The 143,317-nt window shown below is 40.2% G+C and overlaps 5 protein-coding genes across 9 annotated transcripts; 3 read left to right on the forward strand and 2 right to left on the reverse strand.

The window, feature by feature from the left end:
• Positions 1–7,737: 7,737 nt before the first annotated feature.
• Positions 7,738–23,537, forward strand: PLK4 (polo like kinase 4). The gene is made up of 16 exons (XM_054392341.1): positions 7,738–7,767; positions 8,626–8,721; positions 9,465–9,560; positions 9,652–9,766; positions 10,950–11,982; positions 12,894–12,994; positions 14,460–14,833; positions 15,625–15,729; positions 16,135–16,237; positions 17,002–17,151; positions 18,312–18,442; positions 19,392–19,483; positions 19,839–19,980; positions 21,620–21,760; positions 22,667–22,773; positions 23,438–23,537. The coding sequence occupies exons 1-16, from the start codon at positions 7,738–7,740 to the stop codon at positions 23,535–23,537; spliced, it is 2,916 nt and encodes a 971-aa protein (XP_054248316.1).
• Positions 23,538–26,081: 2,544 nt separating this feature from the next.
• On the reverse strand, positions 26,082–34,150 carry MFSD8 (major facilitator superfamily domain containing 8). 5 transcript variants are annotated; one of them, XM_054392303.1, is made up of 11 exons: positions 34,117–34,150; positions 33,603–33,646; positions 32,502–32,742; positions 32,076–32,189; positions 30,572–30,716; positions 29,890–29,948; positions 28,763–28,871; positions 27,790–27,924; positions 27,344–27,447; positions 27,013–27,263; positions 26,082–26,329 (listed from the first exon to the last, which is right to left on the reverse strand). In XM_054392303.1, exons 1-11 carry the CDS (start codon positions 34,145–34,147, stop codon positions 26,114–26,116), a joined length of 1,449 nt encoding a protein of 482 aa, XP_054248278.1. In that variant the 5' UTR covers positions 34,148–34,150; the 3' UTR covers positions 26,082–26,113. The 5 variants fall into 5 exon arrangements, with proteins under 5 accessions (XP_054248278.1, XP_054248279.1, XP_054248280.1 ...); XM_054392304.1 differs by lacking the exon at positions 32,076–32,189; XM_054392305.1 differs by lacking the exon at positions 30,572–30,716 and having other exon boundaries at positions 29,890–29,946.
• A 5,191-nt stretch (positions 34,151–39,341) lies between these two features.
• On the forward strand, positions 39,342–57,150 carry ABHD18 (abhydrolase domain containing 18). Its single transcript, XM_054392272.1, has 13 exons — positions 39,342–39,460; positions 40,231–40,339; positions 43,286–43,370; positions 44,431–44,531; positions 45,928–46,006; positions 46,096–46,180; positions 46,958–46,985; positions 49,215–49,353; positions 51,263–51,352; positions 52,063–52,164; positions 53,516–53,891; positions 55,983–56,145; positions 57,041–57,150. Exons 2-13 carry the CDS (start codon positions 40,248–40,250, stop codon positions 57,090–57,092), a joined length of 1,392 nt encoding a protein of 463 aa, XP_054248247.1. The 5' UTR covers positions 39,342–39,460; positions 40,231–40,247; the 3' UTR covers positions 57,093–57,150.
• Positions 57,151–64,335: 7,185 nt separating this feature from the next.
• On the forward strand, positions 64,336–101,226 carry LARP1B (La ribonucleoprotein 1B). The gene is made up of 20 exons (XM_054392464.1): positions 64,336–64,600; positions 70,445–70,471; positions 78,460–78,521; positions 79,954–80,013; positions 81,678–81,843; positions 83,246–83,389; positions 84,039–84,182; positions 84,384–84,552; positions 88,833–88,977; positions 89,172–89,346; positions 90,139–90,311; positions 90,753–91,115; positions 93,290–93,404; positions 94,583–94,785; positions 95,221–95,327; positions 95,860–96,020; positions 96,718–96,862; positions 98,040–98,149; positions 98,363–98,490; positions 99,278–101,226. The coding sequence occupies exons 1-20, from the start codon at positions 64,336–64,338 to the stop codon at positions 99,512–99,514; spliced, it is 3,099 nt and encodes a 1,032-aa protein (XP_054248439.1). The 3' UTR covers positions 99,515–101,226.
• Positions 101,227–105,472: 4,246 nt separating this feature from the next.
• PGRMC2 (progesterone receptor membrane component 2) lies at positions 105,473–117,809 on the reverse strand. The gene is made up of 3 exons (XM_054392229.1): positions 117,440–117,809; positions 107,410–107,565; positions 105,473–106,667 (listed from the first exon to the last, which is right to left on the reverse strand). The coding sequence occupies exons 1-3, from the start codon at positions 117,807–117,809 to the stop codon at positions 106,570–106,572; spliced, it is 624 nt and encodes a 207-aa protein (XP_054248204.1). The 3' UTR covers positions 105,473–106,569.
• Positions 117,810–143,317: the final 25,508 nt, after the last annotated feature.

Consider the following 143,317-nt stretch of genomic DNA (forward strand, 5'->3'; position numbering starts at 1 on the left):
GATAAACCAGTGACTAATCTCACACTTGGTATCTACAGGGACAGGACTCAACTATACCACACAATGTTACGAGTACACAGTAACATCACTGAGAGGTTAAAAAAATACAAGGGGGAAAAAGCTTATACTGGCATAAACATTGAAATTCCGCTGAGTAACATCACCTGACTACCCTACGCTGGCACTGCGGGCCACCACAGTTAGCAAACTGACTATCCAGCTGGCTTTGACACCCTTTCTATAAGCAACGTAATATTCCCATAGCACAGACTTAGGGACATAGCTGCAGGGCCAGTAACTTGGTAGAAAGGCTCAAAGTTGGAACGTCCATAAAAATGTGTTAGTTACTGAAACAAAGCCTTGTGACTTAGTAAGGGTTTTACTCCAACCAGAATATATTTAATAACTTGTATTTCAGAAAATCATCCTTAGCGGTTCTTTTTTTCTTTCGCTACAAATAACTCTCCTCCACCCACCCCCCTCAGCTAAGGGTGAAACGTTGTCAGTTTTACAGATGAGTAAACTGAATCACATGGCTGACAAGTTCGACTTGTTTCTTGAAGATATGGATTTAAATTAAAAAGTCCTCTGAAACAAATGGATTTTTCACTAGCATGGAAAGAGGGTAGGTCAGAAAAGTATTTTTTTCATGTATTTTTTCCCTCAGCAGTGTGACAGTGGCAGGGTCAGTTACAGGATGAGTAAGTCTGCAGTTCTTTTTTCTGCCTGAAACAGATGTTCCCTCTGGAGAACTCGGCATCAGACAACCAAACAAATGAAAATCACAGCCCCTTCCCGTGTGAGGCAAAACATCAAAAATTACACAGGTCTCAAGACAGTTGTTCAACTCCCAATCTCTCTCAACTCAAACATTCTGACATCTAAATTCATGTATTTCCTCTGAATGTGCTTAAGAGAAAAATGTCATTCTCCTGAGCAGCCACACCTGAAGTGGAGAAAGTTTAAAAAAAAAACAACACAACTTGGGCTACTGAAAGGGAGAATGGAGACTGTACTGCATTGCAGCAACACTGTTGTTTGTCAGCCTTAAGCAATAAAGCATCGTGGGCATAAACACGCCATGGAAAACCAGTCTGGTCTCTTAATAGCAGGAGAGAACATAAGGGAGGAGAACTAAGAACTCACTAATTAAAGGTAAGCATAGGCTTTTGTTTAAGTAATGAGTTTCAAAGCTAAGCCTACACACTGCTTTATGTACCTCCAAACTTCAGTCACATTGTAAAGATAGCCCTGCCAGTTTCAAGTACTAGCACAGCCACATCAGCACAGAGCTCAGCAACATGGTATTAATCCTGAAACACAGGCACAGCTCTGGGCTTTACTAGAAACTGGGCACACATTGCTGTGAGAGAAATTGCACCTATGGGAAACCATTAGGTCAAAGTATTCCTGAGATTGGAGTACCCAGGGAAAAAACCTCAACCTGAATTTTACTCGTGAGAAAACCATCATTCTTACTTTCCCTCCTATTGACTCTGAGTAAGGCTGCTAGAAAGGTCACAGAAGAAAGCTAACTTCAATCTTTGAAACCTTTAAATCCCAACCTGGAAATCAAACAGAACCTTTGTACAAAGCAATACAACTTCTCTAATTTCAGTGGAGCTACAGCTGCTGAAAATTGTCTACCCTCAGAAACCCCTGTCCTGTGTTTGTTTCAGGGGAGTTTCATGGTTTTAACAGGCACTTCAGATTTATTTTCAGTCAAGATGCTGGAAAATAACCACGTTCATTCAGTTAGTGATCAGTTCTATTAATAAAACTGACATAAACCTTATTCTCTTTTTTTCTAAACTATTTTTATTTTGGAGGAAGGTAATGCTGTCAGAGCCAGGCCAGCCTCTGCAGTTACATGAATGTCACAGGTCATTTTGGCTCCCAGGCACACAGCAATGGTCACTTCAGATCAGTTATTCACTCAGAGAATTTCTACACTTCATGTGACAGAAAGTAAAGTTTGATGGATCACTGGATGATTGTAAATGTTCACAGTACAAATAAATACACCTAATAATACTATGCTGCATATGACAGCACATAGGTTTCCTCCTACAATGTAGTTAGCTTTACTGCTAGTGTGAAGTATAAAGACAAAGGTAAATCCATTCATTCTCTTTTGACTGAAAATCAAAAGTATATTCTACAATGGCAAATTAACTCTTTTTGTACCCACGACGCCTTAATATCTATACTCAACAAGATGTATTTTTTAACTGCAGAAGGCTGCTCAGATATGAATGCTCCATTTATTATCAAAAACATTGCTTACTATGACCCTATCTTCCTGCACAGAGGCATTGAAGTGCCATTCAAAATCCACTTGTTTTCTACCATGATCTTTTTGCATTTTGTGAAACAAATGCAATCTTCACCTGCCTACAGTAAGCTCAGTGTGCAGGTAAGAGCAAGATCTGAGTTCTGAAAACATACACAAGGACAAATACTAATTAGGAGAAGGATTAAAACATGACATAAGACAGTAGGTACTCTCCTGGATGTTGCATAATTCTGTGGCTTGGAAACATCATTAACAAAGGAATTGTGCCTGAGGGAGCAGTCTACGTTTGCAAATAAAACTAGCTGTCAACACTGGCAGTTACACCCACTGCTGGCAACTGAATATTCAATAAGGAAACCTCTAGTGAGCATCTTAAATAAACTAAGACGTTAGGCTGTGTATCTGGAGGGGGGGAAATAATACCGGCACTGGGCAAGGATAAAAACAACAGACTGGTGAATCCTGATACCAAAACCATACTGAGCATATGCTTCAGTGCACAGATGAGCATGTGTGTATCTGCAGAGTTGCATCTGCAGTGCACCAAGCCACTCAGCTGTCAAAAGATAAACATGAGATGAAAAGGTTTACAGAGTTGAAGACAGCTAAAATTCCACCTTGGAACTAGTGTTAGCCTTGGATATTTGGATGCTCAAGAGGTAAACTGAAAGAAATCCTAGACTGAAGCCTTTACTATGAATAAAATGCATTTGCAATAAACTGATGTTGCAGTGTTCCTCTCACGGCATTTTGATAGGCTGAAATAAGCACAGATAAAGTCTGAGATGGAATGCCTCTTGCATATGCCAAACATGGAGAGCTTTTCCTTTGGGTTGGGTTGGGTTTTTTTCACAGATTATCTTCTGACTCATAGAAGAACACTAAATCTTCTGGACAGTTTATAACTTAAAAACAACAACAACAAATTTACAGACACTGAAGGCATGGATAATAACCATAAGGAACAGGTCATATGCTCCTAATCAAGCACAGTCAAAGCAAAAACTTTTAATGAGATTTGCTGCAAACTTCAGTTGAATCAAGACTGGGAGGTTTTGTTCTCACAAATTTTGGCATGGTGCCTTCTTGACATACAGCAGATAAGTGACAAGACCTTTTAATGCCTATCTGCAGGATGTACTTATTGCTGTTACTACATTACTATGAATAGCATAAAAAGCATGCTGTGAAGACTGCAGAGCTCTGTAAAGAACAAACATTCAGCAAGTTTGTTCCAGAATTAATGATCAAACTTTTGAAATGCCAGACTGAGAAAAGCACCCAATAATGAATTGTTACTGACAGAAACTTTGCTTTTCACCATTCAATTTTTCATCAGACAAATGATTCTAAATAACAAGAGCAAGTTTTCTCATTTCTGAAAGCAAAGCTCAGTTCTCTTACTGAAAGCATTTGTGTGGGTGGGCAGTGAAACAAGGAAATTTAAATTTCATAAAATTGTATATTCTTTGTAGAAACACATAATTCTATTTAGTGAAAGACAGAAAGGCATCCAAGCTTCCATGATCACGTACTTTCCCTTGAATAAAATAAATTAATAAAAAATACAAAACAAAAACCATTGCAAACAAACTGGATTTGATTCAATTTTATGTTTTGAGTAAATCAGTCCTTCCTTGCCCATTTTTTCTACCATTAACATCCAGAATGAAGAACATGGGAAAAAATTGCCTGTGTGGTATCATTGAGACACTGACTGGAATGGGCTCTTCCTTCACAGGGCAGTCTTGATAAATACAAAGCCAAAATATTACTTCAGTGGTGTTAGGCCAGGAAATAACCCACTCATTTTTTTAAAAACAAGTTGTTCTTCTTCCAAACAGTTGTTGGACTTGGTTTCCAGTGAAGTCTCACAGAACTGCATTTACTTTATTGTGTTGCAAACACACACAGGCAGACTTGCAGGACAAGCCCTGATGCTTGGATTGCTTTGCTTGCCCTTCTTTGCTCCCACAGCTTGAAGTGTTGCTGAATTACTCTCCCTGCACAAGCATGCTGCCGATGAGCTCACCCCCTGGCAAGTCACAGCAATCTTTTGTGCCTATGTCTGTGAACGTAAGACATAATTTATTTAGGATATAAAGTTAACACATCAAGGCAGAACTGGACAGGGATCTTTACAACACCTTCCTGTGCCACACCTTAATTGTTTTAAAAGAGTGAAGGACACATTATGTGGGTTATTTCCTTTCCTTCTTCTCTTCACCTGACCTGAACATGTTATTTCTAGCATTCTTGCATACTAAAGTAGTCCTAAGTGAGAGAAGTTATGCAAACTTAAAAAAATTAAATGTGAAGAAGAACTCATCAAACTTTGCCTTGTTTGAAAACACAGCCATCTTGCTAGTTCTTCAAGGGATGAGGGAGGATCCCACTGAGTCATTCTCCAAACCATTTCTCCTCTCTTGGGTAAGAAAACAATACTTAGCAGAATGCTGTTAATAGTCAGCACACCTCCACTAAATGCAAGGTGCCAGCTTGACCATCTCTGTATTACACCAGAAAAGCTGCAGACTTTTAGCCTTATTCTGTAACAGTTTTCAGGTTAAGTCAAATGACAATCCATATTTATATATATATATATATATATATATATATATACACACACACACATATATATATATATATATATATATATATATATATATATATATACATGTATGTATGTATGTATTAAATCATGCAAGAGCAGTGTATTTGTCCCCCTGGGAAATACTTGCCTGGAGGACTCTATGGTTTTCATTTACTATTAAATTGAAACTGAGCATCTGCCTTGGCTCTAAACTTAAAGCAGAGCAAAATAAAGAACAAAGGTTGGCACTTTTCTGAAGCAATAAAATGGGAGGGGAAAATAATTGGAGTTTATTATCTAAATCAACCCACCTCTCTATTCTTTCAAATACAGAGATTATTGGAGAGATTATTCAAGATGCTGAAACTTGGCAAAGCCTCAGATAACTGCTAATTATTTAATAGTGTAATATTATTTTTAAAGGGCTAATAAAATGGCCTGAGATATGGATGGATTAATGTGACATCAGTGCAGACCAAAGCAGATGATGTGAAAGAGTTAAAGGGTATTAGTGCCACAAATACCAGTTACAAAATGTCATAGAAATAGTGCCAAATGTTTCAATTTAGTCAGAAGTTCTCTTACAAACCAAATACAACACCATATCCTCAGACTTTTGCAAAGCATTGGACCTAATACCACCTGACATTGTTAAAAAAGGATGATGGCAGGGATTTGCATTTTAGCAGAAAAACACAAAGTTAAAGGACTTGACAAACTCAGGTAAAGTTGCTCTAGAATAAATGCAGTCATCTAAAGGGGATGGTGAAGAGGTAATTAACCACTGAGACAGCCTGGCTAAAGGCAAGTCACAGTCACTGTCATTTGACACGTTTAAGAGAAACAGTCACTTACTAATGACAACGATCAATCCGAGTGCAGACCCAGTCCCTTAACAGAAAGGACTGTCTCAGAAAGAGTTCTTATTGCAAAATGTTTCACCGTGCAAGATTACAGTACCAAATACCCTTCTGCCGATTCGAGTGAAAAAAGAACATTTCATTAACTCTTACTAAGAGCAAAAAGTGGAATTCCCTTCTGGTTGGAAAATGTATGGATTTGCAGAGAGCTGCTGTGTTGTTGCCTGCTGTGCTCACAGCTCCCCCTTCTGTTCTAATCGACTGTAACCATCTTTCAGAGCATACACGTATTTTCTATTAGTAACAAACTTGTAGATCTGCTAAGAAAGAGCAATCTATATTATGCGTCATGCACATTATTATATGCTGGTCGAAATACCATGGCCACATTTTATAAGAGAAATGTGAGGTGACCACAAATCATAATCAATTCCCAGAAGCACTATTTCTTCTATTAAAAGCCCTTCCAATTACAGCATTTTAGTGATGTTTCAATAATAATAGAAAAAAAAAAACTTCCTCTTGGCCCTAATAAACATTCATATACATCTGCATTCAAAAACTTCTCCATTTCACATAAAACAGTATAGAAAGACTCTAAGTCAGTATCAGACACAAGGAATCACCACTCTCAGCTCAGTGCTTTATACTACACCAGGTGATAAAATTAGTTACCATCTTGCACTGTTTGTGTTAGAGCTATGCTAATCTCCCAGTATGTGATTTAGTTTGACACCACAGCCCCAAAACCAGAGGATCCTCCTACAGGTTCCTCAAGCAGAAGAGTGAATCAAATCCAGGCTTTGCAGTTACTCAGTGTGTGTTCCAGTAGTCTACTACAATACCACTATAATCTGACAAAATGTCACTGGCCTAGACTTTTTTCAATTATTTGAAGAAAAAATATAGCAATGTACCTTTGAGAAAAGACTGGGAACTGAGGATTTAAAACTTCAGTTTGCACCTTTTTCTTCAGTGAAAAAAAAAACACCTGTGAGAGGGAGATTTGGGACAAATCCCAGTCAACAGCTCTTCCCCTCAGCTAGCTCTGGGCAGTTTCCTCTTCAGCTGCAGGTTCCTCAGGATCTCAGGCAAAGGCAACTGTTGCTCATCTTGAGTCCTCTATAAGGAAAGTCTAGGCGCCGAGCCCAGGACACACCATCAATCTCACACTGAAGCCCATGGCTGTTTCTAGCCTATACACAGGAGACAAACACTCAGCACCTCCACTACTAGACACTGTACTAGCAAAGATGGAAGAACTGCACTTTGCACTTACCTATGTAAGCCAGCAAGCCAATGGGAAGCCCTTAAACTTTGTGAGTTTATGCCATGATTAACCCCAGCTATTAAAAAATACTAAGGAGTAACAGAACCTCTCTACTGAGTGTGACAGAAGACACCCATGTAATGGGTGTCTTTATTAGGAGAGTTCAGTTGTCACCAACCAGGACCTGAGCCTGCCAGCTCGGTCCACTTGCTCCAGGACTGAGGACAGGCATGGCAACGCCTGTGAGCCCAGCCTCCCTTGGCCACAGGCTGCGTGGAGGCTCTCCCCGCACTGAGGAGAGATACCTGAAACGGCGTAGGGCACTAGGAACAAGTGACTTCTCGGTCCAGGGCCGGAGTGGGCTCCCGGGCCGCCGCGGCCGCCACCACCGCCATCACCCCCACAACACACGCGCCGCAAACGGCTGCCAAGGAAACGGGCCCCCACCCCCTGCGCCCTGCCACCCCGCCCGCCCACCAGCCCCATGGGCGCCTCTCCGTGACGCGATTGCGTCACACGCAGCCTCGACCTGGGGCGGAGCCGAGAGGTAACGGCGCGATTTTTCAAAATGGAGGTGCAGGGGGAGGGGAGTGGCCGCCGGGCCCAGGAGCGGCCAGGCCTGGGCCGAGGTGGGCGGCGGAGGGCGCCGTGATGGGAAGCTGCGGCCGAAGTCCTGAGGAGAATCCATAGAAGAGACCCGGGGAGAGCCGCCGGCGCCATGGCGACCTGCATCGGCGAGAAAATTGAGGTGCGGAGCCCGGTCCCACTCCCTCAACTCGCGGGCCTGGCTGGGGCCGCCCCGCCATTTGCTGACGGTGTGGAGAGGCCAGATGGGGGGGGCTGTTCTTTACCGGGCTATTTGTTTATGGGAGGTTGCCGGCGAGGCGGTGAGGTGGTTCATACCGCCGCGCCCCGACGGGTTGTGGTGGGGTGAGCCCATCGGCGTCTCCCTGCGCTCTTTATCAGAGCGGATGCAAGGGCTCAGCCAACCGTGCCAAGCACCCTCCCGCCACATCTTTTCCCAGGCCGAACCGTGAAACCATGTTTACCTATTTACGGCGGGGGAATCTGCCCCGGGCGGGGCATCTCGGGCAGTGTCGGTGCGCGCGTTGCGCGGGGAGCTTTGCCTCCGCCGTGGTTTGTGTTCCCTGCGCTTCTATGTGAGTGGCAGCTGACCCGTGCGGGGCCCGCGGAGATGCCACTGAGCCGGGCTACGGAAAGCCTCAGGCGCTCTGTGCTTGCAGCGCGGGCGGCGGTCGCTTCCCTGCCGATGTCATAGCAGCGAGAGTCGGGGGCGGGTGTCTCCCGTCCCTCGGGAGAGACGGCGGGAGAAACGGCGGGAAGGTGGCTGCGCCGCGTCGCCCTGGGCAGCACCAGCGCCACTGTAAACCGGCCGCCGCCCGGGGAGGACGATGGCCATGCCAGGGGCGATGCTGCGCCGCCGCGCCACGGAGAGCACCGTCCAGGTACCCCCTGGGAACACTTGAGCCATTTCCTCAGCATCGATAGTGGGGGCCCCTCTCCTCTGTCGGTGGGGAGGACTCCGCATCGGGAGAAAGGTTTCAAAGCCTGAACTGATGTTCACGGCGATTTGTTCGTATTGCAGGATTTCAAGGTGGGGAACCTCCTGGGGAAGGGTTCCTTCGCAGGAGTCTACAGAGCAGTGTCCCTGAAAACTGGTCTGGAAGTGGCTATCAAAATGGTAAGGCAGCCAGTCAAGAAAGTCTCAGTCTTGAGAGAATTGATTGGGCAAGGTGCAGCAAATTGAGGTTATGTGGTTGGGTGTTCATACCTGCATTGCTCTGTGTCTGTGTGACTGATACTTAGATTAGAATTTGATCCTGAAATATACAGTACCACTAAATAAACTGCATTGATAATTAATAAAAGTGCCTACACTGCTATTAGAAGAATTTAAGCTCAAATATTCAAGATTGGGTGGACAATTATTGGTTGGACAATTATTCCTATCATTAAAATTCACATGATCACAAAAATGTCATCTGGAATCCATGTGGCTGAAGAGGTCCTGTCAAAAATGCTTTGTAAAATTTCCCCTCCCTACCAGGACACACTGAAGGAAACTACATCACAGCTGTTTTGCCAGATTCACTTATCTGTAATACTTTTTTTAGTATTAACTATATTTAACGTTTCTGCCTGGCAAAACAGAATTAGGTTTCTCTGCTTCAGTATTTCAGAAGTTTTCCTAATTAGTGTTAGGTTTGAAAAGGTTAAACCTGTCTGCTTTTAGACAGTTATCTGTCTCTCCACTTACTTGTTCATTTAAAGCATATAGTGGGTTAAACTATGTGAAAGCTTGCTTAGATTTACAGGTTTCCAGGCAAACATGCTTTGAATGTCTGAAATGTAAAATTCACTTAAAATAATACGTATGTAATTAGTGTTGCAACGCTTGAAAAATATTCTGTGATCCACTTACAGATAGACAAAAAAGCCATGCACAAAGTTGGAATGGTACAGAGGGTTCAAAATGAGGTGAAAATACATTGTCAGCTAAAGCATCCATCTATACTTGAGGTAAGAATCATATTCTTGTCCAGAGGACTGTGTATGTGCCTTGCTGTATAGTCTACAAAATGCATTTTAATTCTTTCATTTTATATTCTAGCTTTATAACTATTTTGAAGACAGCAACTATGTGTACTTGATACTTGAGATGTGTCACAATGGTGAAATGAGCAGATACATAAAGAACAGAAAGAAGCCCTTTTCAGAAGATGAAGGTAAGAATCTTTTCCATGTACATCTCTTTGCATTGATATTCTGTCTTATTCAGTAAATATTTAACTCTAGTGAAAGGATATTTAAAACTGCCATGGTTGAACCAGGTCCTATAATTTAAAGTCTTGTGATAAGCGATAATCTAGAAATTAATTATTATTATATGTATTCGCTTGAAACTTCAGCAAAATGGAATAAGCAATATAGAAACACAAACAACAGTTGTGTTATTTGAGGTTTTTAAAAAAACCTAATCAATGAACTTATTAGAAAGTAGAAGTATATTCAAGGTAGGAGCTACATATAATTGTGTTGAAGTATAGGTCAAGAGTGGGAAGTTGCACTTCACATCTGCAGATTTGCTTTCTTTATGTTGCATCTCTTTACCTCAGTGTTAGTGTATGATACTTTTTTTTTTTTTTTTTAGAAATTGAGATACTACTAGCCTTGCTGGTTTGCTAATGATAAAATAAATATAATCCAAATTGTCTCCTATAATCTAGATCTAGAGAAGCTGCTTAATCATGTATTAGCTGTTTGTGAAAGTGTGGAGCAACTGAGCAACGTAACTTTTTAGTTTTTAAGAATCTATTTTTACAATTTTAGGTTAATTGAAAATATCTCCAGCCTTGTTTATTGGTGTTTTGTCTTGTTGTTGTCTTTTTTTTTTTCGGTTAGCTGTGAAACAAACCTCTATAACTACCTGAAAGGAGGTTGTAGTGAGGCTGCTGTTGGTCTCTTGTGCCAAGTAACTAGCTCTAGGACAAGAGGAAATAGGTTTAAGTTGTGCCAGGGGAAGTTTAGATTGGACATTAGGGAAAAATTCTTTACTGAGAGAGTGGTCAGGTGTTGGAACAAGCTCCTGAGGGAAGTGGTGGAAGTGTTTAAGAAGCATGTAGATGTGGAGCTTTGGGATATAGTTTAGTGGTCGTGGTAGTTGGGTTATGGTTGGACATGATCTCAAAGGTCTTTTCCAACCTCAGTGATTCTATGATTACTTCATTAGAGACCACTTTTTAATGGACTGTCTCAGAACTTAGTCATGCCACACTGCTTAAAGCAGAAAGCTAATTCCAGTCTCATTAGCATAATGCTTAAACATCCTTGTTTAAAAAAATAAAAAGGCAAGACCAATAACAGACTTCATTTTATGTGACTAAAACATCTGGTTTTGTGTTTTGACAGTCCGACACTTCTTGCATCAGATTACCACAGGTATGCTGTATCTTCATTCTCATGGAATACTGCACCGGGACCTCACCCTCTCTAATATCTTACTCACCAGTAATATGAATGTCAAGATTGCTGACTTTGGACTAGCAACTCAGCTGAAAATGCCTCATGAAAAGCATTACACCATGTGTGGAACTCCAAATTACATTTCTCCAGAGATAGCCACGAGGAGTCCACATGGACTTGAATCTGATGTTTGGTCTTTGGGCTGTATGTTTTATACTCTTCTTATTGGAAAGCCACCTTTTGACACTGACACAGTCAAGAACACACTGAATAAAGTGGTGTTAGCAGACTATGAGATGCCAGCCTTTTTATCAAGAGAGGCACAAGACCTTATACACAGGCTGCTTCGCAAAAATCCAGCAGATCGTTTGAGTCTTTCCTCAGTGTTGGATCATCCTTTTATGTCCAGGTGTAGCTCTGCACGGAGTAAAGAATCTGGAACTTCGGAAGATTCCATGGACAGTGGAAATGCTACTATTTCTACAACCTTCACAGGCTCTTCCAGCATCAGTGCCAGCGGTTGCTTGAAGGAAAAGAAAAAGCTATTAGTTGGACAGCCACTTCCGAATAAAATCACTTTTTTCCCCAAAAGCAAGAACTCCAGTAGTACTTCATCAGTAGATGGAAGTGGTTCTTTCCATCAGTGGGGAATGCAGGTAAAGGAAGTCGGTGTAACTGGCCGGGGAAGAACCATGCAGCTTGCTGAAGACAGACCGCATTCGCGCTACCTCCGAAGGGCCCACTCATCAGACAGGTCTGGCACATCCCACAGCCAGGCTCAAGGTGTATCCAGTAGTGTTGAGAGATCTCACTCCATGGAACTTCTTTCCAAACCCAAAGTAGGACCAAGGGAGAACACAGAATGCTTTTCACCTGTCAACAGCTATACTGATATAGGAGAAATATATAAGGAGAAGGCCTCTAGTAGTTCTGGTTCTTTTGAAGGACAAATATCTCCACCTGTAAAAGACCAACCACAGTAAGAATTACTTTTCTTAGTAAAAAAAATTAATTTAGAGCTGCCTTACACATCAAATGCATGATTTTTCCTTTAACTACACTGTTGTAAGTGCCCAAAGGTTCTGTACTTGTAGCTTGAGTGCCAGATAGGAGAGGGTGATAGTTGATGCTGTTGCTATGTAAAGCTTTACTTCCCCACTGTCCCTGGCTTTAAGACCATAGGTGTGGTGGCATATCAGCTGGCTAGATCATAGCTTTTCCTTGTCCTGGTAATGCTCTGTTAGTGACTTTATCCAAGTGCAGTAAGTTGAGTGTTTCTTTCCCTGTAGAAGTTGTAGTAGGGAGCATTGCTAATTGCTCTTTGAAGAAGAGCCAGACTAGGGTGGAAGGCATTCAGGGTGTAATTAGCAGCTAAGGTTTTTTCCTATACTGGGAATTAAAAACTAGGTTTAAGAACATCTCCTTGCACTGTTATCAGTGGCTCTTTGTTCATATATGCCAGTTCCGAGAGTCTACTAGTGAGTGCCAACAGGGTTAAGTTTGTGCTAGAAATTAGTAATCATTTTGCACTCCATTTAGAAACTATTTTGTTTGGGTTTCATTTAATGCTCTAGCCAATGAACATTGCCCCTTCCTTGAAGGTACTCAAGGATGGGTTGGATGAGGCCTTGAGCAACCCAGTCTAGTGGAGGATGTCCCTGCCCATGACAGTGGGGTGGAAACTAGGTGATCTTCAAGGTCCTTTCCAACCCGAACCATTCTGTGAACATTCTCTGTGAAAGAGAAGCAAGTTGTATGCTGTCTAGAGCTGCAACATACTACCTGCGTTTCTTAAATCGAGAAGTGTTTCTGGAGCTGTAACAGTACACTTTTTATTGTGCTAATGTCTTTGATGTGATCTCGATTACACATACAACTTTTATTTTGCAGGTCAAATTATCTCTGCCCAATGAAGCCCCAGCTTGGTTTGTTGGAGCAGAAATTCCAAGCTGAAACAATGCAACAGTGGCTTGGAAGCATGCAAGCAAATGGTGTGTTATTTATTGGTGGTGTACTTTAGCACTCAAGTTGGAGTAGTGCCTTGTAGGAGTTTCTGTGAGATTTTCTATTATTTTATTTCTTGAAACTTGTGACAGAAGGGGTATCTGTATGGCCAAGTAACTATGCTACCAGAGTATAATGCTGACATCTGAAATGACAGCAACTGGATGTTAACAGAGGCTACTGCAGGCAAACGTTTTTTCCTCAAAGAAAATCGTGGGAGACCCTAAACTGATTTGTCACTGCCAAAAATTGACACAGATGTTGAGAGAGGCAAAATTGTTTCTAGTGTCACTAACCCATAGAATCATTCTTAAGCAAGAAATACCCCTTGAAAACATTGTCTTGTTTTCTCTTTTGGAGTAAGCTGCAACATCTTAGTTTCCTAAGGCAGGAATTAATTTCATAAGGTTTTGTATTTGGTGTTCCTCTTAAGCTGTGGGGTTGGTATGCGACTGCCTTCATCAGAGTGAACAAATTGTACACTGAATTTAAAGATGTAGTTATTACCACCTTCTAGCATGACTTTTCAGTTGTAACCTGACACAAGTAAAGGGGTCGAAAGATGGGTAGGTGACTCAAAAGCTCTGTGAATAATTGCACAAATAGACCTGAAGAGGAAAACGGGGACCTCAGTGAATGAGAAAGATAATGAGGCTGCAGAAGGAGGGGTGGAGGAAAGGACAAAAAACGCAGAAGGGAAGGAGGTTCTTTGTCATGCATCATGTTACAGCATTTACAAATAATGTAATTTAATCATAAAATCACAAATCCATTCTGGCCTTATCGGTTTGCTATTACTGGACTCTCCCTGTCTATGGGGAACTGTAATCATATGACATATGGTCTGAATAATGCTACTGAATGTTTGATCTCAACTGTTCTGCAATATGGTAGGAGGAGTGAAATACTCATGAGGGTGAGGCTAAGGTTTAAAACTGGGGAAGCAGTTATAGGAAGTTTAAATATCAAAATAGGGGGTTGTCTTTTAACAGGTGACTGGAATTAAAACAGGTTTTGAAGTGTGCATTTAACATCTCAAGTACTTAAATTTTGTCTGATGCTAAAGCACTAGCTAAGATGAAACTTAAATAAAATTTGTTATTACTGGTTGTCTGAATGGCAAGTAAGCTATCAACAGATAAAACCAGTTCTTGTTTATCTATGTGAAATCTTAGTATTTTGTATTTCAACAGTTCTGTGAAATTATTTGAGGTATCTTAGGACTGTAGGCTGAAACCTAGTAACAGTTTAAGTAGCACTGGGATTTTGTTATCATTGGTATTGATTGGTACTAAAGTTGTAGCCTAATGATTTGGACTAAAGACTAAAGCAATCCCATTCCCTACTCAAGCTTTCTAAGATGGTACTTGGAAAAGTTTTGAAAAATACAATAACTTTTTTCTTCTGACTGTGACTCTTTAAATCTGCAATGTATCTTTATGATGCCTTCAGTTCCACTGAGACCACCTGCAGACCTAACAAGCAACAGTAATGCACATGGAGGTTTTCGGTATCATCTGGATGTGCAACAAGATGCGTCAAGAAACGCATGGAACACCTTAAAAGATATGAGGAGTCATGATGCATCTGTCGACTGCCCACATTCTTTAAATGAGACTAACCCAAAGAAATACATCCCTGGAGTTCTCTGCAACTCTGAGACAATTCAATCGTCTTCTTCATGTGGCCTTTGTCCGACTTCAGAACAAAACCAAATGTGGAGCAAAGAACCGCGGGCACATCACAAACCTACACTGCGAAGTGTGGTATCGCCTCTCAGCGCTCACAGGCTGAAACCCATCAGGCAGAAAACAAAAAATGCAGTGGTATGTATTTGTGCTTAAAATGGAAACAACTTAAATATGATGTGAATAACTTCAAAATCACTTGGTCAACTAGAAGCTTTGGGGTTTTTTTTAATAACACTTTATAATGACTTATGTGATTAAATTGCATCTTAGATTTTGCATATGGCATACTGGGACCTTGTGGTCAAATCCTGGAAATGGTGACAGGACATTGCTTTCAGCTTACAAGCAAAGAAACTGTAGGTAGACATCACAAATATTAAATACAGATCCTACAGTTCCAACACTGCTGCTTAGCTGTACAGTTGTGCTTAAGTTTTCAGCATTAAAATTTTAACTGTCAAGCACATCAGCATTTTTACAGTTAAATAACCGAATTAGAAATGAAATGCTGCTTTTTCCCCGTCTTGTGGATGTGAACGCAAAACCAATTCCACTAATCCTTACTGATTACATACAGTTTTCTGGTTGGTTTGTTCCTGGTATTATGCCTTTGCCTTATGTTCAGTTTCTTACAGTCTTACTCTTCTTACAGTGTTTCCTCCCACCCCCCAGTTTGATGGGGTTTTTTTGTGAGTTGTTTTTTGTTTGTTTTTTTTCCCCCCTCTTGGTTTGCTTTGTCACTTAAGCAGCCACTCCCTCACTGACCAGACTTATAACTCTGAGTCACGTTGAAGCAGTGTTCTGTTTTAATAGCAGGAAGAGCAAGTGTTACTGTGAGAAGCATTAATAAGGTTGCAGTGCATTCAAGGAAGAAGAAAACCCTTTTCTTAGAGCAGTTGAGGAAAGAAATGATATCTTCTGTTTAGGTGAGCATTCTAGACACTGGAGAAGTGTGTATGGAGTTCCTAAAAGATCACCATTCACAAGAACTTGTCAAAGAAGTTCTCAGAATATCTTGTGATGGAAATGTGGTGAGTATGTTTTCACTTTCTTTGCTGTTGTAAAAAGGGCTTAGAGTACTCTGTTCCTTCAGAGCTGTATTGGGGTTTTTTGCTTTAATTTTCATTGAAGTGATTATTTCTTTAGAAATGCTGTGTTTACATATGCACAGCTGTAAACTCCTTTCTTTCCCCCATAGTAAAGCCACAGAAATATAGGTAGATAGCAAACAATTATTTCAGAGGAAAATTAGACTTGATTTTTGTAGTACGTGAACTATTGCTGGAAAAACTGCTGCTGTTAAACAATTAGAGGAATAGTGTTCATAGTCAATGATAGTAATTAATTAAACTGTGACTTATTTCCATATCTGTTAAAAGTAGGGAACATTGTAGTAAGTAGAAACTTTTTGTAATTTTTTTTTTTCTTTTCTGTAGATTGCAGTTTATCATCCAAATGAAGGAAGAGGTTTCCTTCTTGACGACAGACCTCCTGCTCCTCCTGAAGACATCTGTATGTATAATTTTGACAACTTGCCAGGTAATCTGAAATGTTACAATGAATGAAATGTTATAATGAATGTGATTTTTAAGGGAATCTTGTTTGAGACTTTTCGACTTTCAGCATTTTTTCAGGTAATTGTGAAGATAAAACTCCTTTTAGAATAAGAGGCAAACTGGTTCTAACTGGAAACTATTTTGAAACTTCACCAGAAAGTGCAAACCCACAGGTTTTCATTCTGTATGGAGGTTACTGTAAAAGAGGTGACTCTTGTAGTGTACTCGAGTTAAAGCTTTCTTCATTTTCTCATTCGTATTGGAAGCTCTTTAAATGTGATTAGAAGAAATATTATCCAAGTTGCTTTTAAATCAACAGCTTTACTTTGTGCTTTCTTGATACTCATAACTTAGGGATGAAGGGGGAAAAATACATTGGAGTATTTTATGTAGACAGCTTGAGAAAAATACAAGTTAACTCTAAGTTCTTAAGAGACAAGCAAACCTCTCTAATTAGAGGTTTTACCTGAAGCCAGCTAGACTATGATATCTATTTAAATGATACATGCGGCACTTTACTATGTTGTTGAGATTCAGAACTATGTTAATTGAAGCTGTTGAAGATGCACACTTTTTAAAGAATTGGTGGCAATAAGTCAGCTTGAACATACTTGAGTAAACTACTTAAGCATTACTTACATGCTTCAGCTATCAAATGCGCATTTTAAATGACTTTTCTCCAGGCTGGTGCACAGTGTTTAACCTGATGATTTTTTTGATACAAGTTTTAAAAATCTTCTCTCTTAGAAAAGTACTGGAAAAAATACCAGTATGCAGCCAAGTTTGTGCAGTTGGTAAGAACAAAAACCCCCAAAGTCACGTTCTACACAAGATATGCCAAGTGCATGTTGATGGAGAATTCACCCACTGCAGATGTTGAGATTTGTTTTTATGATGGTACGTATTGTGGTGGTGATGTGAATAATTATTATTCAAGCTGCACTAAAATATTGCCAAACACTAGATGATGAATATGTAAGGTTGAGGAAAATATCAAACTTTTTTTTTTTTATTTCTGCCACTCCAGCCTTTAATCTAGCATGTGCTGATGAGTTTATTATTCATTAGTTCCTTACTGGTATCTTATTCAGGAAGTAAACGTTCAAGTGTTAGATAAATTACACCTTTTTTTATTCATGAGCTCTTTGTATTTGGTAGTTAACCTGCTTGGTGAAAGGTGTGTCCCTACTCCACATTGAACACTCGCTGGAGAAAACACCTGGCTGCCTTTTCCAACTCTGTCCTTCATAAGATGGACTGCACTAGAGATTGTTGTTGGGTTTTTGTGGTTGGGTGTTTTTTTTTTTCTTTTTTTTGGCTGTGGGTTTTTTTTAAAACTAGGTTGGAAAAAATGTCAGCGATCAAGTCCAACCTATTACCCAATACCTAACACCTCATGACAACTCAACCATTGCACCAAGTGCCACATCCAATCTTTTTTTGAACACCTCCAGGGACAGTGATTCCACCACCTCCCTGGGCAGCCTGTTCCACTGGCCAATTACTCTTTCTGTGAAGAACTTTCTCCTTACCTCAAGCCTGAATTTCTCCTGGCGCAGTGTTTTCTCACTATAGACTGCTGTCAGCTAGTTTGGTATGCCACATGCATAGATACACCCCAACAGAATTCATGGCCCCAAAGAAGACTGAACAGCTCTGTGACTCAATGCTGAACTGCTATTGAAAGATCAGACGTCTTTATTAAAACCTTACAGAAATACTGATAAGCCCTACTTAACCACTTTGTGACAATATTGTTAGAGATGTTAGTTTTCTCTCAGATGAATATTTAGAAGGTTCTTAGAATACATAAAAAATGCATTATTCAGCCCCTTTAAGTAGTGATCTTTGGCTGTAGAAAGCATTCTGGTAATGTCACAGTCCCAATTTTAGTGGCTTTTTTCCTGCAAGACATAGGGCTCATGGAGTAGTCATTTTGTTCTTGCATTAAAGTCGTTGAGATAGATTTTTAGAGTAGAATGTAATGGCAGAAACTTGCATTTCATAGATGCTGGCATGTTATACCATTCACACTAGGAGTTTGTACCCTTTTACAGGAGCAAAGATACACAAGACAGCTGGTGTAACTCGTGTGATTGAGAAATCAGGGAAATCCTTCACTTTGAAAGGAGAAAGCGAAGTAGGTTTGAAGAAGGAGGTGCAAGTTTATATGGATCATGCAAATGAGGTAAACTATTCTAAAGAAAATGTCTCCAGTGCAAATCAAACTGAAATGTCAGTTTCTCTTTCACAAATGTGCTTTCAATGTTGCTTTTCATTTTTTTCATTATGTTGAGGAGGAATGATAAAGTGGTTTTGGAAAAGCAAATATCAATGGTAACAGTAATGATGCCTCACAGTGAAGAATGATACAGTAAATTCTTGCTAGTGTGTGAAGCAGGTTTGCCTGTCTGAAAGGAATGAGTAGATGAAGCTGCTTTATGAACATTAAAACAAAACAAATACAATTACCAAATTACAATCCCTACAAAACAAACAACCCGCTAAAAAATAAAAGGAAAAAAAAACCTGACCCCAAAATGAAACACAAAGCAACTAAAAAAACCCAAACAGACATTTGACAGAAAAAAAGAAAAAACAACCCACCACTCCACTTTGCCCTCACCCCCCCAAGAAAACCCCAACCTAAAAAAAAAAAACAACAAAAAACCAGAAAAACATCAAACAAAAAAACCCTCCAGGTTTTTAACTGGCCTTCCTGCTCTGCTTTTCTATCTCTTGTTTGTGTCACCCAGTTAGCAGTCACAAGAGTAATTTTTTGTCTATGATTTAGGAAACAGTAAAAATATGGTACACATTCCCTATTCAGTCTTGTTTATGTTCTCTTACTTTCTGGAGGAGAATTTGGATGTCTTCTTTTTTAGCAGGGCTAGATGGGGAACTAAGAGCAGATGTGATTATATGGAGCATAACTCCAGATGTGCTGAAGTTAGGAGAGAGTCTCACTGTAGTAAAGCTTTTTGAATATCCTTCATGATATGTGGGTGCAGCTATTAGATGTTCACTACCACTGGAAAAAAGCATTTTCTTGTGTAGGCTCAGCTGCCACACTCAACACGTATCAAACAGCACCACTGTTGCCTGCTAAACTTGTAACAAGCCCCTTCTGATTTCAGGGACATCGTATATGCCTTGCACTGGAATCTGCTGTTTTGAAAGAAGAAAAAAGGAGTGAAGGTGTTCCATTCTTTCCAATAATTGTTGGAAGGTATTATGTTTTACTTGAAAACACTGATGCATTTGAACATTCCCACTAAGCAGCCTTATGCAGCCAAGGTGTGCAGAAGCCAAGGTTGCTTAACAGAGGCAAGATAAATATTATCTTTGCAGAATGTTTAAACACCTGATTTTGGACCTGCAAAGCCTTCTATGATACTAGGACAAACAAATGTGTGGGGTTAGACTAAACAGGCTAACAGTTAGCACATTTAAAGCAATTCTGCTGAGGACTGGTGCCATCGTGTGCTTTGTACAGCCCCTGATAAACTGAAGGAGGAGCTGTGCTTGTTTCTTTAGTCCCTTGTGGACAGACCTTTTCCCAACGTGTCCCATTGTTTTTCCAGAAAACCTGGCAATAGTGAGTCGCCGCAGGCTGTAGCATCTCCACTGCTGGAAAGTAAGAGCTGTACAAAAGAAGTTATGCCACTGGATAGAAATACAGCCACCAATTCTGCTCCAGTTCAAACTCCTAACTGTGCTCCCTCTGTAAGTACACAAGAACAGACAGTGGAGACAGCTCTACAGAACGAATTCAATAGTGCTGTTTTATTTGAACTAATAGAACTACATTTGTATGGACTTCAGCTTTTGTTAGCCATCTGTGAGCATATTGACAAGAAATGTTAGATCTCATTTCAACTAATTTTTCATATTTGGATTTAAGGTCATGTAAAAAAAATCTAAGTTCTATGCAACTTTCACTCCAAATTCCTCTTGGGAACGTGGCTTATGGTGTCTTGAGTGTGTTTTGGAGACCGCTCAGGCCTGTGTATCAAGTGACAGTCACAAAGGATATGGGCACTGAAGGATGTTTTTCTGAAATGAAGTAATAGGGTGTATTAAAAAAAGTGTATTTATGTGTATAGAATACAAGGCTTTGTACGATTTCATGCAGCTGGTTTAAAATAAATCCACTGAGCTTTCATTGCTGCATCACAACCCTGATACAACTGTCCCAGCTGACTGAATCTTGCTGGGGTCTTGACACAAGGAGTTTGTCTTGTCTCCACTTTGTGAAATCTGTGTGGGTCTGCATCTCTGTTTTTGACTGTAGAGCACATCTGATTGGTGCAGAACCTTCTTGTTTTTCCCTGACTGATGTGAACCTGGCTACAGAAATTCCTGCATGCTTTAGTACTAGCATTGATTTTTACACTGCCTTAATGGTACTGCATCATACCTTGAGGGTTCAGCATTCAAACTCATTCTTTGTTTGCCATTCAGCAAACACTTCCACTTCAGTCGTTAAGACTTTTGCTGATTGCTTTCTCTTCTGAAGTTTGTATGTCTAATATAAGACAATAGGTATTGTCTTTCCATGTTACTCTTAACTCTGTCAGCTTCTTCATACTTGTACTAGATTTGTATATCCTGAGGTACAGCTTGTTGTCTCTTTCAGGTTCCTGTAGTTACCTGGATCCTGAAATCTTTCCTGACCAAGCTCTCCTATTTCAGAGGCATCCTCTGACTTGCATCTTTTCACTGAACCCTGACTCTTACATACTGCTCAGCACACCACCTCATCTGTCATCTCTGTGACTCTGGGAGGAGGTATCTGAGCAGTAAAACTTCTATAGAAGCAAATGTGTTCCTCCTAGGCCATAATGGTGGTGTTGTCCTGAAGGCCTCCAATATTTGATCCTCTCTTATTTCACCACTTGTCTCTCTCAACCTCTGTATGTGGTGTAGAACTCTGCTATTAATGTTCAATGTTCTAGTTTCCAATTAATAGCCATGTCCCTAATTTTGTAAATATTGGCCAAGCGGTCAGCTGGATGAGGGCTGTTCTGTCAACTAACTTGTGTTGAACATAGTTCCTGAAGATGGGACAGGGTTTTCTGACAGTCAAATAAGGAAAAACAGGGTTTAAGTGGAAAAAATGAGCTTCGGGAAAAGTGATTCTTTTGTCAGTACAGGGAAGTGGTAGAAAAACTGCCATAATAATGAAAGACATAGAAAACCTTGTGGGATGGCTATCATGTATGGTTCTTAAAGGAGGCATATAGACTAAATCTGGCTATTTATATGGAGAGATCAAAACAGGTGGTAATTGACCACTGTAGTTGGTACATAATTAGTTGGATTCATACTAAAGCTGCTAATACTGTGTGTTTCTGGGTTTTAGGTGGTGTCATATGAGAAGTCTACCTTTGTGACTGGCACTGCTGAACCTACGTGCTCCTCTGTTCACCAAATGGAATGCAGTCCAAATTCAGCCCAGCTTGTGAAGTCTGTCTTTGTGAAAAATGTTGGTTGGGCTTCTCAGGTGAGAAATGAATACTGATTAAAGAGAAGGCTGTTCTTTTTATCTGTTGAACTTGAGATATGTATCTTTAAGTCATGAACTTTAAACTTGATTTGAGGAATACGTTCAGTTGTGGTCTGCTACAGTTGAAATCCAAAAATGGGTATGTGGGAAGGTCCTTGCATGTAAGGGTCTTAGATAAATATCATGGTGAACTACATAAGAAGAAACCAAAACAATAGTTCAGTATTTCGGTTACAATTTTCTTGTGGTTATTATTGCCTATTTCGGTGTATTCTCTCACTTTAATTTCACTCTAGTGAAAAACTGAAGTTTTTAGACTTTTGTCTGTTCACTAATATAGATCCAAAGGTGTCATGACAATGTATTTTTAACAAATATGTACTAGACCTGTACAAGAAGAGGGAGTCTGATATACAACAAAAAAAAGCTGCTTCCTTACAGAGAAATATTTCCTCTGCTTTTCTCTGGAACCAGCTTCAGAGGTAAAATGGTTCTCTATAGTGCAGATAAAGGAAACTTCCTCTCCTAACAGGAAAAGTTTGCTTTATTTGTGTTTTTATATATATCACTTTAAAATTTATATAGCTGTGAGCTCTTGCAAATGGGCTATTTTATATTTGGCTTTAATACTGCTTTAGAAGTGGTTAAGCTAAGGTATTTCAACTGTCATTGTAAAAGATGACGTAAAGCTGAGTATCTGAACCCTCAGGAAGTCTGATTCCTGAGACTGTGTCAAGAGTACTTCATAGCAATCTACATGTAATCTTTATCCTTAAAATCCTGACCAAGACACCCAAGTCACTTCAGCAATACTCAAACTTCAGGCTTCAATTACTAGAAGAATTCTAGGTATGTAATCTTGTGGTTTATGTCCCCAAACCACAATGTAACTTCTCTCATTAGCTGACCAGTGGAGCAGTGTGGGTTCAGTTTAATGACGGATCCCAACTGGTAGCCCAGGCTGGTGTTTCTTCCATCACCTACACATCTCCAGATGGGCAGACAACCAGGTGAGTCTAACTGCTATACAAATCATTCTGTTTCCTGTCAGTGCAAGGCCGTTACACATAAGGTAAACTTCATAGCTGCTTTTTGGTTTGCTTTGTAGATAGTAAAACTTCTCAGATGATCAGCTTATAAATTTAATAAAGAGAAATATCACCAGCTTTGACTGAACTCTGGAATAAATAAAAAAATGCTGGGAATGCATCTTCTTGGTCTCTAGAGGACAGCCACTGTTGATGTGTAATATTTAAAAAGAGGGAGGGGGACAAAAGTAAGGTTTTAATACTTTTCTGTTTTCCCAAGACATTGCTAGATTAGGGAGATACCATGGCAGTAGTCTTCTGAAGCACACAGGTGAAATTTTCCCTATCTTTTTGACACTGGACACCTCTCCTATCATAGAGCCACTCAGAGACAGTAATGCACAGAGTATTCAGATGTTATTGCAGCTTTAAGTATTGTTTAGATGTTTTCTTAATCTGCCTTAAGTAAAGAGTGGCTTATATTGAAGCCATCAAGCTCCAATTTATGTGGCCGGATAAACTTAAAATCCACTTGACTTAGTGGTTTGCCTATTTGCAGGCAAGTTTTAATACAATTATTTTGTTCTGAAATAAGATTTAATTCTTTCCAGTATCTAAATGTTTCTATGCTCATTTGCTTTTCTAGGTATGGAGAAAATGATAAGCTGCCAGAATACATTAAAGAGAAGCTGCACTGTCTGTCTTCTATTCTTGTGATGTTTACCAATCCAGCCAGTCCCCACTGATGAAAGCAAAGCAGGTGTCAGGACACAAGAGCTCAATAAACTCACTGACTTTCAAGTGATATGACTAATTTTACTCAGCTTTCACAGAAATGCTTTCCATAGCTGGTAAAAAAAAAAGGAAGGGAAGGGTTGCTGTTTGTGTAGTGAAGTGCTTGTCAAGTATCATACAAAATGTTTTCCCTCCGAATGATGGATACATTTGCTCAAGCTAAACTGTGAGCAACTTACTCCAAGATAGCATCAACTTTTGGGAAGTTCTCTGAATCTTGTATTCTTTTTCCTTCCTCCACTGCTTATTTGGTGCCAACAATCAAAGAAAAAAATGCATCTGTGCTGTTGAAGTGTTTGTGTTTGTAAATAACTTATTTTTACATCTTACAAGTAATATATGTAAATATGTATATGTTTTATAACTGTTTTTATTGTTTGTAGCAGCAGCCTTAACTTCCTTGCACAAGCATTTTATAAAAAAAAAAAAGTTAAAAAAGCAGTGGTTCTTGTCCAGACCTATTTCTTTGTTTCACCTTTAAGTGATGATTTAGCAAGAGCCCTTTCAGCTCAATTTGAAACAGGAGCTGATCTGATCTCTCTTAAGAGTATCACCTTGGGCCTGGGTCAAGCTTCAGGAGAAAGGTCTCAACCTGTTGCATAAAGTTGTTTCGACTTTGTTGCACTGTGGTTTCTATGGTCACTGTTCCAGCTCTGGCCTACAGCTGACTCAAAACAGGAGCACATTTGAAAAGAAAATAAACTACATCCTGTAGTAACTGATTGTTACTTTGTAGGAGTTGTAATAACTTCACATCCTTTTACCTTGTCTTGCACATTAGAAATTGCCCTTATAACAAACTGAAGGAGCACTAACAGTAGCTGCTTTTTTAAGCCTTTTGTTTCAAGGGTGTTAACAGCCATGCTGGTGTTTATATTCATAAATATTAGAACTTCCTCACAGGGTAAGGAGAAAGCCTTAAGTGGAAGCATAGAATGGTTTGGGGGTGGAAGGGACCTCTCAAGTACCCAAACATTTTTTTACTTTTCATTTGGAAGTTGGCTACCCTGAACAACAACACTACTCAGACCCCTACAATCCACATACTTTCAGCACAGAGCTGTAGACCACACAATCCCAACCAGAATTGACATGAGAAATATGGGTACAGTAAAACCAGTTTCTCATGCCTGAAGTAACTTTCAGTTGCCTTAACAGTAATGATTTCATGTTGCAGTCTGTCTTCCCCACCAAAACACAGTACTTCATCTAGTACTTATTATGACTTAGCATGTAAGTGAAATGCTTTACAAAAGCGAAGTCCTTTCTCATAACATTTTGTGATTCTGTAGCAGAAAAAAGTTCTCTATTCCTTTCTGTCAGTATTGGAAAAATAATCTTTAATTCAGTAGTCTTTTAATGTCTGAACAATTGATTACATAGGAATACTTAATTACATATATTAAATTCAGTAAGTACATTAAGCAGCACCTACAACTCTCATACTGGAGTTATAACACCTTTTTTCTCTCCCACTAGTACTAAAACAGATAAACCCATACAGATGAGTTTAGACCCCATTATGAAGGAAAACTATTATTTCATTTTTAAAAGTAAACACTGAATGATTCAAACATTGTAAATACCTGTTTCTCCTACTAATATATCAGGAAAAAGTAAGTCATCAAATAATAGTCAACACCTGAGGAGCCAGTTTATTTACTTACCTACCATGAAGACTGGTTACTCAGCACAGTGCTTTGATTCTCACAAATGACTAAGTGTAAACTGTCACCCGTAGCATTTCCTTCTTGTAGTACACTTAAGAAACCCTGTGCATAATTTAACTCTGTACCCATTAGCTTTCTTGGTACAAAAAGGCATTCAGCAAAACAGCAGAATAATTGCACATATGGTTCACTGTAGTTCAAGTACCAGCCCCTCAGGCTGTGATTTCAGTGGCTCGTAACCAACAGAAGTACCCAAATCCCACACAAACTGCTGGTGAAGGAGGCATCTACCCTCTTCTGCAGTTCTGCCACGTTCCATCTGAACCCCTGGAGAAGATGTACTGACATATAACAGGTTCCCAGGTGATACATTTGTATTATCCAGGGCTTAGAAGCTGGCAAACTGAACATCAGAAGGTTGATTTGAGTAGTGCTGTTTCCATACAAAAGTGCATGCAGTTCAATTAATCCTGTAGTTAAAAATTTACTGATCCTGATTCATAGAATCAAGATAAATATTTCTTCTTTCTGGGAAGGGTGCACATAACCTGTGACCTTCACAGCTCTATCCAGTGCATAGCTGCATCATTAAAACTGTACACACTGCAAATGTGCTACTGTCTTGGTCTAACTTGTTCACATCCCTTCCTCTGCTGCTAGAAAAGCCGATTTGTTACAAAAGCTCTGTTGCAGCAGGTGTAATTGTGTATTAGGGTATGAGCACGCTGTGTGTTCTGTCAATGTGTAAGTACAGGCATACAGTTCTCAGCATACAGCCAACAAGGTCAGTGGTTAGGTACTCCTCATTAAAAAAGTAGTAATAAAAGTAAGTTGTTTGGGATTTTTTAAATACATATTTAACAATTTTCTTCTTGCATCCTTCCATATCTGACAGAAAATGCAATTAGTCTCTTGTATACTATCTCCAGCAGTAGGAGAGAGGCCACGACTATTCCACAGATTAAGCTAAATGCCCAGCGGGGTCCCAGGTGTGTGTATACTTGGCTTACAAAAACAGGCCCAAGTATTCGTGCTCCACTTCCCGAGGAAGTTAACCATCCCATGTAGGTACCCTACAGAAGATCAAAAGCCTGTTAGTGATACAGGAATTACTTGACTAGTCAATAATTCCCACCAATTATCCCAATTAGAGGATTTTAAAGTGTTGAAGCAATTGCTTCTTTCAAGTATTAACTGGAAGGCTCCACTGAGCTATACTCTAGCTTCCTAACAAAAGGCATCCTGGCTCAAAGCATTTCATCTCTTACAGCAAAATACAACATGGACAAATGAGGTAAGTGGTGAAAAGGGGAGAAAATTGCTTTTTAAGCAGTAGTATCAGCTTACTATGTGTTTCACCACTGTAAAGTGTCCATCACTGGAGTTACGATAGCATTTGTAGTCTTCATACTACATACTTAGTAAGAGAAACATTTATTCTGTACTGATACTCCAAATCTGTAATTGGTTGTTATAAAAATGACTCCTCCAGGACAGTTGTGAAACTAATAAGCTTCAGGCTTAGTGGTACTGAGATTTCCACACTGTAAGATTTGCCATAAACTGCAGTACAAGCCTTGCTTTCTAATTCTTCCAGAAGCTTGTGCTGGAAGCTCCTTGGGGGAGCTCCTGGAAGCTGCAATGTACTGTGATCTAGCTGATAACACAAGGAACTCTAGCTAGATCCCTCATGCTAATGAAGAGGGTGCAAGTCCTGGTGAGCAAATGAAACAAACCGGTTACGCTCCACACTTACCTGAGGCTTTGGTCCTAGAATTTTGGAGTATAAAGTGTAAGACATGACATGACAAACTGGATAGCCCAACCCAATGAGTATGTCAGAGCTGATGTACTGGGCCAGGTAGATCATGGGAGTGTTCAGGCACCAGGACTGACTGATGGGGCAGCCCACAGGTTCTGCTGTGTGGTTGGCTGGAAGCTGCCAACTCCAGAAGGGCATTACCATTTCAGTGTAGGTTGTTCTCGGAATGGAGTTATTCTTTATTTCTGTCAAAACAAGTTATGCATACAAGTAAGACAGACAATAAAAAGCTTCCAGTCACTGTTTAGTGTGACTTGAATCATACCTTGCCACTGGATATTTGGTAGTTTTTTCCCCCAAGGTAGTAAGATAAAGAATCCAACCAAGACAATCAGTAAGCCTCCATGGAGCATGGCACGTTCACCAGTCCTATCAAACAATCAAACTGCAAATTAATTAAACTAACATTTATCAAGGTGCTAATGGCAAAGCTTATCCAAAACATCTGCAATAAAAACTGTAAAATAGTAGCAACTTAAACCTTATTTTTCTTGTGATTCAAGAGTAAAAGACAGACAAGAAGGGGGTTATGTTAACAGAACAAAGAACAACCACAGCATCGTGGCTGTGACAAAATTCTGAGTACTTCATGGACATAATGAACCCAAAGTCATTAATAAAATTTAAGTAATACAGATTGGGCTTTGCCATAAGGCTTCTCACACCTAACTGACACAAGTAAGGAAATGGGAATGAACTCCAAAGACTTACTTTTTAGCCAGAATTTTAACCACCATGAAAACAATAACTGATTCAATGCCAACCACGATAAGGATTATTCCATTATAAAAAACAGCTTCTTTCCTGGTCCAGCAATACATATCCATGGTCAGAGGAGTGGCTATACTAAAAGGACAGAACAAAATGACATCAAATAAAAAAAACAAAGCTTCTATACAGCCATTTCCATAGATGTAGTGTTTCAAGTACCAAATGGTATAGAAGCCTTTGCTCCTGACAGGCGTGTCACAAAACACACGCTAGTTAGAAACTAATTCTGTCACATGTTATTTATTAAAGGTAAATCCTCTACATAAAATTCACATCTGCATTACACCAGCCATGCTCTGAGGCCTCATTAGTCCTATTCCATCAAAAGATGATGGAGTTAAAGCTACAAGAAGAGCAAGGGAAAGAGAAAAAGATGCCCTGTGAGTATAAAAATAGACATTTAACACTGTTTTAGGAGGGAATATTTCTGTATTTTCTTATACAGAGAAAATTTGGGAGTGAGTAACCCATCTCTTTAGGTAAAAAACCCTTACATAAAATAGTGTACTTAAGAATATAATGGCATTAACTATACCAAATGATTGTCTTCATTATTACTGAAATAATCATTACTAAGCTTCACAGAATCATACTAAGAAATTGCAAAAAATTAAATCAAAGTATAGAACAAGGTACTGAAGACAGTTTTCTCTGAATATTTCAGGAAGCCGAAGTTAAACTTCTGGGTTTTTTTTAATACTCAAGATGTTGGGCATATGGGTTTGCATCCATTCAAAAGCTTTTACATTAATGCTTCATAGTCTACAAACTGCATGCTATATGTTTTCAGTTATTACTGACCTTTAACTCACTACTCTGTGTCAGTACACCTCAATTTGACTGCTTACAGTTTTGGACTCTGAAGAGTATGGTTGAAAAAAATGAGTGCAACAGAGAAACCAGACAAACTTACGTTTCAAAGACAGCAAACACGAACAAGATGACAAAGAAAAGGAAATTGATTGCTACCACAGCCACATGGTCAATATCTCCTTCTGTGTCCTGATCTAGAGCACCACTTTCTGCAGCAAAAGAAAAGAAAAATCCAAACTGCAAAGGGAGCTTTTTCAATGTGACCACAAATTCTAAAAAGTGTAATGATTTCCTTGCTCTGTTAAGCATTTAACATGCAGGTTGGTGGGTGACTAGAGTTATATTTTGACAATCTAATACAGTGGTTTTAAAATCAAAATGGAGGGAAGATTATTTCTAAACTTATACCATCCGTTGTCCCACTGTAATGGTGGGACTGACAAGTTCCAAGTAACAGCAAAATAAGTAAATTCTTCCAAGATCTGAACACTGGAAACCACAACATTTTTTGTTCCTCTTACAAGGTGAAAAGTACCAACAGAAGAACTCCCTGCACCACCACGGAGCCTTTGTTCCTCTAACAAGTGAGAGTACTGTTTTCATACACAGAACACCCATGAGTTGAATTTTTTTAAACACAAAAATAATACAATCCATGGTGACTTCCATAGATTTTAAAAGAGTTTTGAGATCATCTTTCACACATTTTTTCTTCAAGTGAAAAGGATAGTCAGTACATTTAAAAGACTTTGCACTGTGTACAAAAAGAGCATACATTGAAGAGCAGCTGTTGCACTGTATGTGGTGATTACTGCAACCTCACCAGCCAAACTGACTTATACAGCACACACTTTCTAACACGATGCTATGCAATAACAACATTACTCAGCATGATACAGAACAAAAGGGAAGCATGACTGCAGAGTGGAAGTGAAGGGAGACTCTTTTCATGTCCATATTCACTTGATTCTGTCTCTTGGAAAAGAAAATTCCAGGGTGAAAATCTGTAAGGATTCACATGGTTTATGTTTTATTTCTTCTTTGCCACCAGACAGCACTATGGACATACGTGGATACAATATGGAACATGAAGCAATTTCAGTTAGAAAAAGACGTAGCCTGTTTTCCAATCCACCAGTCTTTAGAATACTTTTAAATACTTTTATATAATAACAGAATACTTCAAAATTATCATCAGAGATAAATTTTCAAGAAATCTTAAGATACCTTCTCCTTCAGAATTGACACTTTTGCATTGCCGTCCCATGTCATCCACTCGATGCTCTCTAGAAATTTAGAGTTGTTTTCATTAATACACATATTTATTTCATTTACTGTTAAGTTTTTATTAAAATATTTCCAAATGGCATAATCTTCTAATTAATCCCAGCTCCTTTAATCACCACCTGTGCAGTCTACAATTGACTGCAGTGAACAGTACCATATTCAAGAAAGGAAATATTCCAGTGGGAGAATACCATGTACCTATGTCCATCTCACACCTGCCATAAATGAGGCAATGTATAAAAATCCACCCTCAAGGTTCTCAAAGACACAGACAATGAGAACCCTACAGACAACCTAATCCTGTTTCTCTTCAGAGAAAAAACATGGGCAGAAACCAGCAACGTTAAAAAAACACCAAGGCTAACCTAATAATCTAATAGCTCTACCTTTTTTTTAGGTAGAGTTTACATCTAGCCATAACATCACTATGATTAATTTATGAGCATAATGACAAAGAAAGGTATTAAAAATGGCAGGTCCCCCCTCCCCCAAATAAATAACAGCTTATAGTTTTAGGGTTCCAGATTTCAAGCTTATTACTCTGCCTTATAAGCAGCATATTATTTGTTAAAAGGCACTCACTGAAACAGGGTAGAATATTTCTCTTTTTTTACTCAATTACCTGAATATGGCAAAGATGAGAATAATATTAATAATTCCTAGGAGAGCTCCAAGTAAGACGGGTGCTGTATACATGTTCAGCTGAAGATCAATTAATTTCCACGTTATTCCTTCTTCTCCAATAAGTGTAAAACATGTCTGAAAAACTTAAGAACGTAAATGCATGAAGAAAATCTTGAGAACCATTAAGAAAATATTTTACCACGTAAGAAATAAACATATAAAACTGGATAAGCAAAGTTGTTCTAATTGCCAAGTAAAGTTTTCTACATCTTCTGCACTTTGAGAATCCTACTCTGAATAAACAGTGGGATCTCAAATAGACAGCAAACTACTCGGTTACACACAAATACACCGTATAAGCAACAGCATGACACTTCAAGAACTGGAACTGCATATCAAGAGTTAATCTTTTTGGCCATGTGCAGACAGCTGATTTTCCTCCCTCCTGCATGGAGGACCTCCTGTAAGGGCAAATTAGAGACAGCAGAAGTATGGGTGTCTTTGTGTTTTTCTTTTTTTGCAGGGAGAGCGGGCAGGTTTAAAGGACACTGAAATTGGTGCAGAACAAAAGATTTTAAGATCAGGTCATTCACTTACAACTGTTAGGAACCAGACTGAGAGTCTGTATCAGATTATGAAAGGGGATTACCTAAACTCACACTCCATTCAAATCACACAAGGAATGCAGATTTTTTTTGCTGCTGTAGATCTTTTAATGCTGTATCAAGGGCACCAGTGATAACCAACTGGAGGAAAAAACCTTCAGCCCTAAATATTCACGTCATTATTATTACCACACACAGAGCACTTCAGCTCTAACTGGATAAACTTAATCTCCAGCTACAGAAGACAAGTAATCAGGAGAGGCTGTTTAGGACAAAACTGCTGGTCTCTCTTTACAGCACAAGGCAACTCTCAGGCATTTCTCCCAGAAGCAGAGGGCGTAACTCAGGATCAGGTTACATCCGATCTAATTAACACCGCTTGAGCTTTTTTTCCCCCTTAGCTCTGTAATACCTGTGCTGTCTTAAAAGTTTTGCCGACGTGAAGCTTTAGTGGTTGTCACTGCAAGATCGGGAAGATCTGCTGGATGCTGTTTTGTACAGGTGAGGCAAACTGAAATTTTCAGTCCTTTTGGAAAGGTGGAAATGTTTGACTGAGTAATGGTAAATTGCCTTCTCCATGAGTAGTAAAGTGCAATTTGTCATAGACTCTTTAGTAAACACTGGTACAAGAAAGCATTTAGAACTTGCTTTTCCTGCAGTCAGTAATCCCCACCAGCTAGTTCTTAGCCACTAACAATTACAATTCATTTGGACTATAACATCTCATTTATACTGGCACATAGAAGTATATGTGAGTGGATTCTACTTACTCAGTAAGTATTACTGATAAGTTGTGCCTTGAAATACTCAATGAACAGCTGCCTGGATGTCCTACTTCCAATGTCAAATTTAATCCTAAAATGTATTGGAAAAGCGAGGAAAGAAGAAAGGCTTTACCTGGTCCTAATATGAAGCCAACTGCTTGACAGGCACTGGTATTAGCCATGGCACTTGTTCTTTCCTTAAGAGAAGTGGCACCCGAAATATACGATCGAACTACAGCCACATTTCCTTAAAAACCACAAACCCAAGAACACGTTTGTGTAAATATCAAGTTATATTCTTAAATTACACAGCTACATTTATTTTAAGGGGGGGTGTCTTATTTTGCAAGAGAATAAAACCCAGCACACCCTCCTGTATTTATACATAGCTGCACAACTACGGTTTTATTATAAACTAGCACTGACTGAGCCTTTGCTTTTTAAGTAGCAAGTTATCATTCACATGATGGTAAATCTGATACTAAAATGTCATGTTAACTATCTTACACAAGACAGAGAATTTAGTAATTACCAGAAACATACATTTTGCTATGGTTACCTGCTCCAAATCCCACAAGAGCACGTGCAGACAGCATGTAGTATTTGTTGTGTGAATGAGGTACATGGACGTAGGCATAAAGACAATTAGCAGCTACTGAGATAGCAGTGGAAACTAGGAGAGGTTCCCTCCGTGGCCTGTAGTTGGACCACAGCCCAAACAGGGGAGAAGAGACCATCTGGCCAATGCTATATGAAGCTATAATCCAGCCCAAGAAACTCCCATCTGCTGTTGGATCAATCTGTAGAAACAAATGAACCGATTCTATGGGTAAAGCATAAGGAAATTTTAGAGTCAGTACCTGAAATAGCTGAACTTCCACACTGTAATTCTGACGGTAGATGGCACTGTGCAGTGCAGTGTCAAACCTCAGCTACCACTAAACAAGTTTCTGTGCCTGCATGGCATTGTGAGGTCTTTAATACAAACAGACTGCTCTGCACATGCCTAAATCTGTCCTGGTTTACTAGGCTGGTGATGCATTTTCCTTTCTTTTCCAAAAATTTAGCACCAGCCTCACTTTTCACAATACCTCTGGGACTCTGTGAGACATGTTCTTCCAAATTGGCATTTAAATTCCTTTCTACTATTACAGGAGCAGTAAAATCCTAGCACAGATTACAGTTTTAGTGACCTTTTATGTCAACAAAGAGGAGAAAAAAAGAAAAAACAGAGACTAAAACCACTAATCTAGAAAACAGGCAATTCCCTGTTAAGAATATCAAGGCCTACATGCAACCTCACATTTACAGAACAACTTCTATCTTCACCATCCACTTTTATTCCAAAATGCACACAATCCTTGTGTATGATGTTTTAACAATACAAATACATTCAGATAAAGAGATTTCTATTGATTTACTGTCCATTAAAACAGTTAAATATGTTGGAAAACCAAACATCTCTGGATTACGATGCAGCTTTCTATACTCAAGAAATTAACTGCGAGAGTTTACATTAAATAATTCAATCCAAGGGGATGGCAAAATAAAAGTCTCTTATAACTACATTTCTTTTCCTAAATAAACCACCAAGTTTTCTATTACATACTTTCTAAAGAAGACATTTCTGTTCTTATTAAAAAGAAACATATTTACCAACCTTCTGGAGATATGGCCACACAGACATAATTACAATTGAGAAACCTGGAATGCAGTGAAAACATAACTGAAGTTACTTTATTTGCCATGTTTTTCAGTAATTCACTTTACTGGAGATGCATTCTTCTGTTCCTATGACTATTATGATCTAAAACTGTGCTTCAGTCTGTTACCTGAAAAACTATGTATTATGTGCTTGTTTAAGGAGTAGTAATTCCTCCTAACAAGAGAAACTGTTTCTAAAAGGATTATTTTACAGATGCATGCAAGCTAAACAAAAAACCTCCCATGACAAGAACACTGATGTGCCAAGCAAACTGCAGGGGATTTTTCTTCCCAATGGAAAGACAAGGTCCCCAGAGCAAAAAGAATTCTTGAGACACTGATATATCTCTATTCAATTATCAATTTTAATACATCAAATAAAAACCCCACACTCAATAGTATTAAAGGAGCTATGTAGCTGAACTGTAGAAAAGCCCCTAATTTCCAGAACAAAATATGTGTTTACTCACCTACACTACTAAGAAACATAGTCAGATACATAACCCAGATGGATCGCCACCTGCTCTTATAATGCTCTTCTGATTCCACAACATCCCTGTTTTTGAACCACAAGTCAAGAGAGAAAGAATTTCTTTTAGAAGCAAGCTAATTTTTCACTGAAAAAATACTAGATTGGCAAATCAAAAAAATCAGTAAGTGCTATCATGTACCATTGCATTCAAACCTCACACAATGAGATCTTTCTCTAGAAAGATGTTAAACTCTGCAAGCTCTTTGCATAGAAACCTTGGAGCATCACAGATATCACATAAAGGCTTTTAAAAGTACCTATTAAACCATCAAACCTTGGACACCTTCTCTGAACTGTGCCTTTAAAGTTAAAAAACCTCAAACTAATGATTAGACTAGGAGGTGTGGGCAGTCTACCTTTACCAAGAGAAAATAACTATACAGGGTAAAAGACGTTGCTAAGGATTCTAATAGCTGCAAAAAAAATAAAGCAGAAGTTGCAAACTTTGTGAGCAGTAAATGTATTCTTCTAAAATTTATGAGCACCTTCTGAGACCCTTTTTCAGAAGGAAGAACACTTCAGTTCCTCATTTCCTGAAGCATTCTAAAAAAAAAACCAACAAAATAAACAAACAAAACAACCTGTCCAAAAGATGCAGATCTAGCCTATACATGTCTGAAAACAGTGTCTAAACATTCTTGATATAGGTCTGTCCTGGTTTAGGCTGGGATAGAGTTGATTTTTCTTCTTAGTTGGTGGTGCAGTGCTGTGTTCTGGATTTAGTGTGAGAGTAACGTTTCTAACACACTGATGGTTTAGTTGCTAAGTGGCACTTACTCTAAGGTAAGGATTTTTCACTTTCTCCATGCTCTGCCTTTGAGCAGGTGCACAAGGAGCTGGGAGTGATCATGGCTAGGGTCAGCCGTCTTGGCAACACACCCTAGTCACACCATAGGACACCATGCTCAGTTTAAACCACGGCGATCATACATAGACTTGGGCAGAAACATAATTTTAAAGCTAATATAGTTATTTCTCAGTGTGATTTGTACGTTTATCTCTTCAGAAATGCTTACACCATTGAAGTCTCCAGGTTCAATGAAACTTCAACCTCATACACGACGTTCCTAAATGTACTTTGCAACCTTAGTGCCCATCACGCCAAGGAACATGCCAGTGGGACTGCTGCATATGCTATGTGTATGCTATGTTTGGGAACTTAGGGATTCACGTTAGACCAAAAGGTAACGCCCGAGTGTGGGAACACTTCAGCAAAGCCAGCTTTTTTTAAACTGACGGAGGCAGCACCTGCCGCGCCCTGCTCCCGAGCTCGGGGCAGGCCGAAGAGCCGCCGCGCGTCCGAGTCCCGGCACGGCGCAGTCAGCGAAGGCGACGTCGGTATCTGTCTCCCTCCCTAACCGCTCCGCCGGCTCCCGAGGCGAGCAGCTTCCCTCAAGATAAGGCTTTCCTCGCGGCGCAAAGCACACACGGATGGGCAGAAAGACTTATTGCCCACGGGTGGCTCCCCCGGTGACTGGCGGGACTGTCGCCTCCCCTCTCGCGGGAGGAGGGAGCGCTAGGAGGCGCAGCTCTCCTCAGCCCGCAGCACTAGGAGGGGCCTCACCGCCTTACACAGGAAGGGCATGGGAAAGAAGAAGCCCCTACCTGCTCTCCTCCTCCTCCTCCTCTTCCGCTCCTCCGGGACTCAGCAAAGGCTCCTGCCCCTCAGCAGTCACCTCCGGACTAGAGACGGCGGTCGCCATAGCCCGCAACGACCTCTTCCTAGTGCCGAGATCCACCCCCAACCCCTCCCGGTCACCCTTGGCCACGTCGGCCTTCCGCCGCTGGGGGGCGCTGCCGCAGAGCGCGAGGGCCCGGACCCCACCGCGGGAAGGCGGCGGGGCGGTCACGCGCACGGGGGCAGAACCCGTTTCAGCTGAGCGGCTGCGTACGTGCGCCCGCCCGCCCGCGCGCGGCCTGGCCACGCCCTCCTCCCCCCGCCCACCCTCGCTCTTCCAGCCCATGTGGAGTTTCAGCGCCGGGCCGTTGGTGAGTGACCTTTGTGGGGCAGGCGGTGGGGAAGGAGTAGCCCGGCAAACGGTGGGTGGTCTTCCTCAGGACCCTACCTAAGGGGGACGAGGGACTGTTCTCCATTGAGGCACTTTCCTTGCTGTCGTGCCGGACTCCGGTCCTATCACCGGTGAGGCAGTTTCGTCCCACGGCGGGCTACCAATGCCTCTTTTGGTGCGGGGGTATGGGCTGGTTGTCCAGTGGGCCCCTGGGGGCTGAGAGATGCGGGAGTCCCTGTTCCTGTCGCGCCTCGGGGCGGTAACGGGCTCGTAGGCGCTTCCCCCGCCCTTTTTCGTAGCTGCTTAGGAGACCGCCTGGGTCCCGCTCGGGGCGGGCCGAGGGCTCGGCGGTTGGAGTGGGGGGGTTTCCGCAAGCAACGCTTGAGATTAAGGGGGCGACCTGCGGTTTGGGTCGGCAAGGCACCGTCTGTCCAGCCCTGCACTTTGAACCCCGCACGGGTTCGGGCTTGGCTCCCCGCCCGCTGATAACCGGAGATAAGGAGTAGAGAAGAGGTAGGTGGGCAGCGTTGGGGAGCTGCTCGGAGGCCGCTGCTGGCTTAGGCCCCTTTGTTTATCTGCAGGCTCCTCTGTGTATGGAGCTGTTGTGGGGCTTGTTTATGGCTTGTGGCTCCTTTTGTTTTGTTTTGGTGTTTTAAAACGTCTTCTATTGGAGGGGGAAAAAGGCTTATTCTTACATTAATTGGAAGGGAGATTAAAAAAAAAATGCAGGGAAATTAAGGAGTCAGCCTTTCGGGTTGAGTTCTTGGTGGTAATAGCAGATTAGCAAATCAGCTAGTGCAGCAGATACTGATACCAGCAAATTGGCAAATCAACTGGTTCAAGCAGAGCTTAGCTAAAAGCAAGAATTTGAGCAAGTGAGAATCTGAACTAAAACAGCAAGTTAGCTGTTTCATATTCATCTATAGAAGCAGTAGTCTGGGCCTTTAATGAAGTCTGTAGTTACCAGTGGTGTTTTTCTTGTAACCGCAGTTGCATGCACTGGTTAAAAAGGAATAGCAGACCTTTCTGTAGGATTCTGGATGGATTTTTGTGACTGTTTCTATGAAGGGTATGCACTAGAAAGGTAGGCAGTATGATGGTTCTCTGCCTGGAGTAAGAATCTACTTGTAATTTATCTCTAAGTGTCCTTGCCTTCTCTGGAAAATACTGTTTTAAAATGTAAAGATTTTTAGCGGATCACTTCTTAATGTGCCTTTATATTTGTTACAATTATGTAAAGCTTACTATGTTAGTAATATTCTCTTTGAATATTCATAACACAGGTACTGCTTCGTGGGTTATACAGTTAAGCAGTGTCTTTGTGGGGTCACTGCTACCAGCTGTCCTGCATTACAAAGGGGCTGTGATGTCCTGTGTGTGGTGTCAAATGGTAGAAATGCATTTGCATTCCAAAGCAGGCTCTACTGATTCTTTGCTCAGCTTCAAAGTCTTACTGCTAAAATACACTCTGTACTTCTACTGTCAAGTTGTGAAACTTCAGGCTCCAGCAGCTGGATTTACCTTTTCTGACAGTAAAAGTATTGGCAGTTTCCGTGTAGGCATTGATGGGCAGTGACAGAAGCATGTCCAGCCCTTCTGTTACTAAGATAAACAAAAAGGGAAGATGACCCCTATTTTATCTCAGCAATATTTCTGAGAAGTTCTCTACAACATGCTTCACATACTCAGAATATTTTGTTTGTTTTAGTATTTCCTGTACTCTTTCCCGTAGTGGTTTAATCTCAAATCTGATTAATTGAAATATCTTGAGTTATGTTAGAGTTCTTATTCAGTCAATGAAATAGAATACAAGATGAGACAACCCTTTCACCTCAATCAATGGTGCATTTAAATGTAATGTACTTGTCTGGAAACTTGTGTTGGCACTTGCTTGGTGCAACAAAGGGAGCTCATCATGCTGGCTTTCAGACTCACAGCAAAATCTATGTCTTCATGTTTTCTTTCCTATTTGACTTTCATTTTGTACAGTGTTCGAAAACAAAACTAAAACAAACAAATAAAAAAAACCTCACCAAAACAGCAACCAAAACATGCAAGGCTCTTTTGTTAGGCAGCAAAACAGTCATTAAGCATTCTTTTCATAATTACTGGTAAGCAGCCTGACAATAAGAGTGTAGATCTAGTTTTAGTATATTTTACATACCGTAGATTTAACTCTGGTGTCTACTCACTCTGAACTGCCTCCTCAGCCACACCGAGGGTCCACTCTGCATTGCTGTCCCTGTCCCCACTATCCGGTTCACTTCTAAGAACAGGAAAATACCAAGCTGTCCCCCTGCACCAGAGGAGGGACAAACATTGCAGAGGCTGGGAAACACTTCTCCTCTGACACCCCAGCAGCACATGCGGCCAGTGGGATAACTCCGGAGTGGACAAGGAAAAGACTTACGCGGAGGTTGTGATTCTAGTAGAGCAAGCAGGTGTGGATCAGAAAAGCTTGGAACTGGGGGAGCAGAAACTAATGGTTTCTACTGTGTTAAAATAGAAGGCCTCACTCTGCCTTTCTGGTCATGTCAGGTGTTTATTTTTGCACTGTAGTGGCTGAATGTAGAACCATTGTGGCTTTCTAGGATGCTTGTTCTAGTGTTGAAGTGCCTTAAGTTGTCTATAATTTCTGTGTTGATACTAACTTACTCTAGGTATTAAAGGTTTTCAAGCGTTTTTTCTTTCTTTCTGTATATTGATTCTTAAGTACTGACTTTTTAGAAGTGAAAAGGAATGTATTTATTGATCTGATCATAGTTTTAAGTTGTTATAGTCAGACAAGTTTATTTTAAGAATGACCATATTAAAATGTGGCAGAATAAATTAATTTTGGATTAAAATAAATAAAGAACAAACAAACTGAAAAGCTCCACTCAAAATCCATGACTTAAATAATGTTGTATTGGGTTTGTGTAGCAAGGTTTGGGTAGTTGGGGGGCTACAGAGGTGGCTTCTATGAGAAGCTGCTGGAAACTTCCCCTGTGTCCTATAGAGGTTTCACTGCAACTATTTTGGAGTGTGATGAAGTTACTTAGACCATTTTGGAAACATCTGGAAACACTAGAAAGTAATGAAAGCTAACTTCCTAACCAAATAATTGGTTATTAAATCTATTGTTTTCTTAGGTGTACGCAGATCCTGGACTTTTTTTTTAACCTGAATAATCTGCTGACCTGCTGACTGAGAAACCAGATTTGAGTTACTACTTTTTTTTTTTTTTTTTCTTCCTGCTTGGAAGAGCACAGCAGTGGCTCACTGCTCACTTCAGTAAGTATTGCTTTGAAAATAGTACTCTGCTTGCCTAAAAGCTTGCTTTTGTTATGTTTGAGCTAGTGTATTTGCTGAAAGAGAAATTACACTGGTAAGGATTTTTATGGCAAAAAATTTCTTCCCTGAAGGGAGTAGGAGCATCATTTTCAAAGCCATAAGAAATGAGTTGGGTCAAATTAGAAAGGAATGGATTAAAAAAACGGTTAGGATCAGCATACCATTGAAGGGCAGGCTTACAAAAATAAGCTTTCTCTTCATCAGTGACTGAAGCAACTTTTCTTTCTTTCTCTTTTATGAGGAAATAATTGTGTAGTTAAAGATCTAATTTTCTGGATGTCTATGTATTGTTTCAGTCTTTCCTTGACTGAAAAGTTTTTGCCATCACAATTATATTGAGAGGACAAAGATCAATGCCACTTTGTTTTACCCATTCAAGTCCAAGAATATGTAGTTTTATGCCTCTTGAGTTGGCTTGTCATTAGTTATGCAATTAAGCTCTGGCTGTATTGGGCATGTTAAATTCCTGCTCCTAAATTCTGTTCTCCCAAAAAAGCTGGAGTTTGTGTTAACTACCTTTGTATTTTGTTTAAAACAGGGAGAACTGACCTGAATGTCAAGGTTAGCTTCTTTGGAATAAAATCATCTGGCTTTCTGGCTTAGGGATACCAGAATAGGAGCCTACTTTGTGTTACAATTGATGAACTTGCCTTTCAAGTTAACCCCTTTAACTGCATTGTTTTCACCTCTTTTTTTTTTTTTTTTTCTAGATGTCATTTTGTTGCTAATGGGTGTAAGTAAATTAGATGTCTTATACAGAAAGCTGCTCCTCACTAAACTTTTCATCAGAGGATGGGGAAAGCCAGAGGATCTGAAAAGGTGATTTGTTAAAAAGTAACAACACAAACTGTACTCGAAAGGAAAAAACCCAACCCTTGAAGTACCAACAGTTGTTACTATCCTGTATGTAAAAATACCCAAATGTGCCAAAATATGTTTTGTTCATGAAGTCATGTGTTTCTGTATCAGGAGAGAAATTGGATTTAAAAGAAGTCTTAAAGGGGTTTCCTCAATGTTTTTGCTTAGAGAGGCTCTTCCTAAGACAACTTGTGTCTACATTTTCCACTTACGCATATATGATAACATACTTCAAGCAGCATCTTTGAAAGTGTGTTTTAAAAACATAACTTGCTGAATTTTTCAGAGGAATTGTTCTGTTTAAAGAGGATTTTCCTGGCTTTTTGTAACTCTTAATAATAATGAGCTTAGAAAGTGTAAGATGTAATCAGAAGTTTCATAGCCCAAAGTAGTAAACTCATTCTTTTTAGAAATCTTAAAAATTAGGAAAGAAATGCTAATACTTCTTAATTTTAAAATATTTTGACTGTTATTAGTTATTATTAACACCTGGAAGTTGAGCTCTTGCATTTCTTAAGTTTAAAAATTGACTGAGTGTATATATTCTGCATCATGTGGTGTTTGAATAGGAAACGATAAATCTGCTCTTAAGTTATGTGTTTGAAAATTAATAAAGAAATGTTTTAATACTGAAATAAAATCTTAGTCACCCTGGATAGCAGTGGAGTCATGTTGGGGGTTGTTTTTTCTATTTAAGTCCAAGTGAAACATCTCCTTTTGAGGTGGCACTTGAATTGCTTTGCATATTTTTTTTTGGAGAGTTTTCCTCTTAAGTAGCGGAGTTGTTGCAAAATGAGAATGTTGAATTTTTAAAGCGTTAGTTTACTTTTGTTGGGGTTTTCTTCTGGTTGCAGCGTTTCTGTGTTCTGTTACCTGTCTGTATATCTGAAAAGGGACATTTTTATATTCCCAAAACCTGCTCGTAGAAACAATATATTAAGTTCTTGGCAAGACATGGTCAAGTTTCACTGCCCCATCCCCATGTCCCCACAACAAAACTGCTGCTGGGGAGCTTCTCACTATTTCTGCTAACTGCTGCAATACTAGGCAAGGTTTTAACTTCTTGTGTGGGGTTTATAATCCCACTAATGTCAAACAGCCATAAAGAAGCGCTGTGGGTAGTAATAATGGTAGCAGGTGTGGCTCTTCCTTTTTCATAGCTGGGAAGAAATCCTCTCACAGGAGCTCAAAAGCTGTGGGAGAAACATGAGGCTTGCTCATCTGAAAGTGGAAGAAGAATTTGTTTTCTCCGTTGCCTTTTAAGGGGAAGAAGAGCTGTTCCCCAGCAGTCTGTCTTCACCTGGATGAAAAAGGAAAAATGATCCTGACTCCTCACAGGGGCTAGTGAGGGGAAGGAGTACCACTGCTTAGTGTATATGCCCTGTCATACCAGAAACAGTGTCAGCATCATCTGTTTTGTTTGTTTTTCAACTTGTCACTGTGAAGCTCCATTAAAAGGAATCACATTAAAAGTGCGTTTTTTACACTTGAAGGATTAACTGAGATGACTGATATTACACACTTGTCTGCCTAGATGACATCTAAGTTTTATCTGCACACCCTCAATGTGATGACTGTTGATATCCTAATGCTTTAGCCTCAACTCACTAGCAAGGGTTGAAATTCCTCAACACATGCCAGATTTAGCCTTCATGATTCCTAACTACAAAGGAAGTACATAAATGCAGTATTATTGGAGGTTTTCCTGTCAAGCAAAGCATCTCTTCATTTAGCTTACCCTTCAGACTAATTTCTCATTCCTTTATTTATTTTCTCAGAAATACTTAATACTCTTGCTGTGCACATCAAAGGCTATGTAGTAGAACTGTTTTTGATATGAGGTTAGACTGTGTTTTCTTCCTGTCCTTTTGGTTTGTTTTTTTCTCTGGTGTTGGGAAGGTGAACAGGTCATTCCTGTTATAGTGCTGTTTTGTACTTTCCCCCCAAGTCTGCTGGTTTAGTTGGTCAGGAAACCATAAGAATAAGCAAGTTATTCTTAGCACAGGGTATTTAAGGTTGAGAAGGCCATCTTGATGGCATCTAGTCCAAATCCCTGTTCAAAACAAAGCTGACTTCTTAATTGATTCAAATCACTTGGCACTTCATGCATTTGAGTTTGAAAGTCCTTTAGGGATGGAGATTATTAGTGATTCCCCTGGAGAATTTTTTCTGGTGGTTAATCATTACCGCTGTTAAAAAAAACCTTTCACTGTGTTCCAATGGAAATTTCTTACTTTGCAACAGATAACCATTACTTGTTGTCCTCTTACTGAATACCTCTCTGGAGAGTCTTGTTTCCTTTCCTCTGTTAAGATTCTGCAGCCCAGTTAAGTGTCAGAAGCAAGCATCTAGGTTTAGCCTTCTAGTGCCTTCCTAGGCACTTCACATTCCTTTCCCTTGACCTCATTCAAAATGCAGAGGGTGTGCAACTGGTCTTCCGAGCTGCAAGAATATATTGCTAACTCCAGTTTGCTGTCCACCAGAAACTCCATGCCATTTCCTGCAAGGCTGCTACTTAACTGGGAGGTTCCAGCCCGCCTTATTGCATGGGGCTCTGCTGTCCTAGGTACAAGATTTTGCAGTTTTATTGTTGAGCTTGGGTATTTGCTGACCTGTTGCTCAAGCATACCCAGGTCACTATGAATGGTAGCACTGCCCTCCAGTAGTCAACCTCACCCTTCGGTTTGTGTCATTCCTGGACTTCCCTAAGTGCTGCTAGTAGCTTTTTTCTTAAAAAAAATATTCTCCTAGTAGTCTGGTTAATCTGTAAATACAAAGATGGCTTCATAACTTTCATTTACTTTGTGGCTTACTTCAGTTCCTGAAATTTCATACGTATATAAAGTCTTCTCTTTTTTTTTTTTTAGATTAAAAGTTGAATCTTCTCTACTTGTTTCCTTTCAACAGAATATTTGAATTCAGAAAGATTATTGGAAACAGGGAAAAATGCCAGACGCTGGTTTCCAAAGACTACCCAGTGTTCATTGACAAGGTACTTAAGAGATGATGCAGTTAACTAAGTATACTTTCCTGATGGTAGGTGAAGGTGGTCAACTTGGTACTTAGCAGGCTGCTTTTATAGGATAGAAGAATTAAATTGTGCTGTAATGTAATTCTCCATTTTCCTGATGTCTGACATCACAGCAAGATTTGCTGCTGGGGTTGGCAACTGAGGATTGGAATTGGGGAGTACATAGAGACAGGGTGCTGAACACACCTCTGACAATACTCAGCGTTTGCTGATCACCAGTTTTCTAACAGGTGGCATTAGCTGACGTTGCTGGTGTTCCTAGTTGCTCTGTATCAAGACAAGGATGTTAGAATTTGTCTGTGAGAGAAGAGGAAGTAAGGCTGTAGAGGCAGAAGAAATCAATGTAGTGTGAGTTTTCAGATGCTCCTGACTGGAAAAAGGAGAGTCTGTGGTTCCAAGTGGGGTGTGCAAGTAAAAGTAATCCTTGGCCTGAAGACTTCAATCTAGTAGGTGTGAATATTCAGTCAGAAATGAAGAGTGGTGGTCAGTTCTGTGGCAAGCTAAAGAACAGTTTGCTGGTTTGATTTTTTTTTTTTTAATTCAGCTGCTGTGGGATAGAATTAGGAGGCAATGGCAAAAGTATGAAGTGGTTGGCAGAGATGGGCACATGAATAGTAATTTTGGCTGCTAATGGAGAATGAAAGGAAACAGAAGGAAGCAGTAGCTGCACAGATACTGGTGTATTTTTTCCCCAGTAATATGATAGTTGGGGAGTGGGATGTCAGGTCTAAAAGAATGGCTTAAAAAAGGCTTAAAAATGCTCAAAACCTGCCATGTGTTACGGAAATTATTTAAAATGGGACAGTGTTACACTTTGATTCCATTAGCAGGTCATTTAATAAAAGCAAAACGTGAAACAAATGTTTTAACTATGCTGATGATGTGTATCCCTCTATTTAACATGGACTTCTGCTTTGGAGACTTTTTGAGTACATTTTTATCCTATGACAAATTCTTCAAGAGACTGGCTTTCAGAGCACTGATAACGAAATACACTGCTGTCATCCTATTCTTACTGTAGGTTGAGCAGCAATCTGACTGTAAAATCCTTGAGGGCCACTTCCTTTCCCCGTTGGCTCATTGTGTCCCAGGTATCCTGCCAGTTGAATCGCTTGTAGCAAGGTAAGAGAAACCAAGTGGTATTTCCTTTCTGAAACTGCCACTGCAGAGATGAATGATCTATAAGTAGTTTTATTTGGTTTAAATGTATTTTTTTTTTTCTCAAATGAGCAGGATGCTGGAAATGAAAGATATAGTAGCCAGGACAGTAGTGGTTTGTTTTGTACACAGCAAGAGAAGCTGTGTATATGAAAGTAGCATGTGATATGGTATTTGAAGGAACCATTCCAGCCTTCCATTTACATTGAATACAAAAATATTGGATAAGTACTGAAGTAGTGAGTTGATTTAATTGTAGCAACAAAATTTGGTGCCTTTCTTATTGGCAGGCCAAAAGAAACATCCCCAGTTGAGGAGTCCATTGAAAAGACAATTTAATTTCTTGCTGCTTTTATTTTAGAACTAAACTTCCATGATGGATCCCCCCCCCCCTCCCAAGCTTTGTTTAATAACGTAAAAATTAATCACAAAATGTTGTCAGCTTAGGTTGATGTTGGCATTGCCAATTTTATCAATGTTACTTCTTGATGTATTTATGTGTATTTAAACATATAACACTAAAGGATGTCTGGAAAGATTTGATAGTCAAAGTATCCGTTCTCTTTCACCCCTTCACTAGTTAGAGAACCAGTACAACATTGGAGAACAGAATATACTGATTGTTTCCTTACCTGTGTTCTGTTACAGCTTGTAGTCCAGTTACACCAATTGTTACATTGGTCAGTATAGTTACAGTTTGGAAACGCGCTACAAATCTCCCTTAACATCTTGTGTGAATATTTTTCTTTCCCGGTATAGCATTGTTGTGCTCCATCTTGTGGGGAAAAATATTAGTGCCTCACACGTGAGGTTTTTTTTCTTCACGAGTTGGACTGTAAATTACTTGAGTAGCAGCTGAAGACATTAAGTGGTTTCTGTTGGTTTTATAGAATACTTTCATGATTTGTATGAAACTATGTTGAGGTTTTGAATTTTTAACCAAAAAAAAAAAAAAATTGCTCATCCTAATCTTCAGTTTCAGCTGTTGTGCCCTCAGGAGAAAAGTAGCAGTGGTGCCTAGGAAAGCTAGTTTTACTTGTTTAGCCTGTTCTTCATCAGAACTTCCATTTCTCCACTCTGCAAAATCTAAATTGTGATGATGAAGTAGTGGTCTTTTTTAGGAACATGATCTTCATCTTGGCTCCTTTTCCTGCTTGGCTTGTATTCTGTCCTACTTTTGGATTCCTCTCTTTGCTGGATGTGTTTATGTAAAACAGTATTGCTGAATTGCTGGCAGTTAGCCTGTGTGGGTTACGAAAATACTTTATTCTGTCTTTTTCTTTTTTCTTAGATTGGTTTCTCTGGCACAGCTTGTAGAAGTTGTACTTACTGTGTTAAAATAGGTGTTTGTTTCTCATAGATTTCAGTTCATCATACCCAGAAGATGGAACGGCAAGCACAGACCTGTGTGCATTCATTTAGCAGGCACTGGAGATCATGTGAGTATGTAAAATATAAAATTGTTTGTTATCAAGAAATTAAAGAATCAGATTTTATCTTACTGTGTTTTTCTACATCTTATCTCTAGCACTTCTGGAGGAGACGCACGTTAATGGCACGCCCAATGATAAAAGAAGCCTGCATGGCATCCCTGTTGCTAGAAAATCCTTACTATATCCTTCTGTGGAAAGCAAAATTCTTATTCCCAGTATTCTCTCTAGAAGGTGGTAGACCGTTCATACCGGTGTAATTCCTGCTTCGTGGATTAATTCCCATTGGACTTTTCAGTGGATAGAAGCAAAGTGGGACTGTTGTGTAAAACATGGTGCAGCACACAGCTGTGCTCCTTTTACACCAAGTATTGCCTTTCTGGTTGTTTTGAAAATGTCTTCTACAGCTTCTCACTGTAACCATTAGAGTAAAAGCTCTGATGCAACTCTGTACTGATCAAAGTACTGATATGATTCCTGTAGCCACGTCAGACTGAAAACTCTTCATTCATTCAATGGCATACAGTGTGACTTCTGAATGTATTAATGACAGACAACAAAATTTACTCTCCTGCTTTCCATTCTCAAATAGGGCAACCCTTTGGTACCTCAGCTACCTTTGAGAAACTTTTAAGATCAGTTTTTTTAAAAAGAAATTACATTCTGTCCTGTCATCAATTCATTAGTAACTTCTATAACATTATTACCCTGTTTGATTAAATGGAATCTCTGGTTACAATTTTTTCCTACCCACATACCTGACAAAAATAAAATCTTACACTGCAGACTACGTAAGTCAAACTTCATTTAGCTTTAGTTCCAGTTAAACTTTTGAAAATGAAGTGTAATATTTGAATTAATGTGCTTTTATGTTTGTGATTTATTTTACTTTATTTATATTTGAATTACCAGTTTTTATATAGGATTTTTTTTTTACTTTCTTTAACTTGAGTGTCCTACATGGCTGTAGAAAACCTAAGGATCAATTGTAAGTATCACTGTTACATTCATGAATACTCTTTTTTTTCAAAACACTACTTCTCTTTTTTTTTTTCCCCCAGGAAGCTCAAAGTAGCATAAGATTTGATAGTTAATTAAAAAGAAAAAAATCCTCAAGCATGGACCACTTGTAACCTGCTAATGTCAAATTGTCTACCATTTGCTAGGCTGCTTTGTCATTTTTTGTGTTGAGAGCACAGTCATCAGGAAACCTTACACAGGAGCTTGCAATATAGAGTGAGATGAGTGTGAGTGCAAGGCAGTATCAGATTATTTTCCTGATTTTACAACTGCATGTAAAATGCTGCAAATGTATTTCTGTCAGCTGTGAATGATCTTTGCTCAGATAGCATACTTTCCTGTTATATTTGCTAAGATTTTGCTTTTCCAATGTGTTTTAAGAGGAGCAGAGTCAGACAGCTAAGTAAATTTAGTGGTGATTTTTGTTAATCAGTGGAAACTATCCAGTATTCAGTATTTTATAGGAATTGCTCAGGTTTCAAAAATTTGGAAGCCTAATTAGCCAGTCCTGGCTTTTTTTACACTTCACATTTTCTGAACCACTGGAGTATAAACAGAAACTTCAATAGGATACGAGTCTGAGGCAAAGCTGTGGTTTTAGCCTACCAGTATTTCTTAAAGTCCAAATATGAGTTGGTATTTTAATAGTTTTTAATTCTATCTTGGACATTTCACATGAGTAGAAGATACATAGCAGATGATTACTTTGTCCATTCTATTCTGTATTTATTAGATCTTCTAGATTTTATTTAAATTTCAGCACTGGATTTCCTAAATGCAAAAACATTAAAAAAATTACTCTAAAGGAAATGTAATTAAAAAATAGCTTCTTTTTTTTTCAGAATAGATGCTGAATTTATTATGCTTATTTATTTTGATCTAAGAGCCATGTTTTTGAAGAAAGTGAATTACATTTACCAGCTAAGGTAATTGTTGTAAAATTGGGGTTGATAGGAAAACTGCTTAGATAAATATTTTTTAAAATTGCATTTAGAAATGTAGGTTATGCAAAACTATATGAGTGAGTCTCTGCTGGAATACATCCATTGGTGGTTTCTTTTTTTTTTCCAGTTATTGAGGATCCAGTGCAGAAGAATAAATTAAATATTTTGGCACGGGTGTTTCTAATTCTGTTTTCAGTTGCCTGGCTTGACAGCTGAGTAGCTGCATGCTATAGAGAAGTGTTCTTTAAAACTCTCATACCCCAACCAGTAATTGTCACTCCTCAACACAAGGTTACAAACCAGCAGCAATGGTTTTAGTTCATGTGCTAGTACCAGTGTTTAACAAATACAGCAGCCGAAGAGGCCCGAGGAATCTCATAACAGAGCTGTAGGAAAGAATTCCATTATCCTATAAATACTGATCTGCAGCAGCTCTGTTCATTTCTTCTGGGACATGCACAGTAAGCTTTGTCCTTGTGCTTCAAAGTGTTTCAAATGGGACTCTGCACTGGCACAAGAGGTCTGTAGCCTGTGGTAACCTGACTGTGATACTGAAAACACACAGTCCCATGAATTATGGGTGTATTAATTACTCTGTAAAATACTTTCCCTTTTTTCCCCCCTGCTTTTTAGACTCCTGATGGTTCAGCCAAATAGCTTTCAACTTTTAAAAAATTACTATTATTTCTTCTGTGTTTTAATGCTTTGTAGTACACTCTATGAATTTCTCAGTACCGTGACAAATTTCCCACTTTACAATTTCAGTCTCACAGTGACACTGCTGAATGCTTCCAAAGCTGACATACTGATTGCTCTTCAAATGTTGTGTGCAATTTTTCAATGATGTAAAACAGGTAAATAAGAAAACAAGGAAAAAAGGATTGTTTCTGCAAATAGCATCTGTCTAGGACTGTAGCATTTCTAAAAAATCTGTTAAAACTTCACAGGGCAGAAGATTACTACTAATGAGATTCTAGTGTTGGTAGTATCTGGCTCTAAAAGACCAGACTGTTAGTGATACTACCTTATTGCTTAGCAGGTGTCTATTTCTAGTCCTCATTTAGATGAAAAAATACAACTGCCAGAGAATCTGGACTTGCTCTATTCTCCTGTTGGATTAACAGGACATTTCAGCTCCAAAATTCTCTGTGGTTCTCATAGGCTTTGTATAAAAGTATGTATAGAATGATAAGAACTGTTAAAATCTAATCTTAGAAAATAAATTCTATATTTTCATTTTCCGGGGAGAAAAGACGGTCATGTTTAAAAAATGTCTCGGACCTGTTTGTGATGGGAGGAGCTCTTGTTCTAGAATCTGCAGCTCTTTTGCACTGGCTAGAGAGAGAAGGCTATGGACCACTAGGGATGACTGGAATATCCATGGGAGGACATGTAAGCTTTTCTATTTCCTGTTCAATAATTTTTGTTTTAACTTCTCATTTGATTGTTTGGCATACAGAAATGATTTGGTTTATAGTGTTCCTCTCAGAAGTACTTCAAAGTAAAGTTTAGAGTCATGAGAAACAAATTGTTGGCAATTCTCATGTTCTGTGCTGCTGAATTGGTGTAATCCTCAGTAAGTACTGACAAATCATATAGCCCTATGTCAGCCATCTGACAGGCTTAGTAAGAATATAAACTTCACACATAATGATATGTGTGTGTTTTGTTGGTTTTTTTTTTTTCCACAAGGACAGGGAGAGAAATATTTTCTGAAAGGTGTATACTGATCAATTGCTAATTCTCCTTTTTTGCCTCCACTTTTCCTGCTTGAGCTTTTGTGTTTTAATGCAACGTGTGAAATGTTTCCTCTTCTAGGCATGTTATACTTGAGGTGACTTTAGTGTTATTTCTGTTCTTAACTTTTATTTCCAGGATCATTGGTACTAATTAGAGAAAATTTCTGTGGTGGGCTGGATAACATTTTGTGTATGACACTGTACATATTTGAACTAAAACAACAGTTTGTTAGTAAGATGCTTGAAAGGCTAATACACAGTTAAAATATTTCTGGTTTTCTCACTCCACATAATCATTGATCTGTGAGAAAGAGGTACAAAGCTTATTAAGACAACATACCTCTGTTTTACTGATCTTTGTTGGTTTGTTATTAGGAGCTAAGTAAAGAACGTTGGGAATTGTAGTGTCTATTGAAAGGAAAACAATTTTCCCCGAAAGCACAACTTTGTAACTCTAAATGTACAAAGTACCTTTGATCTACATAAACATCATCCTGCTGAAACAACAGCTTTAGTGTTAAATGTGTGTTCCCTGTCTTACTTGTAAATTGGATTGGAATTCTCAAACAAGTGTATGCACCCCTAGCTGTGCAGGACACTTCAGATGCTGAACAAGTGCAATGGGAATAATTGTGACCTATACCTATGGTCATATACAGCATGGCTATAGAAGGAGGCAAGATATATTTTTTTTTTGTAGTCCAGGAAAATGCATGTTTCCTTAGTCCTGATTGACTTCTGGCAGAATTTAAAACCCAGGAAATAAAGCATATTTGGTGTTGATCATCCATAGCATGTTCTTTAAAGCACGAGTTAGGGAGCATTAATTCAATTGTACTGATGGGGAGAGCTGGAACTAAGAAGAAAGAAGTCTGGCTGTCAGAACATAGATGTTTTTGTAACTTTTTATTAATAGTTCAGGTGTATAAATGCATTCATTAGAACACCTGGCACAGACATGGGGTATTTTGTGTTAAGGGGTTTACACTGCTTTTTTTCTTTAGAGCAATGAAATAAAACCTGTCAAAAACATACCACATAGGGGACCTTTGTATGTTGAGCTTCTTTGCTCTTTTTTTTTCTGTGATATACAGAATATTCACAAAAATGTGTTCTGAGAACTCATGTAAAATAGCAATTTAAACTTCAAAGGACAGCAAAAGAATCCGCTTAATGTGCAGAATTACTTCTCCACATTTTTCCCCAGTATACAAATTTTAAGTAGTCCTTCTCATAGATTGCCTTCCTTTTGCCTTGAACTAAGCTTGCAGGACCTTGATGAAAAGGCTTTATAGACGTTTTTTATGGCTTTAAACAACTAAAAGGTCAAAATAAATATTTCACTGGGAATTCATGCTGTCCAGAACAATGCTTATTTTGGGAAGAAATCACTGAAGAGTAGCCATATCTTCTAAATAAGTGAAGGTATATCCAAGTGCCACATTCCTTAGCTGCTTTGGCACTGCACATATGTTTCATACTCTATAAACAAGGTGAGATTGTTCTTTTTGCCATATTGTTAATTCAGTATCAAAATAAGTACTAAGTGCCTTTGATTCTAGATGGCTTCACTGGCAGTGACAAACTGGCCTAAACCATTGCCATTGATTCCCTGTCTTTCCTGGTCAACAGCTTCTGCAGTCTTCACTACGGTAATTAACGTGCATTTTTGTTAATATACTAGAAGGTAATCAAGTGTTTAAGTTAAAAGGTTTGGGCTGGCCATGGCCACCTTTTCAATTAGGGCATTTCATCACCCTTCAACCTCTATTAGTGACTAGTGGCAAAACCCACCCTTCCTGCTCAGATGTACAACACATGATAAGGAAGGTAGCTCTGACTTAATTCAGTGGGTTATGAACCAAATTAGGGGCTGGGGCTGGTTTGTGGGACAGTGATTAGAGTTTTGGTTTGGATGTGAGAAGATGAGGAAGCAAGCCATGAAAATCTGCTTGCCTCTGCTCAAAGCCTGGCTCGAATAGTGGGCTGATAATGCTGCTACTGTCATCAGGGGTACCCTGCTGCCAGAGTAGATGAATAACTCGACTGTCTTTGATACCCATCGTGGGTTTAACCTCATCTAGATGTGTCTAAACCCAGAGTAGGACTGTTTTCTGCCTGCTTTTTGTTTTCTTTTTGGTTTTGTGTATGTGGTTTTTAAAGGGAGGTGGGTTTCCATGTCCTGTGTTACAACGTGCTTATACTTCGATTCCAATAGTTTCTAAGGGTTAGCTGGAAACTTGAGGAGAATTCTGTGGGGGAAAATGGAGTCAAGAGAGGAACAGAAATTTTATTTCTGTATATCATTATTTGAGAATGATCTCTGGGCTTGTGTACTGGATGCTTGTGTTTATCATCTCAGGGTGTGTTGAGCAAGGCAGTGAACTGGAGAGAGCTAGAGAAACAGTATTTTACACAAACTGTTTATGAAGAAGAAATCATTCAAATGCTGGAATACTGTGGAGTAAGTATAGTTTACTTTCCCTATTTGCCAATATTTACATGTGCAAATCTAACAAATACTGCAGCTTCTTTTTACTTCCAATACAAGTAGCCAGTTGTTATCCAAAACACATTTGTCTGTTTTCTTATGCTTTTTATAAATTTAACCTTTGAAGGAAAACCTTCTGAAAAGCAGAAGCTAGTATTTTGGTTTTATGATCTGTGTTAAGGATAGACCTTGCTACAAGTTTTTTTCCATGATGACATAAATTAATCCAAATGAATGCAACATAAAATTAATTCAATCAAACCATTGAAATTGAAGGTAATATTTCCCAGTAACTGGCTTTATAGTCTGGAAAATCAATAGCCTGATGTGCAAATATAAAAACATGATTTATTGCTCTTTGAAGCAATTGCTTCTAAATACTCAGTGCTGCAGAATATTTTTAATGCATAGCAACATTAAGTTACTTCTCTAGTGTGTTCAGAGTGCTAGGTCTCTCTATTTTTGTTCCTCTGTGTGGTGCCAGCCCTCCCTCAGTTTTAGACTTTCATTGCACAGGCAGTTGAGATACGCATGAGGTAGAACTTCTGTAGTTAGCTTCTCATTTCTTACAAAATATTTTGTCTTCATGTTGGGTTTTTTTTTGCTTTCTTCTTCACTCTTTTTGACTAGGGTTGAGAGACTCTTCCCAAGAGGAATTTTGTTGCCTATCACTGTTCTAGATTGGAATGAAAGCTTCTTGAGAATTGCTTACATGTTTTAACACTGTCTTTAAACAATTCTAATAAATGACCCTTTTCCTAAGAGTCTTTGTGGCAGTCCTTTTAAAATAACTGACATCAGGAGAAGAGGGGCAGAGGTAGAGTTAATTACTTAGGCACTTGCCATTTTTAAATCAAATACACTCCAGGAACAGAGCAGACAAATAAAACATTTCAAGATGTTCCATTTGTGTCCTTCTAGTAGTTTGAAACGGTAGATTTTTCAGTTCTGAGCCTAATAATTAGACCTTGTTACATATGTTTATTGCCCAAAAATATAAGCTTAAACAACTGCAATTACAAAATAGGAGTTTAATTTAGAATTAAACCCAAACATTTGTGTCATAAGCTGTTGTACCTAAGTACTTCCTGCATTTTTTAAGCTGACAGAAATGTAGAATGAAATTATCAAGAGGTTATTATGATCAGGACTTAACTGAGTGACATGCAGGCTGAAAATAACAAATACTGTGAGCAAGGAGTGATGTTTGTTTGTATCTTAACCTTTCTTCTTCTTTTTAAATATTGAGTTGATCTTACAGATAAGATTAGCCAACTGGTTTAAGGGAGAAACCCTTGATAAATGATGTGTTGTCTTTGTTTAGACGGATTCTTTCAAGATGGGACAAGACTTTGTTAAAAACTTTCCCGAGAGTGTGGACAGTTTGGAGGATGTGGATGTGACTTCCAGAATGTTTGACCTTGATTGCTCAAACAAGATTGTATCTAAAGAAGCTGTTCACAACTTTGCCACAAATAATACTTTAAGTGCCTCATCAGAAAGACTCTTAATACAAGAAGCTCCTAAAATGCAGTGCATAAATCAAACGTTTTCAACCAGTAGCAATAGCAATAAAAACTTCACCAGCCCACAAGGACACTGGATAAATAGAAGAAGAAAGAGTGACACTTTGCAGAGAGAATCCTTAAGGTTCATGAAGGGAGTAATGGATGAGTGTACCCATGTAGCTAACTTCTCAGGTATGTGTTTATTTGTTTTAGTGTGAAGTTTGGAAAATTGGATAAAATTTCATTGAAGGAAAGGTATTTTCTTCATTCTCCATTGTGTAAACCTCCTGGTACCTTAGCTGAAATAAGAAAATACCCCACATGTTTTTCAGTAGCGTCTCTACCACTCCATTTCCTAACTGTTTTTCTTCTTAATTGCCAACTAATGAGAAAGTGAATAAAAATGTTGCCTTTTGGTATCATTGCTCATTTTGTCTCTGCTTTGCTATGGATATTTTCAGATGTGAGTTAGTGCAAGTTTGTATTATTTAAAAGAACAAAATGTATAATAGGATAATAAATAGATGTAATTAATCTGCTAATAAGATTTTTTTCAATCTCATAAAGTATAACTCTGATCTTGACTTGAGTTAGAAAGTAGCCTAAGTAGCTGAGACCCAAGCTTGAATAATACTTTTAAGACAAGTGTGATAGTGAAAATGCACAGAAGTCCTCCTAGGACAACGCAGTCTGGTGAATATAGTGTTACCCAAGACAAGCATGACATACAGAGGGACAGCCCACTGGCATTTAAATCTGATGAACATGGATTTCTTGGTGTCCAGGACAAACCTCTTTCAAAGACTCACTTGCAGGCAATGTAGACAACTGATTTCTTCCTCGGGATTGAAAGATTTTTTTCTGGAGTAGAGGTTTGGAATTGCTTTTCTGCCAGTTCACTCAGACAACATAGTTCAATGGTGCACATATCCACAGAGGGCTCTCAACATGTCCTAGAACATAATTTGGCTTCAGACAGATTTCTGACAGACTTGTCTTTGAATGTCAAAACATTCTTGATACTGAGACATTGTGCCACCTCATAGAATCATAGAATCAGTCAGGGTTGGAAGGGACCACAAGGATCATCTAGTTCCAACCCCCCTACCATGGGCAGTGACACCTCACACTAGATCAGGCTGGCCAGAGCCTCATCTTTTCATTCTGCCATTCAGTGCTTCACTGGTAAATGTTTCTGCACTAACATAGCTTTATTGACTTGGCCCAGTGGCCCACATCGCTGCTATCCAAGCATGTTTTGTGACAAATACCAGTGAACTGCTTTCTTTAATGTTTTAGAAGTTATTTCAGCACAGAGAAAATAAACCCTGTACACTGTATTCTAAGTACAGACTCTTGTTTATGTAGACACTTACCCAGGTATCACTTAGCTAAAGTATTGACCTTTCTTGAAACTTAAGAGGATCTGTGATCCTAATGCACTTGTCAAAGAGATCTAGTCCTTCGTGTCATTTGTCTCCCAGGTCTCTTCATGCTCTGGGAGATATTGCATCCTCTGCCAGGGTATCCTTGGAATAGACCTTCAGAAAATCTGCCTAACCTTCAGCTGTCATGGAAAACTGAATGGAAGACTAGAATCTGTCTTTACATTACATACCCTCTATAGCTGGTCTAGTATATACAAAGTGAGAGGATCTAAATTGTTTGTGACAACCTATTGTCAAACGACTGGTCAGTCTTTACCATACCACATGCATTCTTTGTGAAGAGAGAACTGTTCTGTTTTCAGCATCATTTTGGTGTCATTCCCTTGCCTGGCACAATTCTAGTTATGAGTAATAAATATATATCACAAGATGTTGGGATTTTTATTTTGTAATCAAATCATATAGAAAACAGGAAAGAAAGTCAACTTGTGTACTTCTTACATGAAAAGGTGGGATTTTTTCCTCTCCTTGAAGAAATAAATGTAGCTTCAGTTCTATTGAATTTCAGGTATTTCCTGTTTCTTTTCACTGAAAAAAAGAGATCTCAGACACTTGACCTGAATGCTGCAGAGTTCTGTTGATAAGAGGAAAGGCAATTTCTCCAAGACTTGTTTGAAGTTTTCTGCTTTAAGAAAGGGAAGGGGATTTCTACTGATGACTCTACTACTGTGATGTCAAAACCAGATAAATTCTGCTGTAGGCTTCAGAAAATACAATTTTATTAAAGTTTAGAATCATTTTAATTTTTTAGAAATAGGGAACATTTTTACAACAGAAATGTCAGCTGATGTTTTGCTATTTCTTACCTTAGATGAATTAATTTGTTTTCCTTCAGTTCCAGTTGACCCAAGTTTGATCATAGTTGTACAAGCTAAGGAGGATGCATATATTCCTCGAACTGGGGTCCGCAGTCTTCAGGAAATCTGGCCTGGATGTGAAATCAGGTATCTGGATGGAGGTCATGTCAGTGCCTACCTCTTCAAACAAGGACTCTTTAGGTAAGGTGAACAGGAACATTTAAAAATAGCTGAGAGCCTGAAACCCCAATTTAGAGACATAATTTTTCTTCTAAAGCAAGTCTATAGTTACTCCAAATCAACAAATTCCAAACACTGCTTTGAAGAACAAGTTATTTGAGCTGAGAATGTCAGCACTTCTGTTTTATGAGCAAAGATGAGGTGCAAGATAGCTTGTATTGTTCAGTAAGCCAATGGCAAGAGTTTTCCTATAAAAGTTCATTCACTGGACGCTAGGAAATATTTTTTAGGCAGGGACTGCTTATGTTGTACTGCACAGCTGTTTTCTTTGTGCAGATTTGACTGCAAATGCCTAGTACTTGCTTGAATTCTTGTCTAGGCATTCACTTTCTGAAGACAGTTACATAAATCAGTTACATAAATGCAGTTGCTTAGTTTTAGAAAGTTAAATACTTGTGCTGTTCGTTTTCAGAGATAAAGAATTACTTATGACAGTATATCCCATTTAGGAAGTGTTAGCAAAAAGGAGTAGCAGTATACGAGGTCAAGGGATGCTAACCACTAGCTATTGCTATTTAAAACTTGAACCTTATTTTATGACAGTTGCTCAAAAACTGTAAATTCTGCATCTCTTTGACCTATTTCCTGACATGTTTGAATAGAAAGCTGCTAATCCATGAACACATGCACATTAAAGTCAGGAAACAATCTCACTCATTCATGAACAGAAACACATTACTGGCCTCAAGTGAGAGGTCCCAGAAATAAATAGGGGAGAAAAGACTACCTAATATCACATTTTTATTGAATGCTGTTTTGAAATTGTGCTGGTGGCTTTGTACATACATGGAAATTAGCCACTTATGTCTGTCCCTTCCCAAATTGTACAAATGGTTTTCTATTTTCCTTGTTTTAGACAAGCTATTTATGACGCCTTTGACCGCTTCCTTCAGAAATACGCCGTTTAAAAACCTCCATGCTGAATTCAGACTGACCTCATTTGTATTTCTGCTTACTGGAACTCATATTTGGAAAACAAAGCCTCTTGCAACATTGAGTAAATGGTCAGTGACTTTGTTGTAAGTAACAGTTACCAAACATGGTGAAGTACCAACATTGCTTTCATTGCAACCAAATGCCATTCTGACACACTTCGTTCAGCTTTACCTGTGTGTGAAAAACCAGTGGCAGCATTTGTTAGCGTACAGATGGTTCATCTCCTTCCTGTTCAAACACATTGTGTATTCCTGTAATTCCAAATAAATTCTGAATTGTCTATCAGTTCAAAACAGATCAATCTAAGTACTGAAAGAATGTAACATTTCTGCAGGGCTAAGATACTCTGCGTTTAGTGTATTTCTGGTTTGTTCTGCGTACTTTGGTTTCCTCTTGCATCCTTGTCCCTTTGCTGTCCCTATTGTGTTGTCCTATGTGTGGCTTTGCCAGCACTTGGACTTTTGTGTTTGTCACTGATTTTCTCTATTAGGAGTTAAAAATGAGCTATGACAAAAGTGGCAGCATCAAATCTTACAAAAAGAGACTTTCAAAATTCAATGAACAGTGATAGAGGCATTTTCATTCAATGTGTCCATGAGATTTTTCAGCTGCTGAATTGAGCTGTGCCATGTCATATAGTAATTCAGTGATTGGCCTCACAAAACTGGAACAAGGAAAAATGGAGTGTCTAGTAGTTAATTGTTTACATACATTTAGATGGATAACATTTACTGTTTCTTTTAGTTTTTCTTTGGGTTTTTCTTTTAGAATGCTGGAGGAAATAAAAATGTGATCATTTTTTTGTGGAAGCAGTGGCACAGAGTCTGATTCTAAGCAGTTAAATCAACAGCAGATTATATGGTGCTATGAAGACCTGTTGGAACTATTTCAACAGAGGTCCTTTTTAAAGTGCACTCAGTGCTGATATGCAAAATACTGTTTCACTGTATAACATGAAAAATCTGTGTAAGACTAAAGGTTATCAAAACAGTTAGGTCAGCTCCTTATTTTTCAACATGGATGGAAAATTTAAACAATAGGGTAAGGAATACATTTAACGAAGTCCAAAGTCTGTCATTAACCTCTTTTGGAATCAAATATGCCAACAAACTACGGTAGGAGAAAAGATTGCCATGCATCAGGTGTCTATGATATCTTTCTGCATCTTATTTTGTAAGATTCTTTTAAAGGCAAGATGAGAACTGAAACACTTCAGTATTAGTTTTAACATTGTAATGACCAGAGTTACACAGAAACAAAGAGAAAAATACAGCTTTTTCTCAGGATTTGTGATGTCTACACCTTTCAGATCAAGCACTTTATTGATCTCCACGGCTAGCATAATGCCTTTTTAACAGGCAGAGTATGAAGCAAGCATCCTTGAATGTATAAATACATCCTCTTGAATTTTAGTCAGGCAGACAAGACTAGTAAGAAATCATGGTTCACTTCAAAATCAGATAAGTACAGGTAAAACTGAAAGTGCAACAGTTTGTAATAACCCAAATTATTTAACATACACATTTACTGATACTTTGTTGGAAAATAAATTGCTTGTTTCAAATGATTTTCTGTAATTTCTTTAGACATTGTTGCTTTCTGTATATTTGGGAGCAAATGAGAAATTACAAGCACATTAGAATAGAGTGAAACACTGAATATTGGAAGGTTTGAAATCTAAGTAAGCTTACAAACTGAAATCGCAGGGTTTAACGCTGTACTAAAACATCTATGTGCTTGATGCATTACAAGCTTATTCATCAGCTGAGTGTTTTACAAGAGCACTGTCTGCTGTGCACCAGCTTTTTTAGGTCTCACGTTTTAAATGTATTTGTGTGCTTTATGTCCTGTTTCTGTTGCAGCACTGAGAAAAGCAGATAACTGGTGGCAAGGGAAAGGGCTTGAACGAATGGAAGAGAGAAAAGACAGATTTTGTAAGGCGGGGAGTAAGCACACAAAAATCAACTTCTCTATCCTACAAAGTATAACACCCAAAGTAAATATTTTCAAAGCGCACAATGCTAGGAATCACACAACTGGTGGGAACTTGACATCCTGAGGTTAGTGTTCTGATGATATTACTAACAAGCTTTAACTTGCCAAAAGAGCATACTGTTCACAGAAGCACATTTATGCCAGTGCAACTCCTGTTTGTGAGAGTGTCTCTTGGGGTAAGTAGTGAAAGACTGGTCTGGGACCAGAGTGAGAAATCATACTTTGCTGTCCAGCTCAAGTAATGTTGCCAAATGTGAAAGCCCAGTAAGAAGTATTTAAGAAACATCTCAGGTTATAATGACAAAAGGGAAAAATAAGCTCTGTGGTCTTTTCCTGCCACTTATCACACACAGGAGGCTACTAGCTGCTCTGAGAAGGGGGGAATCTTATTGTGTTACTATTTTTAACCTTTGGAAAATTGACTTTTTAAAACAGATTTTAGGGTTAAATCCTAAGAAAGTGTTATTAAATAGTCCATTTTGATGTAAAATGAGAATGTGATTTTAATCCAGCAATTGCATGAGAAAAATACTGGGGTAAGGTTCCTGCACTGATTCCAAACAGCAAGGAAGCCATTCTGTATGCCTGAAATTGATTGTAAAACTGGCCTTGATCGTTTTTTGGTTTTAATGTTTTCCAATAAAAATGCTAAAAAACCCAGTGAAGTGTGAGTTTTTTTTGTTTCTGGATTGGTTAACAGGAATTCAGAATCCATCTCACTGTCATCCTGTAAGCCTTTTAATTCTTGCTAGTGCTGTAGGAAAAGGAGAGTAGATAATCTACAGTACAAGATAAAAGCTTCACACAACCAACAGTGATGCCACTTTCATGTTTCTCTGTGTGCAGTACCTACTCAGGAAAGTAAGCTTGTGTCATTAATTAAGATACCATTATGATTCTAATTTTATACTACTTTTTCAGTAGCTTTGTTGTGCTAGAATTTCCTGGACTTATTTAAAATCCCTTTTACTTTTAAAAGGGTCCATGATCTGTGCAATTTCTTCCTGCTTACTGCCGTGTTCCAAGCAAGGCAGTGTTGTACCTACTAAACTCGGAGCATGCTGTAGGATCATCCAGCAGTAACTGAAAACATCACCCTTGCTGATGATGGTTGCTCTTGCAATGTGGGAAGGTGGTGGCAGGGTTTTGGAGTGCTGCTGCCAGGAGAAGAGCAGGCTGGTTCGTGCTCTGTCATATGAATGGGAATATCACATGGTAGTTGAAAGGCTGCTCTGAACAGACAGCTGTAAGTGTTACTGGCAGGTACATTTTTGAGTCTTAGTGATGTTTGTATGCAAAAAAACCCGAACAAGCAAACGCAACCTAGAAGTGTCTTTGAAATGTGTGTGGAATTGGAGCAGTTACTCTAATGCCCACCAATTGTAACCAGCAACCAAACTCCAATCCATTTTATTTTGGTGCTCAGTTATGCTGTCTGAAAAGTGAAGGCCATGGTAACACCTCTGCATGTTAACTGACAAAAAGTGAGAAGGACAAATGGAGGGGCAGTGTGTTTTATCAGCATTTGAAAGGAAAGGCTTAGAACAGAGTAAGAGGTTAGGTCTGATATGTTTTCCATAAGTAACCTAGGTAATTGCTTTTAGTGTTTTGTTTACACATTCTCTTCCTGATCACCATCTAGAACAGAACACATCTAATCGTTGTCAGATGGAGCTTTCTGTAAGCTGTTTTTCCCAAGTCTAAAAACACTCCCCTCAAAAGTGACTGCTTTGTTTTTCAGCAAGGATAGATCACTTACATTGCTCTAGAAGGTGCAAGAAGTTGCCATTATGTGAAGGAATGGAGTCTTGTTGCTTTTTGTTACTGGATTCATATGCAGATACTCTTTAAATGGTAGATTAGAAAGTGAAAATCCTCAGACCCTTGGAATGCTATTTTTGTTTGGTAACTGCTAACATTTTGAGGCAGTTATTTTTATTTATTTATCTTAATCCTTTCTATGTTGCATTGCCTTTTTTTTTTTCTATGTTGACCTTAATTACGGTTGGTTGGGCAGAGAAGTTTCTTTATCTTAAGCTGTCAGGTTCTCTGTCAGCTTGGCCGTAATGATAAGTTGTACAGTATTGAAAGGAGGTTCCTATAGTCAGTTGGCATGTAATTCCTCATTAAAAACTATGACATGAGTAAAATGCTATTACGTTATGCAATCCTGTAATTTGCAGTGTTTCCTGGTACGCCTGGATGCTCCTATACAAGATAAAACACAGGCTTTAAAATGTAAAGTAGCTTGTAACAATTGTTATTATCTGCATTTCATATAGCATAGATCAGCTGCTTTCTCAAATATGAGTATTTTAAATAATGTGCTCTTACAGGGAAAAAGTGCTGTGAGTTCTGACAAGGTAATCTGCCCTGCCCTGTCAGAACATATCAAGAGGGATGATACAAAGTGGACAGAATTAACAATGAGTCTCAGCAACTGTAAAAGCCTTTCATGTACCCTTCAGGCCCAGTCCATCCAATGCACTATACAGTAAGCCTTCTATTACCACAAAGTTTGCAAAACAAGTATGTACCAAAACTGCTCAAGCTAGCACTTTATGGGTCACCTTTAGTGTATTTTTGCCCCCTTTTTGTTAAGTCTTAAGCCATTTCCTGCTTTTCTCCTGGTCTGTTCAGGTTCCTGTGCTACAGCATAGCATGTTCCTGAAGTCTGGGTGGTCTGCACACCTGCTTCCTTATCTTCTAACACTGATGTAAGAAAAAGAGGAAACAGAATGTTAATCCCCCTCTTATCAGTGACTTAGGTAGGGCCTCTGTACTTCTGTATCACTCTAACGTCTGCTCAGCTTCACAGTTTGGGGAAATGAATAAAAGACGTGAAAATTGTTTTTAATAATTAGCATGACTTTCTTTTTCAGGAGTGTAGATGGAAACATAACCTGATAATGTCTTATTTTTGTAGTCAGAATTATTTGCTAAGAATGCTTTCCTCCATTTCAAATAATGTCACTGCAATATGCAACTGGCATGTCCTTGATTAGTAAATGTATTGCATCCAGAAAACCTGACTTAGTTGCAAAGGAAGATACTTCTGAGAGTTTAAATATTTGCTTTAATTTTAATCATTCTACTTTTTTTTCCCCCTCTCTCTTTCTTGGTATAAATCTGAAATAGAGAACATGTGTCACTTTTTGTACAAAAAGTGTTCAGAAGCAGCAGTGATTTTTTTTTTCTATTTATGAAAAGATAAATTCCTCCCTTATTACCAATATTTGGATCTTAGAGAACCATGCATTTAAGTATTGATGTGGTTTGCTTACAGCAGCATAACAACTGTGGTAGATGTTTTGATTTCAAGTCTTTACCGCACAAGGTCATTAATTTTCAAATATCTTGAGGAAAGCAGCAAGACCCTGGGTGGGGTTGTATGCGTGTCTTTTTTGAGGTAGACCTGGGTCTGATTTCACATTAAATGGCACTTAGTGTCCACAAGCCGCCTCTCTAGGTTAGGACAGTTGACGTGTGTGGTGTTCCAGGAGACAGTCTCCTTTTTTTTGATCTGTTCCAGAATAATTCTTAAAATGCCTTGGTGTTGGAAGAGGTGCTAGCTGTGGTGTGGGTTTGTGAGGGTCTTTTGTTTGTTGGTTTGTGGTTTTTATTGATGAAAGCATAAACCTGCAGACAATCTCATTAAGCAGAGAATAATGTTACCTCAAAGAGTGCATATTTTGCTGCTGCAGAACACTGGAAATTTGGCTACTTGTGACACTACTATAAAATTTTTTACTAGCTTTATGAAAGCCTATCTAAGAATTTGGTTAGTTCATTTGTTTTTGAAGACGTCTTATAAGAAGGGGATTAAAACAGGGCCAAAAGACTGAATGCAAGAAATAGGAAAGAGTGTCTTAGGGAGAATTATGGGAACACTAGGAAACTGCAGAGGGAAAGAGGTGATGAATTTCATTCTGCTGCTGGGACAGTGCAGTGGCAGATGGTGTAGGTATAACCTAACGAATCCAGCAAGTGTGGTATGAGTGGACATGTTGCAAGATGGTTTCTGGGAGATCTTTGACAAAAATTAGAAAAGTAGAGGAGACATGGTGTGATGGTGAAGGTGGCAGTCTGTCACAGTGCTTAAATTAAATGTGACTCCATTGCCATTTGGACTCAAGTGTGTTGAACATGTTCTCCAGGTTGTGCCACTGAAGTGCTGAATGAGAGAAGTCCCACTTCGCTTCAATGAAACGTGTTCACTCTCCTGCTGTATTTTGAGACCCTGTTGTCCAAGTATGGAAAAGGTCTATAAAACCCAAAACACCCAGTGTTACTGGAGTTTAAGCCATCTTTAACTGTGTGTGTTTAATGAAGAACAGAAGCAGAGGTGCTGCTGACTTGTGCTTTCATGTTCTGCATTGTGCATTGTGTTCAGTTCAGCCTTCTGCTCCACCAGCCCGTTCGAGGAGAGCCGATACTAAAATATCAGGGATTCTAATGAGGTTCTCAAAACTGATCCGTGCCCCCGACTTAAAGACAGCTGTTCGGTGATTTGTTGCTCTGTTTGTGGGGTGTGCAGATGCGCTTGGCTCTAGTCGCTTTCGGTGACCGCTGCGTGGCACTTAAGTGGACTTCTTCAGTTAACGCGAGGTCGGAACGGGGTGCCTTGCTAACGAGGGTACTGGAATGACAGACATGAAGTATGGGGAGGATTGCCCTGCTGTCCGGAGGTGCGCTCGCATTCAGGTGCTGGATGACAGCAGCGGCGAGTAGGAGCCCGGAGCCGTCCTCCCGCCGCTTCCGCGGGGAGGGTGGTGTTGGGGGCGGGGGGGCCGGCGCCGCTGCGCTCGGTCCCGGCCGCCGTGAGGTCATAACGTACAGGAGTGCTCCCAAGCCCCGCCCCGGCCCTCGCTGCTGCGGCGGCCGCCGCCCGCGCACCCCCGTCCAGGCGGGCAGAGCCGAGCCGAGGCCTGGAGCGACTGCCGGTCCTCCACGGGCAGAGGCTGGTTGGGCCGAGCCGTTCTCTCTTCCTTCGTCCCTCACGGCAGCTTGCGGAAGCGGCTGCGCTGAATGAGCAGCTGAAGGGGAGGAGAGACCGACCGGCATTGCGGCCCGGCCCGGGGGAGCTGACAGGGAATCACCCGAAGCCCCGGCCGGCGGGGCGGGGCGGTGGCGAGGAAAGGAGGCGGGCTCTCCCCCGCCCCCCGCCTTGGCTTTCCTGCGGCCGCCCCGGCTTGCGGCCCTCGCGGCGGGCGACAGGGCATGTCCGCAGCGCAGGTGTCGGCGGCGCCCGCCGAGCGGCGGGGCTGGGGCGCTGAGGACGGTGGATCCGCGGTGAGCCGCCCCCGGGAATCGGAGGAAAGCCGTCAGCCGGAGCTCGGCGAGGAGGCCGCGGAGGAGAGCGGCCGGCGGCGGCAGGTGGTGGAAGCCCCGCCGCCCAAGGAGAACCCGTGGACGAGGCGCAGAGCGGCGCGGGACAGCCCCTCCCCGCCCTCGGCGGACGGGCAGCTCGGCCCAGAGGACCCAGGTATGGGGGCCGGGCCCGGCGCGGGAGGTGGGAGTGCGGCGGGCTCGGATCTGGTTGGCGTGCAGCGGCAGCTGGGTGGTTTTGGTTTTGGTTTGTCGGTTTGTGGTTTTTTCAGAAGCGAAAGCCGCGTGTTTCTTTTTTCTGTCCCCGGCAGGCTGTGCGCTGCCGGAGCAGGGCCCGGGTGTGGGTCGGCCGGCGGTGCGGCTCTGTGGGAGCCGAGCTGGAAGCTCTCGCGTTTGACATACATGGGCACAGGAGGGAAGCAAGCGGGGTCCGGCCGCCACCTTCGCCCTGCTCGAGGCGGGGGCGGACAGATGGGTCGGGAGCCGGGGACACGCTGAGAGTGAGAAGCCGCAGTGCCGGCTGCAGGCTCCCGGGGGTTGCAAATTGTCACTCCCGGTAGCGGGGTGGGGGTGACCTCCAGCCAGCCCCGCATGGCGCTGGGTTCTGGTAGCAAAGGGGGCTGGTAAGCTGCGTGCCTCGCTTGGCTTTTCTTTGGAAATATTGCTAAATCCCTCTTGCTTTACCGCAGGTCTTTTTTGCCTAATTACATGGTAAGGCCCTCGGTACGATCCGTTACTTGGTTTTGGCTTTCCTGAAGATTTGGATTGTGGAGGCTTTAAATGTTGACAGAAGCAGGGCAGTTTGCTTGCTCTCAGAATTCAGACTGTTTATGTGGAAAGAAATGGAGTGAGAGTAGCCATGGTATAATTTTCTGGCCTTTAATCACTACGTATAAGATAAAACTACTTTATAGGCTCCATACTGACTAAACAGACAAATGGCTTCACAAAGTTGGTCATCAAAGACCTGACTTGAAATGGACAGGCTTTGTGCTTAGGTTAGCAGAGAGTTCCTAGAAGTTAGCAGCTTCTTGAGTATTGTTCTTGGCTGGAGGTAAACTGCTGACCTCAAAATACCTATTTCAACCTATGTTTCCTGGCAATTTCCATCTGAGCACTTGCTCCTGAAGGCACCTGACGAACGTTTTTATGATCTCATGGTCACTTTTATCCTTGAATTAAATGTGTACTTTCTTTACAAAGAAAAATACATAATTTATAGTTTCACGTGTACAGGTCATGCAAGCAGAGGAGTTTTCTAGACCACAAAATCTTCACTTAACTGAAGATCAAACCTTTTGGCAACATACGCAGTCATTTTTATCATCAGGGCTGTTTAGTTTGTGTGTACTGAGACACTCATAAATACCTATTTATGTGTGGTTTCTACAGTCCAGTGTGCTGTGCAGCAGCTTGTGGTCTTGTCCTTGCATGAAAAGGAGCTTGTCACTTATTTGCCTTGCTGTGGCAGTAATAGTGGTACAGGAGAAGCTTCGGGAATGCTGCTTTTGTTGCATTAGCACCTCATGCTTCACATTCTGTGAAGTTTACTTTTCCACTTAAGATAAAATGGTTGTTGAAGGCAGGTGTAGGAAGGCAGTAGTGAGCTCATACACTGTGTGATGATGACGAGAACTTTTTTTCCTTCTGCCTAAAAGTTTTGCTTACCATTTATCAAATTAATAGTAGACTGAGTGGCAGTGTTAGAACATCATTTTCAGTGACAATCAAGCAAACTTGGGATTCACTGGTGCTGGTAATGACAGTGGTGAAGAACACCAGGGTGCATGGTTTGGTTTGGCCACCACCAAAAGCACCATGAAGCAGCTGCTGCTGTTTGCCTCATAAAAGACAAAGCAGCTCATCTTTCCTGACTGTTTGAAGGAAAGAATTACCATGTGCTTCCATCTGCAATGAGGGATGTATTTTGAAGTAACTAATTGCATGTTGGCAAAGCAAAATCAGTCACGCTAGGCCCTTATGAATGTAGTAGTATGGAAATTAGTCATATGAAATAATAAGTAGATGAGCAGAAATACTGCTGGGATGGAATGTAAAACTATCCGTAAAGAGGATAATAAAACGTAAAAGAATCTCACATCAAAGTAGTGGCTGAATCCTGTTTGACTTGTTGATCCTGGCTTAATTTGTTGTAAGTTTCCTGAGACGTGCATATATGGCATGTTCAGTGATAGTTAAGCAGTTGAGAAAAGTGGCCCCAGCCTCTCGTCTTTTGACTTTCAATTTAGTGTGGCATTAGTTTGTAGTTGAGGCAAACCTGGCTCTTGGTACCAAAAGAAACTGTTTATGTCACCGTATGCTGGAAGGGAAAAAGTAATTTAAAAGGTTTAAAATTCTTGGTAGAAGAATCCGGTCAAAGCATTGTTACTATGACTTGGTGTATTTTTGTCTCAGATAGGTTAGCAGGTTTTAGTTATGCTGTAGTAAACCAAACAGTGAATGTAAACGTGAGTTTTTCATGCTATGTTTGCTACTGCAGTTCAGTGTCTCTGACTAAGCCTTTTATTAAACTTCTCTTTTAGACAGAGTAGTTTTGGAATTATACAGCAACTTTTGTATCCTAATCTACATGAACTTGTGGAGAAAGCCTGGTAGCAGTATAAAATTGCTAGTAAAATTAATAGGCTTCTGTCTCATCTTGGCGATTGTGAACACAGGGAGATAGCTTTAGCACGGGCTGTCAGCTGATGAAAGGTTCTTCTGTGGCATGCCTTCCTCCCTTTGCCTTCTGTGTAGCGCCTGGCTGATACACTGCGGTAAGTCTTCAGGTGGAAGATCTGTGCGTAAGAGGAGAGGAACAGTTGCAGGGAAGAAGTCCTATATAATCTTGTAGATAATTTTTTTACTAAGTAACAAGATGAGCTTTTTAAAGTTGAGCCAGTAAGTGGTGTCCTTACGGAATCTGCAGAACAACCCAGCATTAGTCTTGGGTTCCTTGTCCTTCCTTTATGTTTTTCTTCAGCTACTCCTCAGAGCTGGGCTCCTGGGGGTAAGCTGGTTACCTAGTTACTAGCTCTCAGAAGAGGCTGGCTACCTTTTCTCCATATACATAATTTGTCTAGGGTTAAGTTGGTGAAATAGTTTTATTACAAAAGTTCTCTTACCTCTTCTTTGGATCCAAAAGCACTGCCCTTTTTGTAACCTTGCAAAATGGAATCTGAATGCCGAGTTCTCTAGTCTTCCTGTGGCTTATATAGCTGCTGTGGGTCTCTAAGATTCTTTAGATAATTATTAAAATATTGTGCATGAAATTTGTGGAAGTGTTCAGTGAAGCAAAACACCTGTGCTGTTGAGGTGGTTGAAGTGGGTTTGCTTCCTAGTGTGCTTGCATGATGTAGTTAATTAAAATAACTGCACACTTCAGGCTTTTATATTGTGCTCAGTTTGTCTTTCTCCATTGCCTTTATTTCTTGGCATCAAAGAGCACCTTTATCTGATTAATATTTTGGTAGCAGAACCAGTTCATTGTAGTGCTATCATATAAATTAATTTGCATGAGTCTGTTGGCAGAAGAGGTTGTAAAAGCACAGTTTAGTAAAGGCATAGTATGTTAGTGGGAATAGCCAGGTTTTGATTAATAAATTGGTAGATGGTGTGATTATCAAATATTTTGGGTGTACCGAAGGCAGATGTTGTTCCTACGAATTCACTGAGTGTTTTAATAGCAGCTTTCTAAAATTATTTAAAGAATTTACAGAAGGTACAACGTTGGTAATTACCTCAATACTGAAGGGGTTAAAACCATTATCTGTACAAACCTGTTGTCTGTATTTTAGTTGGATATAACAGCATATGTGATTTGGTATGCTAAATTTGGTATTTGTGGTTGGTTGGTTTGTTTTTCTGAACTGAGGACTTGTTCTGAGAGAGAAATCCATCCTCCAGTAGAGGCTTTCTGTGCTCCCTTGATACCATGAAAGCTTTAGTGGGAAGTAAAATCAGAGGTTACAGCTTTCTATGAAGAAGCAAAGGGGGGATGAGGAATGAAATGCAAGGAAAATAAACAGTATAGTGATTAATCAATCATGTATTTGGGCTATCTTTTCTACTCTGTTGTGCTGACAAACTGCCTAGTTTTGAGTGTAAATAAGTGGAAGAGTGTAGGTGTCATAACTCACTGCCTTAGTTGTTCATAGGAAGAGGGTCAATCTAATGTAGTTCTGCCATGAAATGCTAGAGCTATTGTAGGAAAGGGTGTTAACATAATTACTGATGTTTGGGGATCTTTTACTTCCCAGAATCTTCTAAATCCATGCTCTAGATTTAAATCCATGCTCTAGATTTAAATTATTATATATTCCAAGGGCTTGTTTTGTCACGTTTGGCAGACAGTCACATTTATCAGCTGATAGATTTAAGTGAAGCTTACCTTGTTTAAAAATGGATCATACTGTAAAATTTCCAACTGAGCATTGAAAGGAAGGTGTTGTATGAGTTGAACAAATGTGTTCCACTGAAGTTTTGAAGAGCTGTTCTGTTGGATGGCTTTACCTGCCTCCTGAAACACTTACACAGTGTTCCTTCACCGAAAAAAATACATGTGGAGCCCAAGTGAAAATGAGAACTGAATAATGACTAGAAATCCTCACAGCAAATCAGCAGGGTGATTTCTCTTTTCACGTGGATGGCACCCTCGCTGGATGGAGTTCAGCAACTGAAAGATGAATATGGGCAATGGAACTTCTTCATCCATTATTTTTTTTTCCCAACCCACTGAAAACTGAGCTGAAACCCAACAAGTAATTGAAGATAACTGAATTCTTTTATCCACATGGCATGCTGTTACTGAACAGGTTGGTTTGTAGCGTATGCCTGTATGAACCATTTTAAAATATAAAGTTGGGTTGAACTTAACAATAAGTGAATTTAGTTTATTTGCAAGAGCATGTAGGGTTCTACTGGAACAGTGTACTAAAGATGCTGTTTCTGAGTATTCAGCACTTCTGGGTGATGTTAAGACCAAACACTGGAGTAATGTTGAGCATGAACTTTCAAGTAAATGAGTAAGTTTGGCCTGAACAGTGGCTCTAGGGCCTATCCCTAACAGTCTTAACAGTTGTGACCTGGGCAGAGCCTTTGAAGTGATACAATGTTTTTTACTCTTTTACTCTCCCACCCTCCTTTTTTTTTTTTTTCCCTCTTCTTCTTAATTTTCCGTTTCATACTTTACCCTAAAATCCAATTCCCTCACAATAGTCCACAGAGAGGTGATCTTTAATTGAAAGACCAATTAAATTTGGTTTTGAGCATGGTCCTTATGGGAGGACAAGAAGTTCTGTGGAGTTGTTTTGGGTAGGGAAGTACAGAGTGTGGCAGATCTCAGGCTTTTGAGTTCTGAAAGAGCACTGACAAGGAGGTGGTGTATTGCGTAATATTAATTTGCTCTCATTTAGTGTGCAAATGCATCCTCCAAGTCTTGGATTACTACATACAGATAAGAGAGATTCCTTAAGACGAGTTGAGTCTCATTCTACTCTATTCAGATAGTCTTTCCTGCTGCCTGGAATAATATCCCATGACTAAGATAATGCAGCATCATGGAGACTTTTCTTTGTGAATCCCTTGCTACGCCCTGGTGACACACAGTAGAAGTTCTGGCAGAGCAGTCAACAGCAATTGAAGTAAAAGTGCTGTGAGATGGAAAAAGGGCTTCAGTAAGGTAATTCAGCAGCCAGAGAGATGCGTGTTTACAGACTACTAGAGGACAAATGCCATGCCGCTCAGTTTAACTTTGCAGATAATTGGCAGTTTTGTTGGAGAAAATTACAAATTTGTTTGTTGCTCCACCTCTACAGCTGTTTGTCTTGTTTTGTAAAGGGCAATTAATTTACTATTGGATGACAAGTGAAAATTAGGATTACACAGTCACTGCGTGTTTCTGAAAGCTCTCAGTCTATAGTTGATTGAGGCTGACTAATAAGAGAGACAGTTTGGAGGTGTGTCCTTGGCCTTTATTTTAAAATGCAGATCTATAGGAGAGGAAAAAACCCAAACCTGTTGGTGAATGGTGTGGCAAAGATCACAGGCTGATCCAGATGCACTGAATTCACTTGTCTTGTGTGACGTACAGGTTGTATAGAGCAGCGTTAGTATAATTCACAGTGGAATATGGAGAGTATATATTAGTTTATGCTTCTAACGTTCATACTGTATTCCAGGAAGCAGACGGAGGGCTTTCAGAGTCACTGGGGCATGAGGGTGGGGTTCCCAGTGTGAAGCTGTGATAAGGAAGATTAGTCACTGGATGTGAGAGAGATAAGGGCTGAGGAGGTGATGTTATCCCTGTATGAAATAATAATGCACTAGTGATTTCAGTCATGTTCAATGTTTCAAGTTTCTTTTGCAATAAAATATCGAATAAGAAGTTTCAAGGAAAGGTTGTGACCACTTCTCTATGGGAAAATATGTACTGAGAGAACAGAAACAGGATTTAACAGGAGAAGTTACAAGGGGCTTCCCTCTGCATTGATTCTAATCTCCAAGAGAAGCTGCCTGATAGACGTATTTAGGGGTTTCCCTCTGAATTTCCAGTGCAGAAAGTACAGCACAACAGAGATAGGTAGGGAAAAAATGCACAGAGTAAGAAAATTGGATTCATCTATGGCAGGGCAAATGCACATGTATTAAGAGACACAGTGTGATGGTTCGAAACTGTCTTTTTAATTTTTCCTTGCAAAGTTCAAAACAGAGAAAGTGAAAGAGCGTAAATAAGTCACTATTGGGTGTAAGAAAGCAAAATAACGATTGTTCTAAACACTTCCATTGGATAGATAGAAATGTTTAAGAACTATTACCCAAAACAAAGTAGGCATTCTGCACATTCTGCATTCTGCAGTGGGGGCAGTTGCTGGGCTGTCTGGCTGCTGTTTTCTTCTTCTTCTCTTCTGGCTGAAGATAACATGTACTGACCTTGGCAGCTAAGTTAACAACTTTCTGTTTAACTAACTCTGCTTCTCTGTCCAGGGAGGTCTGGGGGGAAGCTCCTGAGAGAGAGAGGCCCCTTTGGGAGGGTCCCCTTGGGGGGAAGCAAAGGGAGATCGATTGTGCTTTTCTGTTGATTGTATATATTTGTAAATGTTGTGAATTTTGTATATTTGTACATATTCATTGCATTTCATCGTAGATTTTAGACTCTGCTTGTAAATACAGCCTTCATTTGCTTCCAGACTGGGCTAGCCTGCTTACTTGTTGGTGGGAGGGGAATTTCAGCTCACACAGACACATCTTTTATTTTTGGCACTCCAACTCGGGGCTCGATTGCTTGTATGATTTATTCCTGCTCAGATTAGGAAGCAAAATGAAGCTGTTTTGGATTTTGAGTCATTCTATTTCATCTATTATCAGTGCAATTGTCTACAGATGGGCCATTTCTTGCATGATAGACAAGATTGTGAGATATGTGGCATATAAGTCATTTCTTTGGGTTAAGAACAAGTTACTGAATGTTGGTGAATTCTGTTGTGGTCTTATTGGGCTAAGAAGCTATGGTAACTCAACTATGGATCTGCTAGCAGACACCTTTGAGTTTGTTACTCCTCTTACAGTTACAGAGGTTCTTTGGTACCTTAGACATCTTGTGCTAATCTTAATTTTGTTGCTTCTTGGAATAATCATATGGCTACTGATAGCACTGTGTCAAGAAAGACATAAGGCTACTTGCTCTTCCAACTCTGCTGTGAATGTGAAAACCAAGCCAGTAAATTTGGTGGCCACTGTATGCAGAAAGCGTAAAGGAGCTGCAGGAGGAGATGCAGATGCTGCAGGAGATGGTGCAGATGGAGATGAGGGTCCTTCTACTCAGGGTCCCTCTGTTAAGAAAGATCCTTCTGGTGAGGAAGAGAGGGTTAGCCTTAAAACTCTGGCAGACCTCTTGAGACCCCACATGGATGATGGAGATGTAGGTCAGGATGTAGACCCTGGTAGATTAGCAACTGCTGGCAGAGCCTCTGAACTCAAGGAAATTCAACGGAGGATTACAACAGGATTATGGGGACAGCGACCTCAGGATGATGATGATGATGATGAGGATGACATACAGTCAGCTGATGCACCCAGACAGGAAATTAGACATGTGAGGAAGGATTACATCAGAGGAGATAATGAGCCAGTCCTGTCTTGGCTAGCCAGGTGTTTTGATATGGGAGCCCCAGCATTGGTGGTAGGCGACAAGTCAGCCTCTCAGTTGGGGATGCTCTCAAAGGATACAGGCATAGACAGGCACCTAGGCAAGTGCATTGGTAAAGTTTCTCTGTGGGCACGCCTCCTACTGGCAGTCTCACTGAGGTACCCCAGCAGAGATGATTTACCATGGAACCCTAAGCCTTGGACCACAATAGCTGAGGGAATCAAGCGTCTGAGAGAGTTTGCTGTGAGAGAAATAATGTATGGAGATCATAAGACCCTGAATCCTGATGAAATTCCTGTTGGAACAGGCCTTGCCAAAAAGCTCATTAAGCTTGCTCCTCCTAATTATGCTACTATTCTGGCAAGCAGAATTGTGGCAAGAAATTATGGTGGAGTGCCTCCCACTGTTGGCCATTTCACTGACCAAATGAGGCAATTGGAGGATAGTCTTGCACGTACTTCTTTGGTTTCAGCCATTGAAACTTTGTCTGGAGAAATGAAGAATTGCATGAAAGAGCTGAAGGAGGAACTTAAAACCTCCATATCCAACTTGATGAAGGGGGATGATTCTGATTCCTCTTCCTCCAGATGGATACAAGTTTCAGCTGTTAGGAACAGACGTGCTCCAAGAAGGCCATTCCAGAACAGGTCAAACCAAAACAGACAGCAGAGGCAATCACGTGGCAGTATCTGGATAACTCTGCGTGATCAGTTTGGGGAGAACATGAACAGATGGGATGGTCAACCAACTTCTGATCTTTTCAAGAGGTTACAGGAACTGCAGAGGGGCAGATCCCGAGGTAGCAATACCAGAAGGGTAGCTGTCACTTCCTCAGTTTCCCAGAACAACTCTGATAGCTCCAACAGTGATCCTAATTCTGGTGCTGGACGTTGTGCCAGCTGTACATGTGGAGGTAATCCCCACCATTAGGGGTGCCCTGCCTTCCGCCAGGGGGAGGTAAGGGATAATGGAGATAACAGAATCTATTGGGATGTGTACATCCAGTGGCCTGGCACTTCAAAATTTCAGAAGTACAGGACCTTGGTTGACACAGGAGCTCAGTGCACCATAATACCATCAAATTATCAAGGGGGAGAATCTATAACTATTCAGGGAGTCACTGGTGGATCTCAAGAATTGTTTAAGATAGAGGTTGACATAAGTTTAACTGGGAAGCAGTGGAAGAAACATACTATTGTAACAGGTCCTAATGCACCTTGTATTTTGGGAATTGACTTTCTGAGAGAAGGGCGTTTTAAAGACCCTAGGGGTTACAAATGGGCTTTTGGAATAGCAACTGTAGAAATTGATGGAGGAAAATTGAAGTTGTCCATTAGACCTGAGCTTTCAGATGAATCTGCAGTTGTGGGACAACATGAGATAGAGGATGTAAAGCTGCCGGTTGCTTCTCAAACTGTGCATCACAGACAATACAGAACCAACCGTGACTCTTTGGTGCCCATTCAAAACTTGATTCGTCAGTTGGAGAGTCAGAAGGTCATCAGCAAAACTCATTCACCTTTCAACAGTCCAGTCTGGCCTGTGCGAAAGCAGAATGGAGAGTGGCGTCTGACAGTTGACTTCCGTGCCTTGAATGAAGTAACTCCACCCATGAGTGCAGCTGTACCAGACATGATGGAACTCCAATATGAGCTGGAATCCAAGCAGGCCAAATGGTATGCTACCATAGACATTGCTAAGGCTTTCTTCTCTATTCCCATAGCAGAGGAATGCAGGCCTCAGTTTGCTTTCACCTGGAGAGGCATTCAGTACACATTCAATCGTTTGCCCCAGGGGTGGATTCACAGTTCAACCATCTGCCATGCAGTGATCCATGATGCTTTGGAGAAAGGTGGAGCTCCAGAACACATTCAGTTCATCGATGACATCATCGTCTGGGGTGAGACTGCTGAAGAAGTCTTCGAGAAAGGTAACAAAATCATTGACATTCTCTTGCAAGCTGGTTTCGCTATCAAGCGAGACAAGGTGAAAGGACCTGCCAGAGAAATCAAGTTTCTGGGAGTGCGGTGGCAAGACGGTCGCCGTCACATCCCAATGGATGTGATAAACAGAGTCTCCACCATGGCAAATCCCATCAACAAGAAAGAAACTCTGCGTTTCTTAGGCATAGTGGGATTTTGGAGACTGCACATTCCTGGATACAGTCAGATTGTGAAACCTTTATATGATGTGACTCGAAAGAGAAACACTTTCCAATGAGGTCCTGAACAACAAGCAGCCTTTGACCAGATCAAGCGAGAGGTAGTCCAAGCGATGGGTCTGGGACCTGTCCGAACTGGTCCAGACATTAAGAACATTCTGTACACGGCCGCGAGTGACAATGGTCCAACCTGGTGCTTATGGCAAAGAGCTCCAGGGGAGACACGAGGACGTCCTCTTGGTTTCTGGGGTCGTGGCTACAGAGGCTCAGAGGCAAACTACACTCCAACAGAGAAAGAGATTTTAGCTGCTTATGAAGGAGTGAAAGCTGCTTCTGAAGTGATCGGAACTGAGTCACAACTTCTTCTAGCTCCTAGATTGCCAGTTCTGAATTGGATGTTCAAAGGCAAAGGTTCTTCACCACATCATGCAACAGATGCTACCTGGTCTAAGTGGATGGCTCTGATAACACAGCGAGCTCGAATGGGAAATCTCGAAAGGCCTGGTTTGGTGGAGGTGGTCACAAACTGGCCAGAAGGCACAAGCTGTGCAAAACCTCCAGAGGAGAGAGTAGCTCGTGCTGAGGAAGCTCCTCCTTACAGTGATCTGTCTGATGATGAAAAGAGATATGCTTTGTTCACAGACGGTTCCTGTCGTCTGGTTGGGAACAAGCGGAGATGGAAATCTGCAGTGTGGAGTCCAACGCGCAGAGTTGCAGAAGCGAGGGATGGAGAAGGAGAATCCAGTCAATTCGCAGAGGTAAAAGCTGTCCAGCTAGCTCTTAACGTAGCTGAACGTTATCTCTACACCGACTCGTGGATGGTAGCCAATGCCTTGTGGGGTTGGCTGAAAGACTGGAAGAAGAATGGCTGGCAGAGGAAAGGAAAGCCAATCTGGGCTGCAGATCTGTGGCAAGACATTGCTGCTCGCATTGAGAGAATCCCAGTGAGAGTGAGACACATCGATGCTCACATTCCTAAGAGCAAAGCTACTGAGGAACAACAACACAACCATCAGGCAGATCTAGCTGCAAGAGTTTCCCAGGTGGACACAAACTCTGATCCTGATCCTGATCTTGACTGGAAACACCGAGGTGAGCTGTTCTTAGCTCGGTGGGCCCATGACTCGTCAGGACATCAAGGCAGAGATGCAACCTACCGATGGGCTCGTGACAGATCCATTGACATTTCCATGGATGCTATCACACAAGTCATCCATGACTGTGACATTTGTGCTGCTATTAAGCAGGCAAAGCGGATCAAGCCCTTGTGGTACGGTGACCGATGGTCCAAGTACAAGTATGGTGAAGCCTGGCAGATTGACTACATCACTCTACCTCGTTCTCCATCTGGTAAGCAGTATGTGCTGACTATGGTAGAGGCAAGCACTGGATGGCTGGAAACTTATCCAGTTCCTCATGCAACTGCATGTAACACCATTCTTGGTCTGGAAAGACCAATCCTGTGGAGACATGGAACTCCAGAGAGGATTGAGTCAGACAACGGAACTCACTTCAAGAACCATCTTGTAAAAAACTGGGCCAAAGAGCACGGCATCGAGTGGATATTCCACATTCCCTACTATGCACCAGCTGCAGGGAAGATCGAACGCTACAACGGTTTGCTGAAAACCACTCTCAAAGCCATGGGGGGTGGATCTTTGAAAAACTGGGAGAAACATTTAGCACAAGCAACCTGGTTGGTGAATAGGAGAGGTTCAGTGAATCGAGCTGGACCTGCCCAATCAGATTTGTTGCGAAAGGAGGAAGGTGATAGAGTTCCTGTTATCAGAGAAAAGAATCTGTTAGGCAAAACTGTTTGGGTATTTTCTCCTTCAGGAGAGGCCAAACCTGTCCGAGGGGTGGTTTCTGCTGAAGGTCCTGGTCACACCTATTGGGTGATGCAAGAAAATGGTGAAATTCAGTGTATTCCACAAAGAAATCTAACTTTGGCTGAGAGAGGTTAAATTCAGAGTGTTGCGCAGATACAGCATCGCGCCCAAGAGGAGAGTCCATGAGATCTACGGTGCACGAACCCTGAGAGCCCTGAGTCACCTGAGAGTCCCTGTTCCTTTCTTCGCTCCATCTGCGAGGAAACAAGCTGTTTGCTGTTTTTCCTGTGATTTGACTCTTTTGAATCATCTACATCTGAGATAGCCGGAATGGACTATGGTCTTTATTCACCTATTGTTGTAGATATTATTTTAGATTAGATAAATGATAGTAGCAGCCAATGGAATTGTTTAGAAGGGGTGGACTGTGATGGTTTGAAACTGTCTTTTTAATTTTTCCTTGCAAAGTTCAGAACAGAGAAAGTGAAAGAATGTAAATAAGTCACTATTGGGTGTAAGAAAGCAAAATAACGATTGTTCTAAACACTTCCATTGGATAGATAGAAATGTTTAAGAACTATTACCCAAAACAAAGTAGGCACTCTGCACATTCTGCGTTCTGCAGTGGGGGCAGTTGCTGGGCTGTCTGGCTGCTGTTTCTTCTTCTCTTCTGGCTGAAGATAACACACTGACCTTGGCAGCTAAGTTAACAACTTTCTGCTTAACTAACTCTGCTTCTCTGTCCAGGGGGGTCTGGGGGGAAGCTCCTGAGAGAGAGAGGCCCCTTTGGGAGGGTCCCCTTGGGGGGAAGCAAAGGGAGATCGGTTGTGCTTTTCTGTTGATTGTATATATTTGTAAATGTTGTGAATTTTGTATATTTGTACATATTCATTGCATTTCATTGTAGATTTTAGACTCTGCTTGTAAATACAGCCTTCATTTGCTTCCAGACTGGGCTAGCCTGGTTACTTGTTGGTGGGGGGGGGAATTTCAGCTCACACAGACACACACAGGAAGCTTAAATAGCCTTTTATCACTGTAAGTTATTGATCCTAGACTGTTAGGCTCAATAATGTTGCTGTATATGAGGGAGTTCTTTCCAAGTATTCTATTACTTGCTGGTACTGGTGGAAGTGTATTTGACTGTTGTGTAGGATATCAGATGGGGTCGTCATTATCAGAAAATCTGGGTCTGGGTTCAGGATGGTTCTGAAAATGTTGTCAGCTTCATTGCACCTGCCCATATGTATCATAAACATCCACTGTGGAGTTTGGCCATTCAAATTTATTAGTGTTAATGTAGTTTTTGTAACAATTTTTCTCTTTTAATCTTCCCTTAAATACTTTTTTATTATTCATTGCTTCAACTTGATTATGAGCAATATGACTAGATTTCATTTGGCATTTAAGTAATTGCTTAGAAAAGGAAATTACTGGGAATTTGTGAATATGTAATTGTTTCTAATTTTTTCATGCTTGCATAATGATAAATTTTATAAAATCTGTCTTCTAAATACAGTTTCCAGTAGGATGACTTTGTAATGTTTCAGGAGGTCTTTTTTGTTTTCCTCTCTAATCCTTACATTAAAACATCAGTGTGTTGCGATAGTCTTGACCTTATAGCTGAGCAAATGCTTAAATACTGTTACACAGTTATGCTGTACACCTGGTGTTCAAGGTTATTTACACTCATTATCTATGTGAGTTTTTCAGTGTCATGTACTATTGGTTACTTCTTGGAAATGTTCATTGACTTTGATACCAAGACACAAAAAACCTTTGATGTAGCGTGATAGTCAGAGTTGCTCAAGTACACCTTCTTTACTCATTTTAATCGTAGTCTAATTCTTCACCTGAAAATATTTTTTCTTCCTTTCCAGAACTACAAAATTCCACTAAAGTTATAAAAGCAGCAAAACCCAGGACAAGGAAAAGCAGCAAGGTTTGTATTTGCCAGAAGAACATTTAAGTATGAGTTACTGGACTGGTTGTCTTGTGTACCAGTTAATCTAACCTGTTAATCTAAACTGGCTTGATATTATGGTAGGAAAATAATTTCAAAATATTTCTGGTTGTAAATATCCAGTGTGGTAAATAGCTGATACTGCTAAGAAAGAGATGACAAACTATTTTGAGGTTACAACCAAAAGTGTTATGTTCCTCCTTGGTAATAGTTAATTTTTGGAGTTAAAAAGGGAAACATAAAATTAGAGGGGATGCTAAAGCGTGATATATGAGGGATCAGGAAAGGTATTTTTTATTAGAAAATCAATAAGTTTATATTGAAATGTGAAAGGACTGCAAAGAAACAACAGCATTTGAGCACAAGTGGTGCTAGATTGATTTTTGGAATTGTGTGTGCTTTATGTGCTGCTAGAAAAATAGCATAATGACAACAGGAGTCACAGAAATTTTCAATGAAGATGTTCAAAAATTTTGTACAGCAACCCTTCTTGAAGTTGAATAATACCTGTGCTCAAGGTTTTCCAAAACCTAAGACTTTTTTTAAACCATAGAACATCTCCCTTATGAAGAAAGGCTGATGGAGCTGGGTCTCTTTAGCTGGGAGGAGTCTGAGGGGTGACCTCATTCATGTTTATAAAGCTGTTAAGGGTGAGTGTCGGGAGGACGGAGCCAGGCTCTGCTCAGTCATGTCCAGTGTTAGGACAAGGACAAGCTAGAGCACAGGAGGTACCATATGAAAACAAGGGAAAGCTTTTCCACTGTGAGGGTGACAGAGCCCTGGAACAGGCTGCCCAGAGAAGTTGTGGAGTCTCCTTCTTGAGAGACATTCAAAACCCACCCAGATGTGTTCCTGTGTGACCTGCTCTGGGTGATCCTGCTCTGGCAGTGGGGTTGGAGTGGATGATTTTTCGAGGCCCCTTCCAACCCCTCAGTGGGTTTTGTGATACCTGTAAGTCCCGTAGGAATCTGTGTAAGACAGTGTTTAATGTGACAGTTGTTCTATGTATGCTCAAAAGTCATAAGCCTTTAGTTTGCTTTATAATAGAATGTAACAAAAAAAAATCTGCTTGCTTGCTGTCTGTTTTTTTTTGTCGGTGCCCACTTAAAATATTCTTCATGAAGGCATTATTTAGAAAGTCATGCTAATTGCAAACTAGGATGTATTGAACCTTGATTTTGGATGTAGCTGCATTGAGTACTTGTTTCTGCAGCTGGTCATAGTGTGTTTTCAGAAGCTTTGTATTTGTTTTCTGTTTTTTTTGTTTGCTTGGTTTGTTGGTTTTTTTTAATTGATGTTTCTAACAGTTTTGCTCAAAGGGTCAGTCTGGCTCTCTGACTCATCACTAAACTTCCATATATTAAGGAGGACTATATCTAGGAAGTAGTATAAACTGTTTGCATCTTTGCAGGCTGATGATTTTGGTGATATCACAAACTGGCCAACACCAAGTGAAATAGCAAACAATGAAGTAAGTACTTTTTGTCATCTTCAGTGAGTTTGGGTTTTTTGTGGGGTTTTTTTCCTTTTTTTTTTTTTTAAACCACATTGATGACTTCACTTAATACTGTTCCCCCCAGATTTTGCCTTGGGTCTTGCAGGGCTTCGATGGAAATTTTGTTGATGATTCAGTGTACTGCTCTGTGCTTAGCTGTCTGCACTGGTACTGGAGTTCTGAATCCTTCACCATCCTCTCATTTCCAGGTCTCTAGGATTTTAGCACTGCAGGTCAAAATTACAGATGTCTATATAGTTGACACAACTTTGTGTTTATTGGCAGGGAGAATTTGCCACCTCTAGGAGTTCATTTTACAAGATTTTTGAGATTGCTAGAAGAATCTTTAAAACCTGAATAAGGCAACAGATGAATGCTTGTTCAGTTGTTCAGGTACCAGTTAGAATGCTTTGGTATGTGCATATTTCCCATCATGGGTTAGGATACATAAAAGATCCTCGATTTATTTTCTGAAAAGTATTTATAAGATTCTGCATTGTTACTATCCCTATCAGTTACTGAGGTGTTGTGAATAGGAGACTACCACTTCAGGAGAAGGGCACATGATTTGCATCCTAAGGCTGCTAATTTAGCTGGTGGCAGTAGAGGGATGTAACTCTCTCAGCCTTTCTTCATAGGAGAGGTGTTCAGGCCCTCTGAGCATTTTTGTGGCCCTCCTCTGGACCTTCTCCAACAGATCCATGAGTCTGGAGTGCTGAGGACTCCAGAGCTGGACACAGTGCTGCAGGTGGTGTCTCACTGGAGCAGAGCAGAGGGGCAGAATCACCTCCCTTGACCTGCTGCCCATGCTGCTTTTGTTGCAGCCCAGGATAGGGTTTGCCTTCTGGACTGTGAGCAGACATTGCCAGCTTATGTCCAACTTTTCTCCACCAGTGTCCCCAAGTCGTCCTTCTCAGGGCTGCTCTCAATCTACTCATCTTCCAGCCTGTATTGATACCAGGGGAAAAGGAAACTTTTCGCTCTTGCTGCAGTGCTGATCATTTTGCCTTCTTTGAAACCAAGAAGTGGTGATCTGCAGGACGCTGGCACTATTCATAGGCACACAGTTCCCAGTAAATACCATATTTTAATGTGGGGAAAAAAGAAGTCTCTAATCATACACCTCCACATCCTCTGATGTTTGATTTATGTTCTGATTTAGTGGAATAGAATTATGACCTATGGCTTTCTTACACTTTGTGTGAACATTTGGCATGCTATTGAGGTTGTGCAGCATCAAGGGAATTTCTGATTTACCATTCAGTATTCTGTAAGCACAGCTTTTTGAAGCTAATCAGCCTGAACAGTAGGTACTGGTGAGCAATATTATTTCCTCTTTGCTATAAAACTCCATTCTGAAATATTGAAACATGATTTCTGTGCACTTTGCAATTCTGTATTGTCAGTGAAAGAAAACTGAAGACTTTCCTAGTCTAAAAATTCTTATTATAGTCTTGCCAATTTAGCAGAAAGTAGAGCTATTTAAAATGAGACTTGACAAAACAACACACTTTTTAAATTGCACTACTGAAGATGCTGAGAACAGGTAATAAAAAAGGAATTCTAATAGCTAAAGGAAATGGATACCTTTTGCTGTCAGCAGCTGTACTGTCAGAAATAATTACCAGTATCTCTTGCAGTGTAAGACAAGTCACAGTAAAAAGACAACAAATAGAAGAGAAAAGGAGGAGAAATCTGATCAAAAAAGCAATAATGGAATTAAGGACAACTCAGAGGCAAAGCCAGATGGTCCAGGAGATAACACTAGTGAAGATGAAGCTCAAACTAATAACCAAAGGAAAAAAGGTCAGTCTGTGCACAATGTATCATGCAATAAGTCACCACTGGTAGAGCTGAATTAATTCCAGTTAAATAACTTGATTAAATGTTTCATGTTTTGCATTTTCTAGGTGCTAACAGTATATATTGCTTTCTGCTAGGAAGCTTAAAACAGGCTTCCTTGCTTAGGCTTTGGAGTGTTCTGTTTAGTCAAAAGAGAATTCTCCTATCTACTGATAGTCCGTGGGGTTCTGACAGTTGCTGCAAAATTTTGGCATGGATATATGAACAGTTACTGTCTCTGATATCTTTGCTTCATTAAATATTTCATTTTTAATATAATTTCATATATATGCACTTGTAATTTTAAATAGTAACATTTTAATTTTCATGGTTTGCTCTGAACTTACACCTTGAAGTGATCACTCAAACTAAACCAGATTATTAATTTCATTTTTTTCTATTCAATCTGTTACATTAAAAACAGGAAGCAAACTTGAATCCCATTTGGGCAGTAGGTTGGGGTAGGCTGGAATAACAGCTGAGAGAGTTTGAAGATATTGCTGCCGTCAGCTGTTTGTTTGGGGCTTTTTTTTCTTGTTTCCTTGCTGATATTTTTTCGTATTCTAAAGACCCTTGTGGTGTAGATTTGTTCATCTTCCTCTGTGTGTATTTAAAAACAAATCCTTTGCTGCTTTTAATTTTCAAGTGGAAATCAAAAGCAAAGCATTCTTCAGGTACAACCTAATTCATTTTTCTCCCGAGTGTGGATAATACATCCAACATACTTGCTTATATTTCTTGGCTACCAAGGTGTCTGGCCCACAGTAGCAATCAAGAATAGAACAGCAAATGTTCTCATTAAATGCATGGTTAGTGGATACTTCAGGCCAGCCTTCAAGAAAATACAGCTTTGCTAACAAATTTTGATGCACACGAATTAACTTAATCTGAATGTCTCAAGGTAAAACACAGTTCCACAGCTAAATTTTCAGGGAAATCTGTATGGTTTGTCATTGACATCTTTATTTTAGTGGTTAAGTTGATACATTATTTTTTAGCTTTCCATTTCATACATGGGTTGTGAAATTCTCTAGTAGAATCATCCGTATATATTTAACGCTTATGTAGCTATAAATTCTTGGTAATGGAGCTGACATCTCAAAATTCACTAGATAAAAAAAAGCTCACCTTCAGTTCACATATGTAAAGCTTAGGTAAGGTTGTCTTTCAGTTTGAGAAATTCCTGTTTACTGCATTTATTGTTTAGTCATTCATCGTATCTTAAAGTTTCAATGTTGTGCCTCTCCCAGTTTTTAGACTTTCTTGAAATGAACTGTTACTAGTTAAGAAGAATTCTATAGAATCTTTTCAGGATCTCAGACCTCAGCTAGTTCTGTAATTAAGAGTAATACGTTAACTTTTTAAGGTAACAAGCAGAAATGGGTGCCACTTCACTTGGATGATGTAAGGACAGACAGTCAAGAAAGACCAGGCTCTCGAAGTAGCTCAAGGTTTCTCCTGGAATCAAACAAGTTAATACCTCACAACAACAGACGGAGTGAGACAAGAAGTAAGTAGTTTTCAGTCTCAGGGTTTTTCTTTGTGGCAATTCAAGTATAATACCATGTGAGTAGGCATGAGATTGGCAGTTTATGTTGGAATAGAAATCCCCACCTGTAGCAGGATCATCAAGAGCTAGCAGCTCGTCCTGACTCTAGGTTTTCAAGTTGTGCACAGGAGTAGACTTAGCACTATAATGGTTGAAAGAAGAATTCTATGATCACTGCTTCCCATCTCAAGCTGATCATAGGTATTGTGATCCCTAGGCTGTCAGAAGTGTCCAGCTGCTGTAGGAGTGTTTGAGACTGACTGCCAGTCAAGCCCATTTACTCTTCTTCAACAGATTCCACCCAGTGTGCCCTAAGTCTTGTCTGGGCAAACCTCATTCTCTCATCCTTGCAGTTTTCAGATCTGACCTTCTGCTCTAGCCAGCAGGACTGAGTCTCAGTGGGTTGCCTGGGCACAAGATAAGAGCTCTGCTACAAGGGACATTTTGGTGCTAACAGTGTATTCTGCAGTGACGTTTCCTCAGCCTTTCTGGGCATCCTGAAAATGGAGACACTTCAATGCAATATTTTATGATTAACACCCAGAAATAAATTAGAGGCTACGTAATTCTTCTGTGATATTTAATTCTGATTTTTTTTTTTCTCCTGAAGATTGGCGTCGTGATAGAGAAAAGAGAGATGATCAAGATGAAGTGTGCAGTGTGAGAAGTGAGGGTGGCAGTGTCCGAGGATTCTCCAGGGGCAGAGGAAGAGGCAGAGGCCGAGGAAGAGGCCGAGGCAGAGGAAACCCTCAAAGTATGCAAAGTAGTATATGCTTAGCAAAAGCTTTAAAACTCTATTTATAATGTTATTGTTTGCTTATGAAGTACGAGTCATCTTAAAATCAGATGCTGAAAACTAAGAGTGGAAGAGCAGTATCTATCATGCCTTAAAATAATTGTGATGGACTTAGTATTTTTCATCATCTTTATTTTATGTTCTGCTTTTATTTTTAAGTGAGCTTTGAATATTCCGTTGGGTATCAAGAACTGTATGGTGAAGGAACTGACCAAGTCTTCCAACCTGAGCTTAGTGCTAGTGTGATGTACTACTATGGTGATGGAACAGGAGTGCAGATGTATTCCGTAGATGAAGCGCTTCTCAAAGAATACATAAAACATCAAATGTAAGTGAATTGTTTAATGTACAAAAACTTTTACAGGTCTAGTTAAAATAAATTATTTCAAACAGCGTTTGATCCTTATTATCCATATAAAGATGGAAATTAAGGCATTTCAGTTTAATCTTGATTCTTGTCAATGTCAGTTTGGACTTCTTTCCACCCAGTAGTGAATACTTGAGTGATGAGGGGAATTTTAAGGAAGCTTTTTCTGCATCTCATGCTGTAGTCTTGCTCTAACTCATATACGTGCTTTATGGAACTCAGCCCTCTTTTTATGTTGTCATGCAGTTGAGATATGGATGTCTTTGAGCTTGTGCTTTTAAGTACTGTTGGTCTGTTTGCTGATAAAGCTGCTCTTGGACAGTGTAGCTGTATGTTTCCCTTAATTGGTGGTCTCAGTTTCAGTTTGAGAAGTCTTGTTAGCTGTATGTTTTCAGAGTGTTTCTCCTGAAACATTTAACTGAAAGAGAGTAGCTTTGCAATGATACTTGATTTTTCAATAATCTGAAATGTTTACTTTCTCATGTACACCATTAGGCAATGAGAAACCATCTGGAAGACTGATTATCACCAGGAGACAAGTCAAAAAGGGCCTGGAAACCACTAGTTGATTTTAAAGAGACAGTTTCCACCACTGGCACATTATTTCATCTTCTCCATTTGCAATGGCATTTCTCTGTGATGCCTCTGTGGTGGTTTTTGATTGCCCTTGTATTCCATACAGCAACTTGCTTATTTTATTCTTGCTTCTTTTGTTTCAGTTGACGCAAAAAGGAAGAAAAAAGCCTCTTTAAGGGCAGAAAGTATCTGGCATGTGGCTATCAACTCCAAAACTTCTATTGCAGTTTTTTTTGTTACTCTTGCTGCCAGGCCCTTATGAGACCTGACAGTGGACATGTACCCCCATGTCAGGATAATCGGCCTGCACTGTCCTCAGACAAGTGAGGGAGAAGCGCAGACACTCCACTGTTGGCCAGATTTCTGGGCATGCAGTGTAGAATCCAGACCTTCTAAGGTAGGACATGATGATGTCCCCCTCTGCTGAGAAAAATGTCAGTTACAGTATTGGTCATATCTGACTTCTGGTGATATTTGTATTTTATTATAGCAACGAGAGGTTGGCAGGTGTCAGTGGAAGACTTGGCATGGCTGGCTAACCAGAGCCATTGGTTGCATGTCTGATATGAACTCCCAGGGCAGGTTGATTATGGAGTTTGCTTTCCATGAGAAAGATTTTTAAGCAGTTTTGCAACACAACTGTGCTGGTTTTGCACCCCTTAAAAAAAAAAAAGTTTTTCACTCAATACATTAAAATTTACAGGAAACAGACTTTTTTTTCCCCCATCAGTTATCTGTTACTGTCTTCTACATGGAGGTGGTTTTGTCTGCCTTCCATAGTTGAAATACTGAAGTGACTATGCTGAAGAAGGAAATACATAGAGAGAGAAGGTACACAAAACTCTTAGGTCTCAGAGCCCATTATAGAGTTCAGGATAAATCCAGATATATTAGAGAAGTGAAATGGGTTTGAATCCTTGTGAATGGACAAATTTTAAAACACTTAATCTGCTTAATAGGGAAAAATCTTAAAGGCTGTGTCCAACTGAGTTGCTGTGTAATTCCAGTAAGACCTACACTGCTAAGTAGTTTATGCTCATCCCCAGAAGCAGCATGATGTATGGGAGAGTTGTATTTGTATTACATTACATCTTTAACATTTTTAATTACAGGCTGAAGTTGTCAGCCTGAAAAGTTTCAGTGCTTAGCAACTCTTCAGTTTGCAACAATCAGTGGAAGTCTATCTAAAGTCTTCTTGAAAAAAATAAGTAAACAAAAAGTCAGATGTGCATCCAAGTCTGCATCAGTTCCAGGACAGGCAAAGACAGTGAGAAAAATGAAAAGCTGGAGGGGGTGTGTGTGTGTTTAGGTTTGTCCCTCTAGTTGGGGCAAACTTGTGCTGTGTCTTCATATCATTAATGGTCTTCAACATTCCTTTTTCTAGAGTGATGGACATCAAGTGAGGCAGTTTGAATCAAGTTCAGTCATTGTCCATTTCTGCTTGTGGAGTTTTTAAATAGGTGAATCATTAGAAGATTTTACCTTTACTATATGACTGTAAAGGTAACACTAGTGAAATGCTAGTAGATGGCTTTTGTGCTTGCTTATCTTCTAGTTTTGGAGGGGAAAAGCAATGTAGCAGTTCAGAACAGTGAATAGGCTATTTTTGAGAGAAACCTTCTCTTTGTGCACAGCTGCTTCACTAATCGGTTTATTTATCTCTGAATAAGAGCTTAGTTTTCTCAAAGTCGTAGTCTGTTCTCTGTTTGCTCTACTGGCAATATTTTCATTTGTTGTATGTCTTACTGTCCAACTTTGAGACTTTATATTCATGCTGCCTTGGAGCTAAGTGTTCATATAGAGAGCTTTGGCTTTGAATGTCTTTTATCTATCAAAAAAATAAAGAAATGGTACCAACTTTATCTTTGGGTCAAAGATGGCATCAGAGTCCTGTCCTCTTGGTAAATTTTGCCTTGATCCTGATTTCAATGGAGACACTTACAATTTGATACTTTGAATTTGATACTTTGAGAATAGAATTAACTTTGTTTATTTGCATGTGTGGTGGGGTTTTTTTCTTCAGCATTTTAATACTGTCTTGTTTTATTTTTGCACTACCTCTCTTTTTGTCATAGAATTTTAATTGCTCTCCATTAAGTATTTCTCTGCATTTTCCTGAACCTGATAAGCAGTAGTATGCTTTGGGTGTAATATTTGAAATCGTGGTATGATGTGTAAATTCTGTGAAAGGCCTAGATTTTAGTTGGCATGATTAAACTGAGGTTTTTCCTCATTCTTTTTTAAAAAGTTTTCTCATTCCTTTGCTTTGACAGATCATGATTTGAATTTTTTACTTTTCCCCTTTAAGTATAAAAGGGGTCTTGACACTTCGATCATTTCCTAGAGCAGCTTTATTGTTTAAGAAGATTGGTTATCTACTATTTCTTTGTTCCTCGTCTGTCTTGTTCTATGATATTGTCAGACTCTTGAAATTGTCCTTGTCCCTCTTAATCCACTAAACATCATCTCTTCTTGTAGACTTTACCTTTCTCCATGAACTGTTGTGCCTTTTGGTACAGCCTCACGACAACTACAACATTACTGTTATTTTTTCCCTCATCTTTTCACAAGCATGCTTGAAGTTAATGGTAACAGTACAGATGTGTGCCTCAACACTCAGATAGGATTTTAAAACCTTCTAATATACTGGAAACTGGGAAAAGAAAGGATGCAGTTCAGGATGAAGGTGCACTGATACTGCCCTGTGGGAAATAACATGCTCTGACTGTAAGCTGTAGTTGTCCTTTATCTGTATGGAGGCTAAAAGAATGTTGTTTCCTTCTGTTCATGTAAGTAATAAGGGAGGGAATGGGTGAAAGAAATAAAACATAGTTTTTCCTTGTGCAGTTCATATATGCAAGTGTAATAAGGCTTTGATTTATACTCCTGTGGACCATGCTGGATCATAAATCTCTCTCAAGATGTCAAGCATGCTGTGCTGCTCTGGAAGTTCTTCTAATGACACACTGTGTCGGTGTGAGCTGAAATTCCCCCCCCCACCAACAAGTAACCAGGCTAGCCCAGTCTGGAAGCAAATGAAGGCTGTATTTACAAGCAGAGTCTAAAATCTACGATGAAATGCAATGAATATGTATAAATATACAAAATTCACAACATTTACAAATATATACAGTCAACAGAAAAGCACAACCGATCTCCCTTTGCTTCCCCCCAAGGGGACCCTTCCCAAAGGGGCCTCTCTCTCTCCCAGGAGCTTCCCCCCAGACTCCCCTGGACAGAGAAGCAGAGTTAGTTAAGCAGAAAGTTGTTAACTTAGCTGCCAAGGTCAGTGTGTTATCTTCAGCCAGAAGAGAAGAAGAAACAACAGCCAGACAGCCCAGCAACTGCCCCCACTGCAGAACGCAGAATGTGCAGAATGCCTACTTTGTTTTGGGTAATAGTTCTTAAACATTTCTATCTATCCAATGGAAGTGTTTAGAACAATCGTTATTTTGCTTTCTTACACCCAATAGTGACTTATTTACACTCTTTCACTTTCTCTGTTTTGAACTTTGCAAGGAAAAATTAAAAAGACAGTTTCAAACCATCACACACACCTGCTGAAAGAAGGACTTGATGACAAAGAATGCTCTGCTTTTAGTGGAAGATTTTAAGAAAAAATCTCTAAGTAGCTATTTTGCTACATTCTTTGTTTCTTTCTGCAGTGAGTATTATTTTAGCACAGAAAATTTGGAAAGAGACTTCTTCCTGAGGAGAAAGATGGACCAGCAAGGATTTCTGCCTGTTTCGTTGATTGCTAGCTTCCGTCGGATGCAGGCTCTCACTACAAATCCTGCACTCATTTTGGAGGTAAAGTAATTCAGAAGTATGTGTGTAGAAATTGCTTGGTTAATTTAGTGCTGCCATTGATAGTCAGTGTCATGAAGTTAAGAAAAACTTTGCAATGACAAGGTTTTTATGAAGGGGCTATAAATGCCAAAGTTTTCTTCTTTGGCTGGCGATGGATGTGTAAAGCTTTTAAAGTTATGATACGTTTCTTACAGGCCCTGAAGGACAGTACAGAAGTTGAAACTGTGGATCAGAGGATAAGAAAAAGGGTTGATCCAGAGAAGTGGCCAATTCCAGGTCCTCCTCCATGTAGTCTGCCACCAACTGACTTTTCTCAGCTCATCAATTGTCCAGAATTCATACCAGGCCAAATTTTTGGCTCACATACTGGTAAAGGCTTTATTTTACAGAGACATAAACTTAGGACTGCCTGTCTGTCTTAGGAAGTTTGCCTCTTGATATTGATTTCATAATAGAAGTTCTATATTTGGTAACCATTTATTCAGCTGATGTGCCTGTCAGCCTTGCAGTTGCCAAGTCACATAGTTGGTGTGGCTGAAGAGAAGTAGATAAAAATGTCTCTTACGTGTTAGGGCTGTGACCATTCTCCAGAATGTAGTATGATGGACAACAGTCTTTTGGTGGTGGTAGTAGTAGTAGTAATCTTAAGTTAGTCATAAAATCTGTGTCATTTTGGTAGCAGCTGAAAGTTAAGCCTTTATTTGGTGCATCCTGGTTTTGGATCAGGATCTCATTCACTTCATTAATAGGGAGACAGCTTTGTTTGCTGACAACCCTTGGCAAGGAAACCTTCTGTTGAAAAGTTGGCTGGAGTTAAATGGGAAGAATTAAGGTTGAGTTAGGCACCCATCCATAGAGCTAGAGGATGGTGTGGAGAAAACATGTCCCTAATGATGCTGCTCTTGTTTTCTGAATAGCACATAATTTCTCTCAGACTGTTAGAAACTTTCTGCATAAATAAGTTTCTAGAATTGATCTTTTTTAAAATATTAAGTGAACTGTGGAAAGAAGTCTCCTGGACATGAAAAGGAAGTGTTATATTTAACCAGAGAGGTAGAAAAGTGGTAGCTAGAGTTCAAGACTAATGAAACAATTCAACTCAAACAAAACATAAACAAACTAGCCTACAACAGGAGCTGAACTACTGTTTTCCACTGCTAGAGTCTGCTCCAAGTTCTCCAAGAATGGGAAGACCTCTGAGTCCGAAGGAAAACACTGAAACAAGTAATTTTCAGACAATGTCTAAAGGATTGTCTACAAGTTTGCCTGATTTGGACTCTGAACCTTGGATAGAAGTGAAGAAGAGGCATCGTGCATCCACGGTCAAACTAAAGGTGAAGTCTCTTTAATGTCTGTTTAAACAAACACACAAAAAGTCTGCCAACTTTCAGATGATGTTGTGAAAAAGATTTTTCCTGAATTAATGTATTTGGTGCTTGACAGGGCAGTGCAGTTGGTGTACATGCTGCTTGCTCTCCCAGACCTAGAGTAACTAAGTGCATTTAAAATCCTGATCCAAAGCTCACTGAAATGAAAACAAAACACTGGAGTTTTTTTCTGCTGAGGGGCAGCTGTACTTGTTGGTTGTAAATGTGCATTGAGAATTGTTCTAAAAGTTTATGGCAGAATTACTTAAAACAGTCATTTACTTAAACATCTGAAACATCATGTCTCTAGTTGCTGTATGTTTGTTTAATGAAAATGTTCTGTCGTGTTCTATTTGTCTCCCATTGTCTCCAATTCAAATATAAAGCTCATCACCTTTATTAATTTAGGAAAGTGTTCCTATACCTGATGAAACATCAGCTCAACAACACTCACCTCCAGAGGAACAAGAACAAGAAGAGCTGGATTTTTTGTTTGATGAAGAGATGGAACAAATTCAGGGTCGGAAGAATAAATTTACTGATTGGTCAGACAGTGATTCTGATTATGAAATTGATGACCAGGATGTCAACAAGATTTTGATTGTAGCACAGACACCCCCTTACATGAGAAAACATCCTGATGGAGATCATACTGGCAACCATGTGTGCCGTGCAAAAATCACATCAGAACTGGCTAAAGTTATTAATGATGGCTTGTACTACTATGAACAGGATTTGTGGATGGAGCAGCGTGAAAATGACACTTTGAAGGTAACTCCTCATTTTTGACCTGAAAACCATGCCTGTCCAAACAGTTCCAAAATTATCTTCTGTCTCTGCTATATAATTATAAAATGCTACACTTCTCTGAAGCAGAAGTGACAGTAGTTGAATCTACAGGTTATCAGAATTCATGGATTCAGAGAATAGTTTGAATTGGAAGGGACCTTTAAGATCATTTAGTTCCAACCCCCCCTGCCATGGACAGGGACACCTTCCACTAGACCAGGTTGCTCAAGGCTTCGTCCAACTTGGCCTTGAACACATCCAGGGAGGGGGCATCTGCAGCCTCCCTGGGCAACCTGCTCCAGTGTGTCACCACCCTCACTGTAATGAATTTCTTCAGTATCCACTTTAAACCTGCCTTCCTCAAGCTTCAATCCATTTCCTCTCACCCTATCACAAAGAGCCCTTGTAAAAAGTACTTGCCCAGCTTTCTTTTAGAGCCCTTTTGGGTCCTGGAATTCTTTTTGTAAAATTATCAACAACTGAGGGAAACCCAGCAAGTTTTTCTTGTCACAGATTTGACCAAAATCACTGAATGAGTTGTCTGTAGAACTATTTTTAACACTTTGGAGATAGTTAAACCTTCTTTGAGTTTTCTTGTTCTGTGATTAGCTTGTTTGATAATATTTGCAAACCCTCAGCAGAGGGGAAAGGGGCACTTTCCTGAAATGATAACCAGAGAGGAATGTAATACAGTCACTTGAGAGTGGTTTTACAATAAAGTCCTGTTAGTCTTGCAGTTTGTTACAATGCCAGCTCTGTGAAAAATGAAACATTGGATTACACATCTAATAGTAGAGCAACCTTTTTATTCCTAGCCTGTGCACTGGGCTCTGTCTTGGAGGCTTTCAGAAGTTTGCAAGGAGATTGTCAGCTTTGTGATGGATTTCTTAAAAATTTGTCATTATTGAAAATATGGTGAGCAGGTGTAAATGACAGATGAGTCGAATGCCCAGCACTGCATAGGGCAGGGGTCCATGTGGCACATCACAGTCCTGTCACTTACTGCTCTTTGTTTATAAGGAAACCCTTTCTGTTGTGTGAGCAAGCCCAGTGAGTGGCATGTCTGCAGGCAACCCCTCTTTGTCACTAGCAGGTATTATGTGTACAGAAATCCTGAGTTACCTAAACAGTAAGTGGTGAGGGGAAGGAGCTTTATTTGTGCATAAGGACAGGTGGGTTGGGGGTTGGGAGGAGGAAAGTAGATTAAAGGACAAATGGAGCATGTGGGTACAAAAAAGCTGACCAAGATATAAATGAATGTAGAGAGTAAGAGCAAGAAATAAGGGGAGAATTCAGAATGTGGAGTATTTATTGCAAAGGAAATGGACCAAGAAAAACAGCAAACTGGAAGAAGACAGGGAGAAATAGCACACACCAAGAGACATTGTGGTGGTGTTAGGTTCTTGACTGATTTAAACAAGATTTTTCCTCCATGGCATGCACACGCACACATGTCCTACCCCATCTGCAGCTGAGATGGAGTGTGACTGATCTGAGTGATGCCACACAACTTGGAAAAATTCTGTCCTTTCACAGTTCAAGCTCCTAATAAAAACAGCAACAAAATAAAACAAACCAGTGGCCACAAACAAAAAACCTCACAACAACAACAACAGAAAAAAGAAGCAAACCACCACCACAACAACAAAAATCTACCAAAATCCCCATAACAGCTGACCACTTCATTTATAAATTTTATTTTCTTGAGAGGTAGCCTGAGGAACGTAGCAGAGCCTCTGCTGCTCTCCTACATTGCTAGGACCTTTCTTGGCTCACTTACTGCAGGAGGCAGAATGGTTTGAGGCTTGGCAGGGACCAGGGTCACTTCTGTTTCTTATTTGTCTCTGAAAATTCACACATAGGTGGCCCTACCTGACTCCATTCACCCCCTCATTGGTGTAACTGTTTCTTTTAGCTAGCACAGTGCAAGCAGCAATGTGTATGGGTACAGGATGTACAGTGTTGATGGCAATGTTTTCACAGTCTGTGCTGGAGACTCCTTTGTCTTCCTTCAAGGAAGTCTGTCCTGACTGTGTGTATGGGTAGCTGTGTCTCAGTTCTGCCTTACTTATTTTCTCGTCTGTGAAATTCACCTGTTTCTCAGGATGATATCCATTATCCTGCTTTGCCTTTACAATTTGCTTTCTCTAATCCAGCAAGAGATTGAGAACTTTAAGAAGCTAAATCTCATTAGTAAGGAAGAATTTGATAATCTTGCACCAGAACCAATTGCTGATCTAACCCAGGAAATTCCTCCAGGGGTATGGAAAGGTGAGTCATATGTATTTGTCAGATGTTTTCCAGTAGAGATGTTTCCATTGAATTTGAAGAAGCTGGTACTAGTACTTTTCAGGAAAGATAAAAGCATGAGAAGGAAGTGTTCTATTTTGTTGTCACCATACACCAACATCTGATGCTTTTTGTGGAACTTGTCATTTAGAACATGTAAATAGTGACTGATGTTGTAAAGCTTTTTCAAGAAACCAGTAATTTTACGGGCAATGAAGATAGATCAAAGTGAGATTAGAAGAATTTTCTGCTTGTATCATAACCTTGCTGCTCAGGCACAATGTTAAAATCTCACCATTTGGGATCCCTTTGATATATTAGTGCTAGTAACATGTACTGCAGTGCCTGCTAGTAGCATGTTTTAAAGTAGTTGAAGAAAACCACCTAGCAACCCATCACCTCAGCAAAAGGCAAGAACAGGGTTACACTTTCACCAGTGTTTGTTTTTTGTTACTTTGATAGTGTAGATATGAGAACAAGCAAGTAAGGAAGAAGTAGGTTTTCATTTTTCTAGCAGGGACCTCCTTGAACTCTTACTTATGTGGTTCTGAGCAGTTTGTGTTGCTGCTACACCAAGTGCTTCTGTTAAATTGAGTCATTTTGGGGGATGTAGTAGTTCATAGATTCAGAGAATGGTTTGGGTTGGAAGCGACCTAAAAGATCTCATTCCAATCCCCCTCTCATGGGCAGGGATACCTTCCACTAGTCCAGGTTGCTCAAGGCCTCATCCAACATGACCTTGAACCCCTCTAGGGAGGACACATCCACACCCTTCCTGGACAACCTGTTCCAGTGTTTCACCACCTTCACTGTAAAGAATTTCTTTCTAATCTCCAGTCTAAATCTGCTTTCCTCAAGCTTCGATCCATTCCCTCTTGTCCTATCAATACAAGCCCTCATAAAAAGTCCCTTCCTGGTTTTCTTGTAAGCCCCCTTCAGGTATTGGAAGACTGGTGTAAGGTCTCCCTGGAGCCTTCTTTTCTTCAGGCTGAACAACCCCAACTCTCACAGCATGTCCACATAGGGGATGTTCTCCAGCCCTCTGATCAGTTTACTTGAAATGAAGCAGCCTTCAGGATACTAGGGAAGCTTAGGCTGTGAAATCCTCAGTCTCTTTTGAAAACAAACGTTTTCTCCTTCCTGCTTTACACATTTAGCAGAAGAGCTGCCTCGCAGTTTGTTTGGTATCGATGCACCTCCAGCAGCACCAATTGCTCGATCACTGCCAACAGCAGTTCCAGATTCCCCCTGTGTTTACCCTGGCTTCACCCCACGAACTCCTCGTACCCCAAGGCTACAGGATCCCAACAAAACACCCAGGTTCTACCCTGTGGTTAAAGAACCACGATCCATTGATATAAAGGTAAAGGAAAAGGAATAAATACCTTTTTAAATCCAGAAAAGCCTCTGGAACTCGTGTCTGTGCATTCAGTGCAACAAGAATGAAAAGGCAAAAAATGAAATGCTCCTGCTATTTTATTGTTCATCTTCAAAATATTTACTCTATTTGTTCTTTTTTTCCCTACAAAATGGTTTCTGAGTTTTTTTTCTATAACATTCCATAGAAGTCCTTGCTGAAAAAGTGTAATGTCTAAAGATTTTTCATTTCTTACATAAGGCTAATAACAAGGTTATGAAAATGGAGTTTACATAAGGCTAATAATAAGGTTATGAAACTGGAGTGTTGTAACTTTTCTAATATGCTAGACAAAATAGCACATTTTCAGGACTTTATTTTAAGAGGGAGAGAACAAGTGAACTCAAATTAGGGAAATAAATATTCCATTTACTTTCTCAGATTCCAAGAAAAAGGAAAACACGACACAGTACAAATCCTCCCTTAGAATGCCATGTTGGTTGGGTGATGGATTCCAGAGATCACAGGCCAAGAACTTCCTCTGTGAGGTAAAGTTGTTTTTTTTTTTTTTTTTTTTGTCATTAATGTCACTAGTTCCCACAGGTGATGGAGGAATAGGCTGTGATAAAAGACTATTTGTAAGTACAGCAGAAGCAAGAAGAAAGTGATCAAGAAAGAGAAAAATGCAGATTCCAAGGCTGTCTGGAAGTAAGCCCTGGAAGTATCTACCCAGTGTTGTTTGCTGAAACTGTAACAGTAACATCATTGCAAGTACTGATGTTTGCTTCAGTGATTTTTGCCTTTAAGTGGTCATATAAAATCAGACATGACAGTGGTGTTTAATTATCATCATCCAAAACCGGCTGGCTGTTGGCATACTAGTGCAGAATCTGATTTTTCTTGAGGTGCAGCCAAGAACAGATAACTGGGACCACAGGCGTGCACTGTAGTGCTCATCAGGTGACAGAACTATTCTGACAGCTCTTGTAAAGCAGGTCAGAATGGCTGACAGCTGATTCTGCAGCAAAGCATTGTTGATAAGGCAGAAATATATTGGTTTGGTTTTCTTTTTTTCTTCAGCAGTTCCAATGCTTCGCCTTCAGAAGGAGCTCCGCTAGCAGGAAGTTCGGGATGTACCCCAAACTCTCTTCCAAAATTTCAGCATCCTTCTCATGAACTGTTAAAGGAAAATGGCTTCACTCAACAGGTGTACCACAAATACCGCCGGAGGTGTCTAATGGGTAAGCTGCAAAGTGAGCTTCCTAAGGTGTTATGTAGAAGTTACCACGTGTCATTTGAGCATCTCTGCTATGAAGACAGGCTGCAGGAGCTGGGGTTGTTCAGCCTGGAGAAGAGAAGGCTCTGGGGGGACCTAGTAGCTGCCTTCCAATACCTGAAATGAGCCTACAGAAAAATTGGAGAGTGGCCTTTCATAAGGGTGTTTGGTGGCAGGACAAGGGGGAATGGTTTTAAGCTGAGGGAGAGCTAGATCTTAGCTGGAACTTTAGGCTGGATCTTATGAAGTTCTTCAGTATGATAGTGGTGAGACTCTGGAACAGGTTGCCCAAGGAGGTTATAGATGCCTGTTTAAGGCCAGATTGCATGAGGCCTTGGACAGCCAACTCTAGCTAAGAGGCATCCCTGGCCATGGCAGGGAGGTTATAGTAGATGATCTCTGAGGTCCCTTCCAACCTAAGGCCTTCTGTGATACCAGGTTTCCCCACATTTTTCCTCATCCTTAGTTTTTCTTGGGAAAGGAAAAGAAATTCTATGATCTCTGCTTTCCATTGAACTTCACATTCCCTGACAAAAAAAAATTCATCTTAAATGTTAACTTACTGGAATGTCTTGTTTGTATATTATGAATGGAAAAGCACTTGAAAATATTCTGCTGAAAAGTCAAACACAGGGTTTTTCTAACTTTCGTTTTTCTTCCAGAGAGGAAACGGTTGGGAATTGGCCAGTCCCAAGAAATGAACACACTTTTTCGTTTCTGGTCCTTTTTTCTGAGAGATCATTTTAACAAGAAAATGTATGAAGAATTCAAACAACTTGCTCTAGATGATGCAAAAGAACACTACAGGTATTTGGTTTCTTCCTGAAAGCTAAGCACTGTTGAGCTCTTCCCACTTGTTTTAGTGATTGTGAAATTTATCTGTATCTGAAGTGGCTTTGACTCTTCGTAAACCTTAAAATAACTTACACAGGCTGCTGTTTTAAATACCCAAAATCGGTTTGTATGTTTGTGATTTGCAGATAAATAGCTAAACTTGCCCCATTTCCTGACTTGTAATCTGTCCCAAATTCTGCAAACCCTGTGACTTCTTGACAGTGACAAATCAGCCTTAGATTTACTAACACTCATAAGATTCCTCCTTCCAGAGGCCAAGACGTTCTTAACCTCATTCAAATCATTCAAACTGCTTAACAGCTTACAAAAATACCAGAATGGTGGCCACAAGGAAAACTGCCACCATCCCTTAAGCCCTTCACTGATATTTTCTTCCTTTCACCCATTTCCTCCATTTCTATTTCTCTGAGCCTAGCTAGAGACAAGGTAGTCCAATGTTTTCAATGCTGAGTGAGGAGGGTACTCACTACAGAAATCCCGAAGTTTGGATATGTCTGAGGCTGCAGACAGAGAGTCTCTAGGGTGCAAAGGTCTCTGCTCTGAGCTTTCTTGATGCTCTGCAATTACTCAAGTGTATATTTACCAGCAGAAACTTCAGAAGGCTCTTAGGTGAGATAATGTGGCAGCAGATGAATGCAGAACAGGAGGTTGCAGCTATCTGAGTCTCACAATAGCTCTGGTGATGGTGTGGCAGCCAAAGCCAGAGTGTTTCTGAGCCAGAAATCCTGGTGCTGGGGTGTGCAGAGCAGAAAGAACGCTGAGTCTTGCCCTGCATAGTGGGTTTTGCCCTGGTGGTGACTTTTGTCCTGACCCACTATGGCTGGGTTTATGTTGAAACTATGTATACAAATACACTGCAGAAGTGAAAGCTATTGTCCTCTTCCTGTGTGTGGTGTCTGTAGCTGGTAAGTTGAAACTGTGGGACAAACCTGATTTTTCCCAAGTCAGTTTTGATTATTTGTGAAGGTGTTTCAGAAAAACAGGTCAAAAAATCGGTGTGAAAAGGAAGCATTTGTTATGAGAAGGGGAAGCTGGGACAATGCCATTTACTGAGGTGCAAGGAGAGACTGAAAACTTGCATCCTCCTGAGGAACAGGTAAGATTTTCATGCCTCTCTGTTCCGTTACAGGTACGGATTGGAATGCTTGTTTAGATTTTACAGCTATGGTCTAGAAAAGAAATTCAGGCAAGAAATATTCAAGGATTTCCAAGAAGAAACAAAGAAAGACTACGAAGCTGGTAATTATCATAGACCAGTCACTGCTCACACTGGGGTACCTTGAGTTGGGAGGTAATACCAGTTCCTTGGCACTGACTTAACTAAGTCATTTAAGTCAGGAGCAGTTTTTCTTCATATTCTTCTATCTTAAACATAAAGTTACTGGTGAATAGTGAAGTTTTTGATCAATTCTGGTCTTTGTAATTGGTACGATTATCCTTTTTTTCCATTAGGTCAGCTATACGGACTGGAAAAATTTTGGGCTTACCTAAAGTACTCTCAGCACAAGACTCCAGCCATTGACCCCAAACTGCAAGAATACCTTAGTAACTTTAAGAGACTGGAGGACTTCAGAGTGGATGTAAGTTTCAATACCTATTTTAAATAATATTTGTTGTACTAATATTTTTACTGCAAACTAAACTGAGGCCAGCACTTAATTTCACAAAAGCAGCTTTATGCATCCTATCAATGACTAGAAAAAGCATGATTGAAAAAAAAAAATCAAAATGAAAAATGGAGTTTTATTCTAGACAGTCTTTGAACCAGAGTATGGTACTGAGATGTGGTGGCTAACATAGAGCCATTTTCATTGTGTGATGGAGAAAATAGCAAAAAATGGCTTCTTTGTCATCTGGTAAGACTTGACTTGTAGACTGTTGAAGAATTTGGCAAATGAATTAATGCCCAACTGGCATTTCTTAACGAAATGTGACAGCCATTGCCCTTGCTGAGACTTCTATATGCCAAATTCCAAGGTATCCTTCCTTTAGAATGCTGAACTCTTAAACTGTGACTCCGGAGCACAGTGCTGCTGTGCTTCCTGTTACTGGGTTATGGTGCACTATGTTAGCACCATCCTCCAGAATCCTGCTTCTGCTAGGAGCTGTTGAAAATATTTGGGCAGCAACAGTTAAGTAATGCTGTAATGCTGCTGAAAGTTCTTAATACATCGTGAAACGGCACTTAGAACTAGACAGCTAGGAAAGCTTCAGAGTATCACCAGGGACTTGTGGGAAGCTAAGATTACTAAGCCTAACTAAGGATCTAATTGTGGAATGTTCTGTTTTGATCCTTTGAGCATAGAAAAAGGCAAACACCTGGCCTGACAGAAGAACATCTAACAGGTTGCCAATGTTTATTTTCAGCCTCCTATAAGTGAAGAATCTGGCAGAAAGAGACTGGTTGCCACAACAGGCGAGGATTTGGGTCATCGCAGACACCAGTTGAGTTCTTCTACACCGCTTCTTGCCGCTAGACCCACAGCTGCCTGTCAGCCTCAGGCAGTGGGGAACACTACTACCAGTGGGAATACTGTGCAAGCATCCACAGGCCACAGCAGTGCTGCCAGGAAATCTATAGAAAGTGATGCACCAGAAAAATAGGCTTCAGAAGAGCTTGTGCTCTCGAGGATCAACTCTTACACCTCTCTCATGATATGGAGAACTTCAAGGCAAGCCAATCTAGTACATGATTAAAAATGTATGGGAAGACAAAAGATTGGATTCTCTCTTTCAGAGGATTTAGTTCCAAAACACACCCTAGGAGAGTTGCTCTTGGTTTTTGGGATCATCAAAAGGATCCTAGGGAAGATTGTTTGGCTTCAGTATTGCTTTCCTCAAGCTTTTGTTTACTAAGAACTGCATTCCTTGCATATGCAAAAAGTACTTTGGGGGATGCCTTACATTTCAGCTGGTATTTCTTTAAAAAGGTATGATATTCCATGTTAATTTACTGTGCTTTCTTTGCCCAGATTTGCCCATTATTTGTATTTTACCAAAGCAGATTACATTATATATGGAGTTTAAAAGGTAAAGGAAGGATCCATGTGGTTGCTTTGCTCTTGAATCTAACTATTCAGAAGTATGGGGTTGTGCAAAAGCACACTCAGCAATGTGCAGCTACAGATGAAACTGCATTTCTGGATTCTATTTAAAAACATAATTTCTCTATTTTTCAGGGTCTCCATAGGTGGTGTTTTATTAAGTACTGAGTCTGAGTGGACATTACTGGGATAGTTTTGCAGATGCTGCAGTACTGGTTCTTAACTGCAGCAATGGAAAAATGCAGAGGAAAATGGATCTGTTGGTTTCATAGTGTCTTAAATTGCCTAACAGCATTTACAGTTTGTGCAGGTTGTTAAAATACGAAGCTATTCAAATTATTCTCAGCTTGAGGGGTGTCTTCATGATCACTGGAGAATTCAAATGAATTAGTTGAACAGGAGAGGTTTAACTTCTAAAAATATTTTTTTTCTCCATGTTTCAAGAAATAAAAATTAGTTTGGAGGGAGACTAAGTATTCTTTGTAAATTTTTCTCCTTGATTTTTTTTTTGGCTTTATTTTGCAATATCTGAATGAAGTTCTGCTTAACTTGTGCTAGCTAAGCCTAAGTAATTTCAAACAGGTCTAAATACTATTTCACTGAATGTAAGTTATTCAAATACAAATCTGTTTCTGTAGCTGAAAAATGAGGATACTTATAGCCTGCAATTTCTTATTAACTTCATTACTTTGTTTTTAAAGACTGAAGAAGAACCCCATAGGTAATTTATCTCTTCCAAGGGTAGGTGAGCAAAAATTCAGCTTTTGGTTAGTTAACTGCAGAAAAGACTTCAGTTAGCTTTTTGAGTTCAAAAGTGACATCTAGCACAAATGCCTTAATCCATCAAGGTGTCCTGACTGCACAGCCACCTGTGGGGTTTTAAACTCGTATCAGATCTCAGAGGTTATAACAATTTCATTAATTTTTCAGTCATTGTCTTGTGAATCTCAGTGAGACAAGCGATGAAGGTTTGCATTGTAAAGCAGACTGGTAGTGGTGGCCTTCCCAACGGTGAATACAATTTCAATGCAAAATAGAGCATTTTACAAGTGGCCTGTTCTAAATGAGGTTAAATAAACTTGTACCAATATTTTAAGTAATGTCCTATAAATGTGCTCAAGTGACACATCTCAATCCTGTGTTTGATCCATGCCTTTTTGCTATCCAAGAAAATGATGCGAATGTAAATTTGGATTGAAATTGTATATACAAGTAATAGATTTAAGATATTTCACTTTTTCATTGCAGAATGTGCAGATTAAGCATTTAGTGCGTGTAATTTTGTGATATCTTGAAAATTTTATAAAAACAACAATAACAAAAACTAAGTGGTGTATATCAACTTCTTGTTTTCCCCAAAGTGTGAAGAAAACTTGAGATAAGGCTGTAAATGTGCATGTGGATTTCAGTGGCCTCTGCTGCACTAAGGTATTGAGGAAACCCAGCCCACTAAAGGCTGAAGTGGTTCTTAAAATGTGAGCTAATTTTCAGGTTCCATGTTGTTTTTTTCCTTTTTCATGTGACTGGGTGTTTGTCAAAGAAAAATATGACAGATGAAGGATGGATATAGCTGAAAGCCAAGAGTGAATACTTCACCTGCACTCTGTCCTGTTGGACTCTCTAGGGCTAGTTGCTTGGACAGTGCCCCTTTACTTAGGTGGACAAACCTTCCCAAAGTCTGCCCACAGCTCTGACTACTGTTCAGGAATGCCTTCTTTCACTTCCCACAGCCTTGAATCTAGCCGCTTGCAGGCACATGGAAAAAGGCACACGTTACTGTTGTGTGCATGGTGAGCTGAGAACACCACTGAATTTTAGGATGAACCTCCAATACTTTGCTGGCTAAGCAGCTTGTTTCTCTCTCTGGCTGAAGTGGTTAATCACCTTTCAGTAAGTGGCATACCCGTTGCGGAGCTGTACATTTGTTGTTGAACACACATGTACGCATCCAACACCCTTGCCTATGTCTTTTAGGTCCATTTTGGACAATCTTCAATTTGTTGGTCTTAAGACTGCTTGTGTTCTAATAGTAGTCTATTGCTAAACACTTAGCAAGGACCTTTCCTTGTCTGAAAATTCTCCCATGTGCTTGTTGAAGAGTTTTGTTTAGGTTCATCTTTGTGTGGTTTTGGTTTTTTTTTTTTTCCCTGTGGAGAAGTGACTGTCCAAGTATTTAAAGAAAATTACTCTGCTTAACCTTAGTAAGGTTTTTCTCCAGTCACGTTCAAAAATACTGGATTGTAAAAGCTTTTTAAAAGGGAAGGAAGGGAAGGCTGGAGGTGGCACTTGCTCCTGATGGAGACCAGATCGTATTCCTCTGTAACAAGCAGCAGTAGTGTGTCTGCATGACTGATCCTCCTGGAGTTCAGCAGGGATTTGGGGTTCTGTGGGAGACAAGGCGTTAGAATGAACAGAAACAAGTTTGTATTTGTGGCAGCCTCTACCTTGCAGACTTTGCTTCAGACACCCTTGCACTATGGAGGTGACAAAAGTACACTGCCACACGGTTCCAGATGGAGGAAGAGAGAGTAAGTGTTATCTGCTGTCCTTTTGCTGACAGATCCCACAGCTATGCTGGGCTGTACCTGTAACCTCAAAAGCTTTCTTCTCTGCTTGTTAGCTTTGTAACCAGAAGGTAGAGAATTAGATTGGTTCATGAATTTTGCAGTAGCCAATTTTGGTGCCAGACAAGACTTCTCTGAAATACATTGACGTTGCTGCCTCCTGGTACAGGAAAACTACAAACCCACAAGGATGCCCCAAGAGAAAGGACAAGGAACGTTTTGGGTGTCTTTGGGCTTTTGTTAAAGTTAATCTGCATTTCTCCTAACCTTGATCCATGTCTTCTATCAAAAGCAAGCTTTAATCTGAAAACATTCGCCTTCAACCATAAATTAGAAGCCAGTGGAAGGATTTGCCAGTAACATTCAAACTTACTTAAATATGGGAGCCAAATAATTAAGCCTTCAAGGCCAGTGTCATATTATTACTTCTTAAGCAGAAAAGGAGTAAGTACCCAAATGTACTTGTATCATTCCATTCATGCCTGAAAGAGCAGTCAGATGACAACCATGACAGGGTTTTCCCCCACAGCCTGGAATATTAAAATGGAGAGAACCAAGACTGCAAGAAGGACTATAAGGCTGTAAACACTCTCTGAGCTTAATAAATGAACTTCAGCAATGCTGTAGTACTGAGTACTGGCTGAGTTAGTGAGTTACCCTTCATGAAAAGCCACACTGCTTTGTCCTAACAAAGTAGAGCAAGGAACACCTCTACATTTAAAACACAGTATTTTGTACTGTTCTACACAACAGTGCATGTGTTTTCTGGAGAAAATAAAACCCCACCAACTTTGGTAATTGTTTTCTCTACAATAAAGAGAGACTCAAACCAAGCACAAGGTTTAACTATTCCTTGACCTGTACAATGGAGATAATTTAATCAAACTGATTTTGCAGAAGAATTTTTTTAAAAAAAGAAAAATAAGTTGGGAGATAGCTTAGCACTAAGATATTTAAAGTGAAACAATCAGAACCAGAAATGCCAAAATGCTTTGACATGCTGTGTCTGACTGAAGAGTCCAAAACATAAACATCACCCAAGGAAAAGTAGGTCTAACTCAGTGAAAAGATACAAGGTACAAGCAGGTGAAAGGATATTTCTGGAGCCCTTAGTGGAAAAATCAAGAGGTTCAGCTCAAGTAACAATATGGTACATTTTAATTTTTTTTTTTTTTAAATCAAGAAGGTTTACAAATAATTTCTTGCCAAAATAAAGCATCTTTGGGAAGTGGTGCACAAATGAGGCAGAACTGTCAAACAAAACAACTACTGAAGAACTTAGCAGTAAGGCTAGCCTAGGCAAACAAGCCATCTATTTAACTGGGGAATTATTTTGTTTCTAAAGATAGATAAATGCTCCCTTCAAGTCCCTTACGTTGCTTAAACAAGACATAGCATGTTGTCATTTGGTTAATAATGCCTGTCATTCTGGTTAATAATGAATTTTGACCAAGTGATTGGCACAAATATGAGTGCTTCTAAAAATTGCATTAGCTGCACTGAAGCTTCGATGGCTCTGTCAGGCTTATTCTTTGTCTCAACTTTTTTATAACAATGACCGCTACTGTGTGCTCTAAAGCAGTTGGGGTTTTTTTTAGGTTGTCATCTTAAAATTACTAACGATTGTAAAATGGTAGGTTGAGTGAGGTTTAGATCCACTGTGCATCAAGATACAGCAGTCTAAGCGACATCCTGCAGGCAAGGGGTGATGGTTTTGTATTCTTCACACTTGCCATTAAGTGGCTTCAAAACAAAACTTGGCCTTTACCCATTGTGCTGTTTAACCAATCCTCAATCGTAAACATTTGAGTTCTGTTCTTTAAATTTAGAGTTTGAAAAGAACAAACACCAGAACTTTCTGTAACTTTACTGATTAAGCATCACTTTGTTTCTTGCAGCAGATAAAAGCATGGCAAATAGCTAAGGCTACAGCTCTGCCAGATGATGCTGCCCTATGCAAGAAAGCTTTTATTTATCCCGTGGTAGCTTCTGTGATTGCATCTCAAGCCTATTTTTGTGGTTGGTTACGGTAGCATGCCCAGCATTTCATCAGTGCTAGATGATGAGCAGATACTGACAAGTGTTAACCTGCCAATCAAGCTCTGGACACTGCACCAGAGCTCAACCGATGTGACCAGTGCAGAAACCAGTGCTTTACTGGATGAGTCAGCAGCTGAACAGCCACCAGGCTAATGGGATTATTCAGCCTATATAAGAACCTGCAAGGGTCACCTGCTTCCTACAGAGAAAGTAGGAAGGCTCCAGTTGCCTTACTTCTTGTGATCAACTCTGCTCATCCCAGCTTGGACATGCAAGGAAGAGTTCAACCTGCCTTCTAGGACACGTGAGTTACACAGGATTCAGTGGAGGGAGGATTCTTGTTTATTTGTTTCATTTGCATCAATATAAATCTCTTTCAGTCAGATTAGTAAAAAGGAATTAGTCCCTGGAATGTCACAGTTTACAGTTCCATAGGATGTAGATACAGAAATCTGCAAACAGAGGTAAAGATGTAAGCTATAAAGCTGCAAGTCATGACCTTAATAGTGTCATCAGTATGGAGTGAGCAGAACAGGGGCTGAGATTTCCTACAATATGTTGAGTGGTACCCACATGGAGGTCCCCGGCGCTCTCCTAGCAGTACCACAAGACGTACATTGCAGGATCTCCTGAAGGGCTGCTGCTTTATTTACGTCGCTCTTTTCCCCACCATAAACGCAGTGGTGTATGTTTATCCTCTTACATAAAGCTTACCTTAGTAAGTCCTGAAGGTTTTTCAGAAACTGAGACTTGAAAGGAGAAGTAGCACCATGAAGCCAAGGAAAGGTATTAACAGGGGTGGATGTTTCATATCCCAGCCTTCTGCTGCTGCTGGGGTGTTCTCATTCTATTCCAGCTGTGCTTCCCAGCTTCTACACACAGTCTGACAGCACGAGTGGTATTGTACATGCTTTATTAAAATGTAACTCGTATTTACAGTGACTGCAGAAACGATCCCTCCCCGGTCTTGCACTCGGACAGACGCACACACAGACACACGTGCTTGCCCCTTCGCTCTACAGGCGGGTGAAGGCTGTGCTCCCCAAAGTTAGGCAGCTTCTGGAAGAGGAGGAAGGGTGACTTTTTGTGTGTGTTTGTAATTACTTAAAAAGAAGCACAGGAGTATGTATTTGGCCATCACGATGCTTACTGAAGTATATGTAGTATTAACATATGGCAGTAACACTGAGTATTCCTCTTTTACATTCTATACACAGAATGACATCAAGGTTTTCCAGTCAACAGAACATTCTAACTTCAGTCTCAATGCTGCTTGTAGTGACTATGAAACCAGAATTTTGGGGCTGTCCCTTAAAACAATTCAAGTCTATGTAAGCGAAATAAGGCACAATTAATATTTGATTGGATTTAGAGGATGGGAAAAGAGGGGAGAGGCAGGCTTCAGATAATAGTTGTTGAAGAGAAACAGTTTTACCCAATATCCTTTAGAGAAGGGATGAATTTTACCTCCATCCTAATCTACATGGACTTCTCTGAGAGAAGAGAAGTATTCTGCCAGGGCAACTAACGCCCACATACAAAATAAAATTGGAAATTCACATTTAACACCAGTTTCAGCAGTCTAACCCACCGATGCTGATGTATACATCCTTCTTTAATGCTGAAGGAGAAGACACACACGAAACAAGATTCAAACCTTCCCACTGAGCTTGAAGACTCACATCTTTTAGAGAGCTTGTAATATAGACTATTTGAAGACTTCAAGCTTACTGATAAAACATTGAAATAGCATTTTTGCCTTTAAATCCCTGGCCCCCCTCTTCACTAACAAAGCCTAACCAGACATTAGAAATAAACTGCAACAAAAAGTTTGGCGCACAAATAATGTCTAGTATTCAAATCTTCCTCTGTGAGTATATTACTTTCCTTGTACAAAACGGTTGAATGTTTTTCGCAGCAGATGAACTGTACCCAAAGATGCAGGACATTCTGTGATGGGGAATAAGAGGTTGCAGTTCCGAAGGCCCCTGACTTTGGTTGTTTACAAAGTTCATTCCTGTTTAGTGTGATCCTTGGTATCTTCCTCATCTGTGTATTCTGATGGTTCTTCTCCTGGTTTTAGGAGTCTACCTACGTAGTCATATTTTTCTGAAAAAGATTTATGATTCCATTACAATCAAATTCAGCTGCATTTGCTAGTTAGTCTGCACTGCTGCCAATCTTTTTCTCTTACACACTGAAGTCCTAAACCCAAATCACTGTAATTGATGGCAGTTTATCAGCAAACTCAGCCTCCTAAAACAATCTTGTTCCTCGCTACTTTCCCTGCTCCCAGTACTTGGTTTCAATTCTCCCACAGGTAATCAGGCAAGCTTTATCACACAATGGCTGAAAACACTGATATTAAAATCAGTGCAAATTCCCTCAGCCTGTTTCAATTTCAGTTAATATGAAAAATGACCCCCCTCTTCCCCAGGGCATACTTCCATGCTTTTGAGAAATTATTTCATGTCAAACTGGTTCAGCCCCTTATGCCAAAATAATGCTTAAGTCCTAATCACCATTCTGTATCACCCAAAGCCACCGAGCTGCAAGCAGGAATTCCATCAGCTAAGCTACACTGAGGTGCAAGAATGAAATTCTGCACGAAGAGCTGAAAACAGCTTTCTTCTATAAACTAAAAGGCTGAAAAAGTTACTGTGCAATAGAGTGGAAACCTCTCTATGAGAGTAAAAGGGCCTGAACTGCCCAGTTTTTACCTAAGAAATCTACATTGTATTTCTAATGTTACTGTCAACATTTCTTTTAAAGCTGCCCCAAGCCCAAATCAGTAATTTTTATTTAAAATGTTTTCTCAAGCTAAAGATGTGCTTCTAATTTGAGAATTTACCTTTAAATTGCATTTCCCACTCTCTTACACTTTCCATCTGTACAGCATTTAAGTCCGATAGGTCATCATATTCATCTCTGAGTGCATCTTTATCTAGACAGAAAGTTGCTAGTCCCCTGGAGGCATCTCTGCCAGCAAATATTCCATATGGACCCTCTGAAAACAAGAAGAGAAGATTGATACCTTCAAGCCTCTGTTTATGGTGACCAGTCTCAGTTCTTTAAATAATCTGCCAAAGCCACACATTCAGCTTCTGCAGTGATGGGAACAGCAGTAGTTTCAAGGCTGTGGCTGTTGCACACGCAACAGCACTGCAATTCAAGCTTAAGTATCACTAGGAGATAAACTCTGCTGAGAGAAGCAGAACCAGGAAAATAGCTTTGCAGGGATATCTGGAAAAATCCCTGCCATTTGATGCAAGTCAGTTGATGTAAATTCCAAAGGGGCTGGAGGCTGGAATTCAAAAGAAACGCACTTCTATTAAGCACAACATGGAATGTTTACAAGTCAGGCATAAACAGAAGCAAGCTATATAGATGTCTTCATTACAAATCCATTTAACTTTATGAATAAATAGAACTGAAGAGGGCTAATTAATAGTTACACTTCACTTACAGAACCACCACAACTTTCTGCATACTTGACAGTCCATCTTTTGACACATTTCTTACTTCTGTAGGAATAACCTCATTTATTTTGGGCAGCTGATCAGCCGTACTCATCCTGTATTCCTCCAAACTGCACAAATCTTCAGATTAAGAATGTAAAGCAACTACTTACTTTGTGCTTCTTGACTGATGCAAAACTGCACAAATATGCTAATAAAATTTGGAGCAATGACTGTCAAATAAATATCACGAGAACTGTATGATTTGCAAACCAAGAGCTTTCAGGATGTGATTAGCAGCTGGCTTTCTCACTTTCCTAATTCATCTAAAGAACTCAAGTATACTGTTACCTTAGATTTGTGTAACATAAATACCTTAATTCAGCTCAATTAAAAATACAAAACAAAACACACTTTAAAATTTTCTGCACTAACTGCAGCAGCTAAGCAACAACAAACTGCCCAAGGCATTCTACGGAGTGGTCACTACTAGAAGATAAACAGGCCAGAAACCTTCTCTGGCTTACCTCTTGGAAGACGACAGTGGCCATCAGCCTGAAGAAAAGGCAGCACTCATGGGCAAGAATGAACACAAGCAAGTGGCAACACACTGTCCTTCACCCCCTCTATTGCCTGCTGTAGCACCTCAGACCTCTTCTGCACCAGGACGAGCCACAGGAAATCATTCAAAGAGGCTGGCTTCCTCCCAGGCCGCTTGCTCCAGCCACCACACCTATCTGCTCCTGCTCTTGCCGGGCATTGACTTCAGAGTTGAGACAGAGGAAGAGCTCCTGAGGCAGGGAACCTGAGTACTGTATGGATTAGAAGAAACTACATCCTCCCCAGATCTGGTGTCATCTCTCCACCCCAGAGTGCTTGGCATCGTAAGTGGCTTACAGTCAAACCCGAGAACAGAAGGATGTCTTATGTGCCAAAGACAATTCCCTTGTCTCTCTGGAAATAAACTGATTTAAAAGCAAAATTCACAAGTACATGTCCAAGCAGGAACTGTCAGCTGGTACTTTGCACTGTACACATCTGATTGCCAACAACCAAAACTACAAACAGAATCTCTACGCTTGTCCTTTCAGATACTTAGCTTTAGAACTGGCATTCACAAGAACCACCTCTGGGAGCAGGGACTACATTTACACTACTTAAGAGAAATAAAGTCAGGAGTCTTGTGAGCTCTGTCTTTCCTATTTGCATCCTGAATTAAATATTTGTTTGAAAACCAGGATTCAGAGACTGAAATCAATCCTATACAGAGATATTAAATCTACCCGTTTTACACACTCGGTCCCATAGAACAAGGCGAGAGGTAGTCACAGCCATCATGTGCAACCTAAGGTAGAGCTTCTGCAAACACAAAGTCTTGCTTCACTACAAAAGCTGTTATTCAAGTGATCTAGTTTTTGATACTCTGAATGAAGAACACAGGAGACTTAAAAAGTTCTTAGAAAGACCACACACAATCACTAAATCCTTAAGAGAAATTATAAATTGATATTTAACCTCCCCACCAACAGCATTTTGTCAGCAGTTTTTCCTCACTCTGAAGTGTTTAAAATAAATATCCCATAAACCCTACTAGTTATTTGCATAATGTGGTTTCAAAATTCTGCCTAACCAGAGCTACAGAAGCACACTACTCCTCTTTCCCTCCACCCTGCATTTAGTGGTTTATGGACTTCTGCAGCATCTGCTGAGATGCCACCTCTCGGGCCACCACCTTGACTCCAATTATTTCTATTAAGAAGAGAATTACATTATCTCAATAATAATACATAATCTCAATAATACACTTAGCTGAAAGCATGAATGTATTTAGAACATGTCAGTTTGCATTAGGATTGATAGATGCAAAATTTCTGCAAATATATTGTAATGTGAGGTGCTTTCCTAAAATGCAATTAAATGTTAACATTCCAGCTTGTTTACTACAGGAATATTCAAGAGTCACAGGCAAACCATCAAGCAAGGTCCAAACACTCAACAGAATGCTAACTAGCAAAATCCAGCCTTTGGGCTTTGTAGACCGCATCTCAAATTCCAGCTCTGCAAGTGTAAGTTAGAAACGTGCCACACTCTTTAATCCTTTACTAAAAGGCAAATATTCAATTGTGATTATTTAATGAAAAGTGCCAGCCTGGCTTTACCTTAGTTGCAGGGTTGCTAAAGCAGAAGTTCAGAGATCTCAGCATGAGCAACCTACTTAAGATTTGAAGGTTCCACTCAGATACTTTTGCACAGAGGTTAAGTACAGTATTTTCTATTAATACAGAATACCCGGGTTCTGGGTTATGCTCTAACCCTGTCTACTACTCACTTCTGTATAAACACTGGTGCAACACTCTGAAAGAGACATTTTGCATATCAGCTTTCATTGCATGCAGGAAGGTACCAACACAGAGAGCCCTGAGGCGATCAGACACTTCAAGAACTGATTCTGAGGTAGAGACGTTAGTGCAATCACAGACATACTCCCACAAAGTTCTTGTGTGACCAGCTGCAGTTTGCCCTGCAAGCCCTACCCATAGTCCTTCTCTTCTTTCCTTTTGTCTTCCCACCTATTTAGAGTAGCTCCTGTTTTAAATAATTGATTGCACCAGAACAGGATAGACATACTGGAGAGACTGCAAAACCGGATGCAATCAGCATTGATATGTGTGCCATGCTGATTTTCTGACACCCTATCACAGAATTTCAGTGGTTTTCTTTTGCTGTACCCCCAAATTAACTACTTAATAGTCAAGTATTTCTTAAAATAATTTCTCCTCCCACTCTGCTTTGTCACCTGGTACTTGGTTACACACAGCTACCAGCCTTACATGAATGAAAACTTTGTACCTTGAAGAATGCTTTTCTTCCCATCGTTTCTTTCACATTAAACCACTCTGTTTCAGAGCCTTTATTTTAGTGCTGAGATCAAACAGTTATCAAGACAACGTATTTGCTTGCATATCTCCCCACCTATACCACCACATTTATGCACTGCCTTTTCCCCCTGTGTAAAGTCCTCCTTTACTGTACAACTCTACCTTGTTAAGTACACCCTTCTCTAAGCTACAACACATGCACATTCTTGCTACCTACCACCTGCAGATCCTTACTTTCATTCAGAATCCAGCTAAAAATCTGGTGTGACAAATTTGACATCCTGACCTTCATCTTTATTCACAAATGAACTGGGTAGCTCAAGAACTGGCAAAATCAAAGCCTCTGCAGGCAGTAAAAAAAGCATTTCCAATTCCTGCACTCACAATTTCTGCATCTCCTTGCCCTGTTTTGATTCTCAAATGAAGATTTCTGTTTGCAGACACCCTAAAACAACAGCAGGCAAGGAAAAAATAAATTTAACATTAAAGCACTGTATTTAAAAATTTGAGATATGAAGCTGTCTGAGCTGAAATCTTGATTTGGAAGCCCTGCTTCTAGCCACTTGCTCCAAACCAGACTGAACTGCATCTTTTGTGTTTCAACTTTCAACCAGTTTGGCCATTAGTTCCCCCCAGCAAAAGCTATGCCATTGCTCAGTGTTTGAGTAGATACTCCTGGCTTACCAAAGAGGCTATCTAACCACTTCAGTTCTATACTAGCATTGCAGAACATCCCAAACTATTGCTCCAAGACTAGTAATAATGGTGAACACTGCACAGTGAACTTCGGATTGCTTCTTCTGTCAGCACAAGGACTGAATCACAGTGGACTTTATATCTAATGAAGTGATTTGTAATCTACTAATTGCATTCATTCTCAGACGGCCCATACAAGTTCTCTGAAGGGGCCACATGGGTTAACAAGGTTCCTTTTTAAACCAGCCTTGGTTTCTTCAAGTGGACAAAAAGCACTTTCAAGCAATCACCAATTATACAAAGCATACCAGATGTTCTTTGCATCTGTGGGCTCTGAAATAAGTGCCAGTTTTGTCTGAAATTTAGAAATTCGTGGACATTTCTTAAACAGCAGACAAGAATAAAAATTAATCTCTCTTTTAAGGAACAAAAGGAGACAGACCACAGAATTATTGACAGCTGCACTGTTCTATCACTTTGTCTACCTCTTCCACTCCAAATCCAAGCAAAACCTCCACTGTCTGTTTAAAACTTTCCATCTGAATCCTGACATGTTTGTTCAGTGTTGCATCTTTTATGAGAGAATGAAAAAAACAACAAACTAGACAAAGACATTTTGTGATGCAGCCTGAAAGCAGGAGCTTTCTAATAACATCACTGGGAATTTAAGGTGATATAATTTTAACTTTATTGCTCCAGATTTACATGAAAGGAAAGACGTGGGTCAATTTTAAGTTAAAATTTCATGGAAAGTAAGTGTCCTTAGAAAAGCACATGCTAAGACAGGAACTGCTTAGAAAGAGTGGTCTAAACCTGAAAGAGAGAGGCCTCACTCTTTTGCTTGCTTCCTTTTTAACTGTACAAAAAAGTGCAAGAATCAGTGCCCCAATTTCAACTAAAGGGGCATGCAACAAGCATTGCCAGAAGGGTCTGTAGTTTAGTAGCCAGGAGATTCCTGGAAGACAGCTCCATACTTGAAAAGGGCCTAGATCCTACACCTTACTTTAGTGAGAAATGCTCTGGCTGCTTGTTTATTTCATAATCAAGCAAGCAAACAATGCTGGCCAAGATCTTTGATTAAATGAGAGCGAGCTACACTGCTATGCACTGAATCTAACATCTCTACACAATTAATAATGATGCCACCATCACATCCTAATATATCTTGCTTTCAGCATACCTGCTTGATTAGGCCCTTCAAACCTCAGGTGACTGCAACCTGCATGCTTTACCTAAGAGCTACAGGTTTACACAGGCCTTTTATCACACAGTTGGTCAAGTTTTAAGATTATATTTGGATTATTAAAAGAGGAAAAATAGACAAAGAGAGCTGATACACAAATCAGAAGCAGAGGAGGAGAGAGAAATGCGTCTTCCTGCACTAAACCTAACTATTTCCTAACTAAACTTAACTTGTCCCTGCTCTCTGTGAACGTGCACTAAGGGCTTACAACAATCCCTTCAACCTGATGGGAAGGGCACCACTCCCTTCAATCCGAAGTATGGAAACAATCTCTCACCAATATGCAGGAATGCACCCTTTTAGTTTTACTACTTCTAGCAGGAATGTAGCTTCGTTATTCACAAATACTTTCTTTGAATGGCTTAGTCCCAGGTTGAGACACCTCCAGCAGACAGACACCAAAGAGCTGACAAACATCAGGAACACAGAGAAGACACACACCTTACAGGAAGCACTTCTCTCCCCCCCTGCGTCCTGCCCTCTGTACTCATCTGTAAACCCTTGGCTTCTTGTGTTCTTAGCATCAAGCCACCCTTACCAGAATTCTCCAGACACAAAGTATCATGTACCTCCGTAACATTTCACTTTAACCATACCCTTGTAAAGGATACGCTGAAAAGCATCACTGCCATCCTTTCAAGAGAGGCACAATGAAGATTACAGCACTTAGTTCCAAAGGAAGTCTAACAGCATCAGATGATGGGAAAGGCATGACAACTGTTTACTATGGAATTTTTAAAGCATTTAACAACAGAAATTACAGTTCTTAACTGGATTAGCAACATGAAATAAAAATATTTTTTCCTCATGAAAAATGAAATATGATGGAAATTTTTGTGGAAGGAACTACTACTATTTAGTCTATTTCTCTTGGCAAACTGGAAAGCAGACATCTTCATGACGCTTTGAAAGGCAAGAGTGAGATGAGAAATGAGTTGACAGTGACAGGGTACTGCTGCAAAGGAAAGACAGGAAATTGATATTTTTTTTTTTAATCATGAAACATTAAGAACCAAGAAATGACGTGAACAGTTGTGTACACTGGGCTGCATATAACCTTGCTTTGTCATGCTCAAAGACATGTATTTTTCATTAACTGTGCAACGCATAAGTTAATCAAAACCTGTTTACAGCATTATCTTGGCATGCCAAGGTAGATGCTAAATATTAAGATTTGCTAACATTACTTTAACTCTTACTATGCCCTGCTACTGACTAATACACTACCAAGAGTGTTGATACAAACAAACATCAAATTAAATGTTGTGATAAATGAAAGGGTAAAAACTGTCTCTCATTCTAAAGCTATAAAGCCAACACAGCACTCACTAAAGGCATTCTCCATTAGACCCTGTCATGAGATATGTCTACAGCTGGGGAAATCACCCCAAAACAGCTCCTCTGAAATTCTGGTTATGTGACATTTTTAACAGTAACTTACTAATTGTTTATTTTATTTCTTTTACAGATCGTGTGTGCTGAAGTAAAAGGCAATTAATTAAAGTTAATAATCAAGCAAAGAATTCTAGGACACTTACTCATCTGGGCACAGAGGTGGTATTTAGCACAACTAAAAGCTAAAGGGTACACTTGCAATACAAAGCACTATTCCAGGAAGCAGCACTCTGGAAAAGAGCTTGGCAAGTTACGTTTTACATTAAGAGATCGGTGTAAGCAAAGACATTTTTGGAGGCACAGACATTAAACGTGTGATAGAAACTTCTCCTGCTCTTAGCTAAAATGCATTAGACATTCCAAAGACTAATAGGAAAACAGTGATAGAAACTGTGGAAGGTTTAAAGACAACATGAGAATTAAAAAAAATATTGAAAACATTTCTATTAAATGTTCAGGAAACTGCAGTTTTCAATCAGGCTGTTTGAAAGGATGACTTCAGCAACCTGTCAGTTTTTAAAAATACCTTAATTGTAGTTAAAAGGCTCTTCAGTGTAACAGACCAATGTATAACAGGCTTCAATGCACAGAAACATAAGAACAGGAGAACTTCTAAGAAAATCAGAAGCTTGGTGGGAATTTTAATGGAATTTAATCTCAACTGCTGGACAAAAGTTTGGACTAGATGACAATTCTGTTCATTTTTAGTCTTCTGCTGTAAGCAGAAAAATAAGAAACAGCTTTGCATCTAAACTACTGAAAAAAAAAAGAACGAGACTTAATTTCAAGACATCAGAAAGTCTTCTGAGACAACAATGTTATTCAACTAACACCCAGTGAAGACTTAAGATATGATAGCGAGTCCTCAGCCAATGCTTTCTGCTGACTTCAAAGCTGAAATGCTATTTTACATCAGTATCTCGACAAAGTACAAAAGGCTCACAGTGTGGTTCTGCAGTGTCAGCAAACCCAGTGCCCTCAACTGTTTCTTCTGTTAAACAAAATTTGGCCATAGTATGCTTTGCACTTTTGCTGCCCTCCAGCTATGAGACATAAAATTACCAAGAGAACTGCTGTGGACATCTGGTTACTCCGTCTGAAGTATTTCTGAAAAGGTCTCAATTAGCTGTGGAAGACTTTTGCACCTAAGTCTTCACAGATCTTTTAAGGCCTGCAAACCACCTTCTAGCTTTTTTTTTGTTTACAGCCACCAAAGTTACAACAAAATACTCCCTGGCATGCATCCATGCAGGGAAATGACATTAGCACAATTCAAAAATCAACATGTTTGGCACAAAACACATGGCTGATGATGCACAGGTTGAGCATCACCATCCTAATGTGCATGGTCCCAAGTAATGGAGATCTGATAGACAAAGATGATGTCAGTTCTATTATAAAAAGACAATCTTTCACTACAGGGGAAAAAAAGCCTTTGTCCCTCTCCAGGAGAAGCTGGAAGCACTGCTTTAGGGGAACCAGCTGCTGCCAGTTATCAAAAAAGACTGATGTCCCAGAACACAAAGCTTCAGCTTCCTCACAATAATAGACCCCCAGAGGTTGACAATGGGAACCAGTGATATCACAAAGTCATAGAATGGCTTGGGTTGGAAAGGACCTTTAAAGGTCACCTAATCCAACCCCCCTGCAGTGAGCAGGGACATCTAGAGTGCAGAGTCTTAAAATTTAATTTACATTTGATACACAAAAGAGTTATAAGTGAAGTCTAGATTATGGTTCAGCATTATTTCATGCAGTAATTGATGATGCAATCTGTCACCTTATGGGTGTTTTATGTAGTATATTATTACCTGCATTTTCTATCAGCACACAGGACTCAGTTTAAAAACCCCTGAAGTGAAAGAGACAAAAGAACTAGCTTCATTAAGTGTCACGAAAGCTGCAGCATACTAGGCTGTATTTTCTCAGCTTTCCTGGTCAAGCAAAATAGGGTAGCTTAGATTCCACTGTTATTTTCTAAAGTACCCAATCTCAAAAGCATTTTCATTGATTTATGGCAGTTTCGATTTCTGCCACCGGTAGCAGACATGGTCTCACAAACTGTGAGGGTAACAAGTCACAAAATACAAGCCCAGTCCAACTGTACAACTGCTTGTCAGTACCCTGGTATTTTTTTTCTTTTTGTAAACTAAGATTGTTAAAATTAACAACAACTACTTGAACCATTTCCTGAAGGTGAAAAAAGTACCCTCTCACTCCTCCACCCCTCATACACAAATACTTGCCATACCTACTATGAAAACTTCTGCATAGTTTGATTAGATGAAGTTTTCCCAACCACCATTGTTTAAGGAAGAAAATAACCAGCAGTCATAACCCTCATTTCCTTTGGCATCAGATGTGAACACAGTGCTCACTACTAAATTTACCCGCCTCATTATTAAGAATACTGTTTATTATGAAAAAAATACAGTTTTGCAATCTACAATGTGAATATGGAAACATAACATTGCCTTTTAAGTATCTTTTTTCTGAACCACTGAAGTACACATCTTGGCTCCAAAGAACTGCATTATTTAAGAGATTGGGTTGATTTCTGTGCTCTTCTCAATGGTAGCAACAGATCAGTCCCCAAACTACCCCTGCTTGCCTCTATCCTGATTAAAATTCATACTGGACATGGCATTTGCACCTAAATCAGTAACTAGCTGGTTTTTTTCTTTCATTGCTCAGCTGCACTTGGGAAACCTACTAGAAAAGACAGGAAAAAAAAAGAAATAATTAAACATTGCACATGCAGATCTAGACAATTGGAAAAATGGATGCGTGAGGGATGTCTGAGTAGAACCCAGACCCGTTTTGCATCACCTGTTTAAAACTACTGTTAGGCCCCTAACAGGCGGCTCTAGTAAGGGTCTGCAACGGCCGCTTCCCATCTGACACAGGCACCGCGGGCAGTCGGCGGCCCTATCACGGCTGCGGAGAGCAAGCACGGGGCTGGCGGCCCGAGATAAATGCCGAGGCCCGCTGAAAGGCAGTGAGGCCTCCTCGAAACCCACCGCCCCCCCAGGTGGGGTGAGGCTCAGGCGCCGTCAGGACGGAGCCCACCGCCGGGGCAGATCCCCGCCGTCCTCCCCAGGACTGCCTCCCGCCAGCGCCGCCCGGCAGCCGAGGGACAGTGCGGAGCCTCTCGCCCGGCACGGCAGCTTCTGCCAAGGGACGCCCCCCACCCCAACCCCGGCATCTCACCGGGCCCGTAGAACTTGCTGCCTTTGGTCACGTCGAAGACTTTGCCGTTGACAGCCAGGAGGATGCGAGGATTGTGGGCACCGTCGAACTCGCGCAGCTGCTCCAAGGAGAAATCTCGCCGCTTCATCCGCGGCAGACCGGCGGCCTGACTCTGCCGAGCCTCGCCCCCCGGCCCGCTCCGCGTCCCCCAGCGCAGGTACAGCCGGTAGGCCGCCAGCAGCGCCAGCGCCAGCAGCCCCACGTTCAGCAGCATCTCACCGCCCAGCACCGCCGCCGCCGCGCCGGCCGGCGGCTCCCCCGCGCCCCCCCTCCCTAGGCCGCCGTCGCTGCTCCCCTCAGTCCTTAGCCTGCCATCCCCATCGTCCGCCATCACTGCCAGGCCAGCGCCCGCCCGCCCGCCGCGCGACTCCGCCCCGCTCGCGCCCGCACAGACGCTAGGAGGAGGCGGTGGCTGCCGCACCCCCGCCCCCACCCACAGCCCGGCTGCTTCCCATTGGTGCCCTGCGGCAGCGGATCCGCCCCTGGCAGGCTCACGCCCCGCCAGTCGAACGGCTCCACCGCTCGCGAGAAGCGCCACCGCTGTTAGTGCGCTTGCGCCTCTGCACGCGCGGCCAGGCGGCGGTGGTAGCGGCTTGTCTTGCGCTCGTCAGCACCATTGTGGCCCGCGCGCGCCTCTCCCCGGCCGCCGCTTTCCAACCGCCCCTCTGCCGTCGCTCCACAGGGGAGCGAGCTGGAGTCCGCCACCTGCGCTAGCAAACGCGTAGAGCGCGGCCAGAGGGCAGGGCGGTGTGAGACGGCTGGGGGCGGCGCGCTGAATGCGCGAGTCTGGATCGTAGCACGCCCTGTGTGCGTCCGCCGCCGGCGAAAGGGTCGAAGGCCGGCGGTGTTGGCCACCGTGGTGTATTCACGTTGTGCTACGCCCCTTCGGCGGTTACTGAGTAAGCGACACGTCTGCTGAGCCTGAGTTTTGCTGCCCTCTTGGGTGGAGGCACGCGTGCCACTGAGGTGACGAAGCGGCCAGGCTTGGAGGGAAACCCCTGAAGGTAGCTCAAGGGACCGTTTGGTGCATCTCAATGCTTAGAGTAAATAGAGCCGTCCATTCTTGGCTGTCAGAAAACTGGATGCTTACTAACAGGAGGCTAGTCTGCTGTAATTACTCCTTGTGCTGTGAAATACAGTAGTGGCAGCACAGAGATGGCTTTAATACAGCTTGTTCAGTAAAGGCCATGCCAGTTTGCTTAGTTACATGAGAAAGACTCGAAGCTTTTATTACTTTCAAGGAGAGAGTGGGTTCAGATGGATCATCTCAGTAGAAGTCTGCCCTGATGAGAACTCATCTTGAGTACTGCTTCAGTTTTGGGCTCCCCAGTTTAGGAGGGACAGGAACCTTCTGGAGAGGCTCCAGCGGAGGCCTATGAGGATGATCAGGAGACTGGAGCACTGCCTGGTGAGGAGAGGCTGAGGGACCTGGGACTTTTCAGTCTGGAAAAGAGAAGACTTGGGATTTAATAAATATTTATAAATATCTGAGGGCTGGATGTCCGGAGGGAGGGGACAGGCTCTTCTTCCTTACTGTGATAGGACAAGGAGCAATGGATGTAAACTGCAGCACAGGAGGTTCCACCTCAACGCAAGGGGGAACTTCTTTACTCTAAGAGTCATAGACCACTGGAACAGGCTCCCCAGAGAGGTTGTGGAGTCTCCTCTGGAGACTTTCAAGGCCTGTCTGGATGCGTTCCTCTGTGACTTGAGCTAGATTGTATGGTCCTGCTCTGGCAGGAGGGTTGATGATCTCTCCATGATCTCTTTGGGTCCCTTCCAACCCCTGACATCCTGTGATCCTGTGAACCACATTATCTGCAGGGACGACAAATACCTGGCCAGAATTTAGCCTGCCTGTCCCCTTTGTCTTGTGAATGTGTTCCAAGCAAAACTAACTGTCTCATCAGATAGTACTGAAGAGCTGCTCTACAAATGTGTAATTTGGCCTCGGGGATGTGAGCCAGGCTCAGCCACTCTCCCTGCGGTTGCATTGTGCTACAAGGAGTGCTTTGGACCTGGGAAACTTTGTTATTCCATGTGACTGTGTGGTGCTGAAGCATCCTGTCCTGGGTGACATCAGCTTTTGGAATAATTCACAATTATGTCACTCAGTAGCAAAAGCTAGAAAACTCAAATGTCTTCACAAAGGCTGTTAGGGCAGGAGACTCAATGCAGTGGAAAAGAAAAATAACATTAATGATACTTAACATTTACATGAAGCTCTGTGTTTTCAACACACTGTGCAATGAGTAGGTGCTGTCTTCTGACCTCTGAGCCAGTTCAGTAATAACTACCTCTGTAAGGAAACAGGATGAAGTTCTTGCCAGGTAAAGACCTACAATTAAAGTACTGCTACTATTCCTCTTAACCAAGCAGGCTCTTTTTTAATGTGTATCTAAGTAAACATGATTAAGAAAGTCCTTTTATCTCAACGAGTCACAGCTTGATTGTGGTTAACAACACATTTTATCATCAAATCATAACACGTTGGATTGTCTGGGCATAGGTCAGAAAAAGATGGGGTTGCACTCTTACTTCCAGATTTTCATCCCTCATGAGTTTAATTTAGATTTTCCACAACATCTGTGTTTTTTTAACTTCTTTTGTATTTTAAAGACAGGTTCAGAAAACAAAAACAAGAAGCAAGAGATGTGAAGTACTTTTACCTATCTTCCCACTAAGATCTTATCTCTAAATTCACACAGACTGGTTAAATAATTGTAGACATTTCTTTAAAAGCACATGGTTTTCCCCTGTGCAAATGTGGTGTTCTGGAAGGAATGCTTTCAGAAATCAGTGTGGCTATCTGATTCTAGCCTTCGTTTGTCTGTTCTGGATGCCTCTTGAAGTGATTATGTGAGTACCTAGTCTTGGTTTGGATACCTCGTTTACTCTTGTGAGCTTTGGATCTAGCACAGCAAAATGGCGGCTATTTGTGATCCCTAGATAATTGTGGGAAACTGAAAAGAGTTCAAGGAACCTGCCTTAAATTAATTTCATTAAATTCATTTGAAAGACCCAAGTTTTAGAAGAATTTTACTTGAAAGAATATAAACACTAGAGAATAGACAAATATGTTAAAAACAGTATCATCCCTTTACTAAGTACAGTTAAGTCTACTTGGATTAGAACATTTCCAAATCTAGCAGATAGACACCACTGGAAACACGTAGGTTCCAAGCAGGAGAAACACTGGCTGGTTGCTCCCTTGTTCTTATACACCTCAGAAAAGTCCAGATGCAAAGTGCCAAGGAAATTGAAGTTCCAGTGCAGCTGCAGGCACTTTTGATGCCAGAACACCATCATTAGATGACACAGGCAGTCATGATCAAATATGACAAGCAAATGTCTTCCCATCTTGGGGCAGACTAGTTTCAACTTCAGCTAAATATTACTCTGCTAGTAGCTTTACCTGCCAGAAATATATCAGAAAAAAACCCCAACGATTTCTCCACCATGACTGCTTCCAGTATTTCTTTCTCACCTGTCTTTAGTTTGCCATGACAAAAACTCTGGGCATGTAAAGTAGGAAAGTTATGCTCTAAAGGAGTCCCGGAAATTAATTAGCATTGTAATGCTGCTTCCATTGATCTTTTATGTGCACTTCTTGGCAGTTCTTTTGGTGTGAACAAATCTTTTGATCTAATGGGCAGCTGGCTGTCATAGATACTGATCCATGGTTGAGGAGCCCAGGTACTGCCAGTGTATATAATTGTGAGTGTCATTGGAGTAATTACAGCAGCATGATTAAAGGAGTGAAAGGAAAATCAGGCATTCCAGGTCACCTGTGGAAAAAAACACAACATTTTTCATATTCTGAAATTAATTTGTTCAGATCTGAAAAGCAAAGTAGTAGTACTTGCATATCACAGTTTCCCATAAAAATCTTAGTAGAATTAGGTAAGAGTATTGCCAAATTTCTAATTACATACATTACAGCTTTTGTTGTTCTTAATTATTTAATTGTATGCATATTTTTGCCTAAGAAAATGTGAAGAATTCCTCAAAAATGAACAATTTATCATTATATTTGTCTGCAGTCTCATCTGTTGTTATACATGTATCCTCTAGTTTGTGGAGGTTAATAGCCATTAGCTTTCATAGCAGTTTCTCTGCTACATCTGACATAATTTTGTTCTAGCAACAGAAAGAAACAGTAGTAGTTGTAGTAACGTTATTGCTGACAGGTATTAGATGTTCAGTATTTTTCTACATCAGTAAACATTTTCTTCTGAGTAGAGCCTTCTGTGTTATAATGTGTCAAACACTGGCTGGCTATTGGACCTTTATCCTGAGAATGTCACAAATAGATCAGTTGCCCTCTGCTTTGTTTGCTCCACATGAAATAGTTCTCTTACATTTTATTTTAGAGAGAATCAGTATGACTTTCCATTAGGAGGTGAATGCCTCAACTTGGTTATCTCCATCACTTTTTGTTTTCAAACATTGTTTATTACAGCCTCTGGAAAGAAGACTGAGCTCAGTGGAACGCACAGCTTTGCAAACAAAACCAGCTCCAATAAAAGCCACCATCATGGCTGAAGTTTCTTGTCCATTAATTTTGAAGCTGAAGAAACATCTCTTATGATGTAAAGACAAGCTAGATTCAGGACAGAGTAGGAGGTAAACTGTGTGTGAAGAAATGTAGGGATATCTTAGTAAGTCTACAGTAATAGAACAATCAATCAGGTCCATTGATTTTGGATATATTTAAACTCAGCTTAATGTCTGTGATATTCTAATGGTTTTGTTTTAAGCTGATACAGCTTGGAAATGCTTGGTGTTGAGGTCAGTGCAATGCTTGATGTCTCAGTTCAAAATAATATCTGCTTCCATTCCTTAGCACATCTTTATTTCATATTGTTAAGTGCTTCATGTACACCACATCTATATTTTTTGTTAGTATCACATCAAAGCATATTTTAATGCTGAATGCATGCAAGTTGTTCAGAAATTTCTGTCAACTTTTTGGAAATGTCATATGAGCAGCCTTAGAACTAAATTCTTACCAACAGGTACAGGTTTTCATTGCGGAGAAGTCACAGAATCACAGAATGTTAGGGGTTGGAAAGAACCTCTAGAGATCATTTGGTACAATCCCCCTGCCAAACCAGGATCACCTGGGGCAGGCTGCACAGGAACATGTCCAGGTGGGTTTTGAAAGTCTCCAGAGAAGGAGATTCCACAGCCTCTCTGGGCAGCCTATTCCAGTGCTCCGTCACCCTCACCATAAAGAATTGTCTCCTCATGTTGATGTGGAACCTCCTGTGTTCCAGCTGGTACCCATTGTTCCTTTTCCTAGAGACTGGCACCTTCATCCTGACACCCACCCCTCAGATATTTATAGATGTTAATAAGATCACATCTCAGCCTTCCCTTCTGAAGACTAAACAGCTCTAGGTCTCTCAGTCTTTTTTCACAGGAGAGATGTTCAAGTCCCCCAGTCATCATCATAGGTCTCTGTTGGACTCTCTCCAGCATATCTCTGTCTCTCTTGAACTGGGGAGCCCAAAACTGGATGCAGTATTCCAGGTGTGGTCTCACCAGGACAGAGTAGAGGGAGAGGAGAACCTCCTTAGACCTGCTGGACACACTTCTCTTGAAAGTCTACTTCTTAGACTTTCTAAGTGGTGTGCTATCTGAAGTGACTGATCATAATATAGTAGAAATAGATTAAGTTAATCTCTGAAAAAACACTTTGGTTTTCTTCATCCATTAGGAAATTACCCTGTCTAATGGTGTGCTTCACAGAAAAGTCTCTGTAGTCCAGGCTGGGAACAGCAGAAACCTGTGAGCACCAGTCAAGCAATAACCAACTAAGTAACTGTCTTGTTACAGAGCCAGAGGTAGATTTGCAGAAACTGGAGCCCAGTTTCTGGGAGCTAGGAGCAGCTTTTCTTCAGAGATGGAAGGCTGAGGTTACTTTGCCTCTCAGCAGCTCTGGTGTGTATTATTCCAGATCTGCTCAAGCAAATTCCTGACCTGTACACTACAGAGGCATTTTCAAAAGGCACATGCCAATCATTTGCAAAGGCGAGTTTTTAACAAGACAGTTAATCTGCGATACATGCAACTATATGAGTGTGGCCTTTGTCAAATGCACTCTCCAGGCTGTAGTGAAACAGCAGAGAAAGTGCCCAGGCAGGCCTTTGGGCATGGCCACCTCTGAGCAGGAAGACAGAGTTTTGGTATAAACAGGGCATACTCCTGCCCTAAGTAACTATTTGACTACAAATGCTTTTGGAACAAATACTAAATGCCACTGTATTATGGAATGTATCCACAGTGTGGACACTATGTGGGAGCTGCAGAAGAATCTTTAGGAGGTCTCCAAAAAGGAGCAGAAAGAAGATAAAAATAGCAAGTTACACAGACGTAAGAGTGTAGCAAGGAGACTGAGGATGAGATTTGCCTCATGGGCTGGGTGGCAGGGTTTTTACAGTGAATGAGCTCAGGTGTGGGTATTCTTGCCTTAGCACTGATGGTGAATGACATTACGGGGCATCAAGTAGTGTATGTAAAATGTGGAATTAACATTAGAAAATCATTTGAACTCTTGAATGCAACTGCAGATAATGTTCAAGTTCATCCAACTCACTTCTCAACAGCACGGGTATAACCTTTCACATACTGGGTAGAATTGTACTGTGTGCGTTTTACTACAACCCTGGCAAATGAAGCACTTGAGTAACCAGGTTATGTTTATCTGTGCAGTGACTGTTAAGTCCTGTGAAGTCAAGGAGAGCTTATCTAGTGGCTTTAATACCACATTTTATCTTGGATTTTAAAAGCTCTGGGTTGTTTTGTATGTTTGTTGCCTTCCCCCCCCCCCCAGGAAACACCACTAATACAGAGACTTTTAATTTAGTGTTAAAGCTAACACTGATTTAGCACCATTTCAGTTGCTGCTTTTTTATATTTCAACTCTGTCTTGGGATTATCTTTGTAAAATACTGCTGAGTTTACATGTACATTTTGTTCTGTAGCATGATACTGCTTGTGTTAAAAATTCCTGTGGTAATTTCCTTGGTTCACCACAATCATCATCTGCTAGGTTGTCCACAGGTGTCCAGCTCAGCTGCTGCTCATTCTGTGAGGTGTTAGTGTTGATACACCATGCTGCTAGCTGTGAGTTAAAGACTGCAAACAGAATCAGGGTACTACTGGCATTCTTTCTGTTCTGCATTCTTGTACATCTATCCTACTTACCTGCTTTCCATCTCTCTTCAATTGTGTCATTAAGGCATTTGTTACTCTATTCAGCCTTAAATCACTTTTTTTTTCTTGTAAATGGATGATTCCAGGTATTGTTCAGAGAGACAACTAATGAGCCCCTGTTTTGACAAGCCAGTGATTTGTAGTAGCTACAAACCTCAGTTTGGGGTTCACTTCAGAAATGGTCACTGGCTATCCTAGGAGATTTCAGCAATGAATTCACAGGATTCCCCCCAGAATCAAAGTGAAGGAACTGATCTTTCAAGCTAATACATAGTTTTTAGCCATATCTATTGCAGTGTTGGTTTTCCTAGAGTGATTGAATTCTGTGAAGGACAAAAGCCATTCAAGCAGTTTATGCAGGACTTTATTGCCTCTGTTCCATCCCAAAGTCCACATCATTATTGAGGGGGAAAATGGTGAATACACAACCAAGTGTAAATGTGTCATAATAGTGACTTCATGAGTTTAAATAGGCATATAGGACTGCTCATATGATTATATACCTTTTCTTTAGTGTGTTGTCATAATCCATACTGGGAAACTGAGATAGAGTTAAGTCATAACTCAGGCTGCTGCTAACAGACCTCTTCATTGGACAAAGTGTGTTAGGGTTCAAAGTCAACAAAAATCAGTCTGTCCTTGTAAGTTGTTTTTTGTAGAGGGGGTGGGTGAAAACTGTGCTCACGTGTAGCCCCCATTCTTTGGCAAGCATTCATAGTGAGGAGTAAATTGCTGAAGTCCTCTGTGGCAAAGTCCATGCTTTTCAGTTTTTGCCTTTTTTCTGTGTTTTTTCTTTTTTTTTTCTGTTTTTTATACTATTTTTTGTGCTACTTGTCATGTAGCAGCAATTACATCAGCAACTCATCAGTAGCCTTTGTCACTTTGAAATAAGTATGTACAGACTTAACTGTGCAGCCAGAATTGTGGCTGATTTGTTTAGTTAACAAGGTGAATTGTGCTGGGTCACTTCTGTTTCCAATGATGACATTCACTGATAACGTGGTATTGTCACTGGATCTACAAAATCTTCTTTTCATTGCCTGAAGAAAGTCTTCTACTGGAGCAGCATGCCTTCTCCTTGCCTAGAAAGAGAGGATAGATGTTGTGTATATACCCCAGACTGTAAACTGGGGCCTTTATCACAAGGAAGCTGGGCAACACTTTTCTGTTGAATTTCTGATTAATGAATTCTCTGTCTCTGATTTTGCAGATGCTCTGAGTATGAACAGGCCAGTTAGACTGAGCAAAGATGTTGCTACAGCTAGTGAGCAAGTGCATCTCATCCCCAATGACATTGCTGTGGAATGCAGAAGAGGAACACCAAATTCTAACACTTGCTGCAGGTACAAGAAGAACAAGGGATAAGAAACTCTGCCAGCTTAATGGTGTGAGAAAGAATGATGGAAGAAGGCACTTGTAAGAAGAGTAATGAATAGTTTCCAGCATCTATAGTTTATGTACAGATACAGATTCTGTAAAGACTAATGAGGAGGTCCCTGAGCAGTAGCAAAAATTGTCACGGTGCATTTATAGACTTCACTTTCACAGATTTCACTCTTCACTTGGCATGCCAAACTGTTCCAGGTAGTTAAAAACTAATTTTTTGTTATCTGACAGAAGGTTTGATAGCATTGTTCTCAAAAATCTGCTTTTATATATTTCTAATATTAATACAGTTTTTTATGTAGACACCAGTTGTCTACTTAGTTGTCCATAAATGGCCATTATGCCCGCATGTTTTAAAGAAGAGTAAAGCAACCAGTTTGTAAGATCAGGCACAACAGCATCCCACGCTCACAGAAAAATACATCCCAAGATTGACGTTTAATTTGACATGTAATTACAAAGATCAATCAACCCTTATTCCATGCAATCCATACAATTAATCTGGCACTAAACAGCTGTACAAATTTGTAGTCATCTAACATAAGGCTCGTTGAGAATAAGCATCACAGACCTCTATAAAGTCTCATAACATGCATGGCATGTTCCAGAGCAATTTTCTAGCCAAAATCTCACACTATAGATTAGGAATGAATTGCTCCCTAAAATGGCCTCATCTGAATACCTGTAGTCTTTCTAATTTTAGTGTTTCTGGTTTCTTGTGAAAGGTGGTGCTTCCCAGCAGTGCCAGTCAGCTCAAAACAACACAGCAATGGTTTAGATGATCCAAACCTTGTCAGAATTCCATTTTCAGTTTGTCAAGTAAAGGTGCAAAATGAAGTGTGCCACAAACTTGCTTAAACTGTTTTAGTATCAAAGAAAGTGTTGTGTTGCCTTCAAAATGCATATTCTACTTCATCAGTAGCTAAGAACATGCCCCATGTTGTCTGAGACTTGCTTCCAAAAGGATTTCAGGATGAGGTAAATGAGGTTTACCCTAGTACACAAAAATATCTGCATATATCTCCAGTAGTGCAGCTATACTGCCAGTCCAACATCTCTTTTACAGAGAGGTGTTACAGCCACTTTTGCCTTCAGTAAAGGCAAATTTGTACCATAAAGGTACAAATCCGTGCATGGCAGTGCTATGACAGAGACATTCATACTGTCTGGAGATCCTGTTTGTCCCTGATTGGAGAACCATTACACTAAATAGGCTCACTCCAGAGAAGGGTTTGTCAGGGAGGTTTCAAACAAACCTCTATTCCTTATTTGTGTCCATAATAAATCAATTAATATGATGAAGAAATGAAGCAATAAGAGGCTCTGTTTCTGCATTAAGTAATATAAAATCTGTGCATGCTGGATTTCCTGGCAGTAAAGATTTGATCTCTATTGGTGTGAGCATATGACTACATTTTTATCGAATCAGCCAGAGCATATGTTATAGTGTTTATTCCCATTTTCTGCCAGCTTTCTGTCAGTTGAGGAGGATAAATTATGCTTGATCCAGCATAAAGTTAGAGTGGTACAAATAGACAATATCTCATCTGATAGGAACTCTCCTGAGACAAAATTATTTCTTCAAGCAATTTACTGTCTCTCAGAATGATAACCTACCCCCTTAATGTTCTCCAAACCCTACAAAGTCCTTAGACAAATCTTTTTCAAGTCAGAGCGTGTCCATATCAGATTAGCTGTAAATAGACTGACAATTTTTTCCTCAAAGGGAAAGAAGGGGAGAGTCGCAAATTCAAATTATTTTTTACTCCTAAGGCAAATACAGAGATGTTTCAGAATATGATTTGGATTGCCATCTCCATTGTACTCATCTATAAATGTAAATAATGAGATGGGGAAAACAAAGAGTCATAATAACTAGGAATATAATTATTGAAACAATGGGGTTAGGTTTGGGACCATATTGTGGAAGAAAAAGGCTCTGATTTTGTGCTTCTCACCATGTTTCTTCTTTTAAATATGCTGCTGCTGTGCTATGTTATGGATTCTTGGCATTTCATTCTGAAGATGAATTGTCATGACAGTAGTTATTGGAGGTGAAGATAGTAAACAAGAACCAGATATATTTTGAGTTTTCCTAAGTCGAAGGGCCAAATCCATTGGTAGGTGTATACATGTTTTGCTAACTTTGGATAAAACTGGCTGAGGTTGTTTAAGATTTTGTTGGAATTTTTTTAATTGTCCTTTACATTCCATTAGAATTTATGGATTTACTTTTGTCACTGCAGTATTGTCTGTCCTTGGCCAGGAATTATAACTAACTGCAATTCAACATCCAATGACAAAACGCTGGCTACTCATTTCTGCACCTGCACTGCAGCCTTTGCTAGGCTAGCACAGCAAGGGTTTGGGTGTGTTATGGACTAGCCCATGGAACTGATCTCACTAGAGAAGAGCAGGAATTATGAAAGCTGGTACTGCTACTGAATTTTACTGTTTTTCCCTCCAAACTCCATAGTGTATGAAAGCAATTGGAGCTGAGAACTTACAGCAGACCTGGCAAAAGGGTATGGTGGTATGGGATAAACTGAAGGAAGGATTATTCCTGATGTTTCCAGAGTGGCACTGATTGAGGTGCAGTTTTACCATACACCTAATCCAGAGTAGTAATGGGCAGCCAGTGGGAAGAACCTTTTCTACTCTTCTTCCAAATTTGTGTGCATCAAGTGCTGGCACCTCTTCTCTTGTCCCAGATCATGCAATGTTCATATAATGGAAGAAGAGACAGTTCCCTCTGAGAATCTGAGGGATAACCAGTAATTTTTTTGGTGGGAACACTGGCCTCAATTGAAGGGATTAGGAAAAGAAGAGCCAATAAGGTAGTTCTTCAGTTAGGGCATGGCTACAGAAACACTTAGAAAGTGAAGTTTTTAAACTCTCATAACCTTGTGAAATTTCTAAAAGGAATTCCTTAGTCTTTGCTAACTCAGTACTGCTGAGTTTGCAAGCAACACTCTTTGGAGTTGTGGAATAGAGTCTGAATTAAACAGTGTCTTTAAAACTGAAGTTCTCATTTAAATTTTCATGTTAATTTTAGTCTGCCACTGATATCACACAAGTGTCCAGCAGGAATCGTTTACTGAAATCGCAGACACTGCTGTGTCCCTTGTGAAGTTTTTTCTACCTGTGTAAAATACATATGGAATGTGACTCAATCAAGTCAGCATTTTATATCCACTTGACACTCATATTGCAGTGATGTAAATTACTGCAATGAGGCATCAGTGAATAAAATTACTAGTATAAAAGTCTTGTGTCAGAATCTGATTCCATATAAGTGTTTTGTACTGTTGTTTTAATGGAACATTGCAAAATTGGAAAATCATTAGTAGTCCTGCCAATGCTTTAGCATTTAAAAGGTCCTATTTTCCATTTCCCCGTAGTCTCTTTATGCTTCTCCATTAGTTTAAAAAGGCCATAAAGAGAGCACGTTTAGCCACTTGGGAATATTTTCATTTCTGTGTTGCTCTTGCCTTTGGCATAGTAGATATGTTAGGTTGTAGCTGAGGAGAAAGGGTCGTGGCTGGCCTGCCTCTCCGTTCCAGCTATTCTTGGTTGCTGGAACAGCTCCTAAGGGCCCCAGGCTGCCAATTGTACTAAAATTGCTGGTAGCCTTAAGACTATTCAAGGAGTAATTAGCTACCAAATGCGGATAATTGTGACAGAGTCTAGCTAATGCTGCTTGTGTCTGAACAGACTAATTAAAGGCTGCACACATGAGAAGAGAAAAACCCTCTCTTCTTTTAAGGAAAAGAATTATTAAGATAGAAAATTTGATCTGGTATTATGAATATTCTGCTTTTTTTAGTAGGATCCTAGCAGTTTCTGATAATTAAACTTGGAAAACAAAGTACAACTAGAGTGTTTAAATTAAATACTTTCACTGTGCTTCCCTTCATACTCTGCTTTTGATTTCATAAATGCCATTTAATGTTTTTTACAAAAGGGTTGTTCAGTGCAAGAACATTTAAGAATTATTCCTGCCTGTGAAAAATCAGGAGTTCTGTTTCTTCTGTCAGAGGCATTTCTCATTTTAAAAAGCCCAGTTAGAGATACATCATCATGTGTGTAAGTTCTGTTTTTCCTTTTGTACAAAATGAGACTGGGACAGGGGAATAATCTTCTGCTGAGTTGACAAGACTGCAGTCCTCTATGCATCAGTAGTGCTGTGTTTATTGTAATTTGGACCTGTGCTCCTCCCTTCTGCTGCTCCTACAATTATGAGTACTTTCATCCCAATCCATCCCATTTATGTACTGCATGTCTTCAGTGACACCTAAGTATTTGCCAATGCAATCATAAAATCTCACATCTCAGTTACATTTTCTGTGCCGCTAGCTGTGCTGCAGGACATAGCAGATTTCTTAACTGCAGGATTCCCAGTAGAGCTGATGATAGCTACTTCTTCATCTAGTCTGAGGTAGATTGCAGTTTGAAGAGAACAACCAGAGTGAGACCCTTGTAGATTCAGAAGAAAACAACTCTCTTTACTTCCTTCTGCCCCGCTAGTATCACAGGTACCCTCTCAGCTGTCCTCAGGGTGCTAGTGCTTCCCAGTCACCAGCCAGCCACTTGGCCACCCTTGGCAGTCTCTGCTTCTTTCACAGACTTACACCTGTCTTGGCAGTCTCTGCTTCTTTCACAGACTTACACCTGTAAATTGTCTCTAAGATACAGCAGACAACATGCAGTGTCTTGCCTTCTTCTTTAGCTATAGCTTCTAGGTTTGAGGTGTTCTCTGTCTACCTTTCTTCTCCTTTCATGATGGATTGGCTGTAAACCTGAATTTAAGATGTAGCACTCTGAAATACAAGAATTACAGAGTCATAGAATCATTTTAGTTGGAAGAGACCATTAAGTCCAACTGTTAACTCACATTGCTAGGTCACCACTGAATTATCTCTTTAAATACAGCAGAACACTGCATCAAGCTTTGTAGCTGTTTGTGTTTGTAATCATTACCAAATGTAGAAACCCAAGCTGTCTATTAATGCTAGTTTTGCTCAGAAGATGGACAGAAACCCTGTACTTATTTAGAAAGAAATACAATTCCTCTTCTAACTGCAAAGGGCAACAAGCCATGCTGTGTTGGTCTGTCCAGAGTGCAGAGAACTGTGAACTGGCCCACATAGGCAGGAACTCTGCAAAGTTCAAATCTGATTGAATTGCAGACATTTTACAGCTAGCAATACAGGTGTTACCTAATTAAGGCAACTGCAATTCTTTCTTTATAGACTGCTTTAAAGAGCAGCTGATAGAGCCTAATCTCCCTGTTTAAATACCTTCTTAAACTGTGTTGTGAAAGTGGATTAGAAATAACATATCACAACTGACCTTCGTTCTCCAAAACAAAAGGAAACAAAGCTTTGGTCTTAATGCAGTCTTTAGCTACAGCAGGCAGTTTAGGGTTGGCTTTTCAGTACAAATCTAGTGATCAGAAGGGTTCATGGATAGGACTTCTTCTTTTCCCTATTGATTTGCACTTGGGAATCCATGTAAGTGAGATGTTCTGCACTGATGTGAGAGCTCCTGTGGAAATGTGAGTACCTAGAAGCTGGTTCTCCTGCTTTGAACTGACAATTTTGGTGACTGGACTGGCAGCCCATAGAAAGGCTCTTAGGAGCAAAGAACAGCAGTCATACTGGTTTAGCAGAACAGCCCAATCTGAAATAGCCTTCTGTTTGCTTTAACTGGTTTTAAGGCTGAGGATGAAAGATATATGCATGGTGTATGAGGAAAGATGTCAGAAGAACCATGACACAAGTTTCCAGTCTTTATAACAGCAATACATATTTTGTGCTCCTTTGAACCATATTCAAAATGAAAGGCAATCACTGCAGCCCAAAAGAGGGGAAAGAAGGAGAAATTGCTCTGTAGCCTCATCACTCTTCTGCACAATTCAAGAAAGAAGAACCCCAAGAAAGGAATGATGATATGTCTGTGCCTTTTAAAAGTCTGACAGATGGTGCTATGGCATGCAGCTCTGCTGCCTGACCTGGAGGCATTTGCGATGAGAGAGAGAAAACACAGCCACATAAAATACATTTTAGAAATACCTGTCATTTTTCATCACTATTCACATAACTTCACAGAGATGGAAGTAGGAGTTCTGCCTGAGCACTGCCTTGCATCAGAAACTGCAGGCTTGATAAAGTAACTGTGTGACACATGCAGCTTCCATCTGGATGCATGAAAAGACCAGATTCTTCAGATTTATAAGATAAATCTGTGACTTGAGTTGGGTTGGGTTTTTTTTTTGCTTGTTTTGTTGTAAATGGGCAGTAATAAGAGGGTCACATGTAAGAAAACTAAATCTTTTTTCCACCTACCTTTAGATGCAGAGCTGTGCTTCCCATACCTACAGTTGGTCATCATGTATTAAGATGTGTTCTTTCTTTGGTCCTTTTTACGTTAAAGGATTAGTGTTGTGGTCCTCTCTAGCCCAGTGAGCCTGACATTCCCTTTTCAAGAGACACAGCTTCAAGTGCTTCAAGTGCCTGACCCTTTGCTTTATTCCATCCAAATGCAAAATGTTAGCCTTATGACCAGATCATACCTGAGAGATCTGTGTTTAACCAAAGCAGGAATTAGTCCAGATTTCCCACCTCCAACCAAGGACTAATGCCATTTTGTAAATCAGACTGTTACCACCATGGTGTTCTCCCCTGCTAGATCACTTTAGCAGAGGACAATGATCTGTCCAGACTTCCTTCTGGAGTGCTGCATGGTGACACACACCTAGGTGTAACAGAGCGCTTGCAGCCCACACTGAGATGTCCCTCTTGACCCACTGTAAGCAAGTACTTCCTAAGACAATGCCCTCAAGCAATGTTCAGATCAGTTCACTAGTTGCTTTGGATTTCATTTTGAGGCATGCAGGCCATCTACTGTGTCAAATGCTTGAGCAGGAAAATGTATCTCTGGTTTCCAAACCTACTCACATCTCGTTAATGTCTAACATAAATGCTACCTAAGTCCTCTGTACAAATTGTCACTGAGTTTGCTGCTGTGTTCTCTGAGTTGGCCAGATGCCAGGGGGTTTTGCTCACAAACTGAATGTCTGTGTGATGGCTTGGTGGTGTTTTACAGCATAGTGCCCTGGCAAGGGAGGAGCAGAAATTTACAGCCAGAGATTGAGGAGAGGATAGGACAGCTGCTTTCAGTGACAGTGCAAACTTAGATTGCCTTAAGCTGCCTGTGAAACCACAGTTACAGTCTTTAGGCATTTGTAGGGAGAAGCATTTCTCTATTTTTAGATTAAATGACATTGCTACTCAAGTTTATCTAAGTAGTGCTGCTGCACAATACTGCTATATTTAGAAATCACTGAACTCCTTAACGCACGAGCAGCACATTATGGAAAAGATCACAGTATGCTTCTCCATTCTGCTAGTCTACGAGTTCTGTCATTTATGCTAGACCACTAGATTAATTTTTAATTGCCACACATCAATGTACACCTTCCCTGTTTAACTAGCTGTGTCATCACTCTTTGTCTCAAGTATATGTATAAAGACTATTCCCTTGATTTTCAGTCATCTGAGCTCTGTGCTCATCCAGAGCCTCTGAATCATGGATAAGGAAAAAGCGTACTGGTACATGAAATTAATACACTGCATTGTTCTACCCACTCCTTTTGCAGGAATCCATTCCCCCCATTGAGACTGGGTTGGATGGCTAGTGAGGGGGGATTTGTGGCATGCAATCTGCAGCTATCAAGCAGCATGAGACTCATTTCCAAGTGCATAGCACACTGTGTAACAGCACAGTTCGTTGCCAGGAGGTTAAATACAGACCCAATTCATAAAAGACATACCCCATTACAAAGCAGTGCAGATCAAAGGCAAAGGTAGCTGGGACATAATATAAGGAGTCCTGAGGCACTGAAAACTGGCAAAACAGGGATAGGATTACCTCTGGATCAGGATCTGCCTCGTTGAGCATGCCTGGGAACTTCATTGGTCAGCTCTGGATGTGCATTTGCTAGGGGGGAGAGAAGTCTGTTGTTACCAGCTTCTGGCTTCGGAACTGATTATCCCTAAATAAACACAAGTGTTCTCCAGGACAGAAGATTTATCATTTTTTTCATCTGTTGTTCAGGAATCACAAGTTATTATTTTTCCTTTCAAATTCCTTCTTCCTTCATATTTGCATGGGCATTTGCTTTCAAAGAGCAAAGGCTTGTGTTTGTGGTGTCAGAAATTAAACCCTGAATTGAGTAGAAATAGGTTACAGAACACTTGGAAACAGGTATTAGTACCCCTTATGCCTTTAACTGAAATGTCAAGAGATAAGAAATACCTATCAGCATGAGTATGTGCAAGCACTTTTGATATGCAGAAAATAATTTGGCAGGAGGTTTAGACATTTCAAATGTCGGGGTTGAGCTGTGTGAGCACTGTAACCTTGTTATTTCTTCAGAATGGCACATGCCAGTGCCCCAACAGAATCAAAGCAAATATTCTACGTTTTAAGAATATGCTACTAACATTTTTCTCTGTGTCAAAGACAGTACATAATTAAGTGAAGGGAATTCATTTTGGATGTCATATATCACCCACACTTGCAACGTTCCAAGCTGTGCTTAGTCTATGCTGTGACGTAATAATCGGAGTGGCATTGCACAGAACAGGTGGGAACCCACAGGCCTCAACCCAGACAAACCAAGCAGTCTTGGCAACAGTTTTTCTGATATTTGTCATTTGGCTGCAGTAAGACAGATTCACTGTTACTCTTTCAGGTGTACAGTAACAGGAACAGATTGATTACTAATTTGAATGATTTTAATAGTGCATCCAATGCGAATAAAGCCATTTACCAAACAATCTGTGAGTGAAAAGATTCAGAGCTTTGCATCAGCTTTGTCATTTGTGGATCTAGCAAGTGATTGCCTGACAGAGCTTTAATTCAAATCATCATTATAGGTATAGATATTTACATCATATTTCCTAACTAGAGTAGATCGAAAAGTTTGACATAGCGATAGAATAATTTTATTGTCCTGCAATTCTTTGTTTTTAGAACATTAGGCAAATATTCCATTCATAGGAATAAGCAGCTTTCTGTTCAGTGGTTTATCTACAATAATAAACGGCTTAGCTTTTCTGGCTGAAGGAGGATGGCTCCCACATTGAGGCTGTGGCTTTAACTAGCTTAAATTGTAACATATAATTCAGAAGCACTTTAAAAATCTGATTCAGGTGAACCAGTCCACCATTACACATCCAGTATCATATATGTGTCTGAGGCTTGATAGACCAGTAAGGTAGATGATTCACTTGATTTGCTTGTGTAGGCGGCTGGATTAGTGGTACTAGTAATTCCACAAGCTCTGCCTACGGTGCCCTCTGTAATACTAGGATACTGCCCCTCCTAATTTACTGTCCCAGCCTGGAGCTGGCAGCTCATGATGCCACCTACCCTGGAAGGAAGTCTGTGACTTAATCTCTGCATGGTGGAAGATTCCCAGTGCAGCAGCTTAGCAAGGCTTCCTAAATCAGCAGTGGTATGAGAAGATTGCTGTTTGGTTAGTCTGGCATGATTAAAAGTGGACCAACACCTAGTTGCAGAACAAGGTCAGGAAGTTAAAGGAGGTCAGAACAAACCAAGAATTCCAAGTCGTGCTCAGGGGCTTTGCAGGGGGAAGCATTCTTGGCTGAGGTATGATGTTTTCCAGGAGGATTTTATCAGGGAGGCACACACCTGTGACATGACACTGTATGTAATGGGGAGAACACGGAGGGAGATCTTATTGCCTTGTGAGAGGTACAGGAGAACCTGATTTGTCACAGTTTTTCTTTTAGGCAATGATATAATCAGGCAGTCTCTAGAGCTGCCAGCCCCATTCTTAGTCCCTGACTCAGACATTCAGTATTCTTGTAGCCTGACTTCATTCCTGCAAGATCCCTTTTGGTAACACAGAGGTAGGACAGGACGTGGGGGAGAGAGGAGCCTGCAGCCTGTAGTGCCAACTGCAGGACTTCTATGCCAGATGGTATTCCCCCATCTGAGGTCAGGACAGCATTTGGCATTCAGGAGCCCTGGCATGCCAGAGACACTCTGCGTGCATTTCATGTCCAGTGATGGGCATCATGATTATTGTAATTGTAACAGGTGTCATTCCATCCCTTTCCAGGGCCTGTGTTATCATTGCAGGCAATTCATTCATGGGTGTCAGCTCCTGATGTAGACTGGTGTTAAAGTGTATGCATAACTTCAAATGTGGCTGCTAAATTAGTCTGATTTGGGCTCTATCTCAGGCATTGTTTGTTTTTCTAAAAAATAACTATTATTTACAGATTATTCTAGAAAGCAGCAAAATATTGATGTGATCCAGAGAGAATTTTCTGTAGGTGTCATTTTATCCGCAGAGTTTGTGTTGTACATGGTTAAGAAGTGAATTAGGATGGGAAGATGTTGTTGGCTAAGCCATGTCTAATAGTCTCGTGTTTTCTTCCAGAAGAGGACTGAGAGCAATAGACACTGAATAGACACGGCCCCAGCCTTCCTTCCCCACTCACATGCCTCTTTGAACTGTACCTCACTCATCCTGGTTATAATAGACACTCAGTAAGACTGTCCCATGCATTTAATAAAAACTCTAAGGACACTGACTCACTGCAGAGTCTGCATATGGCCTTCACCGCACACAGACAAATTCAGGCATGCAGAGTAACCTCAGCTAAAGCTGGGTTTGGTGCCACTCTAAATTGTTTGGGACAGAATAGAGTGATGGCAGTCAGATCAAATGATACAACCATGTGAGCCACATTTAGATCTTATAGCTGGGTTTATCTGCAGAGGGAGAGTGAATGAGCAATGCTAGGCACTGTCACTGCTCACAGGTATAGCACAGCAGGTATGGGGAGATGTATGCAACAGCACTTCTTTCTCCTAGGCATACATGTATACTTTCATTCTTCACTTCTGCCCAGAGCAATCCTATTTACCTGGACTTTCTTTGAGGTGAATTTACTGAGTTACAACTGATACCTACTATTTCTCTTAGCTACACAAAAGCAGAACACAGGGTATGGAGTCATGTGTGTCTATACTGAAATGGTAACTGAGCCTAAAAACTACATTAAATAGATTGTACTATAGTTAAATCTAATGCACTCAAAATTCTCAGAAGCACTTGCAACAGCCAGCTGTAATAAAAAAGGAAATACAATTTTTATGTTCATGGACAATCATACAAAAGTTTATTTAAGGTAGGGCTTGTTTTCCACCTAGAATTAAGAGTGGTTCAAACTGGTTCTTATTCCAAAAAAAGAGTAAGATAGCTTAAGCAGATACCTTCCTAATTTATTCTTCAAGAACATGAGCATTTTAAAGTAGGGTATGTTTCAAAAACTAAACAGAACTTTAAATAACTATGGCCTGTTTTTAAACTGAGTAATCAAAAAACCTTACCTTAATTGAAGAGGAGAGGCTGAGAGGCTAAAATCTCTCCTTGTACCTTGCTTTTTTAGGCTCAGGTCCTTTCTACAGAAAACTCCTCCTCTTGCCCAGAAGGGAAAGTTCCCCGCAGTTGCTCACCTAATTGTGCATCTTGTCTACAATAAAAAAATATTCACTGGCTCCACAAGTCCATCCAGTGGCTGCACACAGGAATTGCATATTTTAGAAGGTAAATTCCAATCTTGTGCAATTTACTTTATTGAGTACTGTAGTTAATATTGTTACTGGAAATAAACATGAACTAAAATGTACAGTTGGAATACTCCTAACCTTTGCTGATATGTAAATCTGCATCCTTTGGATAATACTGAGAATTGATTTGTTATTGCAGTGACAGGAACAAGAGAAAAGTGGATGATTATTTATCAGTATTTAAATTAATTGCTTAATAGAACAAGGAATAGAAACCTGCTCAGTGAGAAGCTGCATCATAGTTCATTCTGAAACCGAGACAAGTGAGGTCATTGTGAATACAAGCTCTTGTGAGAGTTGTCCTCTCAGATCTCAGCATTTTTGTGTTGCTACAACAGTGAACCTGTACAAAGTTACACCTTCCGGTCCTTAAACATGTTCTTCATTAAATGCCATAAGATGGTACCCAAAGTAATTAAAAAAACCCTGAATGCAAAGAGGACAAGATCTGAATAGTATGTTCCAGAAGTCACATTAAGAATTTATATACAGGTAATTTCCAGAAAATTGTACTTAAGTTCAGTTTTGAATCTTGATGGGTCATCAGACTAAATCAGGCTAGCTGTTCGAGAATCTGCAATTAGATGTAGAATTTCCCCTTGGTGATGACAGCAATTTGAGCCTCAGTGCGTTAAGCCCTATTTCTAATGTCACTTCTATTATTGCTACTGGTACTGGAGCTGTAACTATGGAGAATATCAATGTGATACTTGCACCAGTTAGAAAAAGTCCATTTGCTAAAAGCCTTTTAATTCTCTGTTCTTGATAAATACAGTCTTGTAAATCCTTCACCATCATTACTTGCCTTTTTTCTTCCAATGAAAGTAGATGTATCTTTAATTTTGCCTTCTGATGTGAATACATTATGATGTAGTGTACAATTACATGATAGCCTATTATTTGCCTAGCGGTGCCCTGCTGCAGTTTAGTGCATAGGTTGGAAAGGCATAAAGAGAGAATTACATTTATAATACCAGCCTGAATCTAGCTTTTCTTCAATTTTGAGTGCTTTATTTTTCAATCTACATAAATATATTTTACCCTGGAAAGTTTCAGCAGCATGTCTAAGATACTGTCATGGTGGGTACTTTGTACATGACGTGGTACAACATTTGCCTTTATATTCCTTTTGACTTTTTATACATTTCAGATCTTTGTTTATTTTCATCCACTACTGAGTTTGCTGTGGTTGTAAACTCTTGCAGTTTTTCTTGAAGAAGATACCTGGTTTTAGTAGTATCATCTAAAGTGAGGATATTACATTCCTTTCTTGCTGCAATGATTACTGTAAAAATGAGAATGTCAGTGTTTGTTGATATAATGCAATTCAAATATCCTGTTCTGCTGCAGACACTCTACTTTCAGGTTTGTTTTTTCCTCAGTTTTGTTTGTTTGTTTTTAAACTAGGACCACAAACAATTTACACCTAGTTCCAACTGTCCAGATCTGAAAACATCACCCTATTTTTGGGTACCATTAGATTTTAAATTAAAATAAGATGCCTGCAAAGGAAGACAATGAAACTATATCTTTAGGAACTAAAAAAAAAAAAAAAAAAAGAGAGAAACAAAGCAGAAACCATTCAGCTCAACTCTGGCCCACACTTTAGCAGGTTTTCACATGGTTTCTACTTCACAGAGTTGTCTGGTATCATATGGATTCACTTTCCCCTGTAAGGGTTAAAAGCTGAGTGACATAGAACCACTGAATCAGCTCCTAAGCGTTCTTCCCCTGTAAGCTGTGGTTCTCAGCATATTTTGAGTTGGAGCATAATGTAGGTTTCCTCAGAGCTGAGTGTTTATTTTAATAGTATGTGCTTGACAAGCCCTCCAAAGGCTGTGGATTATAACATTCCCCTTGTCCTATTCTTCCTTCTGAGCACAGAAGAGGAACATTTGGTTATTTTCTTTTATCCTAGGATTTGATTATCTTGTGTCAGTTGTGAGTCCATCATTCAGCAGAAACAAAAAAACTTAGCTTCCTAGCATGTTACAATAGCCACAAGTCTTTCCAGAGGGTCTTTTACATATATAGGAAACTATTTTCACCTAATGTTTTATTATTCTTCATGAGCTAGAAGACAAGGGGATGTATTTCTGATTTGTTCGGAGCCTACCTCGGCTCTGTCCTTGCACAATGAACGCAAACAAGGACAAACAGGTTTCTGGTGTTGCAGGCAGCCCATTTTCCCAGAGTGAACCGAGCTGAATGATTTGCGTTGCCATTTTTTGGCATATTTCTTGTTCGTAGTGTTCTTGCTGATTTTACCATTCAATGTACATTTACTTCAAAGTGGAATATGCAAAAAGAAAGAATAAACAAAATTAGAAGCTTTTTAGACAACATAATGGTCCCAGAATTAAATTTACAGGTTAGCATAAACATCCCAGGCATATGTTAGTATGTCATAATTATGAATGCCCATTTGTTCTTTCCTTACAAATACACATAAACGGAAAATATGCCATTTCTATTTCTTAGACCAGATTTGATTTAATCTTTTTCTAGACCAAGCACTCCTAATCTTTTCAGTCTTCTGTGCACAGTAGGGAAAAGTTTAGTAATGACTGTCACCAGACTCATTTAGTGCCATGATGTCATTTAATAGTGTCTTTCAGATTCTGAAATCATTCTACAAAAGTCCAGTCAGGGTTTATGACATTATTTTCTATATTTCTTACACTTAAATCCAGGGATCTGTTTCAATCATATTTTCACAAGAGTTTTATTCAGTTGCAATTTGGTTAGGAGGTTACAAGTTGGTTTTGAAGAATTGGTTTCATTTACCGTATTTATAGCTTGCGTTCAAGAATGAATCACAGAATGAAGAGACAGCATATCCTAGATGGGTCATAAACTGGCTGTTACTCATTGCAGTTTGGAGGCAATACCAAATGGCTGACCTGCATACTGCCCTGCAGCTGGTGGTGTAGGCTCTGGTTCTTCTCTTCAATTGATCTCTTGACAAAGCTGGAGGACTGCTGGGTATCCAATCCTCAGAGCTTTTCATTTTCCCATAGTCCTGCCTTCAGAAATTGACAACTGTCAAATGTTTATTGAAAAATTAACAAATAATCTTCGTGTTCTGGCAATTTCTCTGACAGTTTCTTAATTTCACTGTAGTAAAAAAAAGAAGTCAGTATAGCAAAGGCTGCCAGTCACTTCACCTTTCTCATTTTAGAAGTGTATAGTTCAGGATCACAGATATTTTAGATGTCTACATTACTAGTTATTTTTCCATCCCTGCTCTGAGGATGGTTCTACAATAAGTTCATTTTACAGTTGAAGGAAGTGTTGCAGAGAGAGCAATGATTTGCTGCAGGGTGCACATCAAGAGCAGTGTAGGTTCAGTCATTCCACCTCCCACTTACAGTGAAAGACACTTCACTCTTCACAGCATAATAACCACATCTTACAAAAAAAAAAAAAAAAAAAGATAAAGTAATTAGGCTCTGTAGCTCCTTTGTTGAGACAGTATTTTCAGAACATGAGTTTTGGGACCCAGATGCCATCAATACCTTACTGTAATGCTTGAGTCTTGTGGGTAACTCTGAGCCTTTCAAAGAGACACACAGATACAACTAGAAGATTTAAATGAACTGAGCTATCTTTGAAGCAGGAGAGCTGATTGCAGTTGAAAGGGAGTGGGATTATTTTATCTAATGATTGTTTTAATATCATGAAAAAAATGGAAAAGATTGATTCCTAGCAAATGTACAAAATGGTCCAGTGACATTGGATTTACTCCAGCTGTAAGACCTAGCTTACCTTTGAAGAGGTATCAACAGAAACTGTTCTATCAAAAGCAAGGTTTTATCCAACATGAATAATACTGTCCTATCTTATGGATAAGGTTAGAAAAATTATTCTACTTTTATGTCAGTGAGGGAATATTTTTACCATTGACATGCCATGCTGATGGAAGGTGCTCCTGCAAACGTGCATGCCACAAACATCCATGGCTAGTCAGATCACTCCTTTCAGCCAAAGAGGCCAGTGTCTGGATTTCATTACAGTCCTGCACTGTGTGCCACCAGAAAGCTGTTAGGACCAATGCATTGTCCTTTAATGGCCTCATTACTTAAACTTGTCCTTGCTGGTAATTGGTTTCAGAATAGCCAGGAAATACTCCGAATAATAATAAAAAAAACCAACAACAAAACAAAACAGTAGAAAACAGTGTTGGAGTCCCTGAGAGAGCAAGGCTGCTGTAACCACTGTCATAATGTGATGTAAGATCACCTGAGCAGGTGGCATCTGTGCAGCATCTCTCACTGAATGGTGCCTTTACCTGGCACTGAGGAAAGGCTGAGTACATGGCTCAAAAGGTTCTGCCAAAATCTGTTAACAAAGAAATATTAATAAAGAAAACCATCACTGTTTGTACAAACCCTAAATGTTGTTCTCATCTCTGAAGAGGCTCTTAAGTTACTTTTATCTTGTCTACCTCTCTTTACAACAGTTGTATTTTTATGGATAGTATTTATCAGGCAGCTCCTTTAGTTCTTGCTACATGATAAATGTTTTTGTCCAGGACATTTTCAAACCTGGCTGGTATGTGTGTCCTAACATCAGACAGCTCACTGTTGGCATATGAGGGATCCGTATTGGCTGTCATGCAAATATTCAGTTGGTCATCCACATATAGAGTAAATGGAAGAAGCCTGTAAAGGACAGGATTATAAATACATAAAGAGTCTCTTGAGCAAAGCTTGAGTGATTTCTGATGTCAGCAGAATCCTGAGATGGATTTAGTGCCCTGCTTAGTTTTGCTGGTTTTCTATTTTCTGTGAAGCAGGGCTCCTGTATGAATAGCAAGAAAAAGCCAATGGTATTTAACGGAGAAATCAAACTTAGATGCTAAAGTGGTAACTGTAAACATTTACAAGATGTCTTAGTGTAGCATTGCCACAGACAATGTATACAATTGTGTTTCGTGGATGTAGCTCAATCAGGAATTCTGAGCTTATTCAGTATAATTTACTTCACTTCCTGGCTGCAATGCTGTTGTAATTGGATATTATAGAGGACAATCTCAGGCTTTAAAATACTGGTGGTTTATAAACTGAAGTATAAAACCAGAAAACATCTTAGTACAGTACATATTTAAGCAGGCAAGTTAGGAAGATATTGAATATATATTATGCACTAAAAAAAAAAAAAAAAGAGAGAGAGAGAGGATGATCTATTTTCATGGCAATGCAACAGAAAATAATTTCTGAGACTATGAAGACTATGTCATTTCCATGAAATGGCAGTCTGTAGTGACAAAGAGGAATAACCTCAGTCAAGGACATTCAGGAGAAAAAGAAACTAAATTGTTTCTGAAAAATAATCCTTGGGCTTCAGTAGTAAAAACTGATATATTTTGCAAATTGCACTGCATATTATTCCAAAACCTGTAGGCAGAACTGGAACGACAGTGCACAACTGTATTTGCTTCTTGACCTAGAGGAGGAAGAGTTCTGAAAGAAAAAAAATCAAAATAACAGCCTGTCCTGTGTATTAGCCAAAGCTATCAGGCTTAAACTCAGTCACAGCAAATAATAACCTTGTTTC

Source organism: Indicator indicator, chromosome 25 (assembly GCF_027791375.1).
Source record: "Indicator indicator isolate 239-I01 chromosome 25, UM_Iind_1.1, whole genome shotgun sequence".
In the NCBI taxonomy this organism is placed as follows: Eukaryota; Metazoa; Chordata; class Aves; order Piciformes; family Indicatoridae; genus Indicator; species Indicator indicator.

What these genes read in the sequence shown, in the direction of transcription:
- PLK4 (XM_054392341.1), top strand. Translation starts at nt 7,738, where the DNA reads ATGGCGACCTGCATCGGCGAGAAAATTGAG. An exon ending in TGGAAGCATGCAAGCAAATG is followed by an intron (nt 12,995 to 14,459) that starts GTGTGTTATTTA and finishes TGATGCCTTCAG; the next exon opens with TTCCACTGAGACCACCTGCA. An exon ending in TAATTTTGACAACTTGCCAG is followed by an intron (nt 16,238 to 17,001) that starts GTAATCTGAAAT and finishes CTTCTCTCTTAG; the next exon opens with AAAAGTACTGGAAAAAATAC.
- MFSD8 (XM_054392303.1), bottom strand. Translation starts at nt 34,147, where the DNA reads ATGTATCTGACTATGTTTCTTAGTAGTGTAG. An exon ending in TGTCAATTCTGAAGGAGAAG is followed by an intron (nt 28,872 to 29,889) that starts GTATCTTAAGAT and finishes CTTTTGCTGCAG; the next exon opens with AAAGTGGTGCTCTAGATCAG. An exon ending in ACCAAATATCCAGTGGCAAG is followed by an intron (nt 27,264 to 27,343) that starts GTATGATTCAAG and finishes TTGTTTTGACAG; the next exon opens with AAATAAAGAATAACTCCATT.
- ABHD18 (XM_054392272.1), top strand. Translation starts at nt 40,248, where the DNA reads ATGGGTGTAAGTAAATTAGATGTCTTATACAGAAAGCTGCTCCTCACT. An exon ending in TAGCAGGCACTGGAGATCAT is followed by an intron (nt 46,007 to 46,095) that starts GTGAGTATGTAA and finishes TCTTATCTCTAG; the next exon opens with CACTTCTGGAGGAGACGCAC. An exon ending in CCATGTAGCTAACTTCTCAG is followed by an intron (nt 53,892 to 55,982) that starts GTATGTGTTTAT and finishes GTTTTCCTTCAG; the next exon opens with TTCCAGTTGACCCAAGTTTG.
- LARP1B (XM_054392464.1), top strand. Translation starts at nt 64,336, where the DNA reads ATGTCCGCAGCGCAGGTGTCGGCGGCGCCCGCCGAGCGGCGGGGCTGG. An exon ending in AATTTTTGGCTCACATACTG is followed by an intron (nt 89,347 to 90,138) that starts GTAAAGGCTTTA and finishes TTCCACTGCTAG; the next exon opens with AGTCTGCTCCAAGTTCTCCA. An exon ending in CATCCACGGTCAAACTAAAG is followed by an intron (nt 90,312 to 90,752) that starts GTGAAGTCTCTT and finishes TTATTAATTTAG; the next exon opens with GAAAGTGTTCCTATACCTGA.
- PGRMC2 (XM_054392229.1), bottom strand. Translation starts at nt 117,809, where the DNA reads ATGGCGGACGATGGGGATGGCAGGCTAAGGACTGAGGGGAGCAGCGAC. An exon ending in CAGCAAGTTCTACGGGCCCG is followed by an intron (nt 107,566 to 117,439) that starts GTGAGATGCCGG and finishes TCTTGTTTTCAG; the next exon opens with AGGGTCCATATGGAATATTT. An exon ending in GTGGGAAATGCAATTTAAAG is followed by an intron (nt 106,668 to 107,409) that starts GTAAATTCTCAA and finishes AATCTTTTTCAG; the next exon opens with AAAAATATGACTACGTAGGT.